Below are 144,179 nucleotides of genomic sequence, written 5' to 3'. Positions count from 1 at the left end.
ACCTTCACTTGCAAACAGATAGAAAAAGTAGAGTTCATACCAGTAGTGAAGCAAATGATCACAGCACCGTAAACTGCCCAATAGTAATCAAATGATGTTTCCTAATTGTTTCAGTTGCTAACACTAGCCAAACAAATAATGCAGACTAAGTATCACATCAAACCCAATTAGCAAAATAAAAGAAACAGGCTCTGAGAGAATGTGGTCGTTTATTTTGATTGGAACTGCATACAATAGTAACAAAAAAAGGAACCATGGTTTCAGGTCTTTTCATTCCAAACCATAAACATTCACTACACGTACAATAAAAAAGGATGATGTGGTAATACCCCCCTCTCGAGGCCTTAATGAGTTGTTGAGTGAAAGTAGAACAAGAGATACTCCGCAGAGAATGCTGTGGCAGCAATCAGACAAAGAGCACCTTCAGGCAACCGAAGAAATTTAAATGCAAGAAATTAAAAGAACAGAAAGAATTAGCCATACTTACAAGATCATATAACCCAGTAAAATAAATATAGCCAACTTACAAAGTGCACATATAACCCAGTTAAACAAAACAAAGGTATAGCACAGATGAGTGATGGATGGTCAAAATGATCAATAATTAAGAATTTGAAAACAAGAGTATAATGGTACTGTGATATTGTAAAAGCACCCATCCTGTGATAAAAATGTGGACATGGCGTTCACCATCTTTTAACTATAGTCTCCAATGTTAAAAGTTCAAGCCCAGGGAATCCTAATGTGTAGCAATGCTTCAAGAGCTAAAAAGCAAAAGGAAACCAAACAAAATCGCAATGGTGAATCATCAAATAAGACTAAACCCAGCCCAGAGCTAAAAAGCAAAAAAGAAAAAGAAAAAAAGGCAACCAGAAATTCACGAAAGCCAGAAACCAAGGTTGGGGAGAAGTTTGAACTAGCAGCAAGAAGCAAAAATAATAATAATTAATAAAAAATAAAAATAAAAACAATTCAATCTAAGCATTTATCAGGGAGGCTCCACTCTACCATCACAGTTCTGATGAGAGACTTCAGGATTAACAGCCTTTTCCCTTTCCTCCAATGAAGCTTCAACAGAGGAAGGAAGGCATGAATTAACTAGTTTATTTAAGAGCATCAAACAAGGAGAAGCACATTAACAAACAATTTCTTGTTCTCATGGTACATAGCTATCTACAGGAACATGAGAATGGTTTTTGACATGAGAACCATGGTAATATATAAGGGAGATTTGTGCATCCCTCAATGTATTGAAGTCTCAGTATTATTCTACCAAAGGAGCTAACTGAACATGGAAAGAGCAAAAGAACCATGGTAATGTACAAGGGAGATTTGTCATTTAACTTGCAACACCAACTGAACATAGAAAGAGCAAACTGAATATGAAATCGATGAAACCCTATCTATGCTACTACAGAAGGGCGCTCCACATCTCTCTCTCCCCCTTAAAAAAAATCCATTCTACCATTATCATTCTTTTCACAACTAAACAGCAACTAGCTTAGAGTGCCTACAAAAAATTGCAGTGTGCATAAGAGGCAATAATTTTCACATAACATACAGAAAACGAAGAACAAAACTGAATATTTTTGTAAGAGAAAATGAAAGTGAAGCTGACCAGTAACAAGAAGCAAGCCTTGTTAGGGCTAGCAATTATTCCAACCTTGTTAAGCCTTGTTAGGGCTAGTAAAAAAAGGAAAATTTCCCTCAAAGAATTCATCTTTATGTAAATTCCAACCTTGTTAGGGCTAGCAATTATTAAACAATACCGAAAGATGATCCAATTCCATCCACGAACAAAAACCCCTATTTAAGTTTGGGATACAAATCGGAGACCAAGCAAAACCCTAATTTTGATTACATTCGCTCGAGCTAACCCAATTTAGAAAATTAACATAAGAAAAGTATAAGCTTCGATACAGAAAATTTGAGCAATCAAAGATTGAACAGAGGACTGAGAAATGGGGAGGGAGGAGGATGATTACCTAAAGCGAAGAGTGGAGATGGTTCAGATCGCAGTGAACGACGGCGTTTAAGGGACATTGAAACCCATCAAAACCACATATTCGCTCTCCCTCTCTCATTCAAAGTACCACAGACTTACCACAAAGCAAGGATGCCGGCCGATAGCATGACTTCTCTAAGGACTTTTGTTGCAGACTGAGCCTATATCAAGAACAACACAGTCAATGAAAGTATTCAAACCATAGCTAATTGCCTAATATGAACACTAAATTTCCAACTCATCACTTATATAGTTATATCTAATGAGGTTAATATTAGCATTCATTCTTTGTTTTAGCGTCCTTATAGTGGATGTAATGAACTGGCCTTAAGCAACCATATTAATAGGTGCAGAAATTCTATGAAAGACCGTCTTGTTCCTTGACGAAACAAATGATAATAGGTTGGTTGTTTGCATGTTCACTACCTAAGAGAATTGCTGGTTTTCACCCCTGGTCATGAAAATTTCATACCATTAGAAATTTAGAAGTTGTTGATGCAATTCATAAACGTTAAAGTTCAACTCAAGCAAAGTTCAATTCTGATTGTGTTCCTTGTCCACATTATCATGCAGACATATATAACTATGAACTGTAAATGCAAAAACTAGTTTCTTTCCATCTTCTAAACATGTTCAGAAGATAGGCATTACATATGTTTCTATACTCCTTGCCTCCCTAGTAATAATAGAAAAAGAGAAACTCTAGCCTCACAGAGAGTTCTTGGTTACTATAAGCATGACAAAATTTTAATTAGAAAATACATTTGCATTTGACAAAAAATAAAAAACTTTAGTTGTACCTCAAATTCGAAGCTTCATGCTAAAGGAGAAGCCGAGTTTATCCTATTTAAGCAGCTTGCGTTCATGGCACAATGAATCCGATTGAGCATTTGAACTTGTCCTATTAATTAAGTGTCAGATGCATTTGTATATAACTGTTGTTCCAACAAATCATATGTATAAATTATGAAGGAATATAAACTTACCAAGCCAACACAAACAAAACCAAGTGCAAATCCAAGTACTATGCACATGTAGAATGTTGAAACCCAGGTAGTTTTCTGAGATAAAAGACATGAATAAGTTGACAGCAACAAGTGTGTAATTCAAATGAACATAAACCTCATTTGAACTTGTCCTAATAATTAAGTGTACTCATATGCGCATAAACCTCATTTGTTTCTTGTTCAGCCTAAATTTCCAGTACAAAGGAAACAGTAAGTTTTTGGCAAGAGTACACAAATCTCACAAATTATTCCCACCTCTATTGCTTTCTAAGAGCAGGAAACTGAAAGTCGTATTTTCACAACTACAAAGTCCAAGATTCCAATTATGCCTACTCCCTCATAATAAAGCTATGAATCAAGCTAATCTGACTTCCAATTTTCAGGAATCGGAGTTGAAAGGTTTTACTAGAACAATACATCAGTAACCAAGAACATTGATTCTCCAAGTACATAATAAACAACACTAAAGCATTTTCGCTAAACCCCATCAAACCAAGAACATGACAAACACCACTATTTCTACACAGAAGTATAGAACACAGCCTACACCATTTCAATTTTGATTAAAGTGAAATAAACACATAACAGGGGAAATTGAGAAACCAAGAACTGGGTTTCAGATTTCAGATTTTCAAACAGATTTGAGTTTTTAGAGAGAGAGAGAGAGAGAGAGAGAGAGAGAGAGAGAGAGAGAGAGAGAGAGAGAGAGAGAGAAGGAGAGGGCAAGTCACTACCGGCCAGATTGGGTTCGAGGAGAGGGTCGGACCGGAATCAGATTCGAGGATTGATTGAGAGAAGATTGATGTGTCATCGGACCACTGTGCCCATGCCGTTGACCATCATCCGCGGAGGAGTTTGGGGGAGAGTGAGTCTGAGGGTCGGAGAGAGAGGGATGAGATTCTGAGAGTTTGAGAGATTGCTATGGTCGACTTCGTTGTCGGGACCGGGTGGAGCGAGCGGGAACAAGAACAAAGTTTCTGAACCCAAAAACCTAAAAACTTGCGAACATGTTTAATTTTGGCACCTATATCCACCCAAACGTCAAAAAATAAAACAAAAGAAAATGTATAAAATGAAAATACACGACGGCAAGTATTGCCGTAGTTAAAATTAAAGAAATTTGGCGACGGAAAGAATATGCCGTAGCCATTGAGGGCATATTTATGCGACGGCAACGCCATGCCGTGGCAAATAATTTTTTTCTTTGCGACGCCACATTTGCCGTAGCAAATTTTATATCAATGGCGACGGCATTCTCACGCCGTTGCTAACTGGTGAAGCTAAATGAATTCTTTTTTGTAGTGTTAGTACTTATTTGTTACTGTAAGACAATGTGGATGATGACTTCTATTTTAGTGTAAATATGCCATTAGAAAAAGATCCTCAGTAAACTTGACCAGCTCATCATTGGCTACTTAATACTTACTTGTTCGTGCAAGACATGTTAGCTCTTTCAGTTTCAGTAGATGATGGCTTCTATTTAAGTGTGAATATGCCATTAGGTAAAGGTCTCCAGTGAACTCTACTTGCTCGTCATTGGATACTTAGTACTTATTTGTTACTGTAAGACATGTTAGCTGACTTTAAATTTCAGTGTGGATGATGATTTCTATTTCAGTGTAAATATGCCATTAGGGAAAAGTCTCCAGTAAACTTTACTGGCTCATTATTAGCTACTTATCACTTATTTGTTCGTGTAAGACATGTTAGCTGACTTTAATGTTAATGTGGATGATGACTTCTATTTTACACCTTCCATAATTGCACTTTTTCTTTGATTATTGCTGTGTTATACACCTATTGTTCATTGAATTTCTACATAGTATTAATAACATTATGATTGTTTTTTCATGTAAAAATAAACGAACAGTTGTATTTATGAAGTCTCACTTGACCTTTAAGGAACACTTCCTAATGTTGAGTTTGGATGCGACAATATTAAATTATCGAGAAATTTTGAAATGATGGAATCTAGAATTTTATCAATTCAATTTATTAATGATATTTTCTTACCTCTTCAATTACCAGATTTCATAGGTTTTAATTACGATTTCAATACATTTTCTTTCCATTTTTGTGGATCCAATTTAATTTTTGACTTTTCTAATTAACTTGTTAGTGTAAGGTAAACTAATCTTCCATTAATTTTATTAAATTCATTTATTAAAAGAGTTGAATATTACTTCAATTTACCAAATTTGATGGGTTATAATTAAGATATTAATATATTTTCTTTCCATTTGTGTGGAATCAATTTTAAATTTGACCTTTTTTTAATCAATTTTTTTTTAAAAAATTTGTGGGTTAGAATTATGACATTAATATATATATATATATATATATATTTATACCATATTAATTCTACATCGAATATACATATATAAATTTCTGTACGAATTATATATATATATATATATATATATATATATGTTTGTGAATATATATATATACACACACACAAACACATATTTTTATATAATTTTTTTTTTGACGAATTATAAATATATATATATATATATATAGATATATATATATATATATATTCACAAACATATATATATATATAATTATATATATAACGAAAAAAGAAAAAGAAAAAGAAAAACCAAAATAATATATTTTATTTTAGATGAAAACCAAAATAATTTAGAGCCATTAGATTTTGGAAGGATAAGTTAGTCTTTTTACTCAAGAATTACATGCCATGATTTGACAAATAGGTGATGTGTGTAGGTGACATGGCATGACACCTAGGATTGAGGCCACAAATGTTAGGCCTCATTGAGGCCACAAATCATTTTCCTTAAAAATATTTGACTGCTGGATAACATAATTGACAGTGCAAATGACCCAACACTTGATATTTATAATCGTCATTTTTTTTAATTAATAACAAAAAACTGTATTTAATGTAATTTAACCATCCATTTATGTTGGTGCAAGTGCACGTTTAGTGATTTGAATCCTTCCCAAGAAACAATTTAGACCTATAATATACCGTCTTGAAACATTGCCACCAAAGTTGAATACAGGCTCAACTTCACGAGGTCTAATTGTCCTGCAAACTTGTAAGACTTGCCACCAAACTTGAATACAGGCTCAACTTCACGAGGTCTAACTGTCCTGCAAACTTGTTCTTTAGCTTTCTGTAGGGTGAAACTTAAATGGTTCTCAATTTCTCTCAGCTTTTTCTGTTACTTCCTACTGAAATGACATTCACAAACAAAACCAACCAGTTCATGAGATATCATAGTGCATTTATTATGAAAAGAGAAAACTCATAAGCCTCTTTGTGTTTGTCATGCTCATTCAAACAAGCATTAGAATTGAATCACGTAAATTTGTCATAAACTGGGCGATTTCCATTTCTTGCCTTAACCCTCGCTCATGAAATGTTATGTGCTAAACACTTCACATGGTAAATGTCTTTTCGTTACATGCTAATACTCATCATGCAAGACAATTTTTACACTCTTTCAGGATATTTTCACACAAATCTAAAAAAACTAGTCACATGTGGTGCATAAGACTCTGTTGTGATGACATGATCAAATTATTCTCACATTACGTGTACTCCTAAACGGCTAAACCTAGTTCCAATTAATCCAGGAGGATCGAAGCAGCCCATCTTTGAATATTAGTTAAAACCAAGAACACCACCGCACAAATATAATCACACATTTCACACGAAATTGATCTGCAATGATTTGACAAAAGACCACGTACATATAAAGTCCCCTCTCAAACCCTCTGCCATTGCCTTTGTTTAATTGGACGGTCAGATTCAAATTCATTAATACTCACAGCAAAAACACGAAACGACAAAACCAGGTTCACTGTTCTGAACCGCAGAGGCCAGTGTCCGGTCCGAGTTGAAAACACAGTAACGTAACAATCGCATTGGCCAATCAGACCATCATAATCATTCATCACACCGTTCCAGAAATCCCATGAAAATTAAATAGCTTGAGATTCAGGTCATCTGTAACTTGCAGTTCATTACATATATGATAGCAGACTAAACAAGACAAGTTCCTTCCTAGGTTATACATTATCAAACGGTCTACATGGATTTCTCAGCATTAAGTTCGGATCACGACCGTCGACCGCCGACGGCGAAAACGGGCCAAATATAGAAGGTAGGTAAGTAGTAGTAGGTAGATTTATAATGTGAAGTTAAAATTGAGAGGGAAAAAAAAAGAACATGAAGCATGGAAAAAAGCAAACTAATTAGGAGCATTGAAGAACAAGATCGACATCTTTATCTGGTGAAGTCATGGACGAGGCTTGGTCTGTCTGTGACGTTGAGGCGCCACGAAAGGAAGGGAATGCCGCCGCCGGCGTCAGCCGGTTCGTGAGACGTCATCATGTCGTGATCGTCCATGAACCGGAATTCGTTTCCGTTCATTGAAGGAGCGTAGCACTGCATTTTCTGAGTCTGAGAGTTGTTAATCCATGAATGGCTGCCGGACGAGGTTGCGCCGTTAGCTGACGTGGCGGCTGCGGCGGTGGCTCGTCTCTCTTCCTTCTTGAACCGGATTCCACAGGCATTGCAAAGCGACTGCAGAGTTGGTAAAAGAACAAAAAAAAAATTAGAAACTAAATTGAAAAAAGAAAAAGTCGATATCTTCTTTTTAGTACTTGGTAAACGAAATCGATCATCGTTGCTTTGACTTGGCAGTTAGTAGCAATCATTACCCCAGAACAGGGATAGAGTCGTAAATTCATTTCATTTACCTTTGGGCCTCGTGGGCCGTTTCGCCAGAGCGGTGTCGAGGTGGTGTCGCAGTTGGCGCAGCGGCGAGCCAGAAGCGAATCGTTACTCCCGGCGCCGCCGCGGTTGCCGCTGCTGTTTTTCGGCTCTGACGTGGCGTGCTTGGGTTGTAACAAGTCCCAGCAGAAGTTCGAAACGGAACGTCGCTCGTGCCGTCCGCCGCGCTTGTCGTCGTTGCCGTCCTCGGCTGTGAGACGAGTGGACGGCGTACCTAGGGAAAGAGTGCAATCGACAGAAGAAGGGGAGGCGAAGGAGTACATGTGGTGGTGATCCGACGGCTCATATTGATCGTACGCCTTGTGATGATTGTTCGGCATGGAGAACAACATGGAGAAGGAGGAGTTGCTCTGGGTGTGGAACAAGCCACACGAGCATGACCCCATAACGTGGCCCTGAGAGCTAGTACTACTGCACCTCTGCATATCGAGAGTGATTTGTTTGAGCTGTGAATTATCTGTTTCCGAAATGAGCCGAGACTACGCCGGAGATAGTGTTGTAGTTGAAGAAGGCCGAAACAGTATAAGCGAGAGCGAAGGGCGGTAATAATGAATGGCGATGATGATAATGAAGGGGGTACGAGATGGAGGATGAGGAGAAGTGAGGAGAGGGTGGTTGTTGTCTGGTAGCTTTATAAGCTAATAAAAGAGTGAAATACCAGTCAGCACCTGCAGTCCACGTTGTCGTGAAACGCAAATAGATTTAAGTTTTTTACAGAGAGAGAGAGAGAGAGATAGAGGGGAGTGATAAAGACTGAGAGGCAGAGAGGATGGGACCCAGGTTGCATGTTACAGAGAGAGAAAGTGTATTAGAGGGCCGAGCCTGGGCTCAGTCAGTGTTAAAATGGTAGGGCATCAACAAGTGTAAGGGGATCGATGAGGAATTGAGGAGTGTGGGGGAGGGTGCCCGGAATAATTTTCTGGGCTGGCGGTAGTGGGTAATTTGGTTCTGGGTCTGGTCAAAAGAGCCCACGTGACTAGCGGGAACAGTCTTCCATATATAGATCTGCCTTCTCCGATCACGAGGACTAATTAGTAGTATGAGTCTGGGTGGTGACTAGTGTTTGTGGTCTCGAACCCAATACATATCAAAAACCTCTGTCCGTATCCGTATCTGTGTTCTGTCACTGCCACCCTCCCAAGGAAAATGGAATAGTAACCTATGAATTACATACCCCAGTCGCAGCACGGCCACACGTGCAGCCCAAGCGCCTCGCCCTAACCCTCCTCTTCCCCCAATCCCAATTCTCGAATATACCCCTTAAAACGCTCTCTGCCACTAGTATATTCACTCAGTTCCGAACCCTTTGTTAGTCTTTGTCACGCAGCTTGGAACGCTGTGCCCTAAATCCACATCTGGTTTCTTCCTCCGACCATTTTCCTACCTCCATATTTTACTTCAAATACAAGCTTTTCTTTTCATGAAACGTTGTTATAGCGTTGGGTAACCACTCAAAATTTTCATTATATACTTTTGGTTTTCTAAGAAATTTATTCCTTAAGGGTTTCAAATGATTACTTATTTACTTAAAATTTTAAAGAATGATTAAAAATTATTTGTTTTAAGTTTAATTATATTTATCGTGAGACAAATACATGTGTTGAATTAGTGTCATTTGTAAAATGGTGTGAAGATTTGATTCCACTCTTAGGTGAAATGAATATCGTTAGTTATTAGTTTATTACCTCTAACAATCTCGTTTGAGTTTTCACCAACATATATAATTGTTTCTTCTTATCCAAAGTTCCAAACGAACCACAATGATTGGACCTTCACATAAAATGTGTATCATTATCACTCATGCATCTTAGCCTACTTTTCAACTAGGATTTTGTTCTCAACAATGACCATAGTTCTCTAGTACGTACTCCGTTTAGCTTTATCTCTAGGGTGTCAAATCCATCAACGACTACTTTTTCATACAATGCATAAACCACAATAACAGCCAGTTTTTGAGGTCAAGTACTACTAAATTTACAGTGTTCGTACCCCCATGGAATCACGTGAACCCAAAACGAAAGCCAAATTCGTCATCATCATCAACACCACCACCCCAAGTCTCAAGGCATTTCAGTCCCCGAATCCAGAATAACCCATCACAGCAATCAAGTAAGCAACAAGCTTTATAGAAGATCCGGGATTTTGATGATCTATGCCTCCACAAATCTCACCCACAAAAAGCTAAAGAGAGACAGAGAAGGCAATCATATCAAAGCAATAAGCCACACTTATTTTGTGTGTGCGAGAGGGAGAAGTATTTCGATTTTTACAGATTGGATTTTCTTTCTCTCTTTTCCTTTTGATCCTTTCGGGTCAAACCGTCAAACTCCGAAAATAAAATTACAAATCAGGGGGACCCTCGAGCATAGGAACAAGCTTCTCTGGAAGCCCGACCCCATATTTTGATCAAAGATTCAAAACGACACCCAAAGACACAGAGAGAATCAGATCGTCTAGAGATTGGTGACGACTACCGCTTTCCAAAAGATGCTCTTCCCTCTATTCGCTTTGCAATTCCAGAAAAAAAAAAAAAAAAAAAAAACGAAAACCAGACCAAACAGTAAACCAAAAACTACGTTTAGCCCAAGACAAAACACATCATCATCATAACCACATGCAATATAGAATTAGGCGTTAAAACTAATTAATTTGATTAATGTTTTTCTCTCATCCCCAAAAACGACCTTATTCAACGTCGTTTGTTTTACACGCTCTCGGTGCAAAGCATGCAATGCACTGTTGCCTATGCAAATTCCAAGTAAAAATGCAGATCTCTGATTATACCTATACCCCCCTCCTTTTTTTAATGCGACTCTGGGATTTGCTTAATCATCCGAAAACACAAAACGAATCTAATTCATGTTCACCGCTTCACGTATAATACTACTTGGCTCGACACTCCTGCCACGTAGTTAAGCTCTTTTTTTTTTGTCATGATCTAAAACATCAATAAAATCAATATTTCCGAAAATTTTAAGTATTGATAATCCTTCACATAAATTATTTTAGAAGATATTTGAATATCATTTGCATATTGATAATGTTAAATTATGAAAATTACTACATCAATTTGAATGATTCATAGACATTTTAATTCTTATTTAAATTATGGATCTGAAATGTTAGGTAACATGAAGATTCTATGTAAGAGATTATCAAGAAATTCTTAGTTTTTTTTAAAAAAGAATTAGGCTCGTAATGAATGTTACTCGACACAACCATCCTATCTAAAATGTTATCTACGTATGATCGTAACCATGACCAATTGACCATGCTCGAAATTTAATCAAAGATCATAATGATGTATGAGGCTCGTTGGATTTGGTGGGACCCGCGAGTCTCGTAGATTAGGGTTTTGCACTTTTCCAAGGTAAGGATATCGTATCTATCTGTGATAATTGATCGCTACCACTCTAATGAAGATGCCACGTGGGAGTCGCGCAGGGATTTACTTGTATGCATGCATGCAATTTTTTTTTTTAATTTTCAATTTTCCCGATATATTTATAATTATTACGAGCATCGGAACTAACCCACAAAAATTTACATTCCTCAAAAGCATCAAGATACAACTGGAATGTGAATGTCTGTCCCTCCTCCTTCCTCCTCTCTCTTTCCTCTCTTGGATATTTAAAACAACTAGGGTTTTGGGTGGAAAATTGCAAATATATTAACTTTTTAAAGCTAGGGTACGTAGATGGGGACATGGGGTTGGTCTAGAGGGCTAGTGAAATTGTAGTTGACTAGAAGAAGATCTTTCTTTGTTGGAGGCCAAGTAAGGCTTAAAGTGAGAATAGTAAATTAAAGTGGGTTTGGTTTTGGAATGGTTTGGTTTTGGGGTTGAAGGAATTGAAAAAGGAAAAGGAAGAAAATATATAGAGAATTGCAGTAGTAGGAGTAATAAGTGGACCAGACTAGACCAGACCAGACCAGACCGTGGATTGAGAAAAAGGGCATGCAGTTGGAGTTGGAGTTCGGGGGAGAAATTCCTAACGAGCCGTCCTATGTAATGAAAGCTAAATCCTTGTCAGTATCATATATCCACATCTCTAAAGATATGGGGGACACTGTAACCTCGAGCTCTAATTGTCTCCTCGAAGGAGGTCTAACCACTACATAAAGCTATAGCCCCAGTAATATACTAGTGTTTCTTTTTCCTTTTTGTGCGTTGTTTATATTTTCTTAGGGTTTTGTGATTTGGTAACTAAGAACTAATCAGATGAAACCATAACATTGAACTGTAAGATTTGTATGTTAATTAACCCTTGATCCATGTCTTCAATTGGTTTTCTTGTGATCTGTAGGTGGCTATATACAGACATTCGACATGTAATTGGCAAGTCGTTATACTACTTGGCAGGAGTACCTTGTTAATCTAAAGTTCCAAACCAAAGAACCAAAACGTTCGATAAGAAATGGTTCGTTATTTGGGAAGAGTAGATCTTTGAGGGCACAAGCAAGATCGTGAAATTTTGCCACTTTAGATTGATCGATAATCAAAAATTGGTCGTTTTTGTTAACATCATAACCAAGAATTCAGCACATGATTTTGGTCAAAGATAGAGATACTTTCATAAACACTTGTCTTAATATCTTGTTCATCAAGTAATTCAAATTTCTAGTTATTCCATAACCTTGCTAATCCTTCATTAGTAGGTCGTCATAAAACCCCAGACCAAAAAAAAAAGCTAGTCATAGAACCAATTAAAGCAGCATCCCATCAGTTTAAAGACTAATTCCTAGCCAGTATCATTATTTTCTGTATGCAGAACCCTTTTCTCATGCAACCTTTTAGCTAAGCTAATACTGATCGATTTGAAACACAAGTAAAGCAGTAAAACATAGATGAAAGCAACTTATAGATCGAACCCACCGACATGCCCGATACCCAAAACCAAAGGAGTAGATGGTACGTTATTGGCTCAGATCTAGTCTTCATATGCATGTTGATCTTTACCTGAGCCGTACATGCTTTTCTTTCTTGCCTCTTCTGTAAGCTCTTTCTGTTTCCTCTACAACTTTGAATCTCTTTAGAACCTTTTGCAGAACATCCAAGACTAATATATTTCTTTTAAGGAATGTGTAAGCTTCCTGATCTGGGCACTGCTGCCCTTTTTATTCTTCTAAGGAAGAATCATTATGATCTAGATCTTGACTGCTGAATCTTCTTTCTTTATATCTCCTGGGAAACATAAGCACGTAAATTTTGATTAAAACCTTTAAATTGTAGACTTATTATGCTCTTAACTTTTGGACTTGTGGACCAAAGTAGTATGGATCTACACAGTGATTTCTGCTTTGGGACTTGTAGGAGAAGTGTGTACATGGGCTTATATATATGGGCTTCAGTTCAATTTTAAAATACAAATCAGACATTACCCAATAACCAGAAGCAAATAACAAAACTTAAACTCATAAGCATATCCGACGGCATTCACTAAGATCAATTTCAGGGTCAACCCTTTTTCTCAAGAGGTGACTGCCTCATTAGTGATAGCGGCATTGGAACATTTTGTGAAGTTTTGCAAGCTCAAACCTTAAGATTCAACTATCTGGTCGGATCAAAAATATAGTCATATGAGAATCAGATGGCACCTTTTTTTTTATAATTAAAACTAGCCCCTTAAAATGTGCTCCGTACATGTCAATTGAGTTTTATTTTTTAATTTTTTTAAATTAAAAAAGCTACAGCAATTTATCCCCTGATTTTGGGGAAGCTTCTCCTTTTTTTCATTGGATATATACCTTGCAAATTTTTCAAATATGATATAGTATATTGACTATCTTATCCTCATATAGAAATATTTTTTTTGTTAATATTTATATTATGTGATGACATATATGAACAAAAAATTCAACCATTTACTCAAGAATTGGCTTAATTATAAAAGATATTCAAATAGAATACTCATTATTCTGCCTAATACCATTTGGTCTAGTGGCATAGTCTCCCATTTGTAAGTGGGAGGTTGTGAGTTCGACTCACGAAAGACTAGTTGTAGCATTTCAGTTATTTATTTGATAAAAAAAGAAAAAAAGAAAAAAAGAAGACTCATTATTCTTCGCTAATTTATTGCAGATATTTAAAGCAAAATATTTTTTTAGATATACAATGTGAAATTAACACTTTTTAAAAGCAAATCACACTCCTCTTCGTTTTATTGTCCATATGTTAAGTGTACGAACACTATACAATATAGAAGAGTAGTATGGTTTGCAAAAAATGGGATTGCCAATTTCACTCTCCAAAATATATTACATTCATATATCTATCTCACACTTTTACAACGAACTATATAGATTAGGAACTGCATGAAATGATATTTAGATATACTCAAAACATCTAATAATTAAGAAATGTAATACTACTTTATATAATATCCATGACATTGTGGCAAATTGGACTTTTAAGTAACGAAAAAAAAAATACCTAGTTTGTATAAGTGGAACACAATACTTTTCTCTAGCTAAAACATTTAGCACGCTCTCTTATATCCTTATAGCCAGATTGTCCACTGTTTAAGCGTTCAAGCGGTCGAAGTTCCTAACAATGATGAGTCTTTATGGCCTATGTGAACATATTTTCTTACTATATTAAAGAGGGCCTCTTCAAGCTGTTAAAAGTGAAACAGTTAAGTCTTGATTCCCCACCTTGTGACATCCTGAAATTTGAAGTTGGTCGAATTTTATTTTTGAGCTTGGAAATGGAAAGTAGAGATCGCCACGAGTTCGCAGCATGTTTCGGTGAATTTTTCGGATTTCGGAACTATTTTTAAGAAATTTTTGAAGTTTAATTGAAAAAAAAATAGCATGTTTACGTGGCCAATTCTGGTTGGTGGTTAGGGTGACAAGTGGCGTGTTGGCTGCATGGCAGCTGACCATGACGTCATCAGCAGGTAGCATTAGTCACATGACAAGTGTCCAAATTGTCAGAAGGCTTTGTGTGTTGACACGTGACACCAAGTTAACCAATCCTTGGTCGACACGTGTCAATCTTTGGCCTATGAATAGATGGGACCAGCTGCTTCTTCTTTATGATGGGATTCAAATTTGCTCACCATTTTTATTTTGTGGTGATATCACCACCCAATTAAAACTTGCCACGTCATATAGAATTAATTTAATACTTAAAATTTATTTTTTTAATAAAACATCGTGATTAACTATAATTATGTTTTTGTAAAAGTTAAATGAGAATTGGAATTTGTCTACTCATTTCATTTCATAGCCCCTTTATATAGGGAGAGAATTACAACGGAAATATCAATTACAATGATGACATTAAATGCTGATTGATCCGTAATCGTGCTGATTGATGGTAATCACTGATTCCTTGATTTCCTCTCCGTCAGTCGCTTTGACGAAGGCACATAATATGTTTTTCCTTTAACAATTTTATAACACATGACAGTTTTATATTGAGTAGTAGTATCACCACCAAAGTATTGATGGTGAGCAAATTTGAATCCTCTTCTTTCATTCGGTACCATTTTTTTCTTTGACTCTCTCTCTCTCTCTCTCTCTCTCTCTCTCTCTCGTTTTCTCTATCTAAGACTTCGACGTATCATAACTTTTGATCCGTAACTCCTATTCAGGATCAACGAAAAGATACAGATTCTTCTCAACCAGCTCTTTCTATCCATAGAGGTTTGAGTTAGAACTAACGGTATTTTCTAGAAAGCTTGTTTTAGGAGACTCGGTTTACGATCGGTATTCGAGGAATGGATTTGTATTGTCATGGTGAGTGGATTGTGTAATATATTTCAAATATTCTTATTTGCTCTAAAAATGGTGAAAAAGCATGATTTTATCTATTTACGAAATATCTCTCTATTTTCAAGTGAAGCATGTCTATTTGCGAAATATGCGGAGTTTATATATATTATGTGCTAGATCCATTGTTTGACTAGTCATGGAACATAAGAATTTCTTGATTTGTTATGCGAGGTAAGGATGTGTCACACGGTGGTATAGGGCTAGAGAAGGCAATTAGGGTTCTCGTAGGGTACACTAAATTGAAGGATAATCAATAAGAAGAGATGATGCGATGTGATGAATTGATGTGTATACGATTTACTACTTTCTATCATGTGTAAAATCACATGGCTTTACTGGCATGTTACATGATCTACTCATTGAACGAGTCATTTTGCTCACCTACCCATCTCTAATCCATTTTGCAGAGAAGTACTTAGATTTTGATGAGCCGGTTGGATGGGCCTAGAATGAAGTACCTAAAAGGAATAGTTTATTTACATTCTGCTTTGTAACACTCACACCTCGGATTCGGTGTGAGGTGTACCAAATCTCACCTCCACCTAGTTCGGGGCATGACACATCTACTATTCGAATGGCTAAACATGGGGGATTTAGAGTACTGACGTGCACCTGCACCAACATGAAAGGATGATTGGTGATCTTCTATGTCATGAGAAAGAAGTTGACCATGTGAAACGTTAGAAAACAAACGATTTCCCATTTTTTACTTTCCTTGAATAATTAATCTAAGTGAAAGCACCTAAATCAATCCTATTGAACATGCAATCATAGTCTAGAAAGCTAGCTAATCAAGAACACATTCAACGCATGAAGAACAAAGAAAGGATGTCAACCAAAGTGCACAACCTAGTTATGAATAAGTTCACCTATTTGCAATCCTCCTTAATTGATTTCGACTTTTGTCCAAAGCCTTCACTACTTAAATTAGCTCCAATTACATGCATATATCCTAAGTTGGCCACCAAAGAACACATACATATAGAAGTTTTCTATAATCCAAAATCAATCAAGCAATCTCACATAAGCAACATATAAATCAACATATAAAAATCACAATTTTATTTCAAAACATATTATTAGGCTTTAAACTTTGCCCTTAACGTTTATGTCAACTAGAAATCAAGTTCATACGAAATCAAAACAAAGAAAACCAAAAAGGTTACAAGGAATAAGATAGAATTAGACCATGAAGGATGAATGGTGGAAAGCTTGAGACGTTGGTCTTGGATCTTGAAAGCAAGGCTCCAAAGCTTCACGACACAAGGTGGATGATAGCGGGTAGGAGGCTTCATGGCTTCTTCTTCTCTTCTTCTCTTTGCTTGAAGACGCAGAGACTTGAAACTAAAGGATGGAGAGAAAGCTTGACGTTATGGAGAGAATTTTCTGAATGAAGAGGTGTGTCTTGTGGTGTAGCATAGGGGGGTTTATATAGGGGAAAGCAAGGCTTCATGAATTTAATTTCTAAGGAATTTTCTGGTTGCACCACACAGCTCCAACCAATGAATTAATGCCACGTCAGCTCTGCCATGTCACTCAACCAATCAAAAAGCTCCAAAATAAATCCATAATCTTTCCAAATATATTATTGCTAATTTTCCCAAGATTTAATATGATTTTATTCACCATTTTCGGCCAAATATCTAGGCATGAACCTAGACAATGTATCCGGACTCATTTTGGACCTTTTCTCCCTTAAATCTCTCCATAGCTTTATCCTTAATGTCCTCCCCTTGATTTTCTCTTGATTTTCACATTAAAATTGCAGATTTTATTCTCTAATTTCAGCCAACATATCTTGAGGGAATTGAGGAACGAATCTGGACTTGTTTTGACTTTTTCTTCCTTGAAATTCTCCCTTGATATTCTCCACGTAATCTCCAAGATTTTCCATGCAAAAATCAGATTTAATCTCCCACGTCATCTTCAAGTCATGTGGTCTCCTAGTCTCATCAGGATTCCTGCATTGATTGGGATTCCTAGTCGGACCAGGAAAACTCTATTTCTTCATTTCAGCTCATTTCTTCTCCATTTATTCCAATGTACCTAGAAAATAGAAACTTTCTAATTATGGAAACTTTCCTAAACAAGAAGGATTTATTTAAGGAAATAACTAAGTAAATATGAGAAAATAACAGTTAAAATGTCGCATTAAAATGCTCCTATCAATTGGATTACATCAAATGCACCTTTTAGTTATTAAAAAAATGTTGAATATAAATATTAAAAGTTGAGATCATCTTATAAGTGCTGGGTCACTTACACCATCTTTGCATGGAAGAATTACCAGCTAAACATCATCATACTCCAAGTGATTGTTGAGTTCTGTCAGTTCAATAAGTTTTTATAAAATCATTATTTAAGGGTAAAAAAAATTTGGTGAAAAAAATATAAAAATGGAATTTTGGGAAAAAATCGTGTTATATATATAGTATGTAATTTTACATAGAAATCATGGTTTTGGAGATTTTATTTGTTGAGAATGTTATATGTGCAATTTCCTCAATATTATAGTTAGTTTATATATAGTTTTGAAATAATTTTTTTTTCACCCTGAGATTCTGAGAATAAATAAACAATTTTGTGGTTTTTTTGAATGAAGGATGTCAAGTCTTTAATAATCAAAATAGTAAACAACGATATAACATGACCTACCCATAAGGGCCATATCAATATCAAGCCATGCAAGGCGATCCTAGAGCAACCTAAATGAAATTACCGTAGTAAGAAACACCAAAATCTTAAAAACCTAGACAACGTTAGGGTAATGAGAGAAGCTAGCCACCCAAACTTATTCTCCAAACCTAGGACCTCCCACACAAAGGGGGCATCCCTAGGTCCAAAACTAACAGGACACATGGAAATGTCCTCATTCATAAGGGCCCAAAGCTTAGAAATATGCCTTAGACCCTGTTTGGCTCCAGTTTTGTTGCAGCTGGTCAACAGTCTCTTTTCTGGGCGGGTGTGCCAGCATCGTTTGGGTGCGGTCGTCGAGGGTGTCCCTTGACCTGACTTCTTTCGAGCGATTGTGGACGAGGAGAGCACCAACCTAGTCGCGGGATTCTTTGTGCCTCGTGGTGAGGACTTTTGCTAAGCTTATTCAAAATCACACAATCGATATTCGACGTCGTAGATCGAGCAGAGCGAAAATCACTGGGAAGTGGGGAGAACTTGCTAAAGCGTGACTTTAGCTTGGCTGGTTTGCGAGGGTGTTACCCTTGCTTGGCTGGTTCCGTAACCGTTATGGTCGCGGTACTACAGTCAGCTCCCGAGGAGACTAGGACCGAAGCACGTTGACAGAGGGTTTGGTGGCATTGATAGTCGGCTCCTGAGGATTCTGGGACTGGAGTGTGGTCACCAGTAAGAGAAGGAGAGGGGTTGCTCTGGAAAGGCTTGGATAATCGTAGAAATTAATTGATGAATTTTGTGTCTTGTTACTTAGTCGTAACCTCTATATATAGGCTGCCAGGCCATAGTGGTTGGCCTTAAACAAATCATGATGGGTTAAGCACTTAAGCACTAATGAAATCATGGTGGGTTAAGCACTTAAGCACTAATAGAATCATGATGGGTTAAACACTTAAGCACTAATGGAATCATGATGAGTTAAACACTTAAGCAGTAATGGAATCATGATGAGTTAAACACTTAAGCACTAATGGAATCATGATTACATATTCCCTGTTGGCCACCATGAAATGTAGTTGAATGTTTCCCCATGTGCATGTCATATTCCTTAATTGAATGGAGTATGAATATTCGCATGAGCCTGCCTTTTCTTGCAGCTTGCATAATCTTCCATAATTCTGCAGGTAGGCTTTATTTAGCCTCTAAATAATATATTTTGATCTTGTTGACAATATATAGCTTGAGGCACTGACATTGGCTCAATTTCTCCAAGACACACATTGTCAGGCCAAAATGCTCATTTTGGGTTCAAACATTGCCCCCCAGACCTCGAAGTCAAAGGTCTTCATCTTGACTGAAGAGGTCTTGAATCAGCACTGCTCTTATAATGTCATTGCTTCAAAGCCACTTGTATTGGCTTGACTGAAATTACTTGACTGATTCCATATAGGCCTCTAAATAGGCCATAAAGCTTGAATGCCACAATCTGAATTGCCTTTGTCATGAACTGACGCTTTCTTTGCCAACTTTATTGCCCCCGTGTAACTAATGTCTGGTATGCAATGAATTGGCGAAACTTGGGCAGGTTGTAGGAGATCAAAACTTTAACGTGCCCCCCATGCGAAGGAGACTGCTTTTGATCGCGAATGAGGATCCTTCTCTTCCTTGGTGGTAGCTTCGCCATATGTATAGTAGCAAGTATTTGCCTTGTTTGCTGGCTCTCTGTTGATTTTCTCAAATGTAGGTGTTGGAGCCGCTTCGCTGGCCAGATCAAGTTTGATCAAGGCCTACAGTAATTGGCGAAATAAGATGCAGAATAGCAAACTGTTTGCTGCGATTTAATCCTTCACGAATCTTATGCTGAAGAGGATGATTGAATCATGGCTATCAACATCATGACATGTGACCAAGTGTACCCACCATACTTGCTGCAACTTTAGCATCTAAAACTGCATGGGTTTTAATCATGTTTAATTAAAAAACATCAGGCCACTACGTTGGCCCTGCGGTTGTAGAGAAAGGTGCAATGCCATCTCTTCACCGCCGCCTCAGATGCAATTCTCAAGATGGAATAATGATTAATTAATTATCAACTAGAGCCACTCACTGGCCCAGCTAATAAATTAATCTCCAAAAATATCTGAGCCACAAATCAAGGTATAGTGGAGAAGTGTTTCTTGCGAAAAAAATTTCTTCTCGAACATTTTCTGACTATTGGTTTTAAGGGAAATCCGAGTGAGGAGAAATCTTCTCAAGGAAGATCCGAGTGAGGAGGAATCCCTTTGAGCTTGATGAAAATGTTCTTCACGAAAGGTTCCTCGCGAAGGCTTTACTGGCTTTCTCCTTGAGCTTGGTTTAATGAGGACCCAAGACCTTTAAAATGTTTCTCCAATATCTCTTTGAGGAGAAATCTCCTCGAAACAGATCTGAGTAAGGAGAAATTTCCTTGGAGCATATCCAAGTAAGGAGAGATTTTCTCAAGGTTGAGTGTTTTGTTCCATCACTTCAGCTGTTTTCTTCTCATCTTGATGTTCAGCTTCATCCAGTAGATGACGGTTTGCTCTGGTACTTTTGAAAAATCCAATTAAGACCACAGAGATTGGTCCAGTCCCTATGGAGACACCTCTATGGATTGTTTAGTACCATCATAGACCAATTTCTTTGGCAAGAAATTTGGAACTGGATAACTGTAAACAAGAGTTAACTTGTATAGTTGTATTTAATGATACTCAAATTTATGGTCGTAAATGACAAATTGGCCACTAGAATATTTATTCTGGCCATTCATGCAACGTGGGTTGTAGATGTTTTCTCCACATATATCAAAGCCACCACATGGCCCCGAAACATTGGTGAAGAATTTGAAGTTGAATTGATCAATAAAGCCACAGATTGGCTTTCCAAGGCCACAACTTAATTGATAATTAAGTTGGCCATGGCTTAATTGATGATATGCATAACAACGTCCAGAGCCATGCATGCATCATTATTGAGTTGACCATTTTGAGCATATTTTTGATCACTTTCATGACCGTGGTAGCGTCCAGTAGCAAGACCGCATCTCTTTTGGCCAGATTCTCTTAGAGGCTTTTGTTCTATCTTGCTTTTTCCGGAGAAACCCAGAAGCAAACTGTTTCAAGTTCTCTCTTTCCTCCAAACTTCGTCTTCCATTTCCGAACAAACCCAGAAATGGCACCCAAGAAACCATTCGTTATCGATCAGGCAGATGAAATCACTGAGAAAGCTGCATTCACCTGGCGGACTAATATGGGTGTTAGATGCAGAAGGAGAATTCGACTGATGGGCTTTGGTAGAGGTGATAATCAAGCGAGTCTGGGTCCCACACCTTTCTATCGTTTGCCAGATGATGCTATGGCCTATTATGGGCTTCCAATCTGCCGTCCCATAGTGGCTCTTTGGTAGGTGCCTGGTGATTTTAGCAGTTGGGGGCCAAGAAGGAAAGTGGGTTTCCGGCCTACCATCGCTCCCGAGGAAAATGTTTGGTATCAGGAGGTCCGAGCGAGAGATTTGGCCCGTTGGGATGCGGTGGGTATCTCCCAAACCATCGATCTATGCTTCTGCCTTTCCCATAATACCAGTCCTGCACCGCTAGCCGTCGCTCTTTGCTTCTGGAACACCTCCAGCAATACATTCGATTTCCAGTTTGGGCAGATGAGCATAACTCTGCTGGATGTTCTTACCATCAGGGGGTTGCCCATTGACTTTGACCCCTATGTGCATGGTCAATTTGATGGCATTCAATTTCCTTTGAGAATGGATATGGTTGGTCGGGGGCATCACAGCAAATCCTACCCATTCTGGCGTGACTATTACTACAACCAGCGTGACCACACAGAAGGTATCGCATTCCTGGAATTCTGGCTTTGCAAATTTATCTTTTGCACTTCTTCCAACAAACCTACTGGGCCTTGGAATTCTCTGGCCACTGCTCTCTACAATGGTATTTGAGTTGGCCTTGGGCAACCTATATTGGGTGCGTTATATAGCTCCTTTTATAAAGCCGTAATGCGCCCCTTCGATACCGACATTAGTGGCCCTTTTTGGATCCTCGCCTTTTGGCTGCAGATTTATTTCCCTTGCTTCCGTCATGGTGATATTCCAAAGGATCCTCCAGTCGATTCCCTTTTGGGGAATTGGCTTTGCCGCAACGTAAGGTATTGAGCTCCACCCTACTCCGAGTGTTTTATTTACTTGTACTTGTTGGAAGAGATGCCGGACCCAAAAATAGTCCTTTCTAGGCGATTTCCTCCCCCTTGATGATGGCTTTCTGCCCAGTGGACGGGATCATAGAGAAAGAGCGCTCCTGGCCTTTCGTAGTGCCATCTCCTGCTTGGATATTCGTCTTGCCACCGACCGCGTAAGCTACGAGCTCTATGCCCCCAACCACTTTGCTCGCCAATTTGGGTTGGCCCAGTTGGTACCTTGGCCTCAGGTTGATTCTGCCAATTACTACACCTCTTGGCCGAGATTAGCCCTGCCTGGGTCTCCCCTTTTTCAGAATCAGTTTACTTTGATAGCGATTCCCCCTTGGGCCAGAGCGATGTACCCCCTCAATGATGTCGACGATGATTATGCTGATTGGTGGAAATAAGTGTCCGTGAACTGTTGGGACCTACCATATGACGAACTCTTCACCCTGATCTTTTGTGGCATGAGTAGTCCTGGTCCGGAGGACCGCGAGATTCTTGAGCGCTTCTCCAACCCTGCAGCACAACCTTCGCGACTTATTCTACATTCTCACTCATTGCGTCAAGGGATACAAATCCGCGAGCCTGGGGCAACAGTAAGTTTTCCTGCTCGAATCACCATTCCTTTTCCTTATCTGGATTTTCCTGCTCTTATTCTTGAGTGTGTTTTGCAGCGAACTACCCGGAGCAGGACAACCTCTATTCAGGCCGAGAAACAAAAGGCAATAGCAAAGGAGACTCCTGAGGGAGAGTCTTCTCATGATGAGGATCCCGCTGAGGTAATTTGGTTAAGAACAATCCCAAATCTATATATTTGGTGCTTCCCCCCTTTTTGAGTTGTGATTCTTTTCTCGTACAGGCCACTGCTGTCTTCGCTCACAAACGCGACCGAGCTCAATTCGTCGAAGAGAGTTTTGAAGATGATAAGCCTCTGGGAATGCGTTGGTAAACTCCAGCCCCATCTTATCTTATTTAAATTTTAGGATCTTTACTATGTATTTTTTTGACAGGTCCGTCAGAGGACCACTGGTCCCTCTCACCTGAGTGAGGCTGGATCCTCGGTCACCGCAGGGGAAATGGCCTCTTCTCAAATTCAGGCTCTTCCGCCCCCTGCAATACCGGTGCCCGTTGTGGTGAGACTGGTTTCCGATGAAGATTCTCCAGAGCATCTTAACATGTTCGTTCCCACTGAGCTCTCGGCTGATGATCGAGTGGTGGAGGAGATCCCCACGACAAATGAAGTTAGTCCCCTTATTTCTTTGGGGCCCCCTGCTTCGTCTAACGAACCTATAATCCAAGAGGTAGGCTGTTGCTTTTCAAAAGCTTTCCATTTTTCTCTTTTAAATGGTTCTTCCTTCTGAGAATTTTAGCATGATCAGGATTCATTTCGCATTGAGGAGGTGGCTGCAAACGCTGAGGGTCCTATAGGTAGGACAGTTGCCCCAGAGATGGAAAATGATGCGGACGGTGGTGTCCCCCAAGTCTCGCGAACAAATGAGACAGCCGTCGAAGCTAAGGGCTCTGTGCTTGAATCTGCTCCACTTTCCCATGGTGAGCCGCGAGTTGAGTTCCCAGATTCTCCCGCGGCTGAAGGGACAGACCAACTTGTTGAAGATGAAGAAACTAAGGAAGCTGTCCTCCCTTTAGCATTGGTGGTTCTTGATCCTGCTGCGCCTCCGCTGCCTCCTCCTCCTCCCACCAGATTCGAGAGATTGATGAGGGTGTTGGAGGTAACTCCTCCTTCTGCTGTGGATGAGGCTAAGATGGTGCTTCGCGAACATCTGGGTCCTCGGGTATTGGAGCCTGGCGTCCTCCCGCGAGTCTTGGACGCCCTAAGGTATCTTCGCCAGGAGAAGGCATTAACCCTGCGGCAATTCAGTGCCATTGACACTCTGCTGAATGAGTTTGGTAGGGCCCGCCAATGTCAATCGGCCGCGAACGCCCAGGCTCGTGAAGCTTGAGAGGCTTTCAATAGCCTCACCCGAGAAATGGACATCTCCCGCGGTATTTTAAATGAGCGAGCCATCCGTATGCGGGAACTACAAATCCAAATGTCCGACTTCAAACTTCGGATCGAGGACCTCCAAGCCCGTTTAGCCTCTATTGAGAATGCGATTGCTGCAAAAGAAGCCCAACTCGATGAACCTTTGGTTGCTTCTAAAGAAATGGGTCGCAACATGGCCCGTGTCAGAGAACGGGCCACTCAGGCCGAAGTTGGTGCCATTGCTGCGAACCTCCGCGTGGAGGAACTTTGCTTGAAATTGAGCTTCGCGGGCCAACCTCTGTAGGCCTTGTATAGTAGTAGTTTCTTTAGGCCCAATGTAGTAATATGATATGTAGAAGTTTCTTTGGCGTGTTTGCGCAGAAAATAGACTACCCTCTCTTTTTTTTTTTTTTTAATGTTAAACCAATATTCACCTCTTGGCTCCACTTATTGGCTCAACTCCAAACTTTTGGTCTTATGTTTTTCAACGACTCTTAACTTTGCATTAAACACTCGTTGAAAAACAACGGTTGTGAAAAAATAATCTAGTGAATAGAACAGTTACCTCCTCGAAAACCGTTCGGTCTCCTCACATGCTACTAATCCTCTAATAATAGCTAACTCCTCGAAAACCACTCGGTCTCCTCACATGCTACTAGTCCCTTTTTTCAAGATTTGGAATCACTAATTTCAATTTACTGACATTGGTTTGACTCTTTAACCATCCATCCAAGGGTGGGGATATGCCTGAAGTCCCTATAAATAGTTGTATTTTGGGCAGGGAATACTCACAACTAGGTCTGGGCTCGGGTCAGGCCGGGCCCGAAATTTGGTAAAACCGAGACTGAGCCTGAAATAATCAGTTCAGGCTTTTTCGAAAATGAAAACTGATAGAAACTGACCCCAAACGGGCCGGTTCGGTCTTCGGGCTTTTCGGGCCCAAATTCCCAACTTTGCCTGTAAGTCCAATAATATGCAAAATATACACAAAATCGGTAAGAGGCGAGGTTTGAACCTTCGACCTCCAATACAAAAGCCTTACTCCCCAACCACTGAAGCACGAGACACTCTCAACACCTAATGTGCAGAGTTTATATTTATTCATCCTAGGCAGCTTTTCTTAGGGGTGGAGACAAAGAAAGTGGAGACAACTTTTCTTTTCTTTTCTTCTCCTCCCTTCCACCTGGTCCTTTCTTTTCTTCTCCTTGGTAGCTGCAGCAACTTTTCATTTCTTTAATGCTTGGGAGGCAGCTTTTCTTGGTGGTGGAGACATCTTTTCTTTTCTTCTCCTCCCTTCCACCCGGTCCTTGACTCCAATCTTTTCTTCTCCTTGGTAGCTGCAGCAATTCCCATTATGCAGTTCTTCTCCTTTCCTCTTCCTCGTCTTTCATCAACTGCAAATACTCTTCTCTTTCTTCTAGTTAATTCTTCATCAATCTACTTTGATCTACTCCTCTCTACTTCGATCTACTTCAATCTCAAGCTCAGGAGGCCATTAGGAAAAGTCGGGGCAGCATGGGAGAGAAGAGGAGTGAGGATGATGATGAGATTGCTGATCCTAAGCTTAAGGAGTTTTTGCAGGTGATCCAACCTAGGATAGCAGAAGACAGAGCAGAGGAAGAAGGGGAATGAAGAAAGAGCAGAGCAGAAGGATGATTCAGTTCGTATCGATCTTTCGGTCCTAAAAAATATCAAGCCAGACACCGACCCGATAAATTGTAATTCGGGTCAGGCTTTGCACCGAACTGGTATTTTCCAACACAAAATCGAACCAAATCGGGCTTTTTTGATCAGTTCGGGTCGGGTTCTCGGGTCCAGACGCCCAGCCCTACTCATAACAAATCTTCTGAAATATTCAAGAAATGGCCTTTCAGTCCTTGCTTCTCTTTCTCCTTCTTCACAAATCTTCCCCTCATGAAATGGCCTTTAGCCTCTAAATTTTAGGCTTTATGGCGTAATCTCAAGCCTAAGTTAGGCCTTATGGCGTAATCTCAGGCAACCCCTTGTTTCGGCCTTCTAGAAGTCTGGATGGAAAATGCCAGGCTTCAGATTGGTTTAGAAACACGAGGGGGCTCCAAGTGTGGGATCTCCGGTCATGCGAGATCATCTTTGTTAGAATCCCACACGCGGAGCCAAACGGGGAAGGGAGGAAGGCCACTCTGTGGTTCGTCTTTCCTCCTCTGTTTCCTTCCTTCTGGACCCGGCTTGTGTTGTGCCCTCCGGATGGAAGGGGCTTTGGTTATCACCTCCTTCTCTCCCTCTCTCTTCTTGACAGAATATTAGAGGGATGAAGAGGGATGGACTCTTTGAAGGAATGGGTTTAAGCTACAGAATGGTTGTTTCCATACTTCACGTCCAACTAATGGTGGTTACCAAGGCTAAAGGGGGTGCAGAGACTCAAGCCGATATTCAGTTCCTTCACTCTCTGCCCCTCCCGGAGATAATGGCGCGGCTCAACCCGACGTTGGATTCCATAGCTGCTTCCACTTGAGGGGGCTTGGAGGCTCCATTTTCTTTCACTGGAGTCTCCCCTTCTCATGGATAATGGCGTTGGCCAAGCCTATGTTGGATTCCTCTGCCGCTTCCATGTAAAAGGGGCGCGGGGCCTCTGTTCCTCCTCTTTTTCCTTCCCTGAAGTCTGCCCCTCCTTGGGATAATGGCGTGGCTCAAACCAATGTTTGGTTCCTCAACTGCTTCCATTTGAAGAAAGATTAAGAAGATATCCGAAGATTCCTATTTTGTATTCTAGCCACTTTTGGCTTTGTAATGAATGTACTGCTTTTGGCTGCAAATCCACTTTATGAATACAATACTATTTTCTTATCTTGATATTCAAATATCTGTGAGAAGCTAATAATTGTGTCTCGCAAGGCCCCAAATATAGGCCCCCATAGTTGTATATTCAGGAGCTTTGAAAATAATATGAACTTTAAAATATGCTCTGCATCAAAAAGAGCCTCGCGGCAAAGGTTTTGAGAAAATCCACACCTTGACCCTATTTTCCTGCGAAGGTGTTTTCTCTGCGAGAGAAGAGACAAAGCTCAAAAAATTTTCCGGAGCCGCTGACTCGGCTTAGTATAGTGTAGTGTTACCCCCCTGGTGTTGCTAGGCGTAGCGAAGAAACGATTATGGGCCTCAAAAACAGGCCTTCATGAATGGGCTTCGCGAGTGTAGGAACACTAGAATTGCCCCCCATGTCTTATGCGAAGAAACCGTCTACGACTCCTCCGAGTCGTAAACATTGGGAAAATATTTCTTCAAGTATCTGTCATTGATAGGGTTATGATGGACATCTCCATCCAGGTCCTTGAGATGAAAAGCTCCTTTCTCTAAGATTTTATAGATGATGTACGGGCCTTCCCATCTTGGAGTCCATTTTCCGCGACCATCTAACTTTTCGCCAAGCGGGAGAACTACTTTCCAAACCAACTCTCCTTCGCTGTAACTCCTTCCCCGTGTCCGCTTGTCATAGGCGCGAGCGACTCGTTGCTTTTCCATGACCAAACTATCTAAAACCTCCAAGCGCTTTTCGCTAAGGTCTTCATGTTCCTGCCACATAGCCTGAACGTAGTCTTCTCCAATGAGATGATGTTGCTCTTGAACTCATAATGATTGGACGTTGACTTCCAAAGGCAGGACTGCATCATGGCAAAACATCAAAGCATAAGGTGTTGTCGCGGTGGGATTCCGCTTAGATGTGCGGTAGGCCCAAAAGGTCTCATAAAGTGTCTCATGCCACTGTCGCGGATTAGCTTCCAACATTTTCTTCTGCAAATTGATGATGATCTTGTTGCCGGCCTCCGCTTGACCGTTGGACTGAGCATAATAAGGACTGGAATGGACGAACTGTATTCCCCATTCTCTTGCCAGTTTATCAACTTCACCACCCATGAAAGCTGCCCCCCGGTTGGAAACAAAAACTTTTGGGATACCAAATCTGCAGATGATGTTCCTGAATAGGAATTGCCGCAACGTGCCACCAGATGCTTCCTTCAAAGGTTATTCTTCAACCCACTTTGTAAAGAAATCAGTTGCGACGGTGATGAACTTGTGTTGAAGTGATGAATGTGGGTGAATCATCCCAATTAAATCCAGCGCTGTAATACCCCGAAAAATCCAAATTAAATTCCACAGATTTTTAGAAATGATTTCGCAGCAGTAGGAGCGAGTACGAAGGTTGGAGAAGTTGTGAAATTAGTTCGAACAATTTTATTTTCGAAACCGAACATTATTTAGGGTTACGACAAATCGACTTTTTATACGTACGGAATTTGGGAAAACTTTCTTCATGAAAGTTGTAGAGCTCGTCGATACGAGTCCGTGCTTATACGGAACACAAGGATCGGAATTTGTATGAATTAGTTATCGCATTTAGAAGAATTTCCAAGTTTAGTATATATATTTTTGGAAACTTTCCCCATTTAGGGTTTCCATTTCTGTCAGCCGTTTTCTTCCTCTTCTCCTTCGTTCTCTCTCTCTCTCTCTCTCTCTCTCTCTCTCTCTCTCTCTCTCTCTCTCTCTCTCTCTCTCTCTCTCTCTCTCTCTCTCTCTCTCTCTCGAAACGAGCTCAAAACAGAGCAATTCTTCACCAGCCGATCTCTCCCTCCTCAGGCCACCTCAAGAAGTCAGACCACCTCCATTAGCTTCACCTCGACCTTGCGCAGCCGCCAGTGGCAGCCTTGCGCCGCAACACGGCCGGAAGCAGCTACGGCGGACTCGGCTCCATTTTGAGCCGATTTCGAGTCGATCTCGATATCTCGAGCTACAGGCCACCAATTCTCTTGATTTTTGGCTCATTGGACTCGCCTCAACTTCCTGAACAAGCACCAAGAAGGACCAGACCTGGGTAGATCGATTTCACGTTCGTCGAAGCTTAACCCTTCTAGATCGAAAAACAACCTTTCGATCCGGATATCTTAAGTTACAGACCACTATTCCTTGTGATTCTTGGCCTGGTGAACACATCTTGAGTTTCTGAACAAGTATCCATAAGGGATCGAGGCGAGTGGTGGAAGTTTTTTACGTCGAACTGGAGCTCGCCGGTTTCTGGAAAATTTCCGGCCAAACCGGACTGTTCTAGGTAATTTTCGACCACTTCCTTTCGTTTTCAGACTTCATGCTAGTTAGGAAAGTTTTTTCAAATCGATGAAACGAAGAGGAGCTGCCTGGCCCTGACGACGTTCGCGGTGGTCGGCTGCGGCTCTGCCTCCAACACTGGCGGCAATTTCCTGCCACTTCCGGTCACCCCAAGGCAGTTTCTGCCCATTTTTATGTTCTACATGTCGATACGATCATTTCGATATATAGCATGTAAATTTTGGAGATCATATGATGAAGTTTTGAATTTTACAATTTCGATCAATTTCGATCGTTCGATTTGTGATCTGTGAATATCGGATCGTCCAATCGACTTGTAGTTTTGATATAATGATCGTAGGACTTTCCCGATGACTTTGTGTGGTCACGGGTGAAGATCTGACCATTGGATCTTCATGTAAGTGCGTTTTTCAATTGTACGCTAAGTTAATTATCGTATTTGGTTAGGTGATTGACGGTTTGAGTTGCTGGACGATTGTGAATCGTATTTTACGCTGAGAAGACGCTGCGGGATTGGAGGTGAGTAAATCTCACATGGTTCATTTACGAACCGGATTTCCTTATTGCACAATTAATTGTTATGTGTGAGAAAATGGTTTTAAGAAAATGAGATTTAAAGTATATAAGAAAATGAATTTCTTGGTTTTACTACGTGTGAACTATAGTTGGTATTAGTGGTCATTCCTGAGTGGATGATTACGTATATATATATTTACGTGATTTTATACGGAATGGTGTGACATTGAAATATGTGGTTTTTTTTATGATTTCGTTTATATACTTGAATGAAAGATTTATTTGCCATGAATATTATGATGATTGGTATTGTTGTGAGTATGATTTGGGTGGAGACGTGATATTGTGAATTGGGTGGGATTCTGTTTATATTTTGTGTTGCGGACTGAAATGTCCAAAGTTTGATGGTTATAATAACCAGAGTGTTTTGTTCTGAGGGCAGAAATGTCCAAAGTTCGACGGTTATCATTGTGATAAATGAAGTATTTTTGTTCTGCGGGCAGAAATGCCCAAATTAAGTTCGACGGTTATAGTAGTAACCGAAGTATATCGGATGCTTGCACCTAGGCCAAGGTGACAGGTAACGATTCAGATAGAGCTCTAGTCTGTTGTGGGAGTACGGTCATGGTGGTAACTAGGCTATTGCATTGTGAGTACTTTGTGCCACGTGAGTTGGGTTGATGATTAAATTGTTGGGGTTGTTGTGTGTGTTCAGATTGTTGGATCGTTTTACTTGAATTAAATCAATCGTTCATTTCTTATTTACTCACATGAGCTTTCAGAAAGCTTACCGGGTTTGGTGTTGTTGCAATCCCGGTACACTATTCAAACGGTGTAGCGGATAATCCTGCAGGTCAGGATAATCAGGGTGGAGAGCGAGCTGAGTAGGGCAGCGAGGTTGACGTCAGCACTTGGTCTATTTTGGTGTGTTTTATAGACTCATTTGAGCATAACTTTTATTTATGGTGGTATTGTAATAATTGACTCGAGAGATAGTTTGCTACGAGGTTTGTATTATGTTTTGTAAGACGTTGGTTAAGAAAAAAATTCCGGACGTTATTTGCTTTAGTTTTTATTCATGTTTCGGATTTGAAATTGTTATTCAAAATTCGGGGCGTGACAAGCGCCCATCCTCTTGCGGGCCAAGGCTTTATAATGGGCTGCATTGGAATATTAGGGACATGCTGAACTGGCCCATGAGCTTGGAAGTCCAAACAACCTTTACCAAACGCGATACAATCCTTCAAGATACCGGGCGAAAAATATCCATGTCGTCTAAGTAACTAACGCATCTTTGGACCTGCCTGGAGAGCGCCGCATATGCCGGAGTGAGCTTCTCTCATGAGCTGTTTCGCCACCCTGCCATAAACACACCTGCAATCTACGCCATCTTCTCCTCTTCTATGCAGCTCATTATTTCTGAGGAAGTAGTTGAGGCCAAGGTAGCAAATCCTTCTATCCGCGGTCTGATCAGGATGTTTGAGATAATTGATCAAAGGGATGCGCCAATCCACATCAATGGGCTCTAAAGTCGCTTCTGACGTGTTGTCTGGATGATATTTTCTCGCCATCCAAGAAGGAAGCTTTCGACGCTCTACTTTCAAGATTCTCTCACGCACGCCATATCTCAACGTTACCCTGTTGCCAGCTGGGCTAACTCGTTCACGGTGAAATTTCGTTCGTGAGGAATGTGCTCAAGATCCACATCATCAAACTGGTCCAACAGTTCTAGTGTCCTGTTTAAATAAGGGACCAGCGCGAAGCTAACGCATCTGAACTTTTCACGCAGCTGATTGATGACCAGGAGAGAATCTCCAAGTATTTGTACGTCTCTGACTCCCATTTCCAGCAGTACTTCTAGGCCTATGATTAAGGCCTCATATTCAGCCTGGTTGTTGGTACATTGAAACTCCAACTGGAATGAGTACGAAAGGTGAACTCCAGCTAGATTCTCCACTGCGATTCCTGCTCCGGCCATGGTATCTGTTCGGGAACCATCAAAGTACAATACCCACGGCTGTAACATGACCGCTGCCTGGCCAACGCTCGCGAAGCTTTGGAGCGTCTAGCATGGGATGATGCGCTAGAAAATCTGCGATGGCTTGACCCTTTACAGCCTTTTGAGGGACATATATATTGTAAAGAAAATTCTAAAAGAGCCAAGACCGATTTGCCAATTCAGCCCCTAAGGATGGGCCGCGACAACATATATTTGACCAGATCGGTCTGAGCGATTATGCATGTAGTAAATGACAACATGTAGTGGCGCAACTTACATGCAGAGAAGTATAACGTTAAACATAGCTTTTCCATTGGTGTGTACCTGGTTTCGCAATCTGTTAACGTTCTGCTAAGGTAGAAGATGGCATGCTCCACTCTCGCTTCGTCGTTTTGTGCCAGCAGGCTGCCTATTGAAGCTTCCGTCGCTGAGATGTAAAGTTTGAGCCGTTGGTTTGGTTTCAGAGGAATGAGAACTGGTGGATTGGTTAGGTAGGCCTTTATTCTATCAAAGGCCTCTTGATGCTTCACTTCCCACACAAATTCTGTTTGTCCTTGCAGCTTTACTAGAGCAGAAAAAGGCTAAATCTTGCCGGCGGAATTGGAAATAAACCGTCGTAAGAAATTGATTTTTCCCAACAACCTTTGCAACTCCTTCTTTGTTCGCGGTGGCTAGGCATTGATAACTGCTTTAGCTTTATTTTCTGATACCTCAATGCCTCTATGATGTACAATGAATCCCAAAAAAATCACCTGCTTGAACCCCAAACACACATTTTGCAGGGTTCATCTTTAGCTTGTGACGCCGCATACGTTCGAAAACTTTTCACAAATCCGCAATGTGATTACACCGCTACCTGGATTTAATGACTACGCCATTTATATAAACCTCTAGAATCTTCCCTAAGATGTCATGGAAGATTAGGTTCATTGCTCACTGGTACGTGGCTCCCGCGTTCTTCAAATCAAAAGGCATGACCACGTATTCGAAAACTCCCGCGAAACCTGGGCATCTAAAAGCAGTTTTGTGTCTATCTTCTTCCGCCACTGGAATCTGATGGTAACCAGTAGTTCCGTCCATAAAGGAGAGAAGTTCATGACCAGCTACTGCGTCCACCAACATGTCCGCTACCGGCATGGGGTAAACGTCTTTGGGAGTGGCCTTATTGAGTTGCGGTAGTCGACGCACACCCTCATTTTGCCATTCTTCTTTCGAACTGGAACAACATTGGATAGCCACTTATTATACTTGGCTACCCTGATGATTCCTAACTTATGCATCTTCTCGACTTCCTCCTTAACCAACACCTGGGTTTCCGAGTTCATTCTTCTGGACTCCTGCTTCACCGGATTTTGATCTGGGATAGTTGGCAGTTTATGGCAGACCAAGTCAGGAGATAATCCGGGCATATTTTCATATTTCTCCTCGAAACAATCCTTATATTCCCGCAATAAATTGATGAGCCCCTGTTTTTCATCAGGCTCTAATTTTGCGCATATTGCCACTTCCATTGGCTTCGCGTCAGTGCCCAAATTTACCTTTTCTGTAGGATCTCTAACCTTTGGTGGTGTATCATCCAATGCTACTGGAGCCAATCGGATAGGCTCTTCTTCCTCCTTCGGATCGGGGAATTCTTCGTCGATGTATTCCAATGTCGCTACTTGTGCATAGGCCTCTTTTTCTATCAAATATGAAGACAATCTATCATACAAAGAACGAAAGGTCGCTACCTCTTCCTCCATGAGGTCGTGATCCATTAATTAAACCTTGGAGATGGCACCGCATGTCCAGGCCTTTTGATGTAGTTTTTTGAGACCGCGAGCCTCCATTGTGCCAATTCAGAGGTCGTCACCCCTGTGGGGCGGCCCTTATCATCAATACCATCGACCTGTAAAGGAGAGATTGGTTCTAGGTAGTACCTTGCGTCCACGTAGCTGGCAGATACCGAAAAAGGTCGCGGGTCTGCTTTGACAATTTTCGCCTTGTCCGCAACTCTATCCCATATGATCTCATGAGCTTTATTCGCATCATAGGTATAACTTGCGAATTCAGGTTTGGTGAAGACCACCGACTTGAGTTTCACCGGCTCTTTGCACAGCTTCAGCTGCTTTAGCGCTGATGCCTTCTTTTCGGTGAGCTCGAGTGCTGCTACTTCATCTTCCTCAGACTCTTCAACCTCTGCAAGGCCGGATTCCTCGCTCCTGTAGTAAGGATCATAGGAACTTGATTGATGGCTGAGCACAGCCACTATTCGGCGTTTCACTGGGATGTATGTTCCTTTCGAGGTGTTTTTCATATCGTCCATCTCCCTGAGCAAGTGCTCAAAACTTCCTACTTCTGTGATCAGTTCCCCCATGGAATTGAACATGCTTCCATGCTGCTTCTTGCATTGGCGAGGCTCTAAGCCTTTGATTGTCAACTTCAGCAGTTCTTTCTCTGGCAGAATCACGTTCAACTTCCCCTTCTGTATCTGGAAGCGCTGAAGGTATGTGACAGCAGATTCAGTTGGTTGCTGAGCCATTTGAGTAAGTGAAGCCAGATCTAGTCCCGAAAGTTTCCTTGAACAGCTTTTTCATTGTGGGCCAACTCGCAACTGATCCTGGTTGCAGCTTAGTGAACCAGGTGAAGGCAGCCCCCGACAAAGAAGTGGCGAAGATCTTACATTTCAGACTGTCATCGTTCTGGTATTGGCCATACTGTACTCGAAACCTGACCAAATGGGCCGCGGCACTTTTGACTTCCTCTCCCGAGAAAGTAGAGAACGTGATGTTCTTATATCCCCTAGGGTATGGTGAGTGCATAATATGCGGTAGGAAAGGCCCCTGATAGGCCTTCTCCAAGTTAGGCCTCTGGTTCGCGGCCCTAATCATTGCTTCTACCTCCTCTCTCCTTACATATCCCAGATCAGGAGGAGGAGGTGGGTGAACTACTGTGTCATCAGCTGGCCAGATCAGAGGTAGCACATGTATCAGCGGTGGCGCCTGTGAGGCCTGGTTAACCAAAGATACGCCGCCTCTATGGGTTATTTTGGGTTGGGTTGACGTCTGCTACATAAAACCCGCTGCTGGCTAGCCCTTTGTGGCCGCGGTGACCTTCGCTGGACTTCCAACCTGGTAGATACCATAATGGCTCACTGGAGGCTGATCTTGATACACGTATTCATGTTCGTCGCTGTCGTATTGGGGAAACAGGACATGGTCAACAAGGGTCTCTTCACTGATTTTCAAAGTTCTGGTTCCTTGCGTGATCGGCGGCGTGGCGTTGTTCTTTCCACCCATTTCCAGAGTAGTATCCTTACCCCTGACTGATGCAGCAGTTGTAGTTAGAGCGGAGGTGTCCGTGCTGCCGCCGCTAGCTTTTTCTCGAGCGTTCGACGGTATGTATTTACCTGACCCTGTGGGCTGGCCGAGAGATCCTAGAATAGCATTGGGATCCCCCAACGTCTTATTCATAACCTCTTTAGTCTGATCAATTTCTGCTTTTTGCATGGCAACTTGGATCGTGGTATTATATCCCTTATTGCGAATAGCCGCGACCTGGGTAAGAACGACCTTAGTCTGAGCAGCTTGGGCATTTATCATGGTCACGAGCTGTTCATGCTGCTCATTCGCTTGTCGTGACATGCGGTCTATATGCCCTTGCATTCGCTCCGTATTACGCTTCATCTCAAGCTTGACTTTCATGATTAGATCGATGGACTCCTGTGCGGTCTATATGCCTAGAATGCCCTATTGTTCTTTCGCATAATATCGAGTTGTACCTCCAGGCTGGAGTCTCCTGGGATAGGGATGGGCATGAAATCGTCCGCTCTCATCTCGTCTTCAACCACCCTGGTGGTATCAGACGCTCCTCCACCCTCATTAAGCTGGGCGTTGGGAACTGCCTCTCCCTCAGTAGCGGGTTGTTGACTTCCTCCTCGTTCAGTTGACATCTCTGTCGATGGAGGGTGGGGAGAAAATCTATGGATTACCTGTTCTTCGGAAAGACCACGACAGTTTGCACGCGAGTGCAGTCTGTAACTGGAGGTCTTCTGTTTTGGGCAGTTAACGTAAACCTTTTTATAAGGGTTTGCGTTTGACTTCCCGATGGCTGCGATCGCGAAGAAACGCTATGCAGTATGTCCCACCGGGTGTGCCAAAATGTTTGGCTCCAGTTTTGTTGCAGCTGGTCAATAGTCTCTTTTCTGCGAGGGCGTACCAGCACCGTTCACGTGCGGTCGTTGGGGGTGTCCCTTGACTTGACTTCTTTCGAGCGATTGTAGACGAGGAGAGCACCAACCTCGTCGCGGGATTTTTCGTGCCTCGTGGTGAGGACTTTTGCTAAGCTTCTTCAAAATCACACAATCGATACTCGACGTCGTAGATCGAGCAGAGTGAAAATCACTGGGAAGTGGGGAAAACTTGCTAAAGCGTGACTTTAGCTTGGCTGGTTTGCGAGGGTGTTACCCTTGCTTGGCTGGTTCCGTAACCATTGTGGTTGCGGTACTACAGTCAGCTCCAGAGGAGACTAGGACCGAAGCACGTTGACAGAGGGTTTGGTGGCACTGACAGTGGGCTCTTGAGGATTCTGGGACTGGAGTGTGGTCACCGGTAAGAGAAGGAGAGGGGTTGCTCTGGAGAGGCTTGGATAATCGTAGAGATTAATTGATGAATTGTGTGTCTTGTTACTTCGTCGTGGCCTCCATATATAGGCTACCAGGCCATAGTGGTTGGCCTTAAACAAATCATGATGGGTTAAGCACTTAAGCACTAATGGAATCATGGTGGGTTAAGCACTAATGGAATCATGATAAGTTAAACACTTAAGCACTAATGGAATCATGAAGAGTTAAACACTTAAGCACTAATGGAATCATGATGACATATTCCCTATTGGCCACCATGAAATGTAGTTGAATGCTTCCCCACGTGCATGTCATATTCCTTAATTGAATGGAGTATGAATATTCGCATGGGCGTGCCTTTTCTTGCAGCTTGCATAATCTTCCATAATTCTGCAGGTAGGCTTTATTTAGCCTCTAAATAATATATTTCGATCTTGTTGATAATATATAGCTTGAGCCACTAACATTGACTCAATTTCTCCAAGACACACCTTGTCAGGCCAAAATGCTCATTTTAGGTTCAAACAGACCCAAAATAACTAGCAGCAACACCATAAAGGACCAAAACACAAGGCCCAAAAACTTGAGGAAAACATTCCGAGCCCAATATATAAATAGAAAAAATCTAGATATGCTCCCTTCACTTTGCTAGTGTTGTGGCCATCATCAATCCGCGCTGGACTTCGCCCATCATCCTAATCAAAAGAAGCAACAGCTTCCAATCGGTAGCCATCGAGCCCCAACACAGATCCGGATTTACTACTACCGATCACAAGCAGTCGACCAAGAGGTCACACAACTCAAAGATCACTAATCCCCATTCACATCCAACCTGATCCGACACCCTTAACAAGGCCATTGGAAAACAGCAATGTTGTCCACCAACAGATGACACCCCTATAGATGAAACTAAAGATTCCAGCATAAAGAGCAATAATCACATGAAGCTAGAGAACCCTTTGTGCTAGATAACGGCCTAGGCCACCTCTTATAGAGGAGTTCCAATTCAATGAGAAATCAAGGTCTTCCCTTGGCTAAAGCCATAGCAGCGACCATATTCAGTTACAATTTTGTTATTAGTATTATAAATTAGTAATTAGAGCCTAACTACCTATGTAACATGTTGAGAAATTAAAGACTTTGAATGACACCAATAGTTACGATAATATCATGCGACATGAAATATCAATACATTAGGTCTCGTTTGGTTCACAGAAGGGAAATCAATTCCCTTGTCTTTCCCATAGGGAGGGAAACCAAAGTTCTTGTCATATTTCCTTTCCTCTGTTTGGTAAAGCAGGGAAAGTATTCAGGAAAGACCATTTGATTTCCTTTCCGATGTTTGGTTGGTGTAGGAAATGAAAGTAAAAATATATCAATGTTTCAATAATACCCTTGTATTTTAAAATAAAAACAACATCATTAAAATTCAAAAGTACACCAATTTTTTATGCAAGAGAGGGTATTGTTGTCCAAAACTTTTATAATAAATGCTGGGAAATGGGAAGGGAAAACCAATCTCATGGGATCTGAGTGGAATGATTTTCCCCCCTACTTTCCCCTCTGTCAGGAAAGTGTTTTCAGAGTTTGTGGTTACCAAACAAAGGAAATCATTACTTTCCTTTCCTAAGTCCTTAATTCTGTGAACCAAACGAGGCCTAGGTGTGTGCAGTAGAGTTATTGCTAAAAGTATTAGTTTTTTATGTCTCCTTAATTTTTTTTTATTATTCCAATGAAAATTTCAAATTTACCTAACACAGCCTAATAAAAAACATTTCAGTTTGTAAGGTACTCTATAAGTCTTAACCAAAGAAAAACCAATCATATCTAATTATGTTTATCTGAACGTTGTACATTGACTAGTTCTATTATAGGTTCCTATCCAATGCAAAAGAATTATCCGAATTTGATTGATGGTTCACCTCTACCCAAACTCTAGTCCCCAGGGCTTTGCATTCCAGCAATGGAGGCCGACATTGGCTTCCTCTCTAAGTCATCTATTGATGGCCCTCCAAAGTTGATATTGTGCGGCGATCACCCAATTTACCCCTCAATCTTAATCACCACTTATGTGTATTGTTACACCCCATATCCGATTTACCCTTTTTACCGTGTTACAAGAATTCCTGTATGTTTTACCGTTCGCGGTTATGGTTTTACCTTTTAGGGGGGGAAGCTAGAAGTTGATTTTTGTTCGAGTCCGAATTTGAGAAATTTTCCTTCATGAAAGTGGTAGGGGATGTTAAACCGAGTCCGTGGGTATGTGGTACATAAAAATGGGAGTTAGTATGTGAAAGTTATGAGGAAAATACAAAAGTTACTGTTCATGGTAGAATTTGGGTATAAATGGGAGATTTTTACTGTGGTAGGTTTCCAAAACAGGAAACCCACCCTATTCTCTCTCTTCTCCCCCGAAACTCCCACTTTCCTTTTCTGTCACTCCACCTCCCCTACGAATTCTCGCCGTCCGGCCACCAATCGGCTTGCAGCCGGCCACCACAGGAGCGTCTCCCTCTTCTCTGCACCCTAGTGGCCTTGGATTGTGGCTATTTGGCCGAGAAACCTTGGATCGAAGCGAAGTTCTTCATATCGGCAGTTTGGAGTTTTCGTCGGGTTCCGGCGATTCCGGCCATCTCCGGTCACCATACCGGCGTCGAAGGTTTGGTTTTTGATGAAGATCATTTCCCCTAAAGTATTTCATTCCAATTTGCGTTGTAGAGGTCGAATTAACGATTTTCATTTCTAGGGTTCTTGAGTTTTCGGGGCTTTTCTTCACCGGCTGGATTTGACTACTTGAAGGTAAAATTGGAATGTGTTGCTGTTGGGAAAATTGTTGGGTATGTTGTGTTGATGCTATTGCCGGAATTTGGTGGTCATCGGAGGTAGTGGTCGCCGGCGCGTGGACCCCACGCGCTGCCACTGTGGGTGGCGCGTAGAGCTGCGCTTTAATTATAGTTTTAGTTCCATAAATCCTTTAATGGTTGTAGAACGTCATACATGAAGTTTGGTGGAAATTGGAGGAATTACGATTGAGCATAAATTGTCGATTATCGATGTATGTGAATTCGATAGCCTATTTTCTTTCGAATTCACTTTAGAATTTGTCTATCGATAAATGAATATTATTGGGGAATTACGGATGGATTTTGTGGAGAGTTGAGGAGTTGGATTTTGGAAGGGGGATGTTTTGAATTTCCATTTCTAAGTATCGTAAAGTTAAATTTCCGTCCTGTGAAATATATATATTTATGAGTGCTATTCGTACAAGACGAGAGGAGCCTCCATACGAGGAAAGTCACGAGCGACTTCAAGATTGACCGCATACTGTGAGTGGACTTTTATTTTCAAAGAATGATGCATGCATTTATTTAATTGCTTTCGAATGATAAATTGTTTATCGTATTACGTTTTCGAATTTATGATTAATTTCGGATATTATTTTTGCTATGCGCGGATTCAAAATTTATACTCTACTTTATTTTCAAAATATCCGCCAAAGTGAAATATTGGTTTATTATGGATTTTTCTCACTTACTTATTCTGAGATTGAGAGAAATCTTGGCGTGCGGGGTCACGTCTTTGCACACTTGGATTCTTATCTCGTGAGAAATGTGGGGAAGCTATACGGATTTATTGGTTTTCGACGATTTTCTTCCTCACCATACGCGGGTCATGTGATTAGGTCTCCTCCTCACTTACTTTGTGTTTGTGAGTGGCAGTTGAGGTAGCTTTTCTCCTCCTCACGTGGGTGGCAGTCGAGGTAATGTTCTCCTGCTCGCACAATCTATGTGTGAGTGGAAGTAGAGGTTATTAGTTCTCCTCCTCGCACAATCTATGTGTGAGTGGCAGTCGAGGGTAGGTAGAGCCTGGGAGGCTCCATTCCCGTATGGTGAACTCTCTTCCCCATATCCTTTTATTGTTATTCTTGACTAGCGGGGCTAGTCCGATTTCCGTTTAACCAGCGGGGCTGGTCCTATTTCTCGAGCATCGGAATTTCAATCCTTCCTTGTGGATATTTGTGACTAGCGGGGTTAGTCGGTTTTTCTTGAGCGGAGCTTCTCGTGGTTGTTTTCTTAATTATTGCATGCATCGGGAGTTTTTAATGAAATAAATGTGGGAAAGTATAAACTCCTTTTTCTTTTCAATTTTTTTTTTTTGTCCACTCACGCTAACGTTTTTATACACTTTTCCCCTGGGCCCTTCGGTTTCAAATGCCAAGATTGCAGTATTGCTGCTCGGCGTACGAGAGTGAGCCATAGTGACCGCACCGGCTTCCGCCATCACATTCTGTAGGTTACCTGTTTAGCCTACTGCACTCTTTGTCCATTTACATTCCTAGAAATGCTCTGATTACTATGGGATTTGTGACCCAAACTTGTACGAATTATATTTGAGGTCTATGACCTAACTTTGGTGATTGTGGTATCTTACATCTTGGAATCTCTTTTACCCTTTGGAGATTATGTTTTGATATTGTTATCTTTGAGATTGGATTGGTCGAATTATGGGAGCAGGGTGGCTCCAGGAGTTTGTGGTTGGATCATTAGAAGTGAATTTTGGTTTTCCGCAGGTTTTTGGGTTGTCCATTTTTAGGGGAGGTTATGCCGAAATTTTTGGTAAACCTTCTTTAAAGGTGGGTCCCGCAGGGCCACTTCGGATTCCAGGGTGGAATCCAGGGCGGACCCTGTCATGTATTGCCAGAGTGGATTTGATGATGTCAGTGATAATGATAGGTGGTTTGATCCATTTAGGCTTAAAGCTGGGTGGACGTGTGAATGGCCGTGGCAGATGCGGCCATGTCGAGCTCGACTGAAATCTGGGCCGTGCGTAGGCGGAGATGTGAGGTCATGGCGTAGTTGCCTATTGATCGACTTGGTTTTGGTGGAGGTAAACCACGGGGAACTTCTGTTGGCCTCTGGTTATCAGTGATGGCAGGGGGCAATGGGCTACGCTTGGAGGCAGATGTTGACTCAACCACGACAGAGCCAAAATTCCAGCTTGGCGTTGGGTTTGAAGTGGATCGCTGGTTTTGCAAGCTACAAGTGGCTAAGCGGCTCGAACCTGACTGCGGATTGGCACCGTGGAGGCTTCCACCGTATTATGACTGTGATTGGAGGCATCCGATCTCAAGGAGTGGAGACGATGCAATTTGGGTGCTCCATCCCTTTACATGCGGCGGCGATTTTGACGTTGAGTGTAACCACTGCAAAAAAGGGCGAGCCCAATTGGGGTTGGGTTCCGAGATCAGTCTTGTGACCCAAATCACGTTGAAGGCCCAATTGCTTTTGGGTGTCCAAATTTTTTTGGATGCCTAAACAAAGTTGGGTGCCAGAATTAAATCTTGATTTGGAGCTCAAAGTTTTGGGCTCTTGTCTGATAGGGTTTAGAATTTGGTATCCAGGAGGATGGACCCAACCAAACATCCTAGCCGTAATTTGGAAGGCAAGGAGAGATTTTAGTTTTTTGTTGAACTATGCTTATTTACTGTGTACTAGATTTTTCATAGTTATATGTTACTTTTAATAAGTGAGCACTGGTTATCTAATGACTGGTGCTAGCATGTCATGTCCTAGACTTGCCCATAGAAATGACAAAAGAATATACGTATCCATGCCATTTTGGCTTGAGTTGAATGAGAAATGAATTTGTCTGATAAAGAAAAAAATTTCACTAGTTCTAGCATTATTGAATAGAGCCTGACCTCTTTCAATTCAAACTAGCATTCTTCATACATGTTCTTCATGTGTAATAGTTATTTTTTTAAAAGTAAATGAAATAAAATAGTTATTGCAGAGAGAAATTAGTGAGAGAGAAGAGTGGGGGTTGTGGGATCATTTATTTTTAATTTTCTTAATAAAAATATATTTTGTAATTATCATATTTACACTTATAATTTAATTTATTCTCAAAATTTTTTAATCTTTCATGGTTAAATCTGTCAAACTTTTCAGTTTTGACTAACAAAACATATTCTCATAATAATAGCATAGATAATAATCCTACATTTGCCCCAAAACTTTTCTCTCAAAGACTAGGAGCCCCATCTAGTTGTCCGGCAAGATTGGATGCCCGGTCAGACAACACGCCCTTGTAGTGGCGTCGTCGGACAGGCTACAAGGGACCTTCTGTCAGGTGTTAATAGGTCTGGTCGAAGTTTTGGTTGCAGGATGATGATGTTGCTGTCCAGAGAAGTTGAAGGGTTTGACGGCGAAGGACTGAGGCTGGGTCGACGTCACCTTGCCCTAGGGAGGAGTGCGATTGGCCTGGTGGCTTCGAATTGCTGGCGTATGTCCTAAGATCCACGGGTTCAAATTGGATTCGAGGTGGTGGAGATGGTCGGGTGACGAGAGCCACTAGGTTTAGATCAGATCGGTTTGACTCGACTTGGTTTGGGCGGTTTGGCTCTGATCTGAGGAGAGGCGGCGAGGCTAGATGGCTCAAAGAAGGTCGTGGTGGCATTGCTGCTGGGGTTGGGACGACATGGGAGGTGCCGCCCGGATGGAGGCGTTGGGATTTCTGCCCCTTCTTCTTTTTTAAAGAAAATTGAAAAAAATAAATGAGATAAAACAGTTATTGCATAGAGAAAATAATGGAAGAGAAAAGTGGGAGTTGTGGGATAATTTCTTTTTAATTTTTGTAATGAAAATCCATTTTGTAATTGTCATATTTACCCTTGTGATTTAATTTATTCTTAAAGTTTTTTAATCTTTCAGGGTTAAATCTGTCAAAAAATTTTATTTTGGCTAACAAAACCTCTTCTCTTAATAATAGTATAGATTATCTCGCATTCTAACCGACTCTTCTAACTATACCTTTAGATAAGCTGAAAAAAAAAAAAAAAAATCCTTTCAAATGAACACCTAAAATATCTCGAAAATATGTAGCCGGCCAGCGAACAAACCAACTACGTACCTAGTTCGATTCAAATTGACTAACCACATTATCTACTATTATCAATACCATACATGTAACCAAAATTGTACTATATATATATATATATATATATATATATATATATATATATATATATGGCGGGACCAAAATCCCTTTGATCAAAGTGCAAACGTATCACCGGCAACAACAAGCGAGAGTCACATAATCCTATGTGCAAGATGAGGACGACAGTTGTCAGTAGTTGGTGGTGCAGTTGATCAAACCCTCGGACCTGCATACCAATAAATTATCCATTTCAGGAACATGATTAAGAGATATGACTTTTTCTATATGTCTTTTTGTTTTTCCTAATGGTTTCAATGGGGATGATTTAGTGCACCGACATAAATGAATGGTTAGATTATATTAAATACACTATTAAGTTATTAATAAAAATATTAATTATAAATATCAAGAATTGAGATTATCTTATAAGTGTTGGATCATTTGCATTGTTGGTGCATGGAATAAGTTTTATGATTTGGATTCTACTTTGAATCAAGAGAATATGATCAAAAACTTGCTCCTTTTCAAACAAATTATATGAAAACTTAGCCTCTATCCCTCCCCTCCAAATGTATGCTTCCATTGATTGAATTTTTTTTTTTATCTTTAAAAAAAAAAAACACCTTAACCTTCTATCAAATGCATTGTGTATATATAACAAGTTTCATAAGCGTCATTTTGTAGAATTTGTACATGACATATAATTGTAACATGATTAAGAATTCAATGCTAATTACTTCAGCTCATATAAATTGCTAAAATATAAATGATAACAAGATTATTTAAAAAATATTATAAAAAAAAAACCCTTAGCTCACCCCTCTCTTACATATGTCAGTAAGAATCGAACCATGACTTTTATAATGTTGAAATTATAATTTACCAACAGGTCACAGCTTACTGACAAGATTATTTAAAAAATATTGTAATTTTATACATTTGATACACATATTAGATAGACGTACGGAAGTTTCTTATTACCTGTTATACACCAGAGTATACCACTATCCATTCCATCCTTAACCCCACCTTAGAGCATCTCCAACAGACTAGCTAAATTCAATTTTTAGCTATATATAACTATTTTTAAAGCAAAAATCAACTTCAACAGACTAGCTATACCCAAGTTAAATTTAGCTTTAGCTAAAATGGCTAGCTATATTCAAAAGTTATATTTCTCACTCCTCTTTTGTCCACATGTCAGTTTACGATTCGATAAATTTTAGTATATTATTTAGAAATAGCTACTACTGCTGGAGCAACATTGTTAAATCAATAGCTATATTTCACATCTTTAGCTAAATTTAACTAAAAAGTAATTCCTACTGTTGGAGGTGCTCTTACCCCTCCACATAAATTATTTGATTGGAAAATAAGATTTTAATCAATTGCACAAGTTTATACAAAAAAAAAAACAGTGGCATTACGTGCAAGAAAGCCATATCTAGCTACAAGTTAGATTAGTTGGTCAGTGGCTCCCAATCATCCACCAACAAAAAATTATTAGCATTATTCTAAGATCGAAACTTTTAAAGCTTCCATACAAGTACTGAAGTAACCAAGTAGTAGTGTGCGATTCAAACATTTATTCCATAAGTGACAAGCTATAACAACCCAATACCAAACAAAAATTAACCTCAACTCCTTGCTAGTTTATAAACCCTATGTGAGAGAGCTTGTTTCCAGATTGTGAGAGCTACTAAGCAAAAAAACATGGTGAACTTAGTAGCACTACAGAAGCCCTTGTTGCATGGCCTAATGAAAATGGCCGGAGTGAAACCCTACACGGTGGAGATCGAGCCCGGCACAGTGATGAACTTCTGGGTCCCGAAAGAAACCCTAAAGAAGCCGAAGAAGGGCGAGAAGCCCGAGATCATATCCAAACCCAACAAGCCGGTCGTGGTTCTGATACACGGCTTCGCCGCCGAGGGAATAGTGACGTGGCAATTCCAGGTGGGCGCGTTGTCCAAGAAATACTCGGTCTACGTTCCCGACCTCCTGTTTTTCGGTGGGTCGACCACCGACAAGCCCGACAGGTCCCCGGCTCTCCAGGCCGAGTGCGTCTCTACGGGGCTGAGGAAGCTCGGTGTGGACACGTGTACGGTGGTGGGATTCAGTTACGGCGGCATGGTGGCCTTCAAGATGGCGGAGCTGTATCCGGATCTGGTGCGGGTCATGGTGGTTTCTGGCTCAATATTGGCGATGACGTGTTCGGTGAGCGAGGAGACTATGAAGAGGCTAGGGTTCGAGTCGTCGTCGGAGCTTTTGCTGCCGAGCACGGTGAAGGGGCTCAAAGCTCTGCTCTCGGTGGCAGCTCACAAGAAGCTTTATTTTCCCGATCGGCTCCACAAAGACTTCCTTGAGGTTAGTGAACAATACTGATCCACGTTAATGCCTAACGACATTTTGACTATTTTCGGTTTGGGACTTTTAGTTACTTGAAGTAGGTTGAAAATTAAAAATGAATGAATGCACTGCTGATATTTTAGTTGAGACATGATAGATTATACTGGGGGTTGTATTAAATTTCAAACTCTCTCGATCTGGTCCCAGTGTTATAAATATGATTTATAGATGATATCATTCTCATGCAGAATATTAAGAACTCTGTCACTCTCACATCGAATAATTGTAAATCCGTAGTTATAGGAGACAAGTTGAATGACGAATCGTTTTTTAATTTGGATGATATATATATTTTTTAATAGAAATCTGAAGTGTTTCTATTAGCATTTTGTAGTATTACCCGAAACAAAATATCAGGTTGACTCATATATCTATTCTCGGAGGTTGGCACCATTGGATGTCTGCATTTTATGTATTTACATTACCAGATTTTTGTCATCCACTATCTCTCATGATGAGAGATGCTAATTATCAAATTGATTTATGATTAATTTTGTTATGTGGATTAAACATTAATCAGTACACTAAAGAAGTATAATAAACTAGCTCGATACAAGTGTCGACTTACTCGATCCTCAGAGTGGTAACTGCAGATTTTCCATGGCCCAGCCTTTTAGAGATTTGTGGTTCATTAGGAAGCATAGTTTCTTTACCTGTCTCTAAGTCTTTTAGCTACGAACAATTTATAGGTGATGTTCACCAACAGGAAGGAGAGAGCAGAACTCCTTGAAGCTTTAGTCATTGACACAAAGGATCCAAACATTCCCAAATTCCCTCAGGTAATTAATCCAAATGCAATATATATATTTTGTGGTCCTTAATATTTCATCATCCATTTTATTCTATTCTTAACCTCATATATCTTGCCTATATGATTTGCAGAGAATACACCTCTTATGGGGTGAAAATGATCAGATATTTAAGCAGGAGCTTGCTCACAACATGAAAGAGTAGGTCCATCAATTAATTTTCATTATTTACACTAATTACATAAAATCAAACACCAAGTACTAATTATGCAATTGTTAATTAAGATGGGTTTGAATAATATTAATTGTTGTATGCAGGCAAGTAGGAGCAAATGCAACATTTGAAGGCATAAAGAAGGCAGGTCACTTGGTTCACTTGGAAAGACCTTGTGTTTACAATAGGTATCTAAAGAGATTCCTTGCTTCCCTGAATGAAGTTGGAGCTCAAAATTAAGATGATTTTTCATCACTCAAGTGACCAACAGCTCATATGCTTCATGTCGTGTACTCATATGTATGAGTTCATACACAACTAATACATGTATTAGTTGTTTATGAATCAAATTATATCTTAACATGTCGTGTACTCATAATACAGCTCATATGCTTCATGTCGTGTACTCCTGTGTATGAACTCCATATCAGTGTTCAAATTTGTATTAGTTGTTTATGAATCAATTATATCTTAACCCCGCTAGTTGGTTTAAGATGATAAATCTGAGAGTATTATGATATTTCTTGTGTTCCCTCGACTCTTGTTTTCAACTTTAGCTTATTTGTTTCCAGAATTGCATTTTCCTTGTTTTTATATTCTGTTTATCAAATTGAACTACTTCATTAAGTGCCGACAAATCGTTTCATTAAACCTAATCTTGATAAACTTTAATCCAGGGGCGGATCTAGGTAGTGGCTTGGGCGGGCTGGAGCCCGTCTGAGATTTTTAGGCTTAAAAAAAAAATTAGATGTATACTTTAATTGATGTGGGTTTAAATGTTTAATTAACGTGGGTAAGTGGGTTTAATTGATTTCAAAACTTATCAAGGTTGATCAGTAGGTCTTCTTTCTGCTGTGCAATTGTTGTGGGTTTAATTGATTTCAATACTTATCATTTTATCAATTGTTGTGCTATCTCAGTATCTGAGCCAGGAGCTTGGCCTCATTCGAATGCCGAGTAATCAGTTCAAGTTTATAGAGTTAACTTTGCATATTGGGCTTGGGTTTATTTGCTAGCTATTTCGTCCTATCCAAGGCTTTATATTTAGAACAAACTTTTGGGTTGAAAAAAAAAACTATATATGATGTATATTTTTTGTTTATATGTATGTTTGTTTAACGAAGCCCCGAACTCTCAAATTATCTAAGTCAAACTCCTCTCTGGCTCTCCCATTCTCTCCGTCCATCACAAATTCTCATTCTTCTTCTTCACAAAAAGGCCTAAATTACGGACTAAATTCAATCTTTGAACACTTGAACTCTCAGGTTCTCATCTCCCCACTCTTACATTTGCACACCTGTGCATAATTGTACTAAAAAAAAAATTTTGGGCTTCGCCCAAAGGGACACATAAATATGTAACCCTCCCTATTTTAGAATTCTAGATCCGCCACTACTTTAATCAAACCCTAAACACGAAGGAAAGAGCACCACACACCCTACATAATCAAACTGTTAGGGAATTTAATCCCTCCGCCACGCAAGTACTAAAAATAGAGATAGAAAGAAAAAATAACCAAGCCAAGAAGACAACAAGATTTAACGAGGTTCGGCCAATATCCTTGCCTACGTCCTCGGAGAGTTTCACCTTCATTAATGAGATAATTACACAAGTACAAGATTACACTGCTCAAGTTTATGCCCAACCCAAGCCCTTGTATCCAATAGGATACCTCTTGTACACCCTCTCTCAACCTAGAAGATCACTCTACCCCAAGAGCTATTCACACTCTTGAACACAACTCACTTTGCTTCTATACACGAAGACCTTTAGGCCTCGTTTGTTTCGCGGATTTGAGGACTTGGGAAAGGAAAGTTATTCATTTCTTTTGTTTGGTAACCACAAAGTCCGGAAATGTTTTCCTGACATAGGGGAAAGTTGGGGGTAAAATCATTCCACTCAAACTTCATGGGATTAAGTTTCCCATCCCATTTCCTAGCATTAATTGCAATAATTTTGGACAATAATACCCTAGCATTAATTGCTTGAGTACCTTTGGTAGTGTTGAAAATTCATTCAAGGTTGTTTTTATTTTAAAATAGAAGGGTATTATTGAAACATTGATATATTTTTACTTTCATTTCCTGCACCAACCAAACATCGGAAGGGAAATCAAATGATATTTCCTGAATGCTTTCCCTACTTTACCAAACAAAGGAAATGAAATCTGACAGAAACTTTAGTTTCTCTTCCCCACGGGAAAGACAAGGGAATCGATTTCCCTTCCATGAACCAAACGAGGGCTAAGAGTTGCTCTTCTCCTCTCCTTTGCTTGCCTCCACACAAGCTTCATCTATTTATACCATTGATGGAAGTCTCTAGACTCACTTCATCAATACTCATACAGGAATCAACCGCCCATCTTCCACATTAACTACCTAGGAAGACTAAAAAGGTCAAAACATGAATTTAACTATGCATTTCTTCCCAATGCATCAACTTGACCATGCATTTATACCCAATGCATGCACTTGACCATGCACTAATTTTCTATGCATAAGTTGTCACCTTGAATGCACAAACAATTAATATCATGCATTCATGCCATGCAAACTATCTCCACCAAGGAGGGATAGGCCCCAAACCCAACACAAACTACACACTATCAATCAAAGTTTAAGAATTGTTAAAAAAAAAAAAAAAATGCAAAGTTTTAATCTCCTAACCATTCCGGGCCTCCATTATTAAAGACTAAAAACACCCGTCCATATTCAGTGGACTAGAAGATGAGAATCACACTCAGATTGGATTTTGTTGGGCCAGGCTCAAAATTAAGTCCCGCGGGTCATATAATAACGACACCAGTACCACAACGTCCTCTCTCCCCCCCGCGCCTTACTGCTACCGTTTCTTCATCGCCACCATTGCCTACTCACTTCACCGATTCTCAACTCTCCCTCCCTCTCTCTCTATGGCAAAGCGATCCAAACCCCAAACCCAAATTTCTGAAAACCCCTCAACTTCCTCCAAAATCCCATTCCGACCCCAAAAAATTCTAAAACTCTCCACCACCACCAAGCTCACCGTCCAAATTTCCTCGGATTTGCCTAAAACCCTAAAACCATTAACTTCCCAATCCGAAATTACCCTCGCCCTAAACCACTTACGGAGCTCCGACCGGCAATTAGCGGCTCTGATCGACTCCTACAGCCCGCCGACGTTCGATTCCGACCGTCCACCGTTCCAATCACTCGCGCGAAGCATTCTGTACCAGCAACTCGCCACCAAAGCCGCCCAATCGATCCACGCCCGATTCGTCTCGCTCTGCGGCGGCGAGTCATCGATCCTCCCCGAAACTCTGCTCTCGCTTTCGGCCCAGAATCTCCGGCAGATCGGAGTTTCGGGCCGGAAAGCCTCTTATCTCCATGACCTGGCAGAGAAGTTCAGTGATGGGACTTTATCGGATTCGGCGATTCTCGAAATGGACGATGAGTCGTTGCTGACAATGCTGACGGTGGTCAAGGGAATTGGGGCTTGGTCGGTGCACATGTTTATGATCTTCTCGCTTAAACGACCTGACGTTCTGCCGGTGGGTGATCTTGGTGTGAGGAAAGGAGTGAAGCTGTTGTATGGTCTGAAGGAGTTGCCAAAGCCTTTGGAGATGGAGGAGGTGTGTGAGAAATGGAGGCCTTATAGGTCTGTTGGGTCTTGGTACATGTGGAGGTATATGGAAGCCAAGGGGGTGTTGTAGCTCCAATTGGGTAGTCTCTATGAATCACATAAGCTTTTACTGCGTGTTTAGTTCTCCACTTGTTGTATTTCTGTACTGTTGCACTGGTTTTGTCATTGTTAGAATGAAAGTTGAAAATCTTCGATTCGAATAGTACTGTTAGTTCTCAATGTTCAAAATTATCCTTCTGTTGTGAAAATAAACTTTGTATGTAGATTGAAGACTCTAGTTATACTTGACTAACTTTCTAAATGGAATATGACTTGGAAGTTTGATATCATGTTTGGTAATTATCGAATTAAGGTTGCATTGGGGTTCATAAGCATCATAAAGGAAATGCCAGTTGTGGATGGCAACCATGCTACAATCTTAATGATTTGGCGAACTATGGGAGTTACACATCTGTAGATTCGTTCTCTTGATATATTGTGTATAAGCTCCAGATTTCAAAAAAAAAGCTGTTGACTGTAACAGTAGTTGTCCTATAGCTAGAGATGGAGATTGGTCATCTCTCTTATGATTTTTATACTATAACTTGGTTATGGATTTATCAATTTTCATCACTTTAGGATTGTGATATAGGACTTTTTGGGTTTCTTTTGGATCACTTCCAAGTCTTTATATTGTTAGTGTTGGCCTCTATAGATAGCCCATAGGGTTTCCATGCTAGGGTTTGGTGCTATAAACCTCTATTACTTCTAATTATCTTCATCTGCTTCTACCTGTTTCCTTTCTATTCTATTTTTTCCCTTGAAAATTATACTATTTCTACATCAGCTCAATTCGGTGTTATAGGCTGTTGTCAGTTCTTTAATATGGGTGTCTTGCTATACTCAATCTTTCTTGGGGCCGAGCTCATGAGCAAACCTCTATTGTCTTGTTAAATTGGCTGTCTTTGCAAAACTTGACCTTCTGTACCTGGTTGGCATCCTGGCCTATTACCAACCTGTTGTTGCTGAATAGTGTTATTTACCACTGTTGTACATTGCTTAACTGAAATGAATAGTAGTCTATAAAGACTCTTGTAGTGAATGTTGCGTCATCGTACTATGGGGAGCTTGCTTTTTATTTACGATAGTTGATAGTGCTCTTATTTCCTTGGTATTCAGCAGTACATTGACTTGGATCATGTGAATCATATTGGCACCACATGCTAGTGCCTGGGCTTTTTCTTCAATGGCAGAAACGTATACAGGGAATCAAAGTCACTTCCCTCTTCTGCTAGATAGTCAAAGGACTAAGGCACACATTCATGAGCTTAATCAACTACTCGATTTCAGTGAGCTTCATTAGTCATATGGATGTTCAAATCTGATCGATCACCTTTTCACATTCATCACTGATTTGAGTAATAATTTTTCTGTCAAGACAGAGAAAGAAGACGTGTTGCCATATCTTATCATCTCACCCGCTTTTGTCCAACAAAATTACTTGTAAACCGTAAACCCTAAACCTTTGTTCGGTTCGTAGATTCAAGGCTTTTCCATGAATGGTTGTTCGGTTTGTAGATTCAAGGCTTTACCATTCATGGTAAACAAGAAGTGTGTTTTTTTTTTTAATTATTTTTTTATTTTTTATTTAGAATAGAATGGTAAACAAGTTTGTGGAAACAAATCTGGTGCAACGGAAAATTAGTTCCAAAAATAAGAAATCAAAAGCCCTTCATGTGCACTTTTTCCTTTTTTCTGATTTTTTTTTTTTTTAATTTTCATTCTGGTGACCAAACGGAACTGGAAGCAATAAGCCTACTTCCATTACAAAGCTCCCAAGCCTGTTTTTCCAATGGAAATTGGGTATGGGCTGTATGGCTAAGTTTTGGGTATTCGAAGTGAGGGAAAAAAATGGTTGGGTGAGCAAAGAAAAGGGTGATCAGTAATAGTCACTAATTAGGGAACGTTCTCACTTCAAATCAGAGAAGGTATATGAGTGGATAGTTTGACGACTAAGCAAATTAAAGGGTAATAGTTTGAGTCGGAGTCGAGGTCACTGGTGGTTTAGATTCTTTAAGGCACTCACTACTCACTGGCTTAGCTTTGGTCAGATTCCACAACAACCCAAACACTGTACTGTACAATCCCACCACCAAAGAAAACGTGCATGCGCTGATGGGACGACTGATTTAGTCCGAGCCATAACCCCATATCATAGATTCCCTTGTCTCGAGTACTACAGTCTCCTACTAACTTTGATTAGATGCCAATCCAGCCCGTCCGTACATATCTTGCATCTTTATTCTTTGGCACATTGGTGATTGGTGTCACTCATGTCCGTCCAAATTGGAAGGGATCCCTCCTTTACTCACCTACGGTGTGTGAATCCGTTAATAGAGCCAAGTCATGAGCTTGATGATGTTTAGAATTGAAAGAGTTTTTATCATCACTAGGGTCAAAATTTTCTTGCATCGGATAAAATGATATCCAACTTTTAAAATTGATCAAAATGATACCTAAATTTTTAAAAACAAAACAATTCGATACCCAACTTTCATAAGTGATAAAAAAGATACCTAAAGTTTTAAAAACAAATCAACTTGATACCTCGGTTTATTTTTCTAACTTCTTTGTTAAATCAAATGCAAAAATAAGCACAAAAATTAAAGTGATTTGTCATCAAAGGGCCATTAACCATTTATAACCCAATCTTCTTCTTCTATAAAATTAAAAAACTCTTCCATTCAATTTCAATTTCTACCATCGATCGTAGAAACAAACAAAATTCGGATGTTTCCCAACTTCTAAATAAACAAAGAAAAATGGGAAGGGAGAGAGAGAGAGGTAGAGATAGAAGAAGAGAATTAACAAAGTAAAATAAAAAATAATTGAAAAACAGTTTTTGTGTAAAATATTATTATAACCCCACAAAATACCGCACCACACGTGATCAATTTAAACAAAAAGTTACAAAAAATAAACCGAAGTATCAAGTTGATTTGTTTTTAAAACTTTAGGTATCATTTTTTTTTTGGTTGAGGGAAACGGAATCAGGTTCCATTAATAATTCAACGACCTCACTCGGTCAAGCTAGAAGGATTCAAAAATCCTTCATAATACAACTCAAGTCCAAATCAAACTGCTCTATGCAGAGAAACTAAAAGACAAAACCAAACAAACTAAAAACGAAACGAAATGAAAGCCTAAAAGCCCCCAGACATCTCCTACCCAAGAACAAAGCACTGAAATGATAAGCTTTGACTCCTAAAGACCTTTTTGGTGTACATCACCACTCATCAATCAGCAAGGAGCTAAGGCCAAGGGAGAAGAGGTTAAGAGAATTATTAAGAGCAAACAACAAAAAAACCGAAAAGAAAACAAAAACCTTAAAAAAACCTACACCACCCAAACAGAGCAGTGTAGGGCTTCAAAGCCTAATCCTCCTTGGACGGGGACTCCTCCATCCCCTTCACAATTGGATCATCATCTGCCATGATTGGAAGCTTGGGTTTGTTCCGCCGACCACGGGGTCTACCCTTCTTCTTCAGTACTTTCTAAATAAAAGCAACCGGGACGTCCACTAAAGCTTCCGGCTACACATCCAGAGGAAATGCTAGCTTAGGACGCTTGCCAACCTCCATCGAAACATCTTCTCGTGGTCGTCGATTACCCAAAACCTTAGCTGGCTCTCCAAAGGAAGGAAGAGAAGGCCCAATACCAACCTTGGATCCAACAGTCCTAAGAGTAAGGCTCGGCTCGTTTTCCTCCAACCCAAGCTGCTTCAGCCCAATCACCGCCAGGTCAGCGGTCAACCCTACTTTGAAGTTAGGATTTCCTGCTGAAAAATCCGGAGCCCTCAAGCTTGCAGCCACCCTTACCGAACCCTCTGCACACACCTCTACCCTAGTTTCTGCACCAGCCCAGCATGCTCCGCTATTTTTCCAGTCATCTCCGGCTCCGTAACCGACGCCAACAACGCTGAAGCCTCCGCCATCAACCCCTTATCACAATTACCTCCACCGTGACAAAAAAAGCCACATGTCGTGGCATTTCTCGTAGTGGAAATCCAAAGTCACAGAAACCACCGGCGAGAAAGAGTATGTACGGCGAGCCCAGACCCGTCTGCGGACGTCATGGATCAGACGGATCCTTTGGACGGGATCTTTCCGTTGCAATGCCGCCACATCAAGCCGAACAAAAGTCCCCAGCGCATTCCCAAGTAGGGTTAAAGCTCGCTCATTGCGCGTGGCAATTCGCAACCCCTTCACCGCCACCCAGATCTCCAAGTAATGCAAAGGCACCGCCTCCACCGAGCTGATTCCGTCGTAGTCTACCAACACCAGCATGGAGCCACTGTAGAACCACGACCCTCCATTAAGAACACGGTTCTTCTCCTCATGATCCTTGAACTGGAAGACAAAAACTCCCGCAGCCTCCTCATGGATCAAGACCCTCTCCTTGAGCCCCCATACCCCGGAGATCTCTGCCGAGAGCGACGGGATCACAAACGGTCTCTTGGGAGCCAATACCCGGCCACAGATATAAAAAAAATAAAAAATAAATAAAAAAAAGGTCTTGGATTGCTTCGCTGCCCCCAACCAGGCTCACAGCCTCTTCCACACCCTCCAACAACGACAGCCTAGAAGTCGCCGCCATCACAACGCCGGACTTGGTCGATTTCTCAGCCAAAGGAAACCCTAGAGAGAAAAGGCCGACTTTTTCGCAGATAATTTTAGGTGTCATTTTGATCAGTTATGAAAGTTGGGTATCAAGTTGATTTGTTTTTAAAAATTTAGGTATCATTTTGATCACTTTTGAAAGTTATGTATGATTTTGTTTGGTGCAAAAAAGTTTTGACCCTAATGGTGATAAAAACTAGAATTGAAACTTGATCTAGATTGAGTTTAAACATCCTTGGATTTGACGTGGCTCGATTTAGAGTACCAAACCAATAAAGAGTGAGAATGCATGTTAACTCCAAAACTTACATTTGCGACTCCATTGTTCAGAATATATTTGGACCTTTAATAAAGAGGTGGTGGGAAATTGGCTTGACTTGGCTTACAATCTCGATCAAATGGTAGATTATTTTTGTTTGAGTAAATTGAGGTAAGCTCTTTATTGAAATTGAAAGATTACAAAGAGATGATGCAAAAATACATCAATAGCCAAAATAAACAATACGAAAGGAAAAGATGCAAAAATTGCTTCAGAATATAAGGAAGAATAAATAAGGCAAGAGTAACAGCGTCGAAACGCATGGCAGCTGATTTTACACTACTGATTATAGCCATGTAGTGATCAAATGGTAGATATTAAACTTGATGAAAAAAGAAATTAGTTATGATTTAACAAAAAAAAAATTCATAATTAATCAGTATTTCTCTATTGTGAAGCCAGTCCTCTTTGATAAAAAAAGGCCGAACTTAAGCCTACTTTAAATGGGCATTGTGATTAAATATATGAGTATGTTAACAATTAGCTTGGTATTCTCTCTACTCGAGAAACCCTAAGGCCGCCTCTGGTTTCAATCTTGTTCTCGTCCGGCGGCGCTCGGACGTTGGAGATGGCCTCCGGCCTCACCATCGTTGTAGGGTTTGCTGTCGGACGGGAGACCTATTGTCCATAGGGTTGTCGAAGGGCTTTGCTCGGGTTTCGTCACTGCGTTCGGCTGGGATGGTGGTGAAGGGTGGATCGTGGCGTCACGGTCGGGTTTGTCAATCCCCGCGGCTAGGCTTTGTTGGATCGACTGGAGTGTGGTTACGACGCCTGGCTTCGCGAAGGCTGTTCTGATTTGGTGCAGATCGTGGCGGCGGCGTGGACTCAGAACGGCTTAGATCGCCGGGATGGTTGTTCTGTGCTGATGTAGGTCAGCGAGGGTGGCTTGGTGGCGGTGGTGGCGGGCCGAATTAGGAAGACGCGGTTCAAGCGATGTGGGTCGAACGGAGCCTGGCCGGACGGTGATGGTACGACGGGGTGCGAGGGAAGGTGGACTTGGCCCGAACCATCATGACGGCTTGAAGCAAGTCTCCTTGGTGGACTACCTATTGGGCCACGAACTGTTAGGCTGGGGTTCTGCCCTAGTCCATTGCTATTTGGGCTAGGGTTTAGGCTCTTGGCCCAACCCTATGTTTTTAGTTTTATCTAAATTCAATAATGTTATTGTATTAAGAACCTAAATCTCTAGCGTCTCTGGTGTAGTACCAAATGAGGATCTCCGCTCTCTCTACGATCTGAAATGTACAATGAGTAGGTCTATTTCTACGTACCATTGTGAGTATTATCACTACCTCCTTGTCTGTCTATGTCCTTAAATGACAGGGCAGAGTATATAATGACTTATTCTGGCTTGTGATGAATATATTATTTCGCCTAGTGGGCTTGATTCCAAAAAAAATATGAGTATGTTAACTTTATTTTATTTTATTATTATTTCGCTTTGAATAGAAAAGGTAAAAATAAAAGTAAAGCTCAAAGTGTTTGTTGTTTTTCAAAATTGTATGGGATTGCAATTTCACCTCCAAAACGACAAAGAAAGAAAATGACGGTAACCAACTTGCCTCACTAGCCGACGACTACTAGAAGGGGCCATATTGTAAGTGTAAATGAGACCCACATAAAGACCTATCTCAAAACCAAACCTTAATCACTCAACTAATATTAGAACCCCAGCTAACATTGCAAAGAAAACAAATGATTTAGAGAAAAAACGAAGGAATAAACTAACACTGACCCTAGCGTGGGCTTCTGCCACGTCTCCCTAATCCCACCAATTAATTGTGCATGCACTCATTAGGAAAGAAAATTTGTCTGATTTAGTTTATCAAAAATAACTTATTCTCTTACATTAATTTAATGAGGCCTAGATTAGTTTAATAATAGATCTTACTACTTGGAAATTGTTCCCTCAAGCACACCAAAGTTGGTGTGGCTTAAACAGTAATTTAGAGAGATCAAAAGCCTCACGAATATTCTTCTAAAATAAAAACTCGACCATTAGTTGTCATAGTCACAATTTAACAATGCAAGATTACATTAGGGTCATGTTTCCTAAAAATGTACCAATTTATCAAACAAACAACGAAAGTGCGCCTAGACAACACACACACACGATTATATTAGATAACATAATACTACTTGATGATTCAGAAGAAGAGAGGCACTTAATTTTAAATGAAGTGTCTGCTAGGTGAAATTTAGAAAAGAAAATCCCAATAAGGAAGTTCAACCAGATGTTTTAAGTCTCATAAAAAATTAGATGATTTTAGCTATATTTGACTTTTAAGTATTCAGAGAACTAGAAAATCTATTACTAAGCTAACACATGGTCGGACATAATTTAAGAATTATAGGCTATATTGAAGATGTTTGTAAGAAAATTTTAACCACCTTCAATTTTTCTAAAAACTACATTTCTTGGTCATCTAAAATAAATCTATCATAAAGTTTAAAAACTGTGAGCTCATGCGTTTGAAGCCACCGGTTTCATTTCCCAATTATTTTTTATTCAATAATTGTGGATTATGGTCGCATATGAGAGAATGTGCTAGCTCTATATAAATTGCATGTTGATATTTTATTTAACAACTAAATCTTTTAATGCTTGACTCTATTCAAATTTTAGAATATGTAGCAATGCTTCAATTCATTGTCAATATTGCCTTGCAAAAAAAACAAAAAAACAAAAAAAAAAAAAGAAAGGAAAAAAAAACTTGTCTAAAGTTTTTTCCGATGGTACTTGGCGTTGGAAGAAATTTTTATATCATTAGAGAAAATGAAAATGAAAAAAAAAGTTAAATGCTTGTTGAGGATACTTGAACCTAATTAATCTTATGCGACGAGCAAAAAACACTTTAAACATGGTGAGGCTCCTATGCGAAACTTTAATCTGGAAACATGCGGGTGGGACTAGAAGGAAAAGAGAACATGCACAGCACAGCACAGTGTTTGATAATGGAGTTTCTCTTTACAATTTCGAAAACGCAGCACTACTGTGACACAAAGCAACAAAAACACTGACGAAGGAGGGATGAGAAGCAAAGAGAAAGTTCCAATAATGCATGGTGTGGCAAACTGAGAAAAATGGCATCTACTAAATTGGAATGCGATGATGGAAAAAGAAGGAAACTGCAGCTTGCAGACGCACAAACCCTCACTCAGCTTCTGCGAGAGAGAGAGAGAGAGGCTGACACATTACACTAAGAAAAAAACAAAACAAATGCTGTGATGTGGCCCCGCATTCCCTCATCTCATCTCACTTTAGCTCTCCCACACCCACCGAAAAAAGATCAGAGGAAAAAAGGAAATAAATTCCTTCCTCTGACCCTTTTATTGTCCTTTTACGTCTTTAACTAATTAAAAGCCTAATCACTCTGACTCCTTCCTTAATCATCTTTAGCTAATAAATAAACCCTAACTTGTTTGATAACCTGTAGAAAATGCTCGTGTGCGTTTTGCTGTTCCTGCTTCCATGTTACAGTGTTAAGGAGCAGTACCATCCAGTGAATACTAAATAAAAGCCAAGAACAACCTCTTTTCTTTCTTTCTTTCTTTTTTACCTAGGTCACTCAAATTTTTCGGTTCGTATCAATAATCAGATGAGGAGCAGTAGTAGCCTTTTGACCTTCTAGCATCTGTTATTGAATAAATTAACATAAATCTAATTTGAAATTTGTCTATTTTATGTTTTTAAAATCATTTAGGGTTTGAACAATAAATATTCATGAAAAAACTGAAAAATTAAGAGAGATAAACTTAAATAATTTTTTTTAGCAAATTGATTCAATGCAGGGATAAATCAACTCGACGCATTGAGAGAATGCCACTCCATAATTGGTTTACCATTAATTATGTCGAATGTATTTATATATATTAATGCATTCATGTATGTAATGAATTGAATAACCTACAAATTTAATTTTTTTTTTATTACATACCCGCGGATAGACAGCTAGTTGATGATTTTTTCCTAGAACACACGGAGTTTAGTCTTTGTTTATACATTCTCTTAAGATGCAAGCTCAATTTGTCTTATAATAAGTTGCAGTGCTTAATTAGATAGAAATTTAGTTGTTGTCTCGCCATTTTTTCTATCTTTAAGTATTTGTAGTCTCTAACACTTTGATTGTTGGTTTGCTAGTGGATTCAACTTTTTTTTTTTAAAAAACTTAATTTACTAACATTCTAGATCAAAATAAAGAAGATTATACTAACATTAGCCTTGCTCGCTCTAAACAAATTTCAACAGTTTTAACTTTTAAGTAAGGATCTTGAGGTTGCAGGAAGATTCCAAGGCAAGCAGAAAAACGTCAAGTCTGACATTTTTCCTTTGTCTTTTTTTTTCCTTTCCTCTTTTTTCTCTCTCTTTCTTTCTGTCTTGCCCACAATAAAAACACATTAATTTTGTGGTGGTTTAGGGTTTCAGAGAGCAATAATTAGGAACTGGACCATGGTGCAGGGTGTGGGAGAGGACTAACGTGACGCTGTCGGCCCTTCTGCAGAGACCTGTGCCACTACTCTCCTCCTTCCACTACTATAGACCTCATCACTCATCTTGAGTACAAACCAAACTAACTGTTCTTTGCTTCATTAGATTTTATGGGGCTGGATGGGTGATAGGAAACACAACCCACTTTAGTTTCCCTCTGGCCTCTTCTTCCTCCTCTTCCTCTCTCTCTCTCTCTACTTTATTCTCTCTCACCACTTTCTGATAAAACTAAATTTTTACCCAGAACGAGCAGCTTTCTTCTGTTTGTTTCGAATGGTGGTGCAACTATCAAACAAATCTCACTTCAATTTTACAGCAAGGTAAGTGAGATTTAATTAGCTCCAGTAGGGCCCCCAACTGTTTTCTTTTCCTGTTTGAGTTCCAAGATTAATTTTTCTTTTCTTTTCAGTTTCTTGTATTTATGTGCTTTTAATTCATCTACTATACCCATCAGTCCATAATCTCAAGCTCCATCACCAGCTTAGGTATTTGGAAACAGGCCATTGAAATTAGTGAGATGGGTTGGTGGGTTAGCACCGAAAATGTCAAAATCAGAATAGAAAAAGAATAATCTTAAGCTGGTGATTAGTTCTTTGATCAAGCTGGATTAAGATGGAGATCGATAGCTAGCATACATGAATTTACGGAAACAGTGATCTGAATCTAGCTAGCTCCCTTCGATCGTTTTTATAATTATAAAAGAAAAATAGGCTGGGGGATCAATCAAAAATCTGTACTATATAGCCATATACCAGATTTAATGGAGGTGAGAGGCCAAGATAAGGTTTTAGGGATGCCAACCACTTTGGGGTTCAATCCCCAACATAGAGACTCTTCTTCTTCCAAGCTCTCTTCTCCATCTCTTCATCATCATGTTAACAACACATTAATCTTTAACCACCCCCAAACCCTAGACCCTTTTTATCAGGCTCCACCTCATCATCATCATCATCATCAGCCTCAGCAATCGAATCCATACAAACCCAGTAGAGATCCTGACCCAATCCCTATCCCAAACCCAGATCCAAACCTATCACCAGCTGCTGTCTGCACCAGCCCAAGAGCAACAAGCGGCACACCAATTGCAAGCCGAGCAAACCACAGCTTCAAAGCAGCACCATCGGCACTGGCACCTGAGCCAATTACAGCTTCGAAAGCAGTTAGATATCGAGAATGCTTGAAGAATCACGCAGCGAGCACTGGAGGGCATGTACTGGATGGCTGCGGAGAGTTCATGCCGAGCGGAGAGGAAGACAGCCCGGGAGGACTAAAATGTGCAGCATGTGAGTGCCACAGGAATTTCCACAGGAAAGAGATCGAGGGTGAAACCCAACTAGTACATGTACCCAATAATTACCATGTCCTTAACCACCACAACAAAAACAGCCACAGTAGCCGGAATGCATCATCAGCACCTGTTCTATCCTCACTCCCTCCACCACCTCCTGTTCATCATCATCATCAGTACCATCATTTCCCAGCCACTAGTCCTTCCGTGGCCGGATCATTTCCTCCTGGGATGATGACTTTTGGAGGTGGCGGAGGGGCGGCTGAGTCATCTAGTGAGGATCTCAACCACATCCACATGTACGAGCAGTCAAATCAGGCCGGGGGTTCGAAGAAGCGGTTTCGGACAAAGTTCAGCCAAGAGCAGAAGGACAAGATGATGGAGGTGGCAGAAAAGTTGGGATGGAGGATCCAGAAGCACGATGAGCAAGAGGTGCAGCAGTTGTGTTCTGAATTGGGTATAAGGAGACAGGTTTTCAAGGTATGGATGCACAATAATAAACAAGCCATGAAGAAGAAGCAACTGTAAGGCAATTGATCTTTTATTAATTCTTCACATGGTTGTTCTTTGGAGATTTGGGGAGAGAGAAATTTAGTGAATAGACCGATTTGTATGTGCATATCAAATAGAGATGAGAGTTAGATAGGATGCGCAATAATAAACAAGCCATGAAGAAGAAGCAACTGTAAGGCAATTGATCTTTTATTAATTCTTCACATGGTTGTTCTTTGGAGATTTGGGGAGAAAGAAATTTAGTGAATAGACCGATTTGTATGTGCATATCAAATAGAGATGAGAGTTAGATAGGATGCGCAATAATAAACAAGCCATGAAGAAGAAGCAACTGTAAGGCAATTGATCTTTTATTAATTCTTCACATAGTTGTTCTTTGGAGATTTGGGGAGAGAGAAATTTAGTGAATAGACCAGATTTGTATGTGCATATCAAATAGAGATGAATTTGATATGAGAGTTAGATAAATGCATTCGCTCCTATTTCCGTTTTCCCAAATTTTTCAAAGATCTCATGAACAAAAGAACGAGTCAGGTTGCAGCTACATTCTTCTTCTCGCTTGTTTTATTTATTTATTATTCTTTAGTTTAGATACTTGAAAAAGTAGGCAGAAAAATAGTAATACCGAGTTCAGAGTTCATAAGTAGTGAGTTTGGATACCAATTACTACTGAGTTCAGAAATCTGATTGAATCGGTTGCATGGCAACTTACTAAAAATCATTCTGCTGAAAATGTATGGGATCTAGCATGCACCTTTTCTTTTTCCCGTCACTAGCTTGAGCACTTTACCAGCCAAAGATATGGAAAAAAAGAAAAAGGAAAGAAAAAGACGACGGAAGAATCAGGTTCTGGGTTCTGGGTTTGCCTGTTTTCTTGTTTTTCTGCTTTAACATTTAATCATAGAGTTCCCTAGCATGATCGTCAATTATTTTTCAGACATATATTGTGCAACGTCTTCTCGCAAACGTAGCTAGTGTATATGATTTATATGATTACCAATAATTTCTTTTCAGACATATATTGTGCAACGTCTACTGATTTCTCGCAAACGTAGCTAGTGTATAACTGTATATGATTATATGATGTACCAATAATTTGACGAATATGAGAATATCACATGTGCATGTAGTTTTAGTCATGTATCATTAATGGAAACTGAACTCTAGCTGAATAGCAGTACAGTAAACACGAAGAGAAAGATGGCGCACATAAGCGAGGAAGGGAAAATTCAGAAGTTTTTCTAGAACAGCGCGCCATTCCTGTGTATACTTCAGGGGTAACAAAGAAAAGGGTGCCCTAAAGTCCACCAACAAAGAAGGTATTAAGTCCACTAATTGTATAAACTTAACAACCTAGCTGTAACAAAATTTATATATTACTACAGATCCATACATAAATTTTAAAATTAATTGTGGGGTAATAAGAACTAGAAGTCTAGGTCTAGGGGGGTTGGTCAAAGTCAAACCTTCTGTGAGCGGCCACTGTGTATTAATGATGATGACAAACAAGCGTAGCTAGCACATGCATTTATCAGAGGCAATGACCATTCGAAATTAATTTTACTGGCCTTTTCAAGTAACAGAACAATACCTCATTGTAAGTAGTCAGCACACGGTTTTTTCACTCAACAGAATCAGTAGAATAGAGTAAACTCATGAACTATATAAATGATGTGTGTATATAATGATGCTCTTGCGGCTCCCTTTAAGAGTAAACTTCGAATACAAGATATTCAAAATTGTGGAAACTAATGTTCTAATACTTTTAGAGGGAAATGTTAGAAAACAGAAAGAAACACAACATGATAGAACTCACAGATCCCTATTAAGAAAGGGAAAAAAAAAAAAGTCATCAAGTGATCACAGATGGCTTCATGGAGAGATATTTAACATGCAATTAGCCAGAGGTAATTAAATACCTCATAGCTCTGGCCGGACCGGCATCAATTTCTCATCTTAGCCCCAAGATCACCTGTTGCCTGCGATGTCCTCTCCTTGGCAGCCTCATAGTTATGCCTGGTATGCTCGGATATAGTATCCTTCGCTTCTCTGTATGTCTCACCCACCCTGTGTTTTGCCTCATCATAGGAATTGGCTGCCTTTTCTCTTCCATGCTCGATTCCTCCTGCTACCCTGTCTGCCTTATCAAAGGCGAAGTTCATTTTCTCCTTTGCTCCATCATATGCATCTGCAGCTCTCTCTCTCCCATATTCCATTGCATCATTTGCCTTGTCAGACACAGTACTCGTAGCCGTTTTCATTGTATTCTTTGCATCACCATATGCACCTGCTGCTTTGTCCATTCCACAACCCATGGCCCCTTTCACTGTCTCTTTGGCATCATTAACCCTATCTGATGCAACATTTGAAGCATGATTAATTCTTTGCTTAGCTTCCCGATACATATTAGCGGTTGTCTCTTTGGTATCATAAGCTTTATCTGAAGCTTTATTTGAGGCTGAACTCATTTTCTGCTTGGCTTCCCCATACATATTGGCCGCTCCCTCCTTGGCATCATATGCTTTATCTGAAGCCATATTTGTAGCCCAATTCATCCCCTGCTTAGCTTCCCCATACATATTATCTGCTGTCTCTTTGGCACCAGAAGCTTTATCTGAAGCCACATTTGAAGCTGAGTTCGTTTTCTGCTTAACATCCCCATACATATTCGACGTTGCCTCTTTGGCATCATCAGCTTTATTTGATGCCACATGCGAAGCTGAATTCATTTTCTGCTTAGCCTCCCCATACATATTTGCCGTTGCCTCCTTAGCATCATAAACTTTATCAGAAGCAATGTCTTTCGCACTGTTAAGTTTCTCTTTACCATCATTGTAGGCATTGGCTACTTTATGTTTTCCGGCTTCAACTGCTTCTGCCATTGTCTCTTGGGCAGCATTGCCAGCTCTCTCAGTAGGCATTCTTATTGACTGATCCCAATTGTCATGGGCATTGTTGGCTGTGTCATGCACCTGGGACTTTGATCCTTTTAGGAGGACAGCAAGTAATTAAAAAAGTATAGCATGAAATGAAATCCTTGTATAATGAAGAACTAATTAACCGACTTAATTACTTCATCTGTAAGTACAAAAAATTAAAGGAGTAAAATTAATAATTACTTGATCCAAAAGAGTCCACTTTTTCCCTGGCCTTGGAGGCTGCATCCCCAGCTTTGTCCACCACATTCTTAGCTGCTCTCTCCTGCTTGAGTCCAAGCCCCCTACACCATCGCACAATGTAAATGATCAACAACTACTCAAACACACATATAGACACTACTAAGTAAGTATATAAAACCGAAGCTCAACGCTTTGAGCTGTTAGTGGGAACTGGGGAGGCTCAACTATTATATCAATTCAAATGATATCACACTAGTGCTCTTGATACTCCACTCATCAATTTTGAAATTATGAATCCTTGTTATTGTCTAGGCTACTAAACTTCAGCACCCAACCAAACAGCTTAAGTTTCCAGAGCTGTGGTTATCTAAGAACAGCTCCACAAGACTCTTTGGGAGCCTGGCGTCTTTAAGAATTGACCAGCCACATGGTACCAAACATTTCAAAGAAACTTGTCAAAGCCACTGTTTAAATCTAGAACCTCATTCTCACTCTTCAAATCAATTTCAACATATTTTCTATTGTAGTTGTGAAATTTATGAATTGTGACCATAATAAGGGTTGTACAATGCGAAGTAAAGGAACAAAAATAAGCAAGTAACAAAGGTTGGAAGGTCTCCTGGAGAAAAAAATTTGAAAGTACCCACTTTCACAATTGAAGAGTCTCTCTTAAGAGGCTAAAGAATGGTGGTATATTGTAGTTTGTAGGCAGTCCTTGTGGGATTAAATCCTGTATCTCCACTTTTTCATTGTTTGGTGCACGGTATATGTTTTTCCCTTCCCCTCTATCCAGGTCTCATGGTCTCTCCACTAATATAGTGATTTGGTCCCCGACAATAATGCTATTTGGAGATAAAGCTTTCAGGACTAATGCTAAAAAATTAACACATCCTTCAGATGGAATAGGGGGATAGGTAAATCCATTTCTGTTTTAGGAAGCATGCATTTGACACAAACAATTACTTAGCTAGGTGATTGCAGTAATGCTATATATATATAACATAAAATCATGAAAATATCTTGCACAAAACAATAATGGGAAAACGAATCTGTTCGCGAACGTTAATCCATACTTCATGCAACTCTCATAATTTAGATAGGAATTAAATGCAGAGAGATATAAACCAGGATGAAACTGCATTTTTTGGAAGAAAAAGAAACCAAATGCAATATCACCAACTATAACCATTCAGAGAGAGAAAATCTGTGCATTACGGTGATAGCTTATTCATAATCCACTCAGTCCATGATCCACTGTTTCCCTTGGCATCCTGAGCAGCCTGCTCGCCCCAAACCGACGTCGTAGCCAGCCAGAACACAAGCAGCAACAAAGTTGTGCTCTTCCCCATCTTTGATTTGATCTGTTTCACTCTTAATGACGAAACCGACCCAGAGATTGATGGATATGAGTATTGAAATTTTGCAAGTGGTAATGAATAAATGTCACTGCTCGATTGCCTCTCTCTGCTCTTATGTAAAACCGGAGAGTCGGTTGGGGACTCAACGTGGCGCCTTTTGAGGTCAACGTGGCAGTTATTCAGACCGTTATAAGAGGAGGCCGACGCTGTCGTCCCTCCACGTGTTGCTTGGTCAAAGGCGGTGCTGAATGTTTTTTTTTTTGGTTTTCTGTTTTGTTTTTTTGTTTTTTTTGTTTTTCCGGCGTAATTGCTAAAATACATCACAAATTTGACAACAATGGTTGAAATACATCCTAATTTAGCAATAATTGTCAATTTACATCTGTAATTTGTAATTGTAAAAATTAATCCCCGAAACTTAGCAAAAACGGCCGATTTGCACCCATCCGTCAAATTCAATGTTATCCATCTAAATTTAAGAGACAATATAGTCATTCTATATTTATTTAATTGAATAATAAAAATAAAAGGAAAAAAATTCTTTAAAGGGAGTTCATTCTATCTACTCATTCATTTTTTGTACAATTAATTATTTACTCATTCACTTCAGGTCTTTTTTTTTTGTGGTGTTTCTGATACACTAATTTTCTCTATTCACACATCATCTCTAATTTTCTATTATTTTAATTCAATTTTTTTTTACAACTTACCCTCCCTTGCAATTATGTTTCTTTTTGTTTTCTCTTTTTTTTTATTTGGCAAATCAATCATCCATTCCCTTTTTTCTCATCATCATTTTATCTCTCATCCTCAATGTGGGCGGGCTCAGACCCAAACTCTATGTACCTCAAGCTCACCCCCGTCTGCTTCATACATCCCCATCTCTGCGCGCACCTCATCAATCAAGCTCTTCGAGAAGGACTCGCACGCCTTCTTAACCATCATGGCTAACGAGCACACACCAAAATGATGGAATATATCCTACACATGCAAACCTCCTCACTCTGGAAAACAATGTCACACTAATGACATAGAAATCAAGGTCGTGAATTTAAAAGATGACGAAGACAAATTGGGGGACCTCGGGGATTCCAAACCTTAGGGTTAGATTGTAACCATAGAAGGATCCATCACTAAGTCACCACCTAATTGAAATTTCCAAACTTTGTTTCTGTGGCTTTGTTTGCTTCTGTCTGCTGGTTTGGCCATTCGGTTTTTCTTATACAGGTGGTGAGGTTTGAGATGGGTTGGCGAGGCAACACATGGCTGATAGGCGCTATCCCACCTAGAAACTCCGCAAGTTGTGTCGGATGATTAACTTGCCGAATAGAAAAAAGAAAAAAGAAAAATAAACATAACTGTAAGGGAGGGTAGTTAGGGTAATTTGTAAAAAAAGAAAGAAAAAAAGAATTAAAATAATAAAAAAATAGAGGGGGTGTATGACTAGAGAAAAAATGGTGTGTCAATAACACCACCCTTTTTTTGGCAAAATTATGCCTACATTATATTATTTCAATATAAGAAAAATTAAATGGAGAAATAAAAAACAATACTGCAATTTTAGACGCAAGAGATAAGCCTATCTTACCAAGCCTTGAGAAATTGAGGACTTACCTTATGCTAAGGATGGCAAAGCAAAGATAAATCAAGCTAAATTTTTATTTCTCCACTTAATATTTCTTATTGAAAATAATATAATGTAGGCATAACTTTGCATTAAAAAAAAATAGTTGTGAAGTGAATGAGTAAATAAGTAGATGAAATTATACAAAATAAATAAATAAGTAGATGGAAGGGCATCAGTCTCCCTGTCTCCCTCTAAATTTGTTTTTCATTTATTTTTGTATTCAAAGAAATGAATATAAAATGACCATATTACCCCTCATATTTGGATGGAAAACGTTGATTTGATGAAAGGGGTGCAAATCGGTAGTTTTCGCCAAGTTCAAGGGGTTAATTTTCGCAATTGGAAGTTGGGGTGTAAATTGATCATATTGCCAAGTTTAGGGTGGTGTATTTTGGCAATTATGCCTTTTTTATTTTATTTTTTATTTTTAAAACTTTGAACAATGAATGCTTCTTTCTAGGGCTGGGACATGTCGGGTTCTCGACTGCCGTCAGCTGGAACTGGCACCGAACCGATGTACTAAACTTCAGGTCTGTTTGAAGGATATCAATCTCTAGAACTGAGCAAAACCCGAACCGATTCTATTGTCTGTCTGAATCAGTGAATCCAGATCTTGATCAATCTCAAATCAGTAGCTTCGAAGAAGGAGAGAAGACTTGAGACCAGTAGCTACGAAGAATAAGAGAACATGGGTTCAAACCCCTTCAATAATAGCTTCAGATTTTTTCAACATGCAAAGTCAGTGAAGAACTGAATATTCAATACTTGAAAAATGATGGAAGAATTGAGATCGGATTGCAAGGAAACGAGTTGAGACAGAACAAGGACAAAGAAAAGGCTGAGTTCCTCAAAGTCCTTACTTTGAGAGGCGAAGAGGAGCAGGACCTTGAGATTGCGAACATCATCGAAGATAAAATCACCGCTGCCATTCTCGGTGGTTGTTATTGCAGAGAAACAAAGACGAACATTCAAAGCTAAGAAATGAAAAGCAAATTGGAATTGGATTTTGGTTAGTTTGGTGCATAAGAGAAACTAATGAGATAGTGTCGACCGCCAAATCTGGTAGAGAATGGAGCTTGTTTTGCTTGTGAATTTGGGTATTCTTCATCATCTGTGAGCTTGGTAGAGTGGGAGGATGAGTTTGAACTGTTAAAGAAGAAAGTGCAGCAGAGATGGAAGGAACTCAAGGAAGGTACATGTGTGTAGAGATTAAAGAAGAAAGTGGACCTGTGTGGCAGACAAAAAGAAAGAGATGATGGGGTGGAGCATGTGGGCACATCAAAGGATAATAATATACTAATATAGGGAGCCTACTTTTACTGACACCAAACAGGCAAACAAAGAAAAATTATATAATATATTATTAAGAAACAACCTCGGTTCGGGTAAAGAGGAAAATTAAACATGGGAACCGAAACCGAACCGGTTGCTCTCAAACAGGAACTGAACCGGAGCAAAACAATTAAATTAAGAGGGAAAACCGACCCAACCGGCTGGTTCGGATCGGTTTGTTCCTCGGTTTTTCGGGTCTAAAGTCCCAGCCCTGCTTCTTTCTTTAGGACAATGTTCAACAATTTTATTTTGCACCACGGATCCAAATTCTCTTCTTGGCTCCTTCCTGTCCTTAGTTATGCTTGGCTAAAACATTCTCATTTTGAGCATTTCCCTGATCGGATGAACTAGAAGCAGGATCAGTTTGGTGTAGCTTAGGCATGTAAAATGGAAAGGAATAGGCCAGGCCTGCCCTAAGATATGATAGCCTAAGTTTGCCCCTTCCTGGGCTTGTGAGCTCCGGAAAAATTTAAGGAACTAAGACAAGATTATTCGAGATCAAATTTGCGATCTTGATAAGTGTTAAGTACACTTGAAATTTTTTTTTGAATATTTTGTTGAAGTGAAATCTTCAATTTGAGGAATCAATATCGAAGTATGTCAAGATGATTCTATTAAATTTTCATGAAATTTTTCAGACACTCAAGCTATTTATTATGAGTTTCTGAAGTTTGAAAATTATGATTTGTTTTTTTAAATAAAAGATAATTTGAGGGTGCGTCTGAACCATTGGATTTATCACCGCTAAATCTGGAGCGTTTTTATTTGAATTTTGGGCTATAAATTAAATAGCCGGGTCGACACACAGACAACCCAGAACTATCGAGACCTCGACCCGTTGCTCGACCCGCGAAGCCGCACCCTGACCCGGTCTGAATTTCAGACTGGCCATATCCAGGCGGCAGACCATCGGCGTTAGAATTTCCTAGACATCGTCGACAGGCTTGTGGATTTGGTTTGCACGAAAGAGCTCCAAAGAAGGAGAATCCAAGCCGGGATGCTTCGGTGCTTCCGGCGGTTTCAACGCATGTTCCGGCGACACCGGTCACCGTTGATGGTAAAGGAGGTATGAAACTAGATCCTCTTGATAAGATTTATGTGTTGGTATAATTGAATTTTAGTTTTGATTAAATTTTGAAAGAGGTGGTAAATTAGGTGATTTCGGCCATCGTCAAAACCACTATGTGTGGGGGTGGTGCTGGCTTCTCTCCTTCATTCTTGACTTAGTTCTTGCTCAAGATCTCCATGCTTAAAGTTTGTTTCTTGGTTGAGAAGTGTAGGATTCTGTTTTCTATGTTTTGGGTAGTTTTAGCCGCCGCCAGTTTATTGTGCGTGGTGGTGTTTCTGGGTTTTGCCGACTTAATGTGGGACATGATCTGAGTCCCTGAAATCTATACCCAAGTTTTATTTTGCTTAATTCATAGAGGTTTTGATTTTGGATAAAAACCCGTGGATTTGATTGTTTTGGTATGTTGTTCGAAAAGAGTGACTGATTTGGCTCACACCAGCAATTCTGTTATTACATGTTGAAAGCTTTGAAAAACTAGAGTCCAATTTTTTTTTTTGGCAGAGAAACTAGAGTTCAAATTGGATTGTGGATTTGGACAGTTATTGATTAAATGAACTCCATATTAGTTGTTGAGTTTTTTTTTTTTTATGAAACTACTAGTGGTTGAGTTTTATTTAATGAAATTTGTACCTATTTGATTGACAATTACAATCAAGTGTCCAAAGTAAATTTGAGAATTTACTAAAGAAAAATATTTCTGAATAGGGAGAATTTTTCAAACAGTACCTGAACTAAAGGTCACTATAAATTAACGTTCCTCATTTTACACTAATTGCACTTTGTTAATAACATCATTTTTAAATTGAATAATGAGTTTTATAGTTCAGGTTCCAAAGTGTAGTTAAAGCTTTTAAGATCATAACCATGAGTTTTGACATTTAAAGTTAAAAATTTTAAGAGTCCTGGATCATTAAAAGACACAGGAAAATTTGGAAAACATTCAAAGTGAACTGGCCCATCACAAAGACTAGACTCAACTAGTCCCAGAATGGAGTCTTTGATGTTTCTATGTCTTTTTTTTTTTTTGAATGGAGTCTTTGATGTTTCTATGTCTACAGTCACGAAGTGCAACAAAGACAGAGGTTTTGAGACCATTTCTGGTCAAAGGCTGAATTCCTATTTGTACTGCTCCTATGTGTGAATATTTATTTTTTTCTTTTTATGTTCTGCTAATATTTCTAAGGTAAACGCAAATTGTGAAGTGGGGTCTCCGAACTTCTCGAAGCAACCTCGGTTTCGAAACCTAGGTTTCGACTGGCGGCGGCGCTTTTCCTTCGGCAAGGCGGTGAACGTGAAGCAGGGAGGCACGGCGGCTACGCGGGGCAGGTTCTCTACATCGATCGTGGTGGCAGCGAGAGCACTGTCGATTGTGGTGGACGCGGGGAGGTTTCTCAGCGTTGATCTTGGTCTGGGGCTTCTCTGATCGCAGTTGCTGGGCTCGATTCCTTCTCTGTAATGGTTTTGCTCGGGGGCGGGTTTTGATTCCAGGCTTGTTGCTCCAACTGTTTTTGGATCGGATCGGTGGTGTTTTTGAGGGGAGGGGTTTGAGCTTTTGATTTCCAGGTCGGGGCTCAAGGCTTCACCCTAGCTTTTTCAAAGACGGCGGAGGACCGAAGCCAGCTTCCTGACCGGTGAAGAGAAGCTGCCGTGCCGGTAGTCTGTTTTCAGTCGATCCGGAGGTGAAGGGTTGGTTTGATGGGTTTGTTTCGATCGGAAAAGGCTTCCATATATGGTGGCCTGGGTTAGCGACGTCGTTGGACAGATCGGTTTCCATGGCGGTGCCTTTTTCAATCGGGCTTGCTTTTCCGGGTTTCTCACCTGGAAACCTTAGGGTTTGGGTGGGGCATGAGTAGTGGGTTAATGGGCCTTGGGCCTGTTGGACTGACTTGTCATACTTTCTCCCCTCTTGGATTGGGCCTGGAATGGACTGTTGGGAGGTAGCTGAGTTTTTTTTTTCTTGCTTCCAATAAATACCCTCACCTTGATCTTCTCGGGTTATAGCTGTTTGCTGGTTGATGAGTGGCGATGTACACCAAAGAAGGTCTTAGGCGTCAACGCTTGTCTATTCAGTGGCTCTGATTTAGGGTTGGATACGTGTAGGAGCTTTGCATTTAGTTTTTTACTTTGTCTTTTTTAGTTTGGTTTTGATTTCGTTTGATCGCTCTGCTTTTTGCATTCCGATTTGTGCATTGAATTGTAATATGAGGAATTTTCGAATTCCTCTAGCTGGATCGAGTGAGGTCGTTATATTAATGGAACCTGATTCCGTTCCCCTAAAAAAAAAAAAAAAATTATGAGGTAAACATTTGAACAGTGTGATGGTCAGATTCTATCTTAATTGTTTGCTTTTGGCTCTGAATTGAATATAATGTTTTAAAATCAAAAGTTCCTATTTTGTAAATTTCACTATAGCTTTTTTGGTAATCCCCTTTCCAATGGGGGGTGAAAGTTGCACACACAAAATTGTAAACTACACTCTCTTCTATTTTTTAATAATATTTTATCTCACATTTTTTTGCACTTTTTAAAATACCCTCAAGTCGGATTTTTTTTTTTGGGGGTCTTTTTCTTCTCTCTCTCTTTCTCCTCCAAACCACGACAAGATTCTTTATTTTTCTCTCTCCTCCAAACAACGACATACTCTCTTCTTTTATGAATAATGGTCCTAGTTTTGAGGTTCTGATGTATGCTAATGAATAATGGTTCTGGTGTATGCCAATGAAATAAAATCAAATTCATAATCTCAATACAACTCTTCAATCAAATCTAAAATGTATGAAAAGTTGCATTGCTTAAGCAACATCCATTGGCTTCAAAAGGATACATAACTCAAATCCTAAACTAATTGTTCTAACAAAAAGCTTCCAGACCACGTACACTGGGCCAATTTCTATTTCATCGTTTTTTCTTTTACCTAGTAGATCATCTGTTCCTTAAAGAAGAGAGTCACACTTCCATAAATTTCTTGCTCTCTGCACAAAGAAGCAAAATGCAGACAAAGAGTTAGCTTACGTTATTAAATTGAAACACATGCACTAAGTTGCAACTGGAGTTCAATAAGAAAGCTTAACTGAGACAACAATCTAATAAATACATACCACCAATTATCAAATCACAAGATGATCAAGATTAAGCACATAGTTTCTTCTTTGTCAATAATAAGAACAACCAACCAGAAATGAACCCCACAAATTCCTGGGTACCACCACACATTGGAAAGAGAGGACATTACACTCATGACATTACACACAAAATTGTAAACTACACTCTCTTCTATTTTTTAATAATATTTTATCTCACATTTTTTTGCACTTTTTAAAATACCCACAAGTCGGATTTTTTTTTTTGGGGTCTTTTTCTTCTCTCTCTCTTTCTCCTCCAAACCACGACAAGATTCTTTATTTTTCTCTCTCCTCCAAACAACGACATACTCTCTTCTTTTATGAATAATGGTCCTAGTTTTGAGGTTCTGATGTATGCTAATGAATAATGGTTCTGGTGTATGCCAATGAAATAAAATCAAATTCATAATCTCAATACAACTCTTCAATCAAATCTAAAATGTATGAAAAGTTACATTGCTTAAGCAACATCCATTGGCTTCAAAAGGATACATAGCTCAAATCCTAAACTAATTGTTCTAACAAAAAGCTTCCAGACCATGTACACTGGGCCAATTTCTATTTCATCGTTTTTTCTTTTACCTAGTAGATCATCTGTTCCTTAAAGAAGAGAGTCACACTTCCATAAATTTCTTGCTCTCTGCACAAAGAAGCAAAATGCAGACAAAGAGTTAGCTTACGTTATTAAATTGAAACACATGCACTAAGTTGCAACTGGAGTTCAATAAGAAAGCTTAACTGAGACAACAATCTAATAAATACATAACACCAATTATCAAATCACAAGATGATCAAGATTAAGCACATAGTTTCTTCTTTGTCAATAATAAGAACAACCAACCAGAAATGAACCCCACAAATTCCTGGGTACCACCACACATTGGAAAGAGAGGACATTACATTCATGACGTTATACTCCCTCCCCCCCCCCCCCCCCCCCCCCCAACATTTCAGCCTCACTAAAGAAAACTAAATCTCAACAGTATTAGACTCAGTTCTTAAAATAACAATACAAGTATACAACCTATTAAAGGCCTTGAAAAATAGAATAAAAAGAGCCTGAGATTCTCAGACTTGACTGCTAAGAAACATTGTAATCAAACTGACCCCAAAAGAAAGTTAAGAACATAAACAACAAAGGCAGCATGTGTTTCACAAGCATAGTGCAACCTGCACCAATTCAGAATTCCTCAGAATGCATCAACCCAGCATCTAGGGGCTCTTCTTCCATTGTACTGATCTCCTGAGCAGCTGATTTTGGGCATAAAGATGAATTTGTTTTTTCAATACAAGCTAACTAAAAAGATTTTGAAAAGCATAAAGATTTCAAATTTCTCAATTTATGAGAAAACATATTACCCACAAACCATAAAGAAAGAAACTTGTGCAATTTGATATGAGCCAAAAGATAAGGAACAGTAAAAACGATTGAAATACAGAAGAGAAAAGTAAAATAAGAATGAAATTAGAGTAGATATAGTGAGATAGTAAAGAGAAGAGTTGACATTATGACCTGATTTGGACAGACGAAAGGTTGGGGAACCAGAAATTTCCACTGGAGAAGAGAGAGAGTGTCGTTGTTTGGAGCAGAAAGAGAGAAAATAAAAAGAAGGGTTCTGTCGTGGTTTGGAGGAGAAAGAGAGAGAACAAAAAAAGACAAAAAAAAAAAAAAAACAGGAATCTGACTCGAGGGTATTTTAGGAAGTGAAAAGAGATGTGAGATAAAATATTATTAAAAAAGCATAAGGGGAGTGTGGTTTGCAATTTTGAGTGTGCAAATTTCACTCTCCTTTCAAATTTCCTATAATTTCAGTTAAACTATGAAAAGACCATTCTTCACAAGTCATCATAGTTTATGAAACACTACCAGATACCGAAGATATTAGGATTCAAAAGGTTTTAGGGAGATAAACTTACTTCTCAGGTTGAAAGTTTCGACAGGGCAGTGGGGGCACCCAAGATGACCAACGGATTGACTGCGCCTCTCGCGACACTCGTTGCTACTTCCTTCTAGACTTCTTCCTAAGAGGTTTGGGTCTCACTAATTCCCCTATCAGCCTTTTGGCTCTGAACACTAATACAAAATTATTATATGTAGTTCAATTAAAATTATGATACCTTTAAATCAATAAGCTTTAAATAATTAAATTCTATCAAAAATAATATTTCTTTTATATTTTTTTGTGCAGGGCAAGAGCTGTTACGTCCCGTTCCTTAATTACCAGGTTAATAGTCATTTGGACGGGAAATGACAACAACTATTACTTTTTACTTCTCTTTCGAACTTTTAGGAACCCAAAAGTTGACTTTTTGTTCGGTTCAGTTTTTGAGGAAACTTCCTTATGGAAAGTCGTGGGGAACGTTAAACCAAATTTATGAACACGTGGCACGTCAAAATTGGAATTCGTATGAAAAATATACAGTCTACAGAATTTATAGTTTTTGTAAGAATTTGAGGGCAAAATGGACTTTTCCTAGCCCGGGGGGGGGGGGGGGGGGCTTTTTTCTCGGGCAGTCCTGAAGAGAGAGAATGGAGATATCGGGTCAAAACGACCCGAAACCTGAAACCGGCGGGTTCTCAGCCTTCCGTCGTCAGACTTGCCACCGGTTGGAAAAGGAGCGCCTTCCCTCTCTCTCTCTCTATCGATTCGTGGTGGTTGCTTGGGTGGATTTGAGGCGTACAGTGAGGAACGAGGTGGAGAAGCCGGAGAAACCGAGTCGACACTCACTAATTTAATCTCTGTTTCCAGCCACTTTTGGGTCGCGCCGCCACCTGGGCTTTATAGCCCTCGTCCTTGTGAACCTAGTGCCATCGGCCTCACCTCTCGATTCGATCAGACGTCGTCGGAACTCGGAATCGAGTTTGAAGACTCGGCCTCGAAACTTTCGAGGTAAATTCTAGCCTCCTCGTTCATATTTGATCTTAGGTATAGTTTGAATTTTTGCTATGCTTGTTGTGGAGAATCTGTTGATATAGGTTTTGAAACTCGATTTAGGGCCCACGCGCTACCGGTGGAGGCGAATGGTGGCGCATGCGGCTTTCTCTGGGTCTGTGTTTTAGTTAGTTACATAGAGGATAATGTTACGAGCGTGTGGAAATAGTTTGGTAGAAATATGTTGAACTACAAGATCGATAGGAATTTCTCAAGTTTCAGAAATTCAAGTATGAATTCGTGACGATCCGACCGTTGGATCGTTATGATTTCTCAGGAACATGTTAGAATATTGAGTTTATGAAACCTTGGAAGTTTGAACCGATTCCGATGCGATTTCAGATTTTCAGGAATTACGACGTGTTGTTAAATTTGGGTTTCAGAGTTTTATTTGATTTCTTAATTAACTATTAACATATTCTGATGGAAGTGTCAGGTGTGAATGATGATTATAATTTACAATATCTTTAGATGTGATTTCATATGTGATTTTGTGAATATTTGATTAATATCTTGGAATTGTATAAAATTATAATTTATATTTTCTAATTAATATTTCGTATATGAGTTGGCTTGTGATTGGATTAAATACTTGATATTTTCTATTGGTTGAAAATGGAGATTTATGTCGTTGCTTAGACACTAGGAGAGAGGGGATGAACTAGTAGTCTTGACTTGTAGCACCAGAAGAGAGGGGATGTATTGGTGGCCATTGTTTATGTTGTGACACCAGGAGATAGGGGATGTGTTGGTAGTCATAGTTGTTGTTGTGACACCAGGAGAGAGGGGATGTACTGGTGGTTTTAGTTATTTTTGTGGCACCAGGAGAGAGGGGATGAACATGTGACCACTATGATTGCTGATTTGATATTTGTATATTATGATATACGTTGTGATACGTATATGGGTGATTGAGATCTGATGGGCAGTGAACCCTGTTGTTTATAGTGGGTGGGTGATTGAGGATATGAAGAACAAGTAGGTTCCAGGGGTTGAGAACTGATTTCGTATGATTAGAAGTGTTCAGTTGTTTCTGTAAGGTTGGGTAGTCCATTTTTAAGGGAAGTTCTGCTGAATTTTCAGAAGAATTTCTCTTAAGGTGGGCTCCTCAATATAATTCGGATTTCAAGTTGAAATCCGGGGCCGGTCCTGTCAAGAGCAGCCACGTATTTATTAAAACGGACAGGGCCTGGGCCAGCACAGGGTTCAAATGTGTAGTCTAAGTGCTACCATATGTGAAAAGGGTTGGGATAAGCCTACCCATTAACTTGGCAAGGCCAGCCCATAGCCAAAAAATAAGGCTGAGCTTGGGTAATGTCCATCAACCTTGAGCTAAGTTTAGAGGCCTAGTGTAGATGATTAATCTTCAGTCCCACTTTTGCTCCGAGAAGGAATTGTTCAGCAATCACTTGAGTCTCTGGATTGAGTGACTTCTCAGCATTTTTCATGAACTCGGTAAGTTTAGGTGCTCTTTGTTCAATAGTTAAAGATTTTTCCTGCATAAGAATTGTGATAATAACTTTAAGTATCTCTTGACCTTCATCTTTTTTTCCTTGTTGAATGGCCTGAAAAGCTTCCTGTAATTTATGTTGAATCGCTAGCAAAAAATCCGCATTTTGAGAACTCCCCTGTGCGGATGGATCAGAAGCAGTATCAGGTTGGTGTTGCTAATTAATCTTGGATCCCACTTGTGCACCTTGAAGATATTTTTCAGCAATCTCTTGAGTCTCTTTATTGAGTGACTTCTCAGCATTCTTCACGAACTCGGTAAGTTTAGCTGTTTTTTGTTCGACAGTTAAATTTTTTTCCTGTTTAAGAGCAACGGTAGCATCTACAAGCATCTCTTGACCTTGAGCTAGTTGTCCTTGTTGAATGGCCTGAAAAGTTGCTTCTAACTTTTGTTGGATCGCTAGCAAAACATCCGTATTTTGAGAACTTCCCTGAGAGGATGGACCGAAAGCAGTATCACCTGGGTGTGGCTGATTAATCTTTAGTTCCACTTTTGCTCCTAGAAGGAATTGTTCAGCAATCACTTGAGTCTCTGAATTGAGTGACTTCTCAGCATTCTTCACGAACTCGGTAAGTTTAGCTGCTTTTTGTTCGATTGTTAAATATTTTTCCCTCATAAGAATTGTGGCAATAACTTTAAGCATCTCTTGACCTTCATCTTTTTTTCCTTGTTGAATGGCCTGAAAAGCTACTTGTAATTTTTGTTGAACCACTAGCAAAACACTCGTATTTTGAGAACTCCCCTGAGCGGATGGGCTAGAAGCACACTAAAGCAAAACTGGTCTTTTACGACACACAATGTGCGCCGTAAAAAACAACTTTATGGCACAAAGAAGCATGTCGTAAAAGACAAATTTCTCTTGTGGCACACAAAATGTGCGCCGTAAAAAATATATTTTGCGTGTTGTATAACACTTTTTTGCGCGCCATGAAAGATATTTTACAACTTTAATTGTGTGCCGTAAAAGACCATTTTGCGTGTTGTAAAAGGCCATTTTGCATGTCTTAAAAGACCCTTTGTGTGTGTTAAAATGTCATTTTGCGTGTCGTAAAAGATATCTTCATTCACTCTTCTAATAGACAATACTTTCAATTAAACCCTTTCATTCAAGCATAATAAACAAAAGCCTTGATGTAGTCAATTATATCAATTAAGTATATTACCAAATCATAATATAATTAAATTGGTTTTCAAATATAGAACATGCCAGCTAGATTAAAATTGTCTTCCGATTGATTACATGAGTAGTTGAAGGGGCTGATGATAGCTTGATATGACGACACATGCCAACGATTTCCCATGAAGAAGTAGTACATCATAGAGCCTACAAAGACAAGCAATGACAAACATTAGTAACACAAAATTCCACCAACAACCCATCATCACAAAACACCAAACAACACCAAAAGAATCACACAATTCAGCACAACCATAACGGACCAAGTAATCTGACTAATTCAAACAAGAAAACCTAGAAAACAATTCTCAAAATTGGAAAGACAAGAATTCCATTTCACCTGAGCTAACTCTGGTAACATGCAAAACTAGAGTTGTATGTGTATGCTCTCTATATATATGTCTTTATATATCAATGACCCAAATTATATTACCTCAATTCTCTATCTGTTATTAAAGAATTACATTATACTAATGAATGGATGGAATTTCGAATGCACGTGGTACTATGCTGATGTTTGTGCAAGTGAAAGACATGTTTATGTGCAACTGACATACATGTCAGTACACACCTATATGCATGTTATATGATCTACGAGCTTCTGTGCTCTGTGTCTCATTCTAAAGAGATTGATGGTTTGCAGTGCTGGGAGGATGTATGATCTTTACTTGTGTGTTTGGTTAGCTTACCAGTACATCTACTTTTTCTAGTAGTCAAGACTATTAAAGTTACCCTATATGACGAACCATACCCTTCTGCCAATAGTCTATCTATATGTCAATATATCACTAAGAAGATGCTAGACTACTTTTTCTGCTTGCTTGATGTCATCAAGCTTTCTAGTTACTGCAAAACCAGAGCAACACGCACCAAACCAGAGTAACTTTCTAGTTACTGCCTTTTGTTAAACTGATGCAACAATATTTTTAATGGAAACCATAAAAGCATAACATAATGGAAGGTGATTTAGGCCAGCATTAGAAAATATTAAATTGAGCAGAGATGCATCACAGATTAACCATGTTTAACTGCTCAAATGCTCAATGAAGTAACCTTGAACATCATTGCTTTTATTTGCTCAAGTAAGGAGTTCAAAAGAAACATTAAGAAATCTCAATATCAAATACCAACACCAAAAGAAGAAACAAAGCAAGAAAATACAATCAATGACTATACAACTTCATCTGTATTACCAGTAGTAGTTAGAACAGAACTTGTATAGTTAAAGTTGGTGTTGTAATTGAATGCATGGTTTCTTGAGCTTGAACCCAGGTAACATATCTCAGTATGCTTGAACTAGAAAAATGCATAGCATAGTAGAAACTATTGAAAGTATACAAAAATGAACTATTTAAACTATGTAAACTATTTAAAGGACCCAGGTAGTCCTATGTTGACAGAACATCAGAATCAAACTATGCTGAAATGAGAACTGAAGTAGCAATCAAAGACATAAGCAATCAATTTAGCTTATGCAGAGTGCCAGACCTAAACACTAAGAAACGTGCAGTTTTCTTTTATTTTATTTTTTTATCTAATGAGCAATAATTTTATGGTATGGACTCTCACAGCTATTGAGTTCGGGAATCCAGGTTCTTGCAATAATTTATCAAGTGAAGGCCTAAAATTTTCTGGAAAAAGGGAACAGGCAACAATAGCCCGACATATTATATGAACTTTGAAGTTTTGGGACCAAGACACAGAACAAACTTTTCAACTATCCGAAACATATTCTACGCAAACGCTTTATATATGAATATCTCACAACAAGAGATAATGGCATCCAAACCACTGAAACCCCCATACTCACAGATAAAAAAAATATTAGTCAGAAAAAAAAATAGAACTTACTTCCTTGTCTCGAGACACTGGCAATCCATCAAAAATTCCCATATTGAGCTTTCACCTCAACACATGCTGAAATTACTAAACCAGCACAATCAACAAGTGATTACCACATACAGTAACAAAGAAATTACTGAATGGACTAGTAACTCTAACAATTTTCACAGTACCCTTGTTGAGGCACATGGAAAATGGTCATGCTTTACAGCATGAACTCCTACCTCAGAATCAAACTCTTCCAGTGAATTTTTCTTTTGTGACTCTTTATTTCCAGATTCCATCATCTACAAACCAGTGCAAAACCAATGGCTTAAAGCAAATAAACAGAGTATCAGAAAAACCTAAAGAAATTCAGGAGATGCTGTAATACCTCAAGGACCTGAAACTCTTGAAAAATCTTAACATCAACTTTACCAGAATCAAAATACTGGAAAAGCAATAAACAAATAATGCATTAAATCAAAATTATCAGTCATAAAAGGAAACTAAGAACAGAAGATAAAAACAATAAAAACAAAATTCTATTGGCCTCCAAAAGTGGGAACAAACAAAAACAGAACCTTTTATCAGGCAATCGTAAAGTAACCATCACCATTAAATTTCCAGAAGTTCTTAGTTATTAAACAAACGTTAAACTCCTAGAAACCAAGCCTCTTTTAATTCAGGAAAAGGAAAACAGGCAATGTAATACCTTACTGCAGCCTATATAATCATCAATGATGACTAGTAGCTTTCCTTCAGACCTAACCCTTTTTGATTCGGAAAGAGGTAATTCAAAACTCTGAAAAGAAAAAAGAAAAAAAAAAAAAAAAGGTTAACTAAATACAAATTCAGATTATTGATACGATACAATTTCTGACAGAGGTAATGTGTTAACTTGACGGAGCCTATATAATCATTAATGATGACTGGTGGCTTTCCTTCAAACCAAACCCCTTTTTAATTTTAAAACAAGGAAATCCAATTTCTGAATAGCAATGTACAAAATTCAAAGTACTGATACTAAATCTGTCTTCACTACCTCTATGGAAGCAGATGGGAAGTAATCCTGCTGAATAGCATCAAGAAGCCCTTCCTCAGATACTTTAGGTTCCACTGAAGTTTTCTCAGGCACACCATTGCCAAAGTCCACCTTCTAGAACCAGTATAAACCAAATTTAACCTTTAGCAAGATCTAGAAGCTATAATGTAGAACAATCCAAAGTATTGATACTAAAACTTATTTCCACAGTACCACTGTGGAGGCAGATGGAAAACAATCATGCTCGACAGCATCATGAAGTCATCCCTTAGAATCAAACAGTATTCAAATCCTAAGTCTCACACATATTCAGCTTCGTGATTATGATACCATCAATTCGCCAGAAATACCACCTTAATTTTAAACTGATTAGTAATCAAATCTTAAAGAAAACAACTGGTAGAAGAACATTGCGGCCTTACTTTCTAGTCTATAGTTCCAATTCAGTTTCACACCATTCAACACAATTAACATGCATGCCAAGGTAATAACAATTCCTTGCATTAATATTCTTTGTACAAAACCAAGAACTGCATTTAGTCTGATTCCATTTTGTTAGTTTCATTTCACTGAGAGCAATCTGACATCTCTACAAACTCATACTTAACATAAAGATTAGAACTGGAGATGGACTTACAAACCCATTCCAGCTGCCAGCCCATTATCAACAAACATCAACAAGCAAAAAACAAACACTGTAGTGTAATCAACCTGAAGATACCAGTAAAAATTAATGATAATAATCACCACAGATAAAATTCAAAGCATATGTTATCCAAAGCAACTGCATATTAACCTAACACGATCCATATATGCAACGGATATGTACAAGTATTATGGTACCGCTTCCAATTAATCGCAACAATTACTCTATCAGAAATCCACAAACAGATAATCTGAAACAAAAAAACGAATTGCAGAGATTGAAATCGAAACCCTAATAAAGGATACACAATTCGAAGCAAAAAAAACCAGAAACAACAATTCGAAATCCGAAACCTGGCACAGTTAAACTAGGCGCAGCAAGAAGAAAGGTACTGACCACTTGAAATCGACGCCTCTGATGGCCATGGAGGTCGAGCTATGCACGAATCGCTGCGAGTGAGATACAAGATCCGACGATACTCAAGGAAGGAAATGCTTGAATCGGACGCCGATCTTTCGCGGACGGAGAGAGGTTTCGGAGAGAACACAGGTCATCGGAAAAAGAGAGAGACGGTGAGGGAGTGAACGGTGAACCACCATTGAGTCGGCGAGTCGGAGTCTATGGACTCTGAGATGAAATAAGGAAGATTGAAAAAAAAAACGAATAGCAATTTAATATACATATACCAATGGCTTTTGTTTTTCGTTTTTCAATCAAAGCAAAAGAAAAAAAAAATTAATATACTTCAATATAAAAAAAAATATATTTTATAACTCATTTAGGACATGCTTGAAAAGTAAGTCGTAAAAAATTATTTAAATAACTCATTTACGGTACATATATTGTGCAAGCCTTTAATAGATAACTAATTTACAGCATGTCACGCCATGAATGACCCGAATAAAGACATTCTGACGGCACACATGAGATGTGCGCCGTAAATGACAGTCTTTTACGGCACACGTAAAATGTGCGCTGCAAAAGACCGATTTTGCTGTGGTGGCAGTATCAGGGTTTGTGTTGCTGATTAATCTTGAATCCCACTTGTGCGCCTTCAAGAAATTTTTCAGCAATTTCTTGAGTTTCTTTATTGAGTGACTTCTCAGCATTCTTCACGAACTCTGTAAGTTTAGCTGCTTTTTGTTCGACGGTTAAAGATTTTTCCTGTTTTAGACCAACGATAGCATCTACGAGCATCTCTTGACCTTGAGCTTGTTGTCCTTGTTGAATGGCCTGAAAAGCTGCTTCTAATTTTTGTTGGGCCGCTAGCAAAACATCTGTACTTTGAGAACTTCGCGGAGCGGATGGATCGGAAGTAGTATCATCTTGGTGTGGCTGATTAATCTTTAGTCCCACTTTTGCTCCTAGAAGGAATTGTTCAGCAATCACTTGAGTCTCTGGATTGAGTGACTTCTCAGCATTCTTCACGAACTCGGTAAGTTTAGCTTCTTTTTGTTCGATAGTTAAAGATTTTTCCCTCATAAGAATTGTGACAATAACTTTAAGCATCTCTTGTCCTTCATCTTTTTTTCCTTGTTGAATGGCCTGAAAAGCTACTTGTAATTTTGTTGAACCGCTAGCAAAAAATCCGTATTTTGAGAACTCCCCTGAGCGGATGGACTAGAAGCAGTATTAGCTTGGTGTTGCTGATTAATCTTGAATCCCACTTGTGCGCCGAGAAGGAATTGTTCAGCAATCTCTTGAGTCTCTTTATTGAGTGACTTCTCTGCATTCTTCACGAACTCAGTAAGTTTAGCTGATTTTTGTTCGACAGTTAAAGATTTTTCCTGTTTAAGAGCAACGGTAGCATCTACAAGCATCTCTTGACCTTGAGCTTGTTGTCCTTGCTGAATAGCCTGAAAAGCTGCTTCTAATTTTTGTTGGACCGCTAGCAAAACATCCGTACTTTGAGAACTTCCCTGAGCGGATGGACCGGAAGCAGTATCACCTGGGTGTGGTTGATTAATCTTTAGTCCCACTTTTGCTCCTAGAAGGAATTGTTCAGCAATCACTTGAGTCTCTGGATTGAGTGACTTCTCAGCATTCTTCACGAACTCAGTAAGTTTAGCTTCTTTTTGTTCGATAGTTAAAGATTTTTCCCGCATAAGAATTGTGACAATAACTTTAAGCATCTCTTGTCCTTCATCTTTTTTTCCTTGTTGAATGGCCTGAAAAGCTACTTGTAATTTTTGTTGAACCGCTAGCAAAAAATCTTTATTTTGAGAACTCCCCTGAGCGGATGGACTAGAAGCAGTATTAGCTTGGTGTTGCTGATTAATCTTGAATCCCACTTGTGCGCCGAGAAGGAATTGTTCAGCAATCTCTTGAGTCTCTTTATTGAGTGATTTCTCTGCATTCTTCACGAACTCGGTAAGTTTAGCTGATTTTTGTTCGACAGTTAAAGATTTTTCCTGTTTAAGAGCAACGGTAACATCTACAAGCATCTCTTGACCTTGAGCTTGTTGTCCTTGCTGAATAGCCTGAAAAGCTGCTTCTAATTTTTTTTGGACCGCTAGCAAAACATCCGTACTTTGAGAACTTCCCTGAGTGGATGGATCGGAAGCAGTATCACCTGGGTGTGGTTGATTAATCTTTAGTCCCACTTTTGCTCCTAGAAGGAATTGTTCAGCAATCACTTGAGTCTCTGGATTGAGTGACTTCTCAGCATTCTTCACGAACTCAGTAAGTTTAGCTTCTTTTTGTTCTATAGTTAAAGATTTTTCCCGCATAAGAATTGTGACAATAACTTTCAGCATCTCTTGACCTTCATCTTTTTTTCCTTGTTGAATGGCCTGAAAAGCTACCTGTAATTTTTGTTGAACCGCTAGCAAAAAATCCATATTTTGAGAACTCCCCTGCGCCGATGGACCAGAAGCAGTATTAGCTTGGTTTACTTCATTGTCATGCCTGAATCCGGGCGACCTGAATTAAACATAAACATCAACACATGCAAGACATGAATAGATATATACACCACATACACTAACAAACAAAAGAAGTATATAGTGACAAACATTATTTTCATCTAAAGAACGAGTAGAGTTCTTTAGTGTATATATATATGTGTGTGTGTGTCTACATACTTTGAAAGCCATCCAGTCCATGATTCACTTTCCTCAGCCCAAGTCCCAACCGACATAGCCAGCCATAACACCAGCAACGTGATCGCTGTTAGAGCTAAACTCTTCGCCATCTTTCTCTTTCGCTCTTCTCACTCTCTCTCTCTCTCTCTCTCTCTCTCTAGAGGACAAGGAAATGTTTGTTCCGAGTTCATTTCACATGCCACCAGGTTTTGGTATATATAGCTCACAGGTTGATTGCATGTGTTGCGGAAAAATGGAGAGACAATCAGGCTTCTCCAGAGAACGTACCGGCTTTTGGGGACAATTTGACTGTTGCTGTTAGGAGAGCGCTTGATGCTCCCTTGACCAAGGTCCACTGGTATTGCAGGTTTGCCGCATTTTATGTGCCTTTGAATGAGTTCTCTCTGTTCTCAAAAAAAAAAAAAAAAAAAATTCTCTCTCCGTCGTAAGAGCAAGATCATATATCTCAAATAAAAAAGGAGGATATTGATGACAGATAATCATTAAGCTGTGTCTAATCACTTTTATTACAAAGGATGCAGAAAAAAGAAGGTCCTAACCACATAACTAAATATAATAGTTTGAAAAACTTTATAGAAACTACTTAATGATTATTGTTGAACAAACAACGTAGAACTTTACAAGCGCCTTAAGCAAGATCACATCCTTCTAAACTCCCTCTAGCGGCGCAAGCGTTCCTCAACTCCTAAAAGTCTTTTGATTACTGTGGTCAGCTTTCATTGTGGCATTACTTCATAAAAATATATTTTCCAACCCGACAATATATGGTTAGCGAAGTTCGTTATCGAGCTCTAATGTCGACTCTGAGAGTCTTATTCGTAACCAACATCTATATCACTATTCTCAATATTGAAAAACAAATCGGGATCCTCTCATTTGTTGGCCATCATTCTTGGCTGTAAGTGACTGTTAATCTCGTCCACTGATTCGAGATCTAAAAGTTAATAATAGTTCACGTCAGCAGCTAACACTTAATTAACCAAAATGTATTTTCAAGACTAATGGCGTTTCCTTTCTTCATTTTCTTCTCCTCAGCAGCCTTGCCCTCTTCTTCTTCTTCTTCTTCTCTTCCTCTACGTTTCACTAATTTGCTTTGAAAATTCCACTCTTCCATCATCAGCAATGGCTTTCAGATCAAATTAAGTTAATATTTCTTTGGTAATTTATGCTTTGACTTTATATATTGGTATGCATAAACCTAAGCCAACAGTAGTAATACGAGAAGTGCCCAATACTGTATGCATTGAGGAATGGACAATTGTGCTAAGCCAGACTACTCAGAAAAATGAATTATACTAAGCCAATCATCTAAGAATTGCAGGACCACCAATTATAGGTTCATTATTCAGACCAACACAAAGAGTTAATCAGTCAAAAATCCCAAAAATATCAACGGGATCGAAAAAAATGCAAACAGTATCTGATGTTTGTTTCATTAGTAACTTTGATATCTCAAGTTTAAAAAACATCAAATTGGTACATGAGGTTTTGACCCCGACCCAACATAAATACCTGAAACCTGGAGCCGTTAACTCTGTTATAGCATTAGCAAACTGACAAAACTTGAAAGGCATATGAGTAATTTCAGTCTCTAATATTATTATTATTATTATTATTATTTTACTGCTTCACCACTCTCTTCTTCTTCCTTAGCAACTCAGCTTGGCTTCTCCTAACAACGTTGAGAGGAAAGGTCTCCAACTATGAGAAGGAGGGAGTGTCATGCCCCGAATTTCGAATAAAGGAATTCGAATCTGAAACGCGATAAATTAACAATTCAAAAAGAACACTCAGAAAATTTTTCATATAAACTAAGCAACAAAACAAACCGAGCTCACAATGTCAATACGGACTCATTCTTTAGAGTCACATATTACATTGCAGAGAGTTTACAAATTAAACTGAACAACAATTTAATAAGTAAACACACCCACCACACTCACTACACAGTGGAAGACTAAAACCAAAGTACACTTCTACTTCCACGTTACGACAGCAACAAGGCCTCAACTTCGACGAAAGTTACTCGTTACTCTGACCTGCACAATAACCCCTACACCATGGAATAATGCACCGGGTTGAAACAACAAACCCGGTAAGCTTTTGCAAGCTCGTGTGAGAAAACCCTAATAACCACAAAACACCTTTCCAACTCAAGGACAACAAATCAACACGATGATTATTTTCCAAAAGCAAAATCCTTTTCTTTTTAAGGAAAACACAAGTACCTCTGTGACAAACCAAATCATTTGAAAGCTCAACAACAAATCCAAGAAATCACTCCTTTCCTCTCGACAGGAAGCATTTATCACCACAACGGCGTGATAAAACATTTCTCGACTCACTACGAGTCTCATCCACAACTGCAGGCGGCAGACCATCGGCGTTAGAATTTCCTAGACATCGTCGACAGGCTTGTGGATTTGGTTTGCACGGAAGAGCTCTAAAGAAGGAGAATCCAAGCCGGGATGCTTCGGTGCTTCCGGCGGTTTCAACGCATGTTCCGGCGACACCGGTCACCGTTGATGGTAAAGGAGGTATGAAACTAGATCCTCTTGATAAGATTTATGTGTTGGTATAATTGAATTTTAGTTTTGATTAAATTTTGAAAGAGGTGGTAAATTAGGTGATTTCGGCCATCGTCAAAACCACTATGTGTGGGGGTGGTGCTGGCTTCTCTCCTTCATTCTTGACTTAGTTCTTGCTCAAGATCTCCATGCTTAAATTTTGTTTCTTGGTTGAGAAGTGTAGGATTCTGTTTTCTATGTTTTGGGTAGTTTTAGCCGCCGCCATTTTATTGTGCGTGGTGGTGTTTCTGGGTTTTGCCGACTTAATGTGGGACATGATTTGAGTCCCTGAAATCTATACCCAAGTTTTATTTTGCTTAATTCATAGAGGTTTTGATTTTGGATAAAAACCCTTGGATTTGATTGTTTTGGTATGTTGTTCGAAAAGAGTGACTGATTTGGCTCACACCAGCAATTCTGTTATTACATGTTGAAAGCTTTGAAAAACTAGAGTCCAATTTTTTTTTTTGGCAGAGAAACTAGAGTTCAAATTGGATTGTGGATTTGGACAGTTATTGATTAAATGAACTCCATATTAGTTGTTGAGTTTTTTTTTTTTTTGAAACTACTAGTGGTTGAGTTTTATTTAATGAAATTTGTACCGATTTGATTGACAATTACAATCAAGTGTCCAAAGTAAATTTGAGAATTTACTAAAGAAAAATATTTCTGAATAGGGAGAATTTTTCAAACAGTACCTGAACTAAAGGTCACTATAAATTAACGTTCCTCATTTTACACTAATTGCACTTTGTTAATAACATCATTTTTAAATTGAATAATGAGTTTTATAGTTCAGGTTCCAAAGTATAGTTAAAGCTTTTAAGATCATAATCATGAGTTTTGACATTTAAAGTTAAAAATTTTAAGAGTCCTGGATCATTAAGAGACACAGGAAAATTTGGAAAACATTCAAAGTGAACTGGCCCATCACAAAGACTAGACTCAACTAGTCCCAGAATGGAGTCTTTGATGTTTCTATGTCTTTTTTTTTTTTTTTAATGGAGTCTTTGATGTTTCTATGTCTACAATCACGAAGTGCAACAAAGACAGAGGTTTTGAGACCATTTCTGGTCAAAGCTGAATTCCTATTTGTACTGCTCCTATGTGTGAATATTTATATTTTTTTCTTTTTATGTTCTGCTAATATTTCTGAGGTAAACGCAAATTGTGAAGTGGGGAGTGGGGTCTCTGAGCTTCTCGAAGCAACCTCGGTTTCGACTGGCGGCGGCGCTTTTCCTTCGGCAAGGCGGCGATCGTGAAGCAGCGAGGCACGGCGGCTATGCGGGGCAGGTTCTCTACTGTCGATTGTGGTGGACGTGGGGAGGTTTCTCAGCGTCGATCTTGGTCTGGGGCTTCTTTGATCGCAGTTGCTGGGCTCGATTCCGTCTCTATAGTGGTTTTGCTCGGGGGCGCGTTTTGATTCCAGGCTTGTTGCTCCAGCTGTTTTTGGATCGGATCGGTGGTGTTTTTGAGGGGAGGGGTTTGAGCTTTTGATTTCCAGGTCGGGGCTCAAGGCTTCACCCTAGCTTTTTCGAAGACGGCGGAGGACCGAGGCCAGCTTCCTGACCGGTGAAGAGAAGCTGCCATGCCGGTAGTCTGTTTTCAGTCGATCCGGAGGTGAAGGGTTGGTTTGATGGGTTTGTTTCGATCGGAAAAGGCTTCCATGGTGGCCTGGGTTAGCGACGTCGTTGGACAGATCGGGTTTCCATGGCGGCGCCTTTTTCAATCGGGCTTGCTTTTGCGAGTTTCTCACCTGGAAACCTTAGGGTTTGGGTGGGGCAGGAGCAGTGGGTTAATGGGCCTTGGGCCTGTTGGACTAACTTGTCATACATTCTCCCCTCTTGGATTGGGCCTGGAATGGACTGTTGGGAGGTAGCTGAGTTTTTTTTTCCTGCTTCCAATAAATACCCTCACCTTGATCTTCCCGGGTTATAGCTGTTTGCTAGTTGATGAGTGGCGATGTACACCAAAGAAGGTCTTAGGCGTCAACGCTTGTCTATTCAGTGGCTCTGATTTAGGGTTGGATACGTGTAGGAGCTTTGCATTTAGTTTTTTACTTTGTCTTTTTTAGTTTGGTTTTGATTTCGTTTGATCGCTCTGCTTTTTGCATTCCGATTTGTGCATTGATTGTAATATGAGGAATTTTCGAATTCCTCTAGCTTGACTGAGTGAGGTCGTTATATTAATGGAACCTGATTCCGTTCCCCTAAAAAAAAAAAAAAAAAAATCTGAGGTAAACATTTGAACAGTGTGATGGTCAGATTTTATCTTAATTGTTTGCTTTTGGCTCTAAATTGAATATAATGTTTTAAAATCAAAATTCCTATTTTGTAAATTTCACTATAGCTTTTTTGGTAATCCCCTTTCCAATGGGGGGTGAAAGTTGCACACACAAAATTGTAAACTACACTCCCTTCAATTTTTAATAGTATTTTATCTCACATTTTTTTGCACTTTCTAAAATACCCTTAAGTCGGATTTTTTTTTTTTTGGGTCTTTTTCTGCCCTCTCTCTTTCTCCCCCAAACCACGACAAAATTCTTTATTTTTCTCTCTCCTCCAAACAACGACATACTCTCTTCTTTTATGAATAATGGTCCTAGTTTTGAGGTTCTGATGTATGCTAATGAATAATGGTTCTGGTGTATGCCAATGAAATAAAATCAAATTCATAATCTCAATACAACTCTTCAATCAAATCTAAAATGTATGAAAAGTTGCATTGCTTAAGCAACATCCATTGGCTTCAAAAGGATACATGGCTCAAATCCTAAACTAATTGTTCTAACAAAAAGCTTCCAGACCACGTACACTGGGCCAATTTCTATTTCATAGTTTTTTCTTTAACCTAGTAGATCATCTGTTCCTTAAAGAAGAGAGTCACACTTCCATAAATTTCTTGCTCTCTGCACAGAGAAGCAAAATACAGACAAAGAGTTAGCTTACGTTATTAAATTGAAACACATGAACTAAGTTGCAACTGGAGTTCAATAAGAAAGCTTAACTGAGAAAACAATCTAATCAATACATACCACCAATTATCAAATCACAAGATGATCAAGATTATGCACATAGTTTCTTCTTTGTCAATAATAAGAACAACCAACCAGAATTTGTGGGGTTCATTTCCTGGGTACCACCACACATTGGAAAGAGAGGACATTACACTCATGACGTCATACTCCTCCCCCCTCCACATTTCAGCCTCACTAAAGAAAACTAAATCTCAACAATATTAAACTCAGTTCTTAAAATAACAATACAAGTATACAACCTATTAAAGGCCTTGAAAAATAGAATAAAATGAGCCTGAGATTCTCAGACTTGACTGCTAAGAAACATTGTAATCAAACTGACCCCAAAAGAAAGTTAAGAACATAAACAACAAAGGCAGCATGTGTTTCACAAGCATAGTGCAACCTGCACCAATTCAGAATTCCTTAGAATGCATCAACCCAGCATCTAGGGGCTCTTCTTCCATTGTACTGACCTCCTGGGCAGCTGATTTTGGGCATAAAGATGAATTTTTTTTTTCAATACAAGCTAACTGAAAAGATTTTGAAAAGCATAAAGATTTCAAATTTCTCAATTTATGAGAAAACATATTACCCACAAACCATAAAGAAAGAAACTTGTGCAATTTGATATGAGCCAAAAGATAAGGAACAGTAAAAACGATTGAAATGCAGAAGAGAAAAGCAAAATAAGAATGAAATTAGAGTAGATATAGTGAGATAGTAAAGAGAAGAGTTGAGATTATGACCTGATTTGGACAGACGAAAGGTTGGGGAACCAGAAATTTCCAATGGAGAAGAGAGAGAGTGTCGTTGTTTGGAGGAGAAAGAGAGAAAATAAAAAGAAGGGTTCTGTCGTGGTTTGGAGGAGAAAGAGAGAGAACAAAAAAAGACAAAAAAAAAAAAAAAGGAATCTGACTCGAGGGTATTTTAGGAAGCGAAAAGAGATGTGAGATAAAATATTATTAAAAAAGCAGAAGGGAGTGTGGTTTGCAATTTTGAGTGTGCAAATTTCACTCTCCTTTCAAATTTCCTACAATTTCAGTTAAACTATGAAAAGACCATTCTTCACAAGTCATCATAGTTTATGAAACACTACCAGATACCGAAGACATTAGGATTCAAAAGGTTTTAGGGAGATAAACTTACTTCTCAGGTTGAAGGTTTCGACGGGGCACCCAAACTGACCAATGAATTGACTGCGCCTCTCGCAACACTCGTTGCTACTTCCTTCTAGACTTCTTCCTAAGAGGTTTGGGTCTCACTAATTCCCCTATCAGCCTTTTGGCTCTGAACACTAATACAAATTACTATATGTAGTTCAATTAAAATTATGATACCTTTAAATCAATAAGCTTTAAATAATTAAATTCTATCAAAAATAATATTTCTTTTATATTTTTTTGCGCAGGGCAAGAGCTGTTACGTCCCATTCCTTAATTACCAGGTTAATAGTCATTTGGACGGGAAACGACAACAACTATTACTTTTTACTTCTGTTTCTAACTTTTAGGGACCCAAAAGTTGACTTTTTGTTCGGTTCAGTTTTTGAGGAAACTTCCTTATGGAAAGTCGTGGGGAACGTTAAACCAAATTCATGAACACGTGGCACGTCAAAATTGGAGTTCGTATGAAAAATATACAGTCTACAGAATTTATAGTTTTTGTCAGAATTTGAGGGCAAAATGAACTTTTCCCAGCCCGGGGGGGGGGCTTTTTTCTCGGGTAGTCCTGAAGAGAGAGAATGGAGATATCGGGTCAAAACTACCCGAAACCTGAAACAGGCGGGTTCTCAGCCTTCCGCCGTCAGACTCGCCACCGGTCGGAAAAGGAGCGCCTTCCCTCTCTCTCTCTCTATCGATTCGTGGTGGTTGCTTGGGTGGATTTGAGGCGTACAGTGAGGAACGAGGTGGAGAAGCCGGAGAAACCGAGTCGACACTCACTGGTTTAATCTCTGTTTCCAGCCACTTTTGGGTCGCGCCGCCACCTTGGCTTTATAGCCCTCGTCCTTGTGAAGGCCTCACCTCTCGATTCGATCAGACGTCGTCGGAACTCGGAATCGAGTTTGAAGACTCGGCCTCGAAACTTTCGAGGTAAATTCTAGCCTCCTCATTCATATTTGATCTTAGGTATAGTTTGAATTTTTGCTGTGCTTGTTATGGAGAATCTGTTGATATAGGTTTTGAAACCCGATTTGGGGCCCACGCGCTACTGGTGGAGGCGCATGGGGGCGCGTGCGGCTTTCTCTGGGTCTGTGTTTTAGTTAGTTACGTAGAGGATAATGTTACAAGCGTGTGGAAATAGTTTGATAGAAATATGTTAAACTATAGGATCGATAGGAATTTCTCAAGTTTCAGAAATTCAGGTATGAATTCGTGACGATCCGACCATTGGATCGTTATGATTTCTCAGGAACATGTTAGAATATTAAGTTTATGAAACCTTGGAAGTTTGAACCGATTCCGATGCGATTTCAGATTTTCAGGAATTACGACGTGTTGTTAAATTTGGGTTTCAGAGTTTTATTTGATTTCTTAATTAATTAACTATTAACATATTCTGATGGAAGTGTCAGGTGTGAATGATGATTATAATTTACAATATCTTTAGATGTGATTTCATATGTGATTTTTTGAATATTTGATTAATATCTTGGAATTGTATTAAATTATAATTTATATTTTCTAATTAATATTTCGTATATGAGTTGGCTTGTGATTGGATTAAATGCTTGATATTTTCGATTGGTTGAAAATGGAGATTTATGTCGTTGCTTAGACACTAGGAGAGAGGGGATGAACTAGTAGTCTTGACTTGTAGCACCAGAAGAGAGGGGATGTATTGGTGGCCATTGTTTATGTTATGACACCAGGAGATAGGGGATGTATTGGTAGTCATAGTTGTTGTTGTGACACCAGGAGATAGGGGATGTACTGGTGGTTTTAGTTATTTTTGTGGCACCAGGAGAGAGGGGATGAACATGTGACCACTATGATTGCTGATTTGATATTTGTATATTATGATATACGTTGTGATACATATATGGGTGATTGAGATCTGATGGGCGGTGAACCCTGTTGTTTATAGTGGGTGGGTGATTGAGGATATGAAGAACAAGTAGGTTCCAGGGGTTGAGAACTGATTTCGTATGATTAGAAGTGTTCAGTTGTTTCTGTAGGGTTGGGTAGTCCATTTTTAAGGGAAGTTCTGCTGAATTTTCAGAAGAATTTCTCTTAAGGTGGGCTCCTCAATATAATTCGGATTTCAAGGTGAAATCCAGGGCCGGTCCTGTCAAGAGCAGCTACGTATTTATTAAAACGGACAGGGCCTGGGCCAGCACAGGGTTCAAATGTGTAGTCTAAGTGCTACCATATGTGAAAAGGGTTGGGATAAGCCTGCCCATTTACTTGGCAAGGCCAGCCCATAGCCAAAAAATAAGGCTGAGCTTGAGTAATGTCCATCAACCTTGAGCTAAGTTTAGAGGCCTAGTGTAGATGATTAATCTTCAGTCCCACTTTTGCTCCGAGAAGGAATTGTTCAACAATCACTTGAGTCTCTGGATTGAGTGACTTCTCAGCATTTTTCATGAACTCGGTAAGTTTAGGTGCTCTTTGTTCAATAGTTAAAGATTTTTCCTACATAAGAATTGTGATAATAACTTTAAGCATCTCTTGACCTTCATCTTTTTTTCCTTGTTGAATGGCCTGAAAAGCTTCCTGTAATTTCTGTTGAATCGCTAGCAAAAAATCCGTATTTTGAGAACTCCCCTGTGCAGATGGATCAGAAGCAGTATCAGGTTGGTGTTGCTAATTAATCTTGGATCCCACTTGTGCGCCTTGAAGATATTTTTCAGCAATCTCTTGAGTCTCTTTATTGGGTGACTTCTCAGCATTCTTCACGAACTCGGTAAGTTTAGCTGTTTTTTGTTCGTCAGTTAAATTTTTTTCCTGTTTAAGAGCAACGGTAGCATCTACAAGCATCTCTTGACCTTGAGCTTGTTGTCCTTGTTGAATGGCCTGAAAAGTTGCTTCTAACTTTTGTTGGATCGCTAGCAAAACATCCGTACTTTGAGAACTTCCCTGAGCGGATGGACCGGAAGCAATATCACCTGGGTGTGGCTGATTAATCTTTAGTTCCACTTTTGCTCCTAGAAGGAATTGTTCAGCAATCACTTGAGTCTCTGAATTGAGTGACTTCTCAACATTCTTCACGAACTCGGTAAGTTTAGCTGCTTTTTGTTCGATTGTTAAAGATTTTTCCCTCATAAGAATTGTGGCAATAACTTTAAGCATCTCTTGACCTTCATCTTTTTTTCCCTGTTGAATGGCCTGAAAAGCTACCTGTAATTTTTGTTGAACCACTAGCAAAACACCCGTATTTTGAGAACTCCCCTGAGCGGATGGGCTAGAAGCACACTAAAGCAAAACTGGTCTGCTCATAACGTGAAAAGTAAAATGGAGATTGGAATTGGTCTGCTCATTTCATTTCATAACCCCTTTATATAGGGAGAGAATTGCAATGGAAAGAACAATTACAATGATGACATTAACTACTGATTGGTTCGTAATCCATGCTGATTGATGTTAATCGGTAATTGCTTGATTCACTCTCCGTCAATCACTTTGACGAAGGCACACAATATGTTTTTCCTTTAACACTCCCCCTTGTGCCAAGTCAAAGACGAAATGGTGCATGAGTTGTTGCCTCACTAAAAACCTTGCCAAGTAACAATAAAAACCCTGTGGGACAAAAATACACCTTGGTCGAAGGAAAAGAGCACAACGCACCTTTTACATTTGAGTATGACATGTGTGTGTTAGACTCCCCCTGACGTCTACACCTCCCCCTGATACTTACATTAATCTAGGGAGCTTGGAAAGTCTTCGCATTCCTATGCTTTTCACATGTTTCTCAAATGTGTCCTTAGGCAATGATTTGGTGAACAAATCTGCCATAGTCTCCTCAGACCTTACTTGATTCATTTGAATCTTGAGGAGAGTCTGTTGTTACTAATTGTAGGACAACTTTGGCGATATGTGTTTTGTGTTATCACCCTTAATATAACCTAGCTTCATCTGTTTGATGCAAGCTGCATTGTGTTCGTAAATGCAAATAGGCTCTTCAGTGGTAGAACTCAAACCACTAGTCCCTCGAATATGTGCAATGATAGTTCTTAACCATACACACTCAAGAACCGCCTCATGTAGAATAATGATCTCTGAGTGGTTCGAGGAGGTAGCCACAAAGGTTTGCTTGGTTGATCTCCAAGATATCGTCGTGTTCCCATTGGTAAATACATAACCAGTTTGGGAACGATATGTGGGTCAGATACGTATCCAGCATCAACAAAACCGACCAAAACGTCATTTGGCGTTTTAGTGTAGTGAGTGGCGTTTTCGCCATCAACATTTCCTTTAGGGATTGCAGTTCCATCTGTGGTCCCTCTTGTCTCTCTGTAGGGAAAGAACAGTCCCAAGTCAATGGTTCCTTTTAGGTATCGAAAATGTTCTTGATACCATTCCAGTGATGCTGCGTTGGCGCTGAGCTAAATCTAGCTAACAAGTTCACTGAGAATGCAATGTCTGGTCGAGTAAATTGGGCTAAGTATAATAATGCGCCTATTGCACTTAGATAGGGAATTTCAGCTCCCAACATTTGTTCGTCATCTTCCTTTGGACGAAATGGATCTTTCCTTGCATCCAAACTTCGACCGATCATGGGAGTGCTAACAGGATGTGCTTTGTCCATGTTATATAGCCTGACTTTTGGACATATGCAGACTGGTGGATTAATATTCCACAAACTCGGTGTTCTAGTTCAAGACCTAGATAGAATCGAGTTTTCCCAAGATCCTTCATCTCAAATTCGGATTTCAAGTAGCTCGCGGTTTCTCTTATTTCATCAAGAGTACCAGTTATGACATGTACTGCTACAATTTGCGAATCCGGAACTTGTTTTCTTTATGAATACGCAAGGGCATAATTCATCGTTCTTATATCCCTTCCCAATCAAGTAGTCACTTAGACGGGTATACCACATCCGTCTGGATTGTTTCAATCCGTAAAGTGAGCGTTTCAACTTAATTGCAAACGCACTCTGTGGTTTAGAGTCACTTGACTTGGGTAATGTAAGGCCATTAGGCACTTTTCATATATATCTCTGAATCTAGATCCCCATAGAGATATGCAGTAACCACATCCATGAGCTGCATTTCCAGTCCTTCGGAAATTACTAAGCTAACTAAGTAGCGGAACGTTATAACGTCCATTAAGGGAGAGTATGTCTCCTCGTAATCAATTCCAGGGCGTTGTGAGAAACCTTGCTCCACAAGGCGAGCCTTGTACCTCAGGACTTCATTCTTCTCATTACGCTTTCTGACAAAGACTCATTTATGTCCTACAGGCTTTACACTTGGTGAGGTTAGCACTACCAGACCAAATACCTGTCTCTTTGTCAGAGAATCTAATTCTGCCTGGATTGTTTCTTTCCATTTAGGCCAATATGCTCTTTGTTGACATTTTGCAACAGAGCGTGGTTCGATATCATCGTGCTCTATGGTTCCTTGAGCAACAGTATATATATCATCAATGTGTATGGAAGATCTTTCTATCAACTCATACGCACTCTCATAATCCTCTGAGATTTCTTTGTTCTCTGGAATCATTTTAAACATCGGAGCGTCCTCCAGTATTGATTCATGGACATAAATATAATCAGAGACAATCTCATGAGAGGGATTCTATACATTGATGATTGGTTTGTGCCTTACTCACCCTCTTCTTCCTTGGGTGAGTGTCAATCGAACCAAGTGACCTCCCCCTCTTCCTTGGGGAGCCACGGCCTCAACCACACCTCCACTAAGTGAGGTTGCAGTGCCTCTATCTGAGGCACCGTGCCCCTTGTTGGGGACTTCTAACCTTGCAGGCACATTTGCAGCTGGTATATGTGATCTCGTCACTTTTACGATATCAGTAAACGCATCAGGCAACGAATCTGCTATGTTCTGAAGATCGATTATTCTTTTCACTTCACTTTCACTTTATGAAGTGCGGGGATCAAGATGAGACAGAGTAGGGATAAACCACGACAATTCCTGTCGTTCCCTTGGAAAATCCTTTTTCCTATCTCCCCCTAACGACGGGAAGACTGTCTCATCAAAGTGACAATCTGCAAATCTAGCGGTAGAGAGATCGCCTGTCAAGGGTTCCAAATAGTGGATAATTGTTGGGGATTCGTATCCAACATAAATACTTAATCATCTCTGAGGACCCATTTTGGTGCGCTGTGGGGGCGCAATAGGCACATATACTGCTCAACCAAATATGCGTAAGTGTGAAGTGTCAGGCTCATATCCAGTTACCAACTGGTACGCAGATAATGGTTGGCTAGATGTGGGTCTGAAACGAATAAGTAAAGCTGCGTGCAATATTGCATAACCCCATGCAAATATAGGCAGGTTGGTGCGCATAACCAATGCCCTAGCCACCATCTGTAGCCTTTTGATGGTGGCTTCTGCGAGACCATTTTATGTATGCACATGGGATACAGGATGCTCTACATCTATCCAAATAGATATGCAATAATCATCAAATGCTTTTGATGTAAACTCTCCAGCATTATCAAGCCTTATAGACTTGATAGGGTGATCGGGGTGGTGAGCCCTTAAACGTATAATCTGTGCTAGGAGTATTGCAGCATTTCTTGTGGACAATAAAACGACATGTGACCAGATTGTCGAAGCATCCACCAGAACCATAAAGTACTTGAATGGTCCGCATTCTGGATGGATAGGTCCACAGATATCTCTTTGTATCCTTTGTAAGAATTGAATGTTTTGTTTTGTATCTTTAGCATAGGAAGGTCTCGATCCTGTTTTTGCTAAAGAGCAGGCTTTGCAAAACGAGTGATGTGCCTTTGAAATAGTCAATGAGGCATAATGGGAGGGAGGTAGTGCTTCTGGTACTTCAGAAAGCAATGACTGCATTTGAGCAATCCTAGAACCGACACCTTGCAGTGTGGCGGATTTTTCTCCCATTTTTCACTCGAAAGAAGGGATGTCCGTGTGAGTTCTTGAAAAATACGGATCATCATGTCACGACCTCGGTGCCATAGGCGGTCATGGAAAAGCCTGTATGAGTCAGTGTCCCACATTTCATTGTTAATGACAGTATAGGATTCAATGATTTGAATCGTAGTAAGGTACAGTCCACTAAATTGACTCATAAGTTTCTCTAAGATGTGTTTCCTTCCACAGTCATTAGATGTAATATCAAGGTATTCAGTTCCATTCTCACGGTGTGCTTTTACATGATAACCTTTGGCACAAATTTCTTTGAAACATTAACAAGGTTCGATTAGCTCTTGGTGCATATAGAGCGTTTTTGACTTTAAATATATATCTCAGATTCTTTAGAGTAATGCTATTTTAGTAGAATGATAATCTTTTCATTCTAATAATAATTTTTTTTCTAGATGTATTGCTTTACATCTTTATATTGCAATTTCGAACCATGTAAATATGTGTATAGAAAATAAATTTGAATAAATTCAGTACTTCAGAATAAAATTCGAAATTTATTAATAAGCCAACGATAATCAAATCAAGGTCTTGTTCTAATTCATTAAACCATTATTGAAATAAACTTTAAGACCAAGTAATAGTCTAATTAAGAATGAAGCATTATGCCTTCACAACTGTTTTTGGAAAATAAAGTAAATAAAGCAGATCAGTCAAAATCTGGGGCATCGGTTGACTGAGCAAGTTCCTTGTTGCCATTAAAGTCTGCAATTGTGAGGTTGACGTCTGGGTCATGGTCTCCTTCTTCCATATAGTGAGCCTCTTGTTCTTTAGACTCCCTATACCTCTTGTAATTGGCTGCTACTCTGTTGCTTGCTTGGCAATTCTTGTACCAATGCCCAATGACTCCACACCTATAGCATGGTTCATTGCCAACTCTATTCTGTTTGACTGAAGGGTTCTTAGGTGCCCTTTGCACCTTGTTTCCATGACCACTAGCGCCACCATCTCTGCGTCATACATTGGGAGGGCCTCCACGGCCCATATCACGACCCCCATGTCCCTTGCCACGTGGTGCATTATTGTCACATGGGTAGGGATCAGCACGTCCAACCCCCTTTGCATTGGGGTTCTGTCCAGCTTTCACTTTGCCATAATTAGCTTCAGGAATTTTCTTTGTCCCAACAGGCCTAGCATTGTTGTTCAAAAGAACCTCATTATGCCTCTCAGCCACTTGCAGTAGGTTGATCAGCTTGTTGAAGGTTGTGATTCTTTTGTTATCATACTCTAGCCTATACTGGTTCGCTAGTATAATTGCTGAAGTAGGAAAAGTGGAAAGAGTCTTCTGGATCATATCATCTTCTGTGAGTTCATTTCCACAGAAATTTAGACGTGCTTTTAGGCGCAACATGTCCTTGTTGAAGTCATTGACCCTTTTGTAGTAAAGTAAGCGGATTTCATTCCACTGAACGGTCAGTTCTGGGAGCAAGGTGTCATGAATGTTCCCAAAACGTCCCTTAAGGGCATCCCACAGTTCTTTGGGTGTCTTCAACTGAAGGTATTCCCAGCGTAGGCTAGGATCAATGTGTCGCCTCAAAAACATTAAGGCATTTGCTTTCACCTTATCAGACTGTCCATCGTCTTTGGGGTCAGTGGGAGTTTTGATGGTGGCAGTGTAGTCTCGTGCCACAAAGGCAGTTTCTACATCGGAAATCCAACGGTGGTACTCAAGTCCGTCTGAGTCCAAAATGTCAAACTCAGGTCGAGTTGGATCAGCCATCTACATAAACAAGAGAGAAGAAATAAATTACGCAGTCATAAAGACATCCACGTGAATTATTTTCCAAACGTATGAATTAGATTTCAAGACCAAGATTCATAATGGTCACATTTTTTTCGATGCTATGTGAAAATACTTTATCACAGTAAGTGTGTGTATAATGCGCATGAATTTTCATTATCATGGCCAAACGGTATTGATATGTTGCATTAAAAATAATCATAGCACATTTAAATATAGCATATAAAAATAAACTACATGGCATGCTCAAATTTCACAAATATACAACAAATTATATACTACACATAATAATAGCAATAATATATCATGTGTAAAATAAAATGTAAACAATAGCATAATATAAAGACATGCTTAGGAATAATTATATAAGAGTAAATAAGATTCACAAAACATGCTCACAATTGCATAATAAAAACATAAGCAATAAAATATAAAGCATGCTTAAACATAATTATAAATCATGCTTAAATATAATGATATAAAACATAAATAATAAGGCATGCTTAAAACAATCAAAATTATCTAATTAAACATGCTTAATAACAAAATATAATAAAAGCATAAAGTATAAAGCATGCTTTGTAAAAATCATAAAATAAAATAAAGAAAACATACTTGATTTCGAGAAAATAAAACAATCCTAACGCACGCGCGTGTTGATGCAGGCGTGTGTAGCGATGTTTTTGAGTTTGAAAAAACTGGGCCGCTTCCTCTTCTTTTCAGCAATGGGTCACGGGGCCTTGTTTTTTTCTATTTTTTTTTTCTTTTTTTTTCTTGGCCACAGGGCCTGTTTCCCTTTTTTTTTTTTTTTTGATTGGAAGTTGTTGTTGTTTGTGGCGGCAGAAAAAGAAGAATTTCTTTTTCTTCTAGGGTTTTGATTTGTTTTTCGACGGGAAGAAGAATGAAATTAGAAAATTAGATTTCTTTGACTATTGGCTCTGAGCGTGCTGATAACGTGTAAAAGTAAAATGGAAATTGGAATTGGTCTGCTCATTTCATTTCATAACCCCTTTATATAGGGAGAGAATTACAATGGAAAGAACAATTACAATGATGACATTAACTACTGATTGGTTCGTAATCCATACTGATTGATGTTAATCGGTAATTGCTTGATTCACTCTCCGTCAATCACTTTGACGAAGACACACAATATGTTTTTCCTTTAACAAAATTAATATTTTATAACTCATTTACGACATGCTTGAAAAGTAAGTCGTAAAAAATTATTTAAATAACTCATTTACGGTACATATATTGTGCAAGCCTTTAATAGATAACTAATTTACAGCATGTCACGCCATGAATGACCCGAATAAAGACATTCTGACGGCACACATGAGATGTGCGCCGTAAATGACAGTCTTTTACGGCACACGTAAAATGTGCGCTGTAAAAGACCGATTTTGCTGTGGTGGCAGTATCAGGGTTTGTGTTGCTGATTAATCTTGAATCCCACTTGTGCGCCTTCAAGAAATTTTTCAGCAATTTCTTGAGTTTCTTTATTGAGTGACTTCTCTGCATTCTTCACGAACTCTGTAAGTTTAGCTGCTTTTTGTTCGACGGTTAAAGATTTTTCCTGTTTTAGACCAACGGTAGCATCTACGAGCATCTCTTGACCTTTAGCTTGTTGTCCTTGCTGAATGGCCTGAAAAGCTGCTTCTAATTTTTGTTGGGCCGCTAGCAAAACATCTGTACTTTGAGAACTTCGCGGAGCGGATGGATCGGAAGTAGTATCATCTTGGTGTGGCTGATTAATCTTTAGTCCCACTTTTGCTCCTAGAAGGAATTGTTCAGCAATCACTTGAGTCTCTGGATTGAGTGACTCCTCAGCATTCTTCACGAATTCGGTAAGTTTAGCTGCTTTTTGTTCGATAGTTAAAGATTTTTCCCGCATAAGAATTGTGACAATAACTTTAAGCATCTCTTGTCCTTCATCTTTTTTTCCCTGTTGAATGGCCTGAAAAGCTACATGTAATTTTTGTTGAACCGCTAGCAAAAAAATCGTATTTTGAGAACTCCCCTGAGTGGATGGACTAGAAGCAGTATTAGCTTGGTGTTGCTGATTAATCTTGAATCCCACTTGTGCGCCGAGAAGGAATTGTTTAGCAATCTCTTGAGTCTCTTTATTGAGTGACTTCTCTACATTCTTCACAAACTCAGTAAGTTTAGCTGCTTTTTGTTCGACAGTTAAAGATTTTTCCTGTTTAAGAGCAACGGTAGCATCTACCAGCATCTCTTGACCTTGAGCTTGTTGTCCTTGCTGAATGGCCTGAAAAGCTGCTTCTAATTTTTGTTGGACCGCTAGCAAAACATCTGTACTTTGAGAACTTCCCGGAGCGGGTGGATCAGAAGTAGTATCATCTGGGTGTGGCTGATTAATCTTTAGTCCCACTTTTGCTCCTAGAAGGAATTGTTCAGCAATCACTTGAGTCTCTGGATTGAGTGACTTCTCAGCATTCTTCACGAACTCGGTAAGTTTAGCTTCTTTTTGTTCGATAGTTAAAGATTTTTCCCGCATAAGAATTGTGACAATAACTTTAAGCATCTCTTGTCCTTCATCTTTTTTTCCTTGTTGAATGGCCTGAAAAGCTACTTGTAATTTTTGTTGAACCGCTAGCAAAAAATCCGTATTTTGAGAACTCCCCTGAGCGGATGGACTAGAAGCAGTATTAGCTTGGTGTTGCTGATTAATCTTGAATCCCACTTGTGCGCCGAGAAGGAATTGTTCAGCAATCTCTTGAGTCTCTTTATTGAGTGACTTCCCTGCATTCTTCACGAACTCAGTAAGTTTAGCTGATTTTTGTTCGACAGTTAAAGATTTTTCCTGTTTAAGAGCAACGGTAGCATCTACAAGCATCTCTTGACCTTGAGCTTGTTGTCCTTGCTGAATGGCCTGAAAAGCTGCTTCTAATTTTTGTTGGACCGCTAGCAAAACATCCGTACTTTGAGAACTTCCCTGAGCGGATGGACCAGAAGCAGTATCACCTGGGTGTGGTTGATTAATCTTTAGTCCCACTTTTGCTCCTAGAAGGAATTGTTCAGCAATCACTTGAGTCTCTGGATTGAGTGACTTCTCAGCATTCTTCACGAACTCGGTAAGTTTAGCTTCTTTTTGTTCAATAGTTAAAGATTTTTCCCGCATAAGAATTGTGACAATAACTTTAAGCATCTCTTGTCCTTCATCTTTTTTTCCTTGTTGAATGGCCTGAAAAGCTACTTGTAATTTTTGTTGAACTGCTAGCAAAAAATCTTTATTTTGAGAACTCCCCTGAGCGGATGGACTAGAAGCAGTATTAGCTTGGTGTTGCTGATTAATCTTGAATCCCACTTGTGCGCCGAGAAGGAATTGTTCAGCAATCTCTTGAGTCTCTTTATTGAGTGACTTCTCTGCATTCTTCACGAACTCGGTAAGTTTAGCTGATTTTTGTTCGACAGTTAAAGATTTTTCCTGTTTAAGAGCAACGGTAGCATCTACAAGCATCTCTTGACCTTGAGCTTGTTGTCCTTGCTGAATGGCCTGAAAAGCTGCTTCTAATTTTTTTTGGACCGCTAGCAAAACATCCGTACTTTGAGAACTTCCTTGAGCGGATGGACCGGAAGCAGTATCACCTGGGTGTGGTTGATTAATCTTTAGTCCCACTTTTGCTCCTAGAAGGAATTGTTCAGCAATCACTTGAGTCTCTGGATTGAGTGACTTCTCAGCATTCTTCACGAACTCAGTAAGTTTAGCTTCTTTTTGTTCTATAGTTAAAGATTTTTCCCGCATAAGAATTGTGACAATAACTTTCAGCATCTCTTGACCTTCATCTTTTTTTCCTTGTTGAATGGCCTGAAAAGCTACCTGTAATTTTTGTTGAACCGCTAGCAAAAAATCCATATTTTGAGAACTCCCCTGCGCCGATGGACCAGAAGCAGTATTAGCTTGGTTTACTTCATTGTCATGCCTGAATCCGGGCGACCTGAATTAAACATAAACATCAACACATGCAAGACATGAATAGATTTATACACCACATACACTAACAAACAAAAGAAGTATATAGTGACAAACATTATTTTCATCTAAAGAACGAGTAGAGTTCTTTAGTGTATATATATATATATGTCCTGTATATATGTGTGTGTGTCTACATACTTTGAAAGCCATCCAGTCCATGATTCACTTTCCTCAGCCCAAGTCCCAACCGACATAGCCAGCCATAACACCAGCAACGTGATCGCTGTTAGAGCTAAACTCTTCGCCATCTTTCTCTTTCGCTCTTCTCACTCTCTCTCTCTCTCTCTCTCTCTAGAGGACAAGGAAATGTTTGTTCCGAGTTCATTTCACATGCCACCAGGTTTTGGTATATATAGCTCACAGGTTGATTGCATGTGTTGCGGAAAAATGGAGAGACAATCAGGCTTCTCCAGAGAACGTACCGGCTTTTGGGGACAATTTGACTGTTGCTGTTAGGAGAGCGCTTGATGCTCCCTTGACCAAGGTCCACTGGTATTGCAGGTTTGCCGCATTTTATGTGCCTTTGAATGAGTTCTCTCTGTTCTCAAAAAAAAAAAAAAAAAAAAAAATTCTCTCTCCGTCGTAAGAGCAAGATCATATATCTCAAATAAAAAAGGAGGATATTGATGACAGATAATCATTAAGCTGTGTCTAATCACTTTTATTACAAAGGATGCAGAAAAAAGAAGGTCCTAACCACATAACTAAATATAATAGTTTGAAATACTTTATAGAAACTACTTAATGATTATTGTTGAACAAACAACGTAGAACTTTACAAGCGCCTTAAGCAAGATCACATCCTTCTAAACTCCCTCTAGCGGCGCAAGCGTTCCTCAACTCCTAAAAGTCTTTTGATTACTGTGGTCAGCTTTCATTGTGGCATTACTTCATAAAAATATATTTTCCAACCCGACAATATATGGTTAGCGAAGTTCGTTATCGAGCTCTAATGTCGACTCTGAGAGTCTTATTCGTAACCAACATCTATATCACTATTCTCAATATTGAAAAACAAATCGGGATCCTCTCATTTGTTGGCCATCATTCTTGGCTGTAAGTGACTGTTAATCTCGTCCACTGATTCGAGATCTAAAAGTTAATAATAGTTCACGTCAGCAGCTAACACTTAATTAACCAAAATGTATTTTCAAGACTAATGGCGTTTCCTTTCTTCATTTTCTTCTCCTCAGCAGCCTTGCCCTCTTCTTCTTCTTCTTCTTCTCTTCCTCTACGTTTCACTAATTTGCTTTGAAAATTCCACTCTTCCATCATCAGTAATGGCTTTCAGATCAAATTAAGTTAATATTTCTTTGGTAATTTATGCTTTGACTTTATATATTGGTATGCATAAACCTAAGCCAACAGTAGTAATACGAGAAGTGCCCAATACTGTATGCATTGAGGAATGGACAATTGTGCTAAGCCAGACTACTCAGAAAAATGAATTATACTAAGCCAATCATCTAAGAATTGCAGGACCACCAATTATAGGTTCATTATTCAGACCAACACAAAGAGTTAATCAGTCAAAAATCCCAAAAATATCAACGGGATCGAAAAAAATGCAAACAGTATCTGATGTTTGTTTCATTAGTAACTTTGATATCTCAAGTTTAAAAAACATCAAATTGGTACATGAGGTTTTGACCCCGACCCAACATAAATACCTGAAACCTGGAGCCGTTAACTCTGTTATAGCATTAGCAAACTGACAAAACTTGAAAGGCATATGAGTAATTTCAGTCTCTAATATTATTATTATTATTATTATTTTACTGCTTCACCACTCTCTTCTTCTTCCTTAGCAACTCAGCTTGGCTTCTCCTAACAACGTTGAGAGGAAAGGTCTCCAACTATGAGAAGGAGGGAGTGTCATGCCCCGAATTTCGAATAAAGGAATTCGAATCTGAAACGCGATAAATTAACAATTCAAAAAGAACACTCAGAAAATTTTTCATATAAACTAAGCAACAAAACAAACCGAGCTCACAATGTCAATACGGACTCATTCTTTAGAGTCACATATTACATTGCAGAGAGTTTACAAATTAAACTGAACAACAATTTAATAAGTAAACACACCCACCACACTCACTACACAGTGGAAGACTAAAACCAAAGTACACTTCTACTTCCACGTTACGACAGCAACAAGGCCTCAACTTCGACGAAAGTTACTCGTTACTCTGACCTGCACAATAACCCCTACACCATGGAATAATGCACCGGGTTGAAACAACAAACCCGGTAAGCTTTTGCAAGCTCGTGTGAGAAAACCCTAATAACCACAAAACACCTTTCCAACTCAAGGACAACAAATCAACACGATGATTATTTTCCAAAAGCAAAATCCTTTTCTTTTTAAGGAAAACACAAGTACCTCTGTGACAAACCAAATCATTTGAAAGCTCAACAACAAATCCAAGAAATCACTCCTTTCCTCTCGACAGGAAGCATTTATCACCACAACGGCGTGATAAAACATTTCTCGACTCACTACGAGTCTCATCCACAACTGCACTCACAAATTGAACTAAATAAAACTAGTAATCCCTGGTTAGAAAATTAGTTCAGGAGATCACCAAAAGCACACAATCCAAAATCATAGTAATCCATACATATAGTTTAGTTTAGGAGATTACATTAAAATCAAACAATAGAAATCATAGTAATCCCTGCATATAGTTTAGATCAAGAGATTACATTAACTAATCAATTCAGAAAACAGTAATCCCTGCATATAATTTAGTTCAGGAGATTACGAAAGAAACAAGCAATTATAAACTAGAAAACAATACACCATCAACCATTGATAACAACAATCACTCAACTACCACAACCCACATCATTTACACAAAATCATCACGCAAATCATCTCATAGATCACCATACTGGTTATCACATGAGATTGTTTCCTCAACTCCAACAACCGCAAAACATAATGAAGTCATTTCCAAATATTATTTTCTCAACTCAAAACCATCACCAAAATCATACCTACTTCTTTCAAACCTCAAAGACGACAAAACCATCTTTTCTTTCCAAATTCATTTATTTTTCTTAACATCACATTGCACAACAATAGTGAACTAAACACACAATTCCACCAAGATATATATATTTCACGTAAATATATATACGGAGTCATCCACTCAGGGATGCTACTAATACCAACTATAGTTCACAATTACAAAACCCGTGAAAAATCATTTTTATAATAAAACTTCATTTTACAGACCTATGAACCGTAGACGATCAAGTTCATATGATTTAAAGAAATATTTATTTCCGAAAACGATTTAACCATTAAACAAATAAATCCGAATTATAAAGAAATTTCGTTCATAAATGAATCTCGTGAGATTTACTCACCTCTAAATCTCGATGCGTCTTCTCTTACAGCCAAGATAAAATATAGAATACTTTGTCAATCACCTAAGTAAAATAGGTCACAACTTAGTACACGAATCAAAAAGCGATTAAAGTTTGAACCCCCGTTTAAACTAAAACCCTGAAAGTAATGCCAATTGAGGCGAAACTTCATCCGAGATCACCCAAAATCTCCGAATACTTCTACAATACAAATGACAAAACTACAAGTCGATCGAACAATCGGATCCTCACGGATCAAAAACCGAGTTAATCGAAAACGCTAAAAACCTTAACATGCTCATACGATCGCCAAAAATTACATATCATATATCGAAATGCTGGTATTGATGAGTAGACGAGAAATGAAACATGAAACTGCACAGACACAGCCTGACGCACCACCACGGGCAGCGGGCAGTGGTTAAGCATAGGTTTCACACTCCGCCGACAACCTCCAAATTGGGTGGCGAGACCTATTCCAAAATGTTCATCTCAACATGTACAACAACTTTCACAACTAGCACAAAGTCTAAATCAAAGCCATTTGGCCGGAATTTATCTCGAAAAGAAGAGGGCCGATGAAACCCTAGAAATTTCAACTCCAAAATTCGATCTCCACACTTTGAATCTTTGCAAGCCGCTTGGAGGGAAGTATCTAGTCCTTTGGGCTCCAAAAGCCCCCAAGAATTGTCTCCTGAGGTGGCTAGAATTGAGAGTTCCGATGGTGACCCCGAACGCAGCGCCGCCACCACTTTCCGCCCATGCTGCGCCATCCACGGCTCGAATCGAGCGATGAAGTTGCCACAGACTTGGAGAGGGAAGTGAGACGAAGAGAATGGGACCAGTGGCGCGTCCAATGGTGGCCGGACGAGGGAGATATTACCGGATGAAAGTGGCTGCTCGAAAACTGCTCGGGAGAGAGGAGAGAGAATCAGTTTCCAAAAATAGAAACTTTGGGTTTTTTCTCAATTTTCAGAAATTTTTCCTATTTAACCAAAATGGAAACTTTTTTCAATTGCCATAACTTCTTCATACGAACTCCTATTTTCGCGTTCCGCATGTTCACGAACTTGTATTGACGCGCTCTACAATTTCCATGAAGGAAGTTTTTGGAGAAACTCAACGAATAAAAAGTCAACCCTTTGACCCCTAAAAAAAAAAACGTTTCGAGTAATTATTTGTCCGAAATACTTTTGCTCCATCCTCGAGCCACGAAATTGTACAAACGAACACTTTATTAATTTCAAGAAATTAATAACGAATTTCTGGGGTATTACAGGGAGGCTCGTCATAGTCAATAAACTTAGGTCCCACAATTTAAGCCCAAACTCAAATTTGACCTAAAACACTAATCAATTTCTTCTTCTTTAAATTTCAAATATTTCAAACCTTTCTTTCTCTCTGCTAAATATGGTTTATTTGGATTAGAAGGTAAAGATGGTCTCCTCAGATATACCGAGCAAGTTCCCCAAACTCTCCATCAAGCTCTATCACCTTTCCATCCCCGGTTCCTTCCGTGCCGTGCAAATCCAGTTAGACATTTCTGCTGCCTCCGAGTAGGCCTGCTCCACCTACGAGCACTACCCCCGCCTCCTCGAGCTCCGTAGGCTCTGGAGCTCCACCAACTTCCTAAAATGGAAAAGCGAGTCCATTCTCAAGTTGGCTCTGCAAGCACTTGAGATTTCGTTTCGGTTCGTCTCCAAGGTCCTATCGGTTCCGAGGCCGTACTCCAACCATGGACAGAGCAACATCAATTTGATCAATAAGTGGGATTTTCACAGACTTTTCAATTTGAGGCAATTGAAGTGGAATCATAGAGGAAATTGCATCTTCTATTAGCAAGTCCTTAATAAAGTCAAGACCTTTACTTGATATAACTGCGGATATGAATCCTTCTTCTTGGCCCTTTGTAGGAATCAGAAAAATTGATAAAACTGTGAAGAAAGTAGTAAAAGCAATGAACTTTCTGAAGGAAACTATCTTAGAAATAGCTACGTTATGCTATGGAATTGGACTGAACCATAGAAAAGCATAATTTCAGCAAAAACCCATAAACCATGTAGAACAAAGTAATCAAATTTGGGTTTTTGTTGGAATCAGAAAAAGTGATAAGACTATGAGGATTATAGTGGAAGCCATGAACTTTGTGAAGGAGCCCATGTTAAAAAAATAGCTAAATTATGTTACTTGACAAGCATCACAGAATTAGAGAATTGAAAAGAGCATGGAAATGGATTGAATCATTGGAAAGCAGAATTATAGAAGAAACCCAAAACCTTGTAGCCGTTGGTTTAGCCTCCACTAGATCTACACCATAACCGACCTTTTGAGTTTTCATCGCACCATCAATTGCCATAAGAGACATTCTTTTCCGGAACGAGTTAAGAAATCTGAAAATTGATGTCCGGTCAGAGCCTTGCTACAACTTTTGGGTTCTCGAAATTAACTTAATTGAGGACTGAGAGAGTCCGAGAAACTAAAATTTGAAGCATGAGAGCTTGAGAGGTGAAGTTGAGTTTGAACGTTGAAGACGAGAAACAGGGAGAGTTGGGAGGAAGAAGAAGAAGACAGTATGAGGAAGAAGAAGAAGCGATTGAGTGAAGGGACAAAAATACATTTTAGAATATGCCGGCCGGCAGCCTCCGTAAAGGATCTAACGTCTCCAGGTACTTATGTTGGGAAGGGCTCAAAACCTTAGACACCATTATGATATTTTTGAAACTTAAGGTACCAAAGTTACTAATGAAACAAACGTCATGTACTATTCGCATTTTTTTTTTTCAATTTCAACCACAAACCACAAATCCATAAACCCAAAACCCTGCAACCATTTGGTGACGACACCCAAAACTCACAACAATCCAAGCATCATTGAACAAAAACTAAAATAAGTTCCATCATTTTTCATTCATTAACTTACAACAGGTAGATTAATTAATGGGCAAGTTAGTTCCTCCAATAGAATTGCTTCAGGTTGCATGTAAAAAAAGAAAAAACTTACAACAGGTCTTTGTCGATCGAGTCGAGCTCGAAACGCTTTACCACTTTCTCCTTATAACTCAGGAGACTCATTGCTAGAATTGATTTTACTCGGATTAAATACAAATTCATCCATCTGTACAAATATGCAACGAAAGTCAAAGAGATGAAAACTAGGGCTGGCCACGGGCCGGGTCCGACTTAATTTTTACTAGGCCCGGACCCTGCCCGTTTCTTATGGTTCGGGCCCAAAGCCCGTTTTGCCACAATCAGGGACCGGCCCGTTTCATTTCGGGCCGGGCTTCCAGTCTTTCTAGCCCAAATACCTGTATTTTACCTTTGCTTATGCCTATATATATCCATATCTACTTTGCTATATATTCAGGTTTCATTCATATCAACCTGTTGAAGATTTGAATCAAAACACTATCACGATCCAAAGTTCAAGCTGCAAATTTGAATATCCAGAACACATAATATCCAAATTCAAATAGTCATCAAGAACAATTGAAGCTACAATTCAAATATGAAGTGTCCAAATTCAAATACAAATATCCAATGAAATAGAAAGTCCTAATTCAGATCCAGCAATTTAGCAGCCATTTTTCCAGTCTTCTATCCAGCAGCAATGCAGCCGTCCATCAATTGGCTTCCACAGTTTTCCCTACAATAGCCATCATAAATAGATTTAGATAACAAAGAACCATTCAAGCTATAACTTTACTCAACTAGCACGACACACAGAACCTACTTCAATAACAAAGAACCATTCAAGAGCCAAAAGTTTACTCAACTAGGAGTACACACAGAAATACTTCAATACCAATATTCAAGATTATCAACAACTCAATATACAAAAATACCAGAAACTGCAGATCTCTTAATATAGAAACAAATACCAGAAAGCAATGAACTGAACAAAAACCCAAATCCCAGTTTAGCTACAAACCAAATAAGCACAAAAAGAGATCAAATTTATCAATAAACTACGGAACCCATGAAGCTAAAACGAGATGGCAGACCTGAAGAACAACGGGCTCCTATTTTGGTGTCTCGGCCTCACAGCTATGGCGGAGGAGAGGGAGAAACTGAGAGACGGAGGCGGCCTCTGGTGTGATGTGAACTCCCTCCGTTGAGACGAAGAAGAAGAGTCGAAGACGGTGCGAACTCAGACGAAGATCGGAAGATGAACTCTGTCAGCAACGGAAGAGAGAGAGCAGTCTCGGGCTCTCGAGCTTGCAGCTCTGCAGGTGAAGTGGAGAGAGAGAGAGAGAGAGAGAGCATTCCTGGGTGTCTCAGCGGTGGGGTCTTGGCATCTCAGCGGAGGAGAAAGAGGCGGCCTCTCGTTGCTATTAGGTTCAGATCGGGCTACACGAAGAAAATTAGAAATGAAGGCTGAGGAATGAGGATTAGGTTTAGGTGTTTTAGTGAAGAGTGCAATCCTATGTGTATGATCCTATGATAAAGATTTTGAGGCTTATATGAGGACCAATACTACATGAACATTTGTCCTCTTTAATCTATGACGGGCCTGACGAGCTTTGACAGCTTTGAGAGACAAGGCCCGGCCCGAACCGTTTGTTTGAAGGTCAAGGCCCGAGCCCGAACCGTTTGGTTAAAAAAAAAAAATTGGGCCAGGCCGGTCCGGGTTTGCGGGTTTTAGGGCTTAAATGCCCAGCCCTAATGAAAACAGAGAATATTAGAAGTGTGAACGAAGAAGGAGAATAGCACATACAATGACGGAATGAAAATGAAAAATTAAAGGGATAGTGACCAATTATACAATTTGAGCCTAAAAATTGCCCACTTACTCCATTAAGAGTTTTTTACTCCCATTTACCCAATTTAACATCTATTGACAGTATTGCCCTTATTTTAATTAACAACTACTCCTCTCTCTCTCTCTCTCTCTCTCTCTCTCTCTCTCTCTCTCTCTCTCTCTCTCTCTCTCTCTCTCTCTCTCTCTCTCTCTCTCTCTCTCTCTCTCTCTCTCTCTCTCTCTCTCTCTCCCCCTCCCCTCCCCTCCCTTTCCTTCTCCGATCTCTCCTCCCGGCGGAGTCATACGGTTCGACCCGAATTCCTAACCGCTTCAAGTCTCCGGCGACGTTGGAGATGAGCGAGACTTCTCCGTGCCACACCGTCGTCCTCCATCTCTGAGTGGTGGCGCATTGTTTAGCTCTACACCGACCAGATCGGCGCCAATTTGTTTCCTCTCTCTCTGATCCCGACCACTACCGCCACGCGAAGAAGACGCAAGAAGAAGAGGATCGTCGAAATTGTAGCCTCTGCAAGTCCTGGATTCAGGTCCAGGTTTTGTTCCTGGTCAGGGCTCGCACCAGAGTCGTCTGGCCAACGCTCACGGAGGCCACTTTAGTTTCGATCCTAGGCCAGTCTTTCAACCTCGTCACTTCTTGATTTCCGTTGCCGACTAATTCAACGTCTGCGCTGTGGGTTTCAACATTTTTTTTTTGGTCTAAGATCGATGACGTCTACACCATTCCTTTTTTCTTTTTTTTGGGCAGACCACATGCCACAAGTTGTCTAGTATGAGAAAATATGCAAAAAAAAAATGTTTTAATTCCAGTTATGTACTAAAATAGCATCTAATTGGTAGATTTTGTAGATTGGTGACTGCCTGTACTAATGTTTAACTGTTGTAATCGTCTTGTTGACATTTTATTGGGGGGTAATAATAAGATTATTGGGGCCAATAAAATGTTTATTGGGGCAATAATAAGATTATTTATTTGGATAAACCTCCTAAAACTTTCAAAATTAAAAACAATTTCATTTTTCAGTAATTATTGATCCCCAATAAACTTGTTATTGGGGGGTACTAACTTTTTTATTCGGGGGCAATAATATCGTCCAGTGACCTATAAGATCTCTGACGATCTCTTTTGAAAAATCCGGCGACCTCCAGGTGAGATTTCCTGCCTGTGACCAGAATCTGGCGAATGATGAATGGATTTCGGCGATTGGTGAAGGGACTTCGGCGACCATTGACCTGAATCCGGCGACCGGTGACTTGAGTCCGGCACCCGTTGACCGGAGTCGGTGAAGTTTATGTTGACTTAGAGAGTGACAAAGAGAGGGAGGGCAAAATTGTCTCAAAAATATACAAAATATAATTAAAAAAATAGATTAAATATTGTTTAGTCCTTGAGCTTTTGACCATAAAACACTTCAGTCCCTGACCTTCTAATTTCACACGTTTAATCCTTGTACTTCCAAAATTTTGGACCAATAGGTACTTACCGTCACTCTCCATCCAAAACCTCCGTTAAGTAGCTGACGTGACAACCATTTTCTAGTTAAAATGTCTATTCTACCCTCACTTTCTTTTTTTTCTTTTTTAAAAATTTATCTATGTATATATTGTTTTGGATTAATTCTTGTTTACCTACCTAAACTTTCACTCATTCTTCATGTTAGTCCCTGAACTTCCAATTTCATCAAGATTACCTCTGAACTCCCAATTTTCATCAGCCATGTCCAATTCTCGAAGCTCCGTCCAATTTGGACGTTAAGTGATGACGTGGCAGGAGATGAAATTGCTAAATTCCTATACTACCCCTTATCAAACCTAAATGAGAAAAAGAAAAAAAGTTTCTTCACGGTTTCACCAACCATGTCCAACCCCTCACCTTGGTTTGATTACCCCATATCCTTGATGAAGCTCCTAGGTTGTCAACATCCAAAGCATCTAGGATCTTGAGAGCATTCCACACCTATTTCCCTATATCATCGATTTATCCTCTAAATACTCCATATTGGCATAGTAATTGTTAACATCTTCACAAGCATAAACAGAAGAAGAAAGACATGGGTAATCATAGGCCTGAGCATCAGCAACAATATTGAGAAAGAACAAGTAAAATGAGACAATTTGAGAAACCCATCTCCATGAGATATTGATGCACATTGTGAAATCCCATATGCCCCTGTAAACAATGCATCAATTAATCCAGTACAATTTTGAATGCATTTGGAAGAAGGTGAAGGTGTTATATACAGTGACTGACGGACCTTGTAGAAATGGTGGAGGTGATTGGAATGACCAAATTATGATCTGGGTATCGATTAAAAGGCTTGAATGACCAAATCACCGACATCCTTGACAACCCGCCGAACGGCACCGGCCTCTCCCTCCACTCTATTTCTCAGGGCACCCTCCTCATCCTCTCTCCCCACCCCTCCTTCAAATCAACTCCTCCAACCACTTCCCCCCAATCTATCCCTAAATTCACTGTCGATCTCCGCCAACACCCACATTCCGTCGTCGATCACTTCACCTCCCGAATCCCAACCTTCTAGATCGCCGGCCTCGCCATCTCTGTCACAAGCGATGACTGTAAGAAACTCAAGGGCTGCTCTCTGTTGTCGGCCATGTCAGCGGAGGAAGAGCTTGGTCGCAGCAAAAATAGAGTCCTCCAGCTGATGGCGCCGGCTGGTCTTGTCGTCTCGTCGATCGCTGGCTCCCGTTCCAGCTGAGAAGCATTAGTAGGCTGGGTTTCCGGCAAGGGAGCTGGATCGCATAAAAATCATCAAATTTCCTCAATTCAACACATGCAAACCTATCGCAGAGAGTTTCAAAGATCCAATTCATGAATCTCAGAAATCAAAATCAGAAATCCACTTAATTCTTACTTATTGAGGTTCACTGTCTGAGTTGCCTGAAAATACCCAAAACCCGTCGGACCCTGGAGAACTTCTTTCATTCGATTCATCTTAGCAAAGCTAGTCTTTGGATAACTAACACCACAGAAACCTCAGGAATGTCGAGAGGAAGACTCTCCCATAGGTGCAACACCAAGATGTGGCCGGAATAGAAAGAATAAAAAAAGAAGAAAAAGAAAAGAGAAGAAGAACAGAGAAGAAAGAAGAAAGGAGGCGTGGCTGAGGAATTTAGTTCTGTTTTTTTTTTCTTCACAAAATGACCATTTTCCCCCCTGATAGTGGGCCCCGAACGTAAGATTTAACCTCCAAATTGGACGGAGCTTTAAGAATTGGACACGGATGATGAAAATTGGGAGTTCAAGGGTAATCTTGATGAAATTGAAAGTTCAGGGACTAACATGAAGAATGAGTGAAAACTTAGGTAGGTAAACAAGAATTAATCCTATTGTTTTTTTCTCTGTTTTTTTTTCTTCTTCCTCCTCTCTCTTCTCCTTCACCTACTCAATCTTCCCTACTTCCTCTTCCGAGACTTCTCAATGTCGTGCCCTTTTCTTCCTCCTCTCTCTTCTTATAGTCCTCTACACCAAGATCGAATGGACTAATTCATATACAACATATATGTTACATAATTGAGAATGATAAAGACATCATATTAATGCAACCTCATCATTAACAATACCATTCACCATTACAAAACTCTCGAAGGCAATCGAAATCGAAAACAACATAAACTAAATACCATCTGGGGAGAAGATGATCCGATCTGGGGCATTTTTTTTTTTTGTCAATATGTTTGTCTTTTCTTCATCCTTCATCCAACTTCACCCCCTACGCCGTCCTCTCCTCCACCCCCTACAACCTCCTCTGCGGCGTTTCCAACACCGTCCTCCTCATTCACCACCTGCTTCAGCACCTCCCATAAACAAAGAAAACAGAGGCAAGCCATATACTCAAATCACAGAGTTTTAAAAACAGAGAATCAAAGGCAAGCCATATACCGAAAACATAAACACCATTACCCTAAACTCAAATCGAGACTCAATCCAAAAGAACCCGAATCCTAAATCCCCAAATCAACCACAAAAGAATCAAATTTTGGGAATCAACAACGATTTAGATCAAGAAATGCAACTCGAAAAATCAAAATTCCACTAAATCAGTACAACATTTGACCGTCCTCATCTTGGATGAGCAGACCGGAGCGGTGCAGGTCCTCGGGGGCTTCATCACGGGTGCGGTGCGGAATCGGCTTCACAATCCAAGAGAGTGTGGAGGAGAATGAGCAAATCGAGGAGCGGTTGGTTGGGAAGGGGCTATGGTTTGAGTTTTGGGTGAGGAGGATTAGGTTGATTAGGGTTTAGGGTGAGCAAGATGGTTAGGTTTTGAAGGAGAAGGGGAAGGTTGCAGCTCCGTCTCTTATTGCTCGAGTTAAGGTTCTGGAGAAGAGAGAGCTGGAAGAGGGAAGAAGAAGAAGAAGAAGAAGAAGAAGAAGAGGGATAAATAGATCGACAAAAAAGAAAAAGAAACCAAAAAGAGATAAACATTAAAAAAAAAAAAAAAAAGGAAGTGAAGGTTAGAATAGACATTTTAGTAGGGAAATAATTGCCACGTCAGCTACTTAACAGAGGTTTTGGACGGAGAGTGACGGAAATGACCTATTGGTCCGAAATTGATAAGTACAAGGACTAAACGTGTGAAATTAGAAGGTCAGGAACTAAAATGTTTTTTGGTCAAAAGCTCAAGGAGTAAACAGTATTTAATCCAAAAAAAATACTTAATTGGGTATTAGGGCAAAAACTATTAAATTTATTGGGTAAGTGAGAAATCTTATAAGATGTTTGGGTAAGTGGGGTTAATGTAGCTCAAAATTGGGTAAATGGATATTTTCCCAAAATTAAACGCGATTAGTCTTGCAAGCAAAACTTTTGGTTTATTACATGTGGTTCGCTGACGTGGACTAATGGCCTTCCAATTAATGGACAAAATTAAAACTCAACAGTGAGACCAACTAAGGAGAGAATCCAGATTTCAAAAAAAGAAATAATAATTAAATTGAAAAACAATTTTTTCCGATGATTCACAATATTGTCTGAAAATGTCATTTTTAGTTATTTTTTCTAAACATTCAAACAATGTTTCTTTGCCAGTCATGTGCAACCTATACCAATGAAATTTTGAAAATGCCAAATTTCACCCAAAAAAAATGTGCTATATAAGTATATAGTAATTAACCAGTTCTTTTTCTTCATTCAGGCATGGTCGTTTGAAAAATATTTTAAGAATATTAGGGATCATATGGGACGTTTTATTGAAGCTTGTGCTTCTAATCTTGATATATATCCCTAGTTTCATTACCGCAGAGGTGATGGTTGTGATATACATCTTTTTTTATCTATTTATTTATATACTGTTTTAGGGAAACGGTAATTGAGAGAGAATTGCTGTGTATTCTCATTGATAATAGGGGCCTCTTTATATAGAGGATACAATGCATAGAATCTGAATTGTACAGGGAAAGGTAATCATACATTGAATGGATATCTCTAAGATTCTCTGAGATTATCTCTAATTAAAACCCTATTACCACTGGGTCAAGTAACCTAGAGTTTGGGCCAGACACAAAATCTGGATTTACTTAAACACTCCCTTTTATGTCGCCCAAACATGGTGCTCCTCTCGTTGCCTCATTAAAAACCTTGCCGAGTAACAAAAACTCTGTGGGACAAAAATAACCTCGGTCGAAGGGGAAAAAGAGCACAACACACCGTACCATTCACGTTTTGAGACCATACATGTAGACATCTCTCCCTGATGTCTGCATATCCCCTTGATGACAACGGTTATGGGAGTTCGGATAGCTTCCGCAAATGATGCTACCAACATATTTCTCGAGAGTAGAATTTAGGCAATGACTTAGTGAGCAAGTCTGCCACACTGTCCTCAGATCGAACCTAGTTCACTTTGATCTTGAGGAGAGTCTGTTATTGCTGATTATGCTTGGTGTCGTCACTTTTGATGTAGCATTGCTTCATTTGTTCAAAGCAACCAGCATTATCCTAAATGATCATAGGCTCATCTGTGGTAGACTTTAAACCACAATTGTTCGAACATGCATTAGTCAATAGGTTTTATGTTAGGAGGTGTTGGCATAATTGGCTCGAAAACCTTCATCTTCGTTAAGAATCCAACTTAACATGGATCGCATCTTTCCATTTAGGCCAAATTTCTCTACGTTGGCATTTATTCATCATCGGAGCGTGGTTCGATATCATCTGACTCAACAAACTCATGCGCTATGAAATGCGCGAATACATCATCAATCATGATGGAGTTTCTACCCCATGTCTTTCATACACTAGTGTAATTTTCATAGAGCTCTATATTCTCAGGAATAGGTTCTGACGTTGAGACGTCCTCCAACGATAACCATAATCCAGAAGATACTCATGAGACAGATTTGAGTGTCGATGATCCAAGGATTGAGTTGTGCCAAAGTATACTTCGAACCCACGGGCCTCCCATGCATCCTAGCTAGGGTCATGGCCTGTAACACCAGAGTGCCACTCTCTATGGTGTTGGCGCTATGCCTACCTCCGTGTAGAGTGGCGTTGCGTCCTCTCATAGGGACGTCCATCCTTGCAGGCATATTTGCAGTAGATATGTGTGATCTCGTCACTTTAGCGGGGATCGAGATGAGACATAGTGGGGACATACTAGGACAATTCATGTCGTTCTTGTTGTTCTGTTTCTTATCTCCCCCTAACAACATGAAGACTGTCTCATCAAAGTGACAATCTGTAAATTTAGTGGTAAGGAGATCGCCTAGCAAGGCCATTAAGTGGCGGACGATTGTTGGAGTCTCATATCCAATGTACTTGTCTAGTCGTCTGTGATGACCCATTGTAGTGAGCTGTGGCAAGGAGCAAGAGGCACATAAATGGCTCACTCAAATATACATAAGTACGTGGTACTCATACCCAGCCACTAACTGTTACGCATTGAGTGGCGGTGGGTCGTAGACGAATTAGCATAGCTACATGCGATATTGCATCACTCCAAACGGATATAAGAAGATTGGTGCGCATTACCAATGTCCGGACTACCATCGTAGTCATTTCCGTAGAGACAATTTGGGTGTGTTCATGGGAATATAATATCCAACATTAGTCCAATTGCAATAACCATCGAAAATATTTGATGTAAACTCTCTAGCATTGTCAAGTCCAATTGACTGAATAGGATGATCCCGGGAGTGAGCCCATTGTCGTATGATATGTACTAGAAGTGTAGTATAAGCAGCATTTACAGGTGGACAGTGGCACAACACGTGACCAGCATGTTTTCATGTCAACCAACATCTGAACATCATGAGATATTTAAACTTCCGCAAGTTGGTTGAATTAGTCCACAAAATCCCCATATATTCTATGCAAGAACAAAATAAGTATTGTCATATCCTTTGCATAGGACGGTCCCAGTCCTAATTTCCCTAAGGAACGGGCTTTGTAAAACGAGCGAGAGGCCTTAGAAGCAACCAATGAGGGTTTTGGTTGGGCCTAAGTGTCTGAAACGCTATTTGAAGTAAAGTTGGTGATTGCAGCATCACCTGGGTCACCATCACGATGATGGACGTCATCCATGGCGTCATGGATAGGGACTGTGCCAGCCCTAGGCTGGTGGTGGATGGCGCTGGAGCCCTAGGCAGCGGCGGCGGTCATACTTAGTCCAGGAATCAACCTTTGATTCGTGCTTCACTTTGCTCGAAAGAATGGATGTCCATGTGAAGTCTTTAGTAGACGGATCATCATATCATGACCAAGATGACCTATCATGTCGTGACAAAGCCAATATGTGTCAAAATCCAAGAAATCTTATCTCATTACTTTATTGGATTTAATAGCTCGAATAGTGACATAGAGTCCACTAGAGAGACACATAAACTTCTCTAAGATGTGCACTTGTTCGCAATCATTAGAGGTATTGCAAATGAACTTATTTTCGTTATCTACATGCATTTCTGCATGGAATCCGTTGGCTTGAATAGCTCAATAGGGTTCTATTATCCCTAGGAGCATAGAGAGTTTATGTGACGGTAATCAAGGTGCCATTGGGCAAGCAGAATTTGGGCTATTCCTTATCCTTGAACTAATTCTGATGGCCCAGCCATCGTAGTCACAAATTAATATGCTCAGAATTAAAATGGAGTCATAATGAAAAGAACTCAAAATTTTATTCATAAATCAACAGAGTTACATCATTGTCTCTTTGACCGAATAAAATCTAATTCAAAAATGCTAGGTAATGCAAAACAATGGTAGTCGTCTAACTTCTTTTGGTAACTCCAAAATAAATGTGACCACGTAAGTAGAGAGATGTCGGTGAAGCAAGACTCGCTTAAGTACCACTAATCTCAAAACCTTCCTAGACATCACACTTATGTTGGATGAGCCTATGTGAAGAAAGACTAAACCATTGGCATTTACTACAAAATAATATGGCTATTGCCTACATCTCTTGGAAAATAAAAGGACTTAATCAAAATCGCCAGTCTCAGGATCTTGGCCTTTGAAGTCTTCAACCCTTAGAGCGTGATCTTCTTGCTCCATGTAATTTGCTTCCCCTGCTTCACGATACGTCTTGTACGCATTAGCAATATTCTGGGGTGCATTACATGCTTTGGCCCAATGTCCAAACACTCCACATCGAAGACAAGCATCATTATGGTCAAGCTCCCTTGATCGAGGCCCGTTGGGGATGGCTATGATCCTTGGTGGCGCCACCACCATAGCCTGAGGCTCTGCCTCTCTCTCTCTCTCTCTCTCTCTCTTCACACGTTGACCTCCACAGTTCCGTGCATGCCTATCTTGGAGGTTTCCTTCCTATTTGGGGCGAGAATATGGACAGAACGTCCAGAATTATCCCTTTCCTTAGGGTTTTGCTTCTTACGTCCTCCTTTAGGGGCGCGACTATAATTAGACTCTGGAATTGACTTGGCTCCCACCGGTCTAGAGTTATAGTTCTTCATAAGTATGTTGTCGTGCTTTTCAGCTACGTTCATGGCTCTAATAAGCTCATGAAATCTTGTGATGCGTCCGGCATTGACATCAATCTGATAGTTCTTGGCTATCATCAATGTAGAGACGAGGAAGGTAGAGAGAGTCTTCTCGATCAACATCGTATCAGTGATTTTCTGCCCACAGAATTCCATTAAAGACTTGATACGAAGTGCTTCCGAATTGTAGTCAAGTACAGACTTGAAATCACAAAAACGGACGCTATGCCATCTTACTTCTAAATCAGGAAGCAGGGAGTCACGAAAGTTGCCAAATCGCTGCTCGAGTTCTACCTATAGCTTTCTAGTGTTTTCCTCATTGAGGTACTCATTCTGGAGCGCGTCATTCATGTGCCTTGTCATGAGAATTATGACTTTAGCTTCATTCACCTCCCTCGTAGTTCTATTTGCTTCAAAAACTGCAGCTTGTTAAGGAGTAAGCACGTTCTGACTTTGCTCTCGGATCATATCTAGGATCCCATCAGCCTTAAGATGCTAGCGCACATCACGGACCCACTTGTGGTATCCTGCGCCTGTTGTCTCTAGTAGAGCGAAGCTCAACTTGTTCAGGTTACTCATCCTGAAAAACAACAAAATATTAGGGTTAGTTTCTGAGCGAAAAAGGCTACCACGAAAACAATAGATGAGCGTAGTCACTTCAAAAAAATTAGGGATTTCTTAGCGTAGTCGCTTCTAAGAAATTAGGGATTTCTGAGCGTAGTCGCTTCCAAGAAATCTGATTCCAAGAGGAATTGAATTAGATCGAAACAATGAAGTGTTTGTGGTCGATCATAACTTCTCAACAAGCTTTAAGTTTGGAGAACTCTACAAGCTCCAAGCTTGGAGTGAGCACGAACCCCCATAGTTTGGCTTAATTAGGTCTCCCTTATGATGAAGAAAGGGGGGTAGAAGAAGGGAGTTTGCAAGTCTCTGAGAAAAAAAAGAGAAATTGAATAAAAACTCAAAAACGGGAACTTTTAGTAAAAAATACCTTGAAATAGTGATCGGAAAAGTCGCTGGAAAAGTGCCGAAAAAGTCGTCGGAAAGTGACCTGAAAAGTCGCAGGAAAGTGGCCAGAAAATTCACCGGAGTTGGCCGGTAGTCGGAGGTGACGTGTCACTTGAGCTGACGTGGCGGGCTAACGCTGAAGTGGCGGAGCTGACGTGGACGCTGATGTGTCAGTGGGCTTCTGGGCTGCCTTCTTCTTTTCATTTTTTTTCTCTTTTTCTTCTGGGCTTCTGGCGTTAGGCTTGTAGGCTTCTGGGGTTGGGCTCGGTAGTGCTGCAGGTGCAGAGGCTGGCAGTTGCTAGACCGACTCAGAATTTCAGAGGTTCAACTGGCCGGTTCTGGGAGTATATGGCCAGTTCCGGTAAACTTTTTACCGGTTCTCGGATTCTAGGATAGGGCTGCAGCTTTTGACAAAAGATGACTGTGGTAGATGGACAGAAAGAGTACAAACCGAACAGGAGATCTTCGGATTCTTCTTGGAGCCGGTTCGGTGTTCTTATAGCCGGTTCCGGGGGTGGCGTCGTCGGTTCTGGACTCTTGGGGTTGAGGACTTCAAGTTGTGCGGCGGTAATTGCAGGAATATGAAGGCTACGAAATTAGGGTTTCGGGGTTAGGGTTTTGTGCTGATAATGTGTTTTAGGGAAACGGTAATTGAGAGAGAATTGTTGTGTATTCTGATTGATAATATAGCCTCTTTATATAGAGGATTACAATGCATAGAATCTAAATTGTACAAGGAAATGTAATCATACATTGAATGGATATCTCTAAGATTCTCTGAGATTATCTCTAATTAAAACCGTATTACCACTAGGTCAAGTAACCTAGAGTTTAGGCCAGACACAAAATCTGGATTTACTTAAACATATACCATCTTTATCTTCTTCTTTTTTTGTTAATTATGTTTTTTAATGTATTTATATTTTCAAAGCAAATTAATGCATATTTAATGAAATGTTAAAAATTATGAAGAGTACGTGTACAAATTTTTTTTTTTAAATAATATCGTGTACAACATATAATTAAATCAAAATTACAACATTGACAACGAATTTGTTCAAAAACTTATAACAAGGTTGTAAGTGATGTAATTACTATTAATAGAACTAAGATTACACAAAATAAGACTCACGTTACCACCCTTGACAACAAATTTGTTGTCACATTTGTAAATGTGTGTGACATACGGGAATTCCAACTATTTCATATCATCATGTTGGTCTCAAATTTGTTAGATCTCTAGCATCACTCATGTATATTAAGATAATTTGCAATAAATAAATTGATGCAAATCAGCCTATTGCACAAACTGCTAAATAGTAGCAACTTAGTTTGTTAAAAGAAAAAAAATGTAGCAACCAACTTTTTTTTTTTTTTGAAAAGGAGCAACCAACTTTTACGTGGATAGTTTTTTTTCTGGTGTGTGAGTATTACTTGCTTCTGTTTGCATTTCGATAGAGCAAATTACGGTGGGAAACTCGTTCAAAGGGACGCGAGAAGCGGCAAATTGACATGCAATGCTTTGATTCACAGGTGGAAAAGCAATGAAAGGCCTCTCCAATTTTCCGCAACAGAACCAATCAACCAGTGAGCTATAAATACATATATAGACCTATAGTGGGCATATCAACTCAGAGCAAGCATTTCTTGTCTTCCAGAGAACTATTAACGAAGAGAAAAAGAGAAAGATGGCCAAGATTTCAACTCTTACTGTGATTTTTCTGGTGCTATGGCTGGCAATGTCTGTCGGGACTAGGGCTCATGATCACGACGGCAAAGTTGAATCATGGACTGAATGGACTGCCAAGTATGCAGTAGATATATATTTTCATTCTAGTATATGTTGCAAGTTCTTTGTTCTTATATTCATTGACGTCTGTGTTGTTGAGTTGATGATTATGCATGCTTATGAATTAATTTAGGGGACTCGGAATAAGTCAGAAAAATGAAGTAGACGGGAATGCCGGTGGCGATAACAAACCAACTGAAGAGGAGGTACTGGGGGCATGGCTAAATGTTCTGCGTGGAGCCGAGGTTGCTCTTGAAGCTAATAAATTTCACACAGCTATTGCCATGGTTGCAGGAGTTTCTGCCAGATTAGAAAATAGCAATTTGCCTGACGATGAGAAACGCGCCAAGTTTAAAGAAATGCTCAAAGTAATTGAGCAGGCAGCCGAGGAAGATAAGAAAGTCAAAGCTATAGCTCTCATTAACACACTTGCAGAGGAATTCAAACGGAAATACGGAAATCAGCAAGGAGGAGGATATCAGCCGAGGGGGTTACTCGAAGCCGAAGATAATCAGAGAAAAAAGCAGTTGCTAGTGAACAATTTGCGAGAAGCCTTCACAGCTATTAAAGAGAAGCAAAAGGAAAAGGCTGAAGAGATTCTTTCCAAAGCTTACCTGATTCTTAAGAATAATAGGAATTTATGTAAGGAAGAAAAAGCACTAGCATTTCTTGAGGCCATCCACCAAACTGAGCAGTATTTAAAAGAAAATGCGATAGATAAAGCTGAACAGACTCTCCAAGGAGCTGCGTTCGGTCTTGGAATTCAGCAGCTACAAGAACAAGAAAAGACAGAAGCCAAAGTGAGTAGAAAAGTTGGCGCTTCCAGTTCTGAGCTCTAAATTCCTTCAATTTGGTTATTAAGCTGTGTCTAATAACCTTTACCAGTACAAATGCTTACGTAATGAAGGGTACGCAAAAAGGAATGTGAGATTATTATGAACATTTGAAGATCCTACCCACATTATGTATGTGAATCTTAAGAAAAATAATGTGTTCGAAATGTTTGAAAGTGGAAAAAATTTAGGACAATTAAATCAAGTATTGTCTGCTGCTTGGTATTTTCTTGAGGTCTTTATTTTCTTGCTGGTGTTGGTGCTAATTTTTTTATGGGAGCAATTAGCAGAGAAGGCCTTGATTTCCCTTGATAACACAAGTATAGACGTCAATGCTACTGCTCCAGTTCGTGGGATCGTGTTTAAGCATGCGTTTCGATTAAGCATGCTGTTTCTAATGGTTTAGCCGATTGTTTCAGTTCATTTCTTTTTTGTTTGCTTCATTGGGTTATTCCTCTTTCGACACCCATGTTACCTACTCTGCGTGCCATGTAAGGCATTGATGTGATAATTTCCACAATTTTGGATCTAAAGTGTATTTAGGCGCTTGAACAGTACTGTTTTTTCATTTGTTCATTTGCTCCATGAAATAAAGGAGCTGCAAGACATTAAATTCTTCATTACTATCCAGTATATATTCTTCTGATTCTGTTGAACAATTACAAAAATTTTGTGTATACTAACCTATACATTATTTTTGTGTAATTTAAAATTTTCAAATTTGGTTGATTTTCACAGATATTTTTTGTAAGTAAAGACTTGTAAATCCTAAAACTGCCCATATTTTCCTAACAATAAAATAACACAGTTTAAATGTCATCTTTTCATTAGCCTGCAATCCATAGGACCATTTCTACTTTTCTAGACAGGCTTACATATGTTCTATATATTCAACTGAGAATGAAGAGAGCACACTAGTTTGAAAGAATATGGATTAAACGCACAGAAAAGAACACTTGTGAAGATATCAATACGTTCTATAATCACATTATTGATTGATAAATTGAAATTGCCACATTATTAAAAGTCCCAGGGGATGGAGCATCAATACAAAGCTTTGTGCCCGTTCATGGACTTTATGGGTTTACTGTAGATTAGCCGGGTCAAGGAAACATGAAATCTCATCAGAAATGTGCTTCATCAATCAAGTAAAAAACTATTGAATGGCATATTATCGATAAAAAATATAACAGGCGCAAAAGTTTCTACCATATGGGATTTGACAGATATTCAACTCCTACTTCTATCCACTCAAGTCAGGCCAAAAATCCCATCACCACCTTCAGCTGCTAGTTTTATCCTCTGGTGGTGCTCTGCAACTTTGTAATCTACAATCTCCTCAAACAATTGGGAGTCCAATACACAATCTGGGCGCCCGTACACAGCTGCTTGAACACCAGCCATGAGTTTAGCAATCTCGCGGCCAGAGAACCCTTCTGTCTTCCGGGCAGCCTCTCGGATCACATCATTGGACAGATCCTTCATTGTTATCTTTTGTGGCTGCTTCTTGTACAGAAAGCCCCACTTAGAGGTGTTCTCTTCACCAGAAAGATACTTGTTCAAATAGAGTTTCAATAACTTAAATCGCTCCTCCTCTCCAGGAAGTGGGAACTCAATCACTTCATCTATGCGGTCAGTGATAGCACTGTCAAGATCACCTGGCCTGTTTGTAGCAAGCACAAGAACTATGTCTCTTGACTGATCTCCAGTTCGGAACAGCAATGCATTTAGAGCACTCCGCTGAGATTCGCTCATATGTGTGCTGTTACGCCTGCATGTGGATCAAACATTCATCACAGGACTAAACCTTCTCACATATGATGAATGATACTAACAGAATATAAGAGCAGTGCTTAAAGTACCTCTGAAACAAAAATATTTTGATTTGAACGGATGAAATAACCGACAATGTGAAAACTGGGTCTAACAGTAAGATGCAAAATACAGCTTTAAAGGAACAAATTTAACATACTCGCATAGGAATGCATCTGCCTCATCAATGAAGAGTAGTAGACCTTTGTTTGATTTTTTTGCCCAATCAAATATCTGATGGATTTTAGTAACAGCCTGTGCACCCAAGGGTGCAACATCTCCTCCAGTCATCATAGCATAATCCAAACCCTGTATTCCAAGGTTCAGAATGTTTCTTTCAGAATATAGACATCATATAGAGTTATAAGCATATTATCATTTTAAAATCCTCCACTATTTTGACCTCCTAATTGTTCTTAAGTTTCATTTATTTTACCTATCAATGGCACATATAAATGAGCAGTTGGGCACCAACAATAAAGGAAATTGCCTAAGAACATGAATTAGTGTAATACCGATTTTCGAGCTATTTCCCTTGCAACCATGGTTTTGCCAGTACCAGGGGGGCCATAAAACATCATGTTGCGAAAGGGTGCCTGATGAGCCTTAGTGTTTGCTGTAGCTCGAGCGAGTTGTTCTATTCTCCTCTGCAACGAAGGATGGAGAACAATATTTCCAAGACCATTCTTCAGGGGACCAGAAGCTGCAGCTGCTGTACTATTATTTAAAACTTTATTCTTTGCTTGAGAAATTATATCTGAACCTGGAAATCTTGCAATGGATGATTCTCGAATCAAAGATGGCTGCCCAAGTATCCGGTTGACATAACCCCATAGAACCCTAGAACCTTCTCTGTAAAGAATGAAGGGAAATCAATTAGATGATGGCATATGCAAGAAACGATACGCCAGCATTTATCATGGATAAACAGCAGAAATTCTGTAATTCTACAAAAATTTCTTCATCAAATTAAAAAATTATAAGGCATCACTGAGTAACTTTTTACACAATTAAGAGAAACAAAATTTTATCATCTTTTTCTATGCATCAGTTTGATTGAACCAAAAAAAACGTTAGCAATGCAATGATTGCTATAAAGTCAGCAACGAAGTAGCATTAATGGGAGGTATCAATCAGTTAGGTTTAGTCTTCTATCGGCATACAAGAGTCTGAGATTGATTCTAGCCTGAACAAAGGTCTCCAGTTGTGTAAATCCATCTCCAAAAGGTTAAAAAGAGAAGGAAAAGAAAAGTTGCATTATCCTTCTTTTTTTCCCCTTTTCGGTTTAAGGAAGGGGTGTCAAGGGATTTGTTCAACATAAAACAGATTTGTTTCCAAATTAGGTTATTTCCAAAATCTACATGTGTGTATATTTGCAATTTAATAGACTCATATGCACAAAGAATTGAAATGTTAATAAATGAAAAGATCAGCATACAAACCTAGTTGTATAAACACCTGCAGCCAATGCTGTGGCACCTCCAACGGTCATAACCAATTTATTCCTATCAGTCAGTAAAGTTCTAAAACCCCCTGCAGACAGCAGATGAGAAACAATTTACATACCGGTTGAAGTGAAAAAGATATAACTTCACAAAGTTTCTGTTGCAATGGCACCCACAAATAAAAAAATAATAATAAAAAAAACTATAAAAAAGGCAACAACAACAATTAACACAACTCTTCTCCTATAATATTCCAAAAATATCCCTGAAACAGTCAAGCTGACCCTACCATAACATTTCTTCAAGTTTTTATTTTTTATTTTTTACTATACTTCTTCAAGTTTTACCCATCCAAGTTGCTTATTCTTGTGAGAATGCATGAGTTCAAATTTTTCTTATACTCAACTTGCATACCTTCAATGTGACTGAAAGCTGTATTTATTGCAGCAAGCCATTTTTCCTTTTCACCATTCATCCGTTCGATAAGCATTCTCCTGTTTTGGTCCTCAGTCAATTTTGCTTCATGGGCCCGACCTTCTGCCTCTGCTATGGCCTTCACTCTTATGGTTTCTCTTTCTAGTTCAGCTCTCTCTTTTTCAGTCTGACGCTGCTGAGCTTGGATCTGTTCCTCAGTAGCCTGTCTTGCTCGCTCTTTCCTCATAGAGGACTCCTCTTGCATCCTAACCAACTCAATATTATGCTGCCTCTGGGTTTCATGATCTGTCTGCAAACAAGAAAACAATGCAATGTCACAGATATCACCAAGGTTTCACTAACCGTAGTCAGAATGCATTGGACATTTATTAGACTTGTGTCAGAGAAAGAAAAGGAAGTGGGAGTTTATATCAAAGTTGAAACCAAGCCTACTAATTACTTTGTCTAAACTTAGGGTAGCTACTAACTTGACCAAAGTTTCAGTGAGAGTCTACTGGTCCAATTTCAAAAAGGACAGAAAGATAAGCAAGCCTTGCCAATATGTTTCCACCCACCACTGCGGACTCTCAGTGACTCCCCTCAGTGGTAGGAACATATACAAACTTTCAAGTCCTAAATAAGAATGAGTTATTCATTTCATTTCTTGCACCTGCATTCTTTTCCTGGCCAGTTCATCTTCGTATCGCATAACTTGTGCCTTTCGCTGTGCATCTTGCTGTACAAGATTTCTTTGTTCTTCAGCCAATTTCCTCTGCCTTTCCTGCAAAAAGAAAACAGTGTAAGCTAAAAATGCACAAACAGAGAAAGTACAGACCTAGATCCACTTACAAGATTAATTGGCATGCTGACATTCATAGTTTCTTAAGCTAAATGGCTAGAACATAATGAGTCAGAAGACAAGACCCAGTCCATGACACACTAAAGCCAAGGACCAGAGGGCAAATCAAGTGATACTAGAGAGAAAGTAGAGAAACACCCATGTATAGCGAGGGCCATGAAACTCTATACAAGGAAATATGGCAGGAAACAAACACCTTGTTACCATTCATTGCCAGTCCCCCACTCCCTTGACCACTACCCAAAATTCAACAATTTGCACCCTTGCCAACTTTGAGAAAGATAATTAAACCCCCCCACCCCCCAAAAAAAAAAAAAAAAACGCTTAAACATCGAGATGAGCTGTTCGATTCATTTCACTTGATAACCACATTTTGCAACGAAAATGTTTGTGTTTCAAGTTTGAACTAATAAAAACGCAAAAGGACTAAAAATCAGAGATAAAAAAATTAAAAAAATAAAAAATAAAATAAAAAAACAACTTACAATGTCAGCATGAGATTGCTGAGCTTGAAAATGAGCCTTCTCAGCAGACAACTCAGTCTGGCGAGTTTGTTCCTGCTTCCTCATCATGTCGAAAATCTGCGGAACAACAATACAAGGTCCACCCATTTAAACATTCATCTCAGGCCCATAACACAATTTGTATACAAACAAAACATAGCATTCATGCAATTTTTGTCCTAATGATAAAATCTTCATCTTATTTCCAACCAAAAAAAACAAAAAAAGGCAAGTAAATTCAATTCAAGCAACAGAAAATAAGACCTGCTTGGAGTTCTTAGAGCTATTGATTTCTCTGAGAGCTTTGGCAGCTCTTTCTAAAGCCTCTGGGTCCATCCCGGACCCTCTTGGCTCTTCGGCTTCATATTCCGGCTTCCCACCCGAACTTGGGTCCTTCGCGGCCGATGAAGAAGAAGAAGAAGAAGAAGAAGACGAGAACGGAGAAAAGCGAAAGCCGCCGCCGTCGGCGTAGGCGCGTGTGGAGAGCGTCGGCATAGCGGCCGCCGCAATAGCCATTGCTAAGCACGAAGACAGTTTCGAGGCCGCCATTGATTGAAGGTTCGAGCTTTGAATCGGGCTTTCAAGCTTGAGAATCCATGGGTGTCTGGGCGAGCATTGGGACCTTAAACCCTGATATGATGGGTTTTTAGGGTTTAAGCGGAAACCCGAAACATTGAAAGGGGGATCGATTTTGACTTTTGAGGGTTTTGCGTGGAGGGTACACCAAATTAAACCAAAGTCGGGTTTAATGTTCGGATCCATTACCTGATCCGGCCCGTGGTACTTGATAGAAGCGAAGTTGGATTGGCCCATCATATTATGGACCACTTAGTAGGGATGTGGGCTGTTTGGCTTGGGGGTTCTAGGTCCAACCGGTTCCAAAGCGGGTTGGTTTGATCGTTATTTCGTACATGGCGGTTGTTGGATGGAAATACACCTTTTTTTTTTTTTTGAGATGAAGGATGGAAATACACCTAACTTTAATAAGTTTCGAAATCTTTCTACGTTATTGAATATGTGTTGGCTAGAAGACAATTTTATTAGAAGCACATAATTTTATTTAAAGATTTTTACACTTGAGAAAAAAAAATTTATGAGGAACCACCACAAATCCCAAACAACTTTTACTTGATATTTTGAAATTTTGTACTTTTCGAGTTTAGGTTCAAAGTAAGAAGTACATTGAGACAAGCTACAGTACCGGGGGTATTCCATACACATTTTTTATTTAATTTTAAAAACTAACAATTTTTTTTTTTAGAATAAGATCCTTTATTGAATGAAACAAAGTTACATAACACGGAAATGACCGGTGGTGGACAAGAATTCTCCACTCTCCTCCCTAAAACCTAAACCAGTTATGGGTCCGTCACCATAAGTGACTTCCATGAGCCGAAGGGACCCAACCCCTAACCACCTATACCGCCCAACGACTCGGACTACTGAGAATCCCGAGCACCTCATAGACAACTGCTAAAACAACCAACGCCATCTTCCACATCGTGTCCCAAAGATGCCAGACCACGTGCAAGGATTGCTCATCAGCACATTGACCATAAGGTAAAACCGACAATAAACCAATTTGTCCCCAGGAAAAACACCACATCCATGGCACCTCAATTTGACCCAACCCTAGCTCAACAGAGTAGGGACATGCTAAAAACCAGAAAAATCTAACCAAAACCTTAATCGAAACCCTAACCAAGAAAACTACTTTAAACAAAGACATAGACCAGCTACCACAAACCTTTTCCTCCTCCTCAGATGACCCGCCACCGGCAGACCACCACCATAAATTTGTCCCGTCGAACTCGCAACGTCGGAGAGACGCAATCCACGCAGCAAGCCACACCAACCTCAACTTTTGTCGGCCAGATCCGGGCATAAAGCCAGATCTAGACGAGCCCATACCAAGTATCAGTAAGAACCTCGCCATGCCTTGTCCCCCGACTTCATCCATTCGCTTGAAAGTCCGACACCCTTGCACTCTTCGCCTATCGACCAAACTCAGAGAGATAGCCAGCGCCATACAATCCATGGCATACTATCGCCACGATCTGGTCACTGACCACCAGCTCCAAGCCTGCGTCGATCGCTAACCATCCATCCTGCCCACCTGCGCTGCCACCTTAGAGGAACGAAAAGTCATACACAACCAAGAAGGACGAATCGGAGACCAAAACTGGAGCCCCGAGACCCCACAATCCCGTCCGGCAAACACCCGCCACCGTCGATGAGGCCTAGACCTATGATCGACGCTGGGAAGCCGCCGGACAGGCAGCCACCGCTTCTATGTTTTTTTCCAAAACCTAGTTTCTTCCCTCTATTCTCGGAGCCAGCCTACTCGTTTGAAGTATAAAAAAAAAATTTAAAAATAAATAAATATATAAATAAAAACTAACAATTCAATATGATGGTAACTTGATGAATTTGTTAACAGGTTACCCATTCAATTTTGACACGTGGCAATTTAAAAAAATAAATTTACTACTTTAACAACACATTTGTTGTTATATAAGTAACATCGTTCAAAACACATAATGTAGGTCCTGAATATATTAATTACACCAAACAGAACCTAAATTACCACTTATGATCACAATTGTAGTAGTTATCGTAATTTTGTAGTCAAATATGTAAAAATTATGGTTGGACTTCTTTTATTGATTGCATAACATTGTTTATCAAATAAAGAACCAATTACAACATTGAAGACTTTTTTTTTTTTTTGAGGAAGCAATGATTTCATTAAGATTAGAATGGAGTACATTCTTGTTGCACAAGGTCAATAATGCAGTCTAGAATACTACCAGACCACACAACTCCTTGAGCAGATTCATAAGCAATGTTTGCTAGTCTATGAGCTATTCTATTACAAGAACGAGAAGAAAAAGTGATCTGGACACTCGGATTGCACCTCATCGCAGCTTGAATATCATTAATGAGACTGCCAAGAGAAGACAAAGTTGGGGCTGAACTATGAATCTCATTGACTGCCTGTAAACAGTCAGTTTCAATCACAACTTGTTGAAGCTTAAACTTTTGAACCAAATCAATACCTTCCCTGATGGCCAGAAGCTCAACATGTAAAGCAGAGCTAACATAGTTAACTGGTTTCAAGTAGGCAGATGTGAAATGGCCCATTGAGTTTCGGAGAATACCTCCAACCCCTCCTTTTGTTCTGTGTTCCAAGTATGCTCCATCGACATTTAACTTCAGAGCAGAAGCAGGTTTCCAGATTTTTGTTGTTTGCATTGCGGGCTCTAAGGTAGGTTTACTAGCCTTCTGAAAGTCCTCAAGCCAAGTGAAGCAACCAAGCTTGATATCAGTTATAGTTTGCATTTTGTTCTCCCACAACTTTGCATTTTGATTTCGCCACAATCCCCATATAATCATAACAAGTTTTTCAAACACTTCAGCCTTCAGATGAAGAGATTGCTCCAACATCCATTCCTTAAAATTTAAATTAGGTAGAAGTGTATGTTGTAATGAAAACGGTGCTGTAGAGAGTATATCAAGAGCAATGGAGCACTTACAAAATAGGTGAGCAGTGCTTTCACAACCATGATTACAGAGGAGACAATGAACATCACCCCTTTAGAGAGGAGCCTCTCTCTCGTGGGAAGTAAGTTGTTACACGCTCTCCACACACATATATGTACTTTACCTGGAACTTTAGTCTTCCAAAGCCTTCTCCAAAGTTCTTTAAAAGGGTTACCAGAAGATGTAGTTGCCAAGGCCGATCCAAGAACTTGTTCCCTTGCAGCCCAGTATGCACTTTTGACAGTGAAGAAACCCCGCTTTTCATAGCTCCAAATGAGCTTATCTTGCATAGAGTTACGGGGTAGATGAATGCTCAGAATATGATTAGCAACATTTGGGTTGAAAAGAGTACTTACAGACGCAAAATTCCATGTTTGATTATGGTGATCAATAAGATCACTTACTCTTTCAAAAGTAGTATTCTCAGGCCTATGAATACGGTACAAAGGACAATTTGGAATCCATGCATCATTCCAAATGTGAACTTGTGAGCCATCACCAATTCTCCATTTAGTTCCTGCTTTCAACACCAGTCTGCCTTCAAGTATACTCCTCCAAGAAAAAGATGGAGCCTCCCCTAGTTCAGCTTCCCAAAAGGAACAATTGGGAAAGTACCTTGTCTTGAAGATCTGAGCAATCAAGGACTGCGGATTAGTGATCATCCTCCATCCTTGTTTGGCCAACATTGCCAAATTGTATGCATAGAGATTCTTGAAACCCATGCCACCTTCATGCTTTGTTAAACACAAATTTTCCCAACTCCTCCAATGAATATGTTTCTTTTCATCGGTGTCACCCCAGAAGAACGAGGCACATAGCTGATGAATGTCATCACAAAGGCCCTTAGGAAGAAGATAGCAATTCATTGCATATAAAGGTAGGGTTTGAGCAATAACCTTTATTAATATTTCTTTTCCTGCACAACTAAGGATCTTGGACTTCCAGCTAACCAGCTTCTTGGACGGTTTCTCTTTGATGTATTGAAAATGTTCCATTTTAGACCTACCTACCCTCAGAGGTAAGCCTAAATATCTGTCATGTTCCTTCACACAATTCACCTCAAGAATAGAAGCAAGGGCAGTTTGTGTATCAATGGTCACATTATTACTAAAGACAACAGAGCTTTTTTGAAAGTTTACCTTCTGACCGGAAGCTCTTTCATAAGTGTTTAGAATCTCTCTAAAAGCATAACATTCTTCATGAGTAGCTTAACCAAATAATAAACTGTCGTCTGCAAAAAAGAGATGATGCAAGGTAGGAGCTTGTGGACACATCTTCAACCCTTGGATAGATCCAGAATGAACAGCTTGAGAAATCAAAGCAGATAATCCTTCAGTACATAGAATAAACAAGTATGGTGAGAGAGGATCTCCCTGCCTTATACCCCTTGTTGGCTTCACAGTAGTAGTAGCTTCACCATTCACTAAGATAGCATAACTCACTGAGGTAACACACCTCATAATCATATATATTGATCCAATTGGAAGCAAAACCCAACTTTGTAAGTATAGCCTGCAAAAAAGACCATTCAAGGCGGTCACAGGCTTTACTGATGTCCAATTTCAATGAGAAGAAACCTTCTGCCTGTGTTCTCAACTTGTGCATAAAATGAGCAACTTCTGTAGCCACTAGAGTGTTATCTGAAATTAGTCTGCCTGGTACATAGGCACTTTGAAGAGGTGAGATAATTTCAGGCAACCACCATTTAAGTCTATTGGCCACCACCTTTGATAAAATTCTATAAATCACATTACAAAGTGCTATAGGACGAAAATGTGAAGCATCAGTAGTTTAATTTTTGGAATGAGATAGATATGGGTGAAATTGGACTCATCCCAACTTTCACCCTTTTCCAGAAAATTCCGAATGGCTAAGCACACATCTAGTCCCACAAGATGCCAATACTTTTGAAAAAAGAATGGGGACATACCATCAGGGCCTAGACTTTTTGAGGGATGCATCTGAAATAGAGCGACTTTTATTTCTTCATCAGAGTATGGCAGAGTTAGGTTGGCATTCATGAAGGCTGCCTTCATTGGTGTGGCACGAAACACAGTTGAAATGGCATCATCATCCACCCCTTCATTTGCAAAAACTTTCTGATAATATTTCAAGAGCATGTGCTTGATAGTTCTTGGTGTTAACTTAATGAGCAAACCAAGATCGTTTCACAAAATGCATAAACACAACCAAATGATCAATACAATATGAGCTAGAATACAACAAGAGGAGATGCATCACCTGCTTCATGCATAACAGCCATTCCTTCAAAAGCAGTAGCAGCAACACAGCTATTCAACACAAATAATCCGAGCTCCAAAACTTCAAGCAGCCACACGCAAGAAATCTTCTACTCAACTATGTGTTTAACTTCTCTCTATGGGGCAGGATTGAATGTTTTGTCACACAGTGAATAGGGACTTCAAGCACCTATATATACAAGATAGATAGGTTTTCCCATAAAAGAATCCTTGATTCTAGCCAATAAGTTATTTGACATATGCTATAATTTATCATATCAACTAATTAGATATTTATCTTTATCAAAATGGGTTCCTAACCATATGAGTGACATACCAAAGCTCATAAGGTGTCTAGGTAGATAATTCATATATTTCTTATTTATTGTAATAAGCTTAATCAATTTGTTATTTACTTAATGTAGATAATATTAGGTCCAAATAATATTTTACACTTGGATCATTGTGCCACTCCCCATTATCATCTTTAAGGCATTTAATAGTGTTACGACATTTCCTGTTGGAAGCCTTCCTATGGAAGAATGCAGAATTACGATCACCCTCTTTCAACCAAAGGGCCTGTGATCTTTGTTTTTGTTTCCAATACTTTTCTTGGAGCGAAAGTAGTTGGTTTTGCCTCACATGGAGATTCTGTTGCACTTCATATTGCATTGGAAAGTAGGGTTGCGTCATAATGTCAAAAAGCTTTCCCTGGATTTCATGCCCCTCAGTTTTTTGTTTTTGAAACTCAACTACGTGCCATTGCATAAGTTGACAACCAGCATTTTTAATCTTAGTGCCAAGTTGTTGTAGAACATGGCCTATAAGGGGTATTGCCCAGTTTCGATGAATAATTTCAGAACATTGTACATTCCCATACCATCCTTCTTCGAACCTGAATTTCCGTGCATGTCTCATGAGAATAGTTTTCTCCATTTTGACTTCTACAAGAAGGGGATTGTGATCAGAGTCCGAGGGAGGGAGAGTTATCACTCTGCTAAAAGGACATAAATCTCTCCATTGAACAGTTTGGAAACCATGATCTAAGTGCTCCTTCATGAATTTGTTTGACCACGTATACTTGCATCTCATAAAACCCATGTCAAGTAATCCAGCCAAGACCATAGTTTGGCGAAACTTATTCATTGCAGTTGCATGTTGGTGACGAAAAATTCCGTTGAGGAGTTTGACTTACCAATTAATGCGGACTGGAGCTGGAGCTGACCGGGAACAATCGAGAAGCTTTCTTAGAGCGTTGACCTGGAGTTTGACCGTCGGCTTGAGGAGAAGGGGGGTACCTACAGAAATCCCTCCGATGCCTGAGCCAGTACGTTTCTTAGTAGTGGAGTATTGAGAATTGGAATTCGATGGATTACCTGGAAGTCGAGCCTCCTTTATATAGGCGATAACTTCCTTCGGGAACAAGCCGCCATTATTTCTGCTTTGATGGCTGCATTTATTTACACACTTATAATGACAATTATTGCTGCACTAATAACAGTTAATCATTGCGTACTTACTACCGTCATTCATTGCGTATTTATGATAGTCATTCATTGTGCACTTATAATCATAATCATTGTGCGTAGTTATTGTCGTAATAATCGCCACATTCATGACTGAAATTTAACGCCATACTAACTACGGAGTTAATCGCCTTAATTGCAGGCCCAGCAGAATTTGACCACTCCCACATTGCAGCATGAGGAACTCCACCTGATTTATCAGCATGAGACATTATTTCATTAAAGTCCCCCGCCATAAGCCAAGGCAACGAGCAGTTTTGTTGTGCTAGGGTGTCAATCATGGACCAAGTTTGATTGCGTTCAGTCCTTGACGCAACACCATAAATCCCTGTGAAGCGCCAAGAGGCAGGGGCTCCACTTTCACTCACTTCTACATCAATATGATTTGGAGAAGAAGACCGAAAATCCACATGCACTTCAGGACCCAGAGAAGAGCTAGGCCCCGAGAATCCTTTTGCTTTGGAAAACATAAGTTTCCAACAAAGCCTACTCGCCCAGTGATGGTGTCAATCAGTTTTTGAGAGGCTAGGGTTTCTGATAGAAAGATCAATTGAGGACGTTTTGCTTGAACCATATCAATAAGTGCCCTTTGTGTTTCTTGATTAACAATCCCTCTACAATTCCAAACGAGGATGTTGCCCTGCCACATGATTGACGAGAAAGAGTTGGTATGCACGGAGGCTTGGAGGCGTCGCACAGAGGTTGACTGTGCTTAGGGTTTTTTTCCTGAGGTAACCTACATTGAAGACTTGGGCCTTTTTTAGTCGATTATAAGGGTTTACTTTTTGAAGCACACATATGTTGTCAAATTTGTAAAATACTCTATATACCTGTAAATTTGGTCCTAAATGGGGCAATTACCACAAATAAGAAATTTATTACAATGCATGTCATCATTTGTCCTTATTTATCGTAATATGCGTTGTTAGAGATGTAATTATATCTTATTTATCGTAATATGCGTTGTTAGAGATGTAATTATATATCTTATCAATAAAATACATTATTCCAAAGAATAGCCCAATTACATAACTGAGAACTTTATTACATAAATGAGGACACATGCTCTATTTGATTTAAAATATGAAGATTTACCACTTGGACAACACATTTGTTGTCATTTTGTGAAATAATTTATAAACCTGTAAATGTAGTCCTAGATGGAGTAATTCCCACAAATAGGACATTTATTACAACATTTTTCATCATTTATCCGTATATATCGTAATATATTTTGTGAGAGATGTAATTATCTTATCAATGAAGGACATTACACTAGACAATATTAAAATACACAATCGAGAACTCCATTACGTGAATGAGGATACATACTCTATTTGATCTAAAATATGAAGGTTTGTCAATTTTGTAAAATGGTTTATAAACCTGTAAATATGGTCCTAACAAAGTAGTTACCACAAATTGGACATTTATTACAACGTTTTTTTTATCATTTGTACTTATATACATTGTAATATGCGTTGTCAGAGATATAATTATCTTATCAATGAAGGACATTACATAAGATAATACCCCAATTACACAATCGAGAACCTCATTACATCAGTGAGGACACATGCTCAATTTGTTCTACAAATAAAGGTTTACCACTAGAACAACATATTCCTTATAAAAATTTGTAAATTGGTTCATAAAGTTATAAATATGATTGTATGTGGAATAAGTACCATAATAGAATATGATCGTATGTGGGTCGCCTTGTCCATCGTCGCCTCTTCTTGGCGTCATGGGTTGACTTTGCCTTCCTCCTTTCTATCGTTTTTCTGTCTGGCCAAGGTGTTGTGGTTTACGGTGATGGGGCTGGGTTGGACGACTATGGTGGCTTGGTGCGGATTGTACGCGCTAGTGGTTTCTCCCTCTCACTCGGGTCGGGGTGGTCTGATCCGTTCTTGGTTGGGGGGACGTCGGCTGATGTTGGTTGTGCTGCTTGGGTCATAGGCGGTACGACGATTGTGTTTGGCGGTGATGGATCTGAGGCGGGTCTAGATCCATTGATCATGGTGTTGGGACCTGATGGTGGCTGTCTTGGCGGTGCTTCTCATGGCGGTGGCGGTGGCCTGCGAGCTGGTTTTGATGATTTTGCAAGCTGCTTAGAGGTTGGTGGAGGTAGTAGTGCTACCACGTCGGGTTCGCATAATGGTGGATCCACAGATTTTGTGGACGTCGGCAATGGTGCAGTTGCTCCCACGTCATGGATGGGCAGTGGTGCTGCCGCAGCTCTTGATCTGAGCAATGCTGGGATCGGTTCGGGTCTGGATCCTTTTGGTGGATCTGGGCTTAGGGCTATAGTTTTTGGTGCTGGGTTTTGGGCCTTGGTACGTGTTTGGTCATAGGCCTTGGGTTCTAGCTCTTGGTGGTGTAAGAGGTTTGGTAATGGTGGAGGTTACGGCGGTGACTGAGGCTGCTGTGGAGGAGGACACCTCATTGTGTCTGGTTACTGTGGATCCTGGGGATGCCCCCTCTGCGTAGGGAGGTCCTGGGTTCCACTGAATAAGTTAGGGTTTTTATTTTCTTTTCTTGCCCTAACATTGTCTAGGTTTTGGTTATTGGTCCTATTACCATAGTGATTTCATTTGGTTGCTCTAGGGTAGCCTGCATGGGTTGATATTGACGTGACCCTTTCGGGGGTAAGTCATGTTGTGTAATCACTTATATTTGATATATGAAAGGCTTGACGTCCTATTTCAAAAAAAAAAAAAAGTACCATAATAGAATTAAATTTCCACATCTATAAGGTAACATATTGTCATCATATAAGTAATTATTTGATTTAATGATAAATTACTCAAAGTAGACCTAAGTTATAATTGATTAAGCTAAGCATTAATGATGTACTTAATTAGTAATAAAAGACTCATTACTTTTTTATTTTTTAGAGATAAATAACTCATTACTCAGTTATAATTAATGATGTAATTAATTACTAATGATTTAGTTAAGGGGTAAACAGGTTACCCACCTTTTAAATATTCAAGGCCATTGGATATATTATTAATCCAACGGTTTAAAATATTAAAAAAAAAAATGATTGTATATCAAACAGCTCAGCACCTTAAAATTTTCCGAAGTGTATGTACTTTTTCCTCTATTTGTTTTTTACTAAGATTCAAGAAGATTTTTTTTTTTTTTTTTTTTTTGTGGTCAAGGAATTTTTTTTATTCCCTACCATAAAGTACAAATATATATGCTTCTTGTAGTGCATAACTACATAACTGCTACATGATTCTGATCCCCAAGGATTGGGAGACAGCAGGGAGTTCGAGCTGGACAACAATAGTGAGAGATGAGATCATGAGATATGGAATGGGATGCTACTACATATTCCATTTGTCCCATACAACCACAGATTATCAGAAAAGAAAAGAAAAATACTTTCATAAACTTCACACTCATATATAGTGGTATTGAATTTCATAGACAATTACTTGGTACAAAAGCCATTACAATGGTTAACTTACACAATATCCAACCGGGTTCTTTACACACATATATGATATAATCTGCATCTGCTAATCTTCACAAATCTGCTTCTTGAACGCCACTTTCGATTCCTCAAGAGCCTGAGAATCGAGAAAACGAAAGCTTTAGTCTGCAGAAAATATTCAAATTAACAAAGTCTGAAGAAAAATGTGAAGAATGCCCAAGTGATGCATGATGAGTTAAGTTTGCTTGATATATATCCTAATGAGGCAATTGTATCGATCTCATCACGTGGTATTTGATTCAAGAAGAAAGTATAAGACCGGTGGCATATTATCCAAATACCAAAAGTGGTAGGATCAGTGATCACATGTGGAGGAGACAAGATAAGAAGTCGAACATAGTATGGTCAGCTTCTTCCTTTTTGCATTCAATACATTATTATAATGATAAGCAAGTAGTTTAGCAGTTAGGTGAGTTGGTTGTTAGCCTAGCCTTTGTATTAAAACTGATGGACCACACTCAGAAACTAGCACTTCACAAGCACTTTCTCAACTTCACTTTCCTGGATTTTTCCAAGGAGAAAAAATTTAAAAGCAATTCTAAGGGGACCAGGAATGGAACTGCACACAGTTACCCATCTCAGAAGTGGTCATGCCCGTCTTGTTCAAGTTACAAAGTTGAACAAGACCGCACATACTAATGCCGAGGCCTTCAAATATCAATTTGCCAACTAACTTGGCTAAATTTGGAGCAATGAAATTATTAGTGTTTGCTCGTGCACGTGAGAATTTGCTGTAAGAAAAGTAGAAATGAAGCTAGTGAAGTGTAAGTTAGTACCTTTGCAGTACAAACTTAAGGAGGGGATGATGACTTATTAACTATTAGTCGCTATTCCTGTAATCAGGATATGGGATTCTACCAGACTCAATGTGCTTGACATCCTCAATGAGGATCTCATAGTGCCTCTTCACCTCCTCCGCGGACTTCCCTCCTACAGCTCTGGCCACCTTCTGCCAGCGGTCTGGGGTATCCTTGTCGTACAAGGCTAGCGCCTTTTCGAACTGTTTGTTCTGCTTAGGAGTCCATGAGGAGCTCGAGCTTCGTGAAGAAAGTGAGTTGGATGCCATTAGTAACTACCACTTTGAAGGGAAAAGAGTTTGATGGTTGTGTTTGAGTTTAAGATAGAAGCAAGTGAGAAGGTCTCCTTATAAGGAGAAGGGAAAGGAGTGGTGGGGTTAAGCCAGTTGGGCGAATATATCTTCAAAAAGAGTCAGAATATGAAGTAAGACTGACCCGTTCCCGTAAGAGCCACAAGATCATGAAGAAGAAGGACAAAGAACACCCAAAGCTTTAAGAATCACTATGAAAGGACTGGTCCTGGTCCTTAGTTGTTTTTACTGTTACAATTAATATTCCTAGCTTTGATTATGAACACCAAGTTGTGCCTTTTCCTTTAGTTTTAGTTACTTGCCCTTCAGTGGTTTTTTGTAATCTTATAGGTATAATATCTTTGCAATTACTTTTCACTGCACTTGTGGTGATTGCAGCAATGGTAACAGGACTTCTTGGCTGTCTCTCTCCTAATCTTTGTACTTACGTATGTCCAAAACAAATCGTTTTTGGGTTTCAGGTTTCAGAGTTGGGGCTTAGAGTTTTAGTTAAGATACACAGGGAAATATATTATATGAAAGTTTAAAATGATGCAATTTTAGACATGAGCACAATTTCAGCGCCAATTTAACTCAACATGAGCACAATATCAACAGGTGTAGATATTTCTTCGTCAATTTTATTGATAATGCTTTTGTTTGGCAAGAGTAATTTTTCCACCCTGAAAATGTATTCATCCTTCTGTTACTTCAGCTTATAGACATATGAGCTAGCTTTTCTTAATGAAATATCACTAGCATTATCAGTGGTGCCGAAAAGCTGCACGTACATATTCCAGCATTGCTCCCAAATTGGGATAAAAGAATATGACCAGACCTACGAAGATTGGTAGTAGCCATACGTTTTCAGTAGGCAAAGGACCTTTTGGGATAAGGTAGCTAGTGGTCTCATCTGATTGCTGATGTTAAATGTTGATTTTGACATCAATTTGTTTGCCACATTGAGTGTTAATGACTGATCAGCTTTTAATCATTGTCCATAAACGCACAGGAAGCTTGTGAAAGAAGAATGATTTTGTGATTATGGAAAAGGCAACGATATTGACATTGCTTAATTTCTCAGAAAGTAAATGTCAATCTCAGAGAATCATACAGGAAATGTAGTATTTGCTTTCGAGGTCGGTCAGGATGATCCGATAAGGTCAACGAAATAAGGTTTTTCACTCTGTCTCTGCTGCTCAGAACTTCTTAAATCGAGTTAATTGTTCTTGTTTTCCTGCTCTTTCTCTGGCCTATGATTTACATTCACCAGCCTGCCAACTGGTCGAGAACCACACTACTGAACTTTGGAAAATAGTTTAACAACGCCTCATTAAAAATTTAAAAGAGTTCAATATTGACCCATTTCCTGATTATACATAGTGCCGCCACAAAAATATAACCTCATTAATCTATTAGTACAGAAATGAATCAAGTTCCTCAGAGCATTTTACTAAGACCTAAGACCACCTGTG

General features: G+C 39.6%; 10 protein-coding genes across 13 annotated transcripts; 4 read left to right on the top strand and 6 right to left on the bottom strand.

Annotated features, from left to right (window-relative positions):
* Positions 1-6,790: 6,790 nt before the first annotated feature.
* LOC112190459 (GATA transcription factor 18) lies at positions 6,791-8,440 on the bottom strand. The gene is made up of 2 exons (XM_024329889.2): positions 7,750-8,440; positions 6,791-7,573 (listed from the first exon to the last, which is right to left on the bottom strand). The coding sequence occupies exons 1-2, from the start codon at positions 8,206-8,208 to the stop codon at positions 7,274-7,276; spliced, it is 759 nt and encodes a 252-aa protein (XP_024185657.1). The 5' UTR covers positions 8,209-8,440; the 3' UTR covers positions 6,791-7,273.
* A 36,629-nt stretch (positions 8,441-45,069) lies between these two features.
* LOC112187737 (epoxide hydrolase 1) lies at positions 45,070-47,404 on the top strand. Its single transcript, XM_024326642.2, has 4 exons — positions 45,070-45,897; positions 46,629-46,718; positions 46,822-46,889; positions 47,007-47,404. The coding sequence occupies exons 1-4, from the start codon at positions 45,247-45,249 to the stop codon at positions 47,140-47,142; spliced, it is 945 nt and encodes a 314-aa protein (XP_024182410.1). The 5' UTR covers positions 45,070-45,246; the 3' UTR covers positions 47,143-47,404.
* Positions 47,405-49,716: 2,312 nt separating this feature from the next.
* Positions 49,717-50,723, top strand: LOC112187672 (DNA-3-methyladenine glycosylase 1). Its single transcript, XM_024326562.2, has one exon. The coding sequence runs from the start codon at positions 49,814-49,816 to the stop codon at positions 50,591-50,593; it is 780 nt and encodes a 259-aa protein (XP_024182330.1). The 5' UTR covers positions 49,717-49,813; the 3' UTR covers positions 50,594-50,723.
* A 9,208-nt stretch (positions 50,724-59,931) lies between these two features.
* Positions 59,932-62,270, top strand: LOC112190379 (zinc-finger homeodomain protein 6). The gene is made up of 2 exons (XM_024329813.2): positions 59,932-60,309; positions 60,399-62,270. Exon 2 carries the CDS (start codon positions 60,750-60,752, stop codon positions 61,803-61,805), a length of 1,056 nt encoding a protein of 351 aa, XP_024185581.1. The 5' UTR covers positions 59,932-60,309; positions 60,399-60,749; the 3' UTR covers positions 61,806-62,270.
* Positions 62,271-63,433: 1,163 nt separating this feature from the next.
* LOC112189731 lies at positions 63,434-66,356 on the bottom strand. The gene is made up of 3 exons (XM_024329080.2): positions 66,125-66,356; positions 64,910-65,010; positions 63,434-64,776 (listed from the first exon to the last, which is right to left on the bottom strand). Exons 1-3 carry the CDS (start codon positions 66,256-66,258, stop codon positions 63,734-63,736), a joined length of 1,278 nt encoding a protein of 425 aa, XP_024184848.1. The 5' UTR covers positions 66,259-66,356; the 3' UTR covers positions 63,434-63,733.
* A 16,979-nt stretch (positions 66,357-83,335) lies between these two features.
* On the bottom strand, positions 83,336-85,829 carry LOC121051579. The gene is made up of 2 exons (XM_040514162.1): positions 85,633-85,829; positions 83,336-85,471 (listed from the first exon to the last, which is right to left on the bottom strand). The coding sequence occupies exons 1-2, from the start codon at positions 85,740-85,742 to the stop codon at positions 84,103-84,105; spliced, it is 1,479 nt and encodes a 492-aa protein (XP_040370096.1). The 5' UTR covers positions 85,743-85,829; the 3' UTR covers positions 83,336-84,102.
* Positions 85,830-102,255: 16,426 nt separating this feature from the next.
* On the bottom strand, positions 102,256-105,369 carry LOC121051560. The gene is made up of 2 exons (XM_040514128.1): positions 105,193-105,369; positions 102,256-105,016 (listed from the first exon to the last, which is right to left on the bottom strand). Exons 1-2 carry the CDS (start codon positions 105,300-105,302, stop codon positions 102,478-102,480), a joined length of 2,649 nt encoding a protein of 882 aa, XP_040370062.1. The 5' UTR covers positions 105,303-105,369; the 3' UTR covers positions 102,256-102,477.
* A 19,396-nt stretch (positions 105,370-124,765) lies between these two features.
* On the top strand, positions 124,766-125,995 carry LOC121051883. Its single transcript, XM_040515462.1, has 2 exons — positions 124,766-124,955; positions 125,071-125,995. Exons 1-2 carry the CDS (start codon positions 124,837-124,839, stop codon positions 125,774-125,776), a joined length of 825 nt encoding a protein of 274 aa, XP_040371396.1. The 5' UTR covers positions 124,766-124,836; the 3' UTR covers positions 125,777-125,995.
* Positions 125,996-126,765: 770 nt separating this feature from the next.
* Positions 126,766-131,507, bottom strand: LOC112189061 (ATPase family AAA domain-containing protein 3C). The gene is made up of 8 exons (XM_024328327.2): positions 131,068-131,507; positions 130,786-130,881; positions 130,112-130,222; positions 129,442-129,751; positions 129,025-129,115; positions 128,098-128,434; positions 127,743-127,891; positions 126,766-127,541 (listed from the first exon to the last, which is right to left on the bottom strand). Exons 1-8 carry the CDS (start codon positions 131,350-131,352, stop codon positions 127,022-127,024), a joined length of 1,899 nt encoding a protein of 632 aa, XP_024184095.1. The 5' UTR covers positions 131,353-131,507; the 3' UTR covers positions 126,766-127,021.
* Positions 131,508-141,480: 9,973 nt separating this feature from the next.
* On the bottom strand, positions 141,481-142,782 carry LOC112189721 (protein RADIALIS-like 5). Of its 4 annotated transcripts, none has more exons than XM_024329073.2 (2): positions 142,476-142,782; positions 141,481-141,722 (listed from the first exon to the last, which is right to left on the bottom strand). In XM_024329073.2, exons 1-2 carry the CDS (start codon positions 142,681-142,683, stop codon positions 141,718-141,720), a joined length of 213 nt encoding a protein of 70 aa, XP_024184841.1. In that variant the 5' UTR covers positions 142,684-142,782; the 3' UTR covers positions 141,481-141,717. The 4 variants fall into 4 exon arrangements, with proteins under 4 accessions (XP_024184841.1, XP_024184840.1, XP_024184838.1 ...); XM_024329072.2 differs by having other exon boundaries at positions 141,481-141,693; positions 142,476-142,775; XM_024329070.2 differs by having other exon boundaries at positions 142,394-142,756.
* Positions 142,783-144,179: the final 1,397 nt, after the last annotated feature.

The sequence above is a fragment of the Rosa chinensis genome, chromosome 2 (genome assembly GCF_002994745.2).
Source record: "Rosa chinensis cultivar Old Blush chromosome 2, RchiOBHm-V2, whole genome shotgun sequence".
Lineage (NCBI taxonomy): Eukaryota > Viridiplantae > Streptophyta > Magnoliopsida > Rosales > Rosaceae > Rosa > Rosa chinensis.
The sequence above is the reverse complement of the archived record's forward strand: the minus strand, read 5'-3'. Positions and strand labels throughout refer to the sequence as shown.

Bases quoted from the DNA above. Each gene is read 5' to 3' on its own strand.
- LOC112190459 (XM_024329889.2), bottom strand. From the start codon at position 8,208: ATGCAGAGGTGCAGTAGTACTAGCTCTCAGGGCCACGTTATGGGGTCA. The intron at 7,574-7,749 runs GTAAATGAAATG...CCAACTCTGCAG, and splicing joins ACGGCCCACGAGGCCCAAAG to TCGCTTTGCAATGCCTGTGG.
- LOC112187737 (XM_024326642.2), top strand. From the start codon at position 45,247: ATGGTGAACTTAGTAGCACTACAGAAGCCCTTGTTGCATGGCCTAATG. The intron at 45,898-46,628 runs GTTAGTGAACAA...AACAATTTATAG, and splicing joins TCCACAAAGACTTCCTTGAG to GTGATGTTCACCAACAGGAA. The intron at 46,719-46,821 runs GTAATTAATCCA...TATGATTTGCAG, and splicing joins ACATTCCCAAATTCCCTCAG to AGAATACACCTCTTATGGGG.
- LOC112187672 (XM_024326562.2), top strand. From the start codon at position 49,814: ATGGCAAAGCGATCCAAACCCCAAACCCAAATTTCTGAAAACCCCTCA.
- LOC112190379 (XM_024329813.2), top strand. From the start codon at position 60,750: ATGGAGGTGAGAGGCCAAGATAAGGTTTTAGGGATGCCAACCACTTTG.
- LOC112189731 (XM_024329080.2), bottom strand. From the start codon at position 66,258: ATGGGGAAGAGCACAACTTTGTTGCTGCTTGTGTTCTGGCTGGCTACG. The intron at 65,011-66,124 runs GTAATGCACAGA...GCGATGGTGTAG, and splicing joins ATTATGAATAAGCTATCACC to GGGGCTTGGACTCAAGCAGG. The intron at 64,777-64,909 runs GTAATTATTAAT...TCCTCCTAAAAG, and splicing joins AGTGGACTCTTTTGGATCAA to GATCAAAGTCCCAGGTGCAT.
- LOC121051579 (XM_040514162.1), bottom strand. From the start codon at position 85,742: ATGGCGAAGAGTTTAGCTCTAACAGCGATCACGTTGCTGGTGTTATGG. The intron at 85,472-85,632 runs GTATGTAGACAC...TGTTTAATTCAG, and splicing joins TGGACTGGATGGCTTTCAAA to GTCGCCCGGATTCAGGCATG.
- LOC121051560 (XM_040514128.1), bottom strand. From the start codon at position 105,302: ATGGCGAAGAGTTTAGCTCTAACAGCGATCACGTTGCTGGTGTTATGG. The intron at 105,017-105,192 runs GTATGTAGACAC...TGTTTAATTCAG, and splicing joins TGGACTGGATGGCTTTCAAA to GTCGCCCGGATTCAGGCATG.
- LOC121051883 (XM_040515462.1), top strand. From the start codon at position 124,837: ATGGCCAAGATTTCAACTCTTACTGTGATTTTTCTGGTGCTATGGCTG. The intron at 124,956-125,070 runs GTATGCAGTAGA...GAATTAATTTAG, and splicing joins TGGACTGAATGGACTGCCAA to GGGACTCGGAATAAGTCAGA.
- LOC112189061 (XM_024328327.2), bottom strand. From the start codon at position 131,352: ATGGCGGCCTCGAAACTGTCTTCGTGCTTAGCAATGGCTATTGCGGCG. The intron at 130,882-131,067 runs GTCTTATTTTCT...GTTGTTCCGCAG, and splicing joins GCTCTAAGAACTCCAAGCAG to ATTTTCGACATGATGAGGAA. The intron at 129,752-130,111 runs GTGCAAGAAATG...TCTTGTTTGCAG, and splicing joins TGGCCAGGAAAAGAATGCAG to ACAGATCATGAAACCCAGAG.
- LOC112189721 (XM_024329070.2), bottom strand. From the start codon at position 142,683: ATGGCATCCAACTCACTTTCTTCACGAAGCTCGAGCTCCTCATGGACT.